General features: G+C 38.6%; 4 protein-coding genes across 4 annotated transcripts; all 4 read right to left on the reverse strand.

Moving 5' to 3' along the window:
* Window positions 1–2,201: 2,201 nt before the first annotated feature.
* On the reverse strand, window positions 2,202–6,299 carry PDXP (pyridoxal phosphatase). The gene is made up of 2 exons (XM_087968338.1): window positions 5,350–6,299; window positions 2,202–3,868 (listed from the first exon to the last, which is right to left on the reverse strand). The coding sequence occupies exons 1-2, from the start codon at window positions 5,951–5,953 to the stop codon at window positions 3,543–3,545; spliced, it is 930 nt and encodes a 309-aa protein (XP_087824464.1). The 5' UTR covers window positions 5,954–6,299; the 3' UTR covers window positions 2,202–3,542.
* A 2,483-nt stretch (window positions 6,300–8,782) lies between these two features.
* On the reverse strand, window positions 8,783–39,922 carry SH3BP1 (SH3 domain binding protein 1). Its single transcript, XM_087968339.1, has 18 exons — window positions 39,399–39,922; window positions 33,004–33,046; window positions 31,903–32,007; window positions 27,378–27,454; window positions 25,470–25,581; window positions 23,745–23,821; window positions 21,256–21,391; window positions 20,428–20,496; window positions 20,172–20,262; window positions 19,541–19,683; window positions 19,349–19,460; window positions 18,284–18,365; window positions 15,895–15,975; window positions 15,542–15,658; window positions 13,705–13,802; window positions 12,607–12,736; window positions 10,483–10,595; window positions 8,783–9,606 (listed from the first exon to the last, which is right to left on the reverse strand). Exons 1-18 carry the CDS (start codon window positions 39,458–39,460, stop codon window positions 9,218–9,220), a joined length of 2,037 nt encoding a protein of 678 aa, XP_087824465.1. The 5' UTR covers window positions 39,461–39,922; the 3' UTR covers window positions 8,783–9,217.
* A 9,442-nt stretch (window positions 39,923–49,364) lies between these two features.
* GGA1 (golgi associated, gamma adaptin ear containing, ARF binding protein 1) lies at window positions 49,365–70,117 on the reverse strand. Its single transcript, XM_087968340.1, has 17 exons — window positions 69,613–70,117; window positions 68,141–68,225; window positions 65,635–65,710; window positions 63,821–63,919; window positions 63,259–63,382; window positions 59,753–59,853; window positions 58,896–58,976; window positions 58,358–58,495; window positions 56,856–56,937; window positions 56,291–56,398; window positions 55,803–55,949; window positions 54,542–54,606; window positions 53,312–53,484; window positions 52,912–53,192; window positions 52,109–52,278; window positions 51,200–51,310; window positions 49,365–51,029 (listed from the first exon to the last, which is right to left on the reverse strand). The coding sequence occupies exons 1-17, from the start codon at window positions 69,653–69,655 to the stop codon at window positions 50,919–50,921; spliced, it is 1,995 nt and encodes a 664-aa protein (XP_087824466.1). The 5' UTR covers window positions 69,656–70,117; the 3' UTR covers window positions 49,365–50,918.
* Window positions 70,118–94,918: 24,801 nt separating this feature from the next.
* CDC42EP1 (CDC42 effector protein 1) lies at window positions 94,919–111,467 on the reverse strand. Its single transcript, XM_026694915.2, has 3 exons — window positions 111,216–111,467; window positions 104,698–105,681; window positions 94,919–99,281 (listed from the first exon to the last, which is right to left on the reverse strand). The coding sequence occupies exons 2-3, from the start codon at window positions 105,113–105,115 to the stop codon at window positions 98,428–98,430; spliced, it is 1,272 nt and encodes a 423-aa protein (XP_026550700.2). The 5' UTR covers window positions 105,116–105,681; window positions 111,216–111,467; the 3' UTR covers window positions 94,919–98,427.
* Between the last annotated feature and the right edge of the window lie 32,712 nt (window positions 111,468–144,179).

Below are 144,179 nucleotides of genomic sequence, written 5' to 3' on the forward strand. Positions count from 1 at the left end.
TTAGGAAGGTCCTGAATTCCTGCTATTTAAGAGCATTCCCAGGATGCCTTCCCTATATTGAAAACTATTTTTCATTATGAGCCTGGTCTCATTCTTGGTCTCTCCTGATTCTTTACTCTTCAAATTGATCTTTATGTTCCCTGGATTGGATATGGTCTTTTTGCTGTATTAATATAGCTATGAATCAGGAGGCAAGATATACATTCTCTATGTATTTTTCTTGGTTTTCTTTGCATAATTTACATCCTGTAATTATAGCATGAATCATTAAGTGACTTATGATCAAATTAATAAAAGCATTAGAAACTTGCTAATTGCCTCCTGGTTGGGCTATTCACCCCAGTGGAGGACATCCCACACTGTAAAATTCACAGCAATTTGGAAAGAGAAGCTGCAAAATGCCAGCAGCCCCAACTTTTTGGGCGCCAGGGACTGGTTCCTTAGAGAGGCTTTTTCTGTGGACTGGAGGGGTGTGTGGTTTCATGTGCTGCCTGCATCCAGCAGATGGGGCTTCGCTTCTTTGTGTGGCCCAGTTTCTGGCATGCCACGGACTGATGCCAGTTCACAGACTGGTGGTTGGGGGCTCCTGCTTTATAGCATGCTAACAGTACAACTCACAAGAAACTATTGTACCAAGAGCATCCCCATTAAAAAATATGCCTAAATCAGAGGAAGGCCTTCTGGCCAATTTCTGCTCTATGAACTTTGAAAATATTTTTTGACTTAAAAAAAAAAAAAATTGGAAATGAACATACTTCAAAGTGCCAGCAACTTGTATTGCCTTTATTTCCAAGGATACTTCTGGAATTCAGATAGGTCCAGAAGACACTTTGAAAGAATGAAAAAGGGTGAGTCCTTTATTTGAAAGTGAATGATCATAAAAGATAACAGTAAGCGAAAGGGTTGGATAGAGGACATCCAACGGCGGAGCAAACTTATTGCTTTTGACCCTGATAAATGGATGTTTGGAAGCTTGCCATGACCACCATGTCTGCTCACCAGATTATTAATGTGCCTCCAGTCCCAAGAGTACTTAACTGAGTTTAAGTTATGCTTGTGGGAAAGTTTTCTTTTACTCTTAATCTTTGTATGCATTTGCAGTCCTTAATTCTGGCCTGCTCTCATGGCTATAAAATTTTATCTCTTTCTTTGACCCAGCTTTGAAAATTCTAACAAGTTTTGCAGGATCTATCTGCAGCAGATTGATTAGTCAAACCATTTTTTACACAAAATGAATAAACAGGTAACTTGGTCCAAAGGTTTGTAGCATCATGTTTTTTTCTTTCTTTTTAAGTGCAAGGACATTTAATGGCTTCTCAGTATATCATTACAGTTCTGTTTTATTCACATTATTTATTAGACTGCACATTAAACTTTATGAATGGAACATAATAAATATTGTAGCATTGTTTACCTATATTTAGTCTCAATGATTTCAGCAGGCTGATTTTTTCTTTAAAAAAAAGACAGTAAAGGCTATTAATAATGTAACAAAAATCATCCTGGGCTTGTGTGAGGACTATTAATCCAGTGTCATTTCCCTTGCCCTGTACTCTATCCAACAGGATTTGTGTGCCTACAATGAAAACAATATATTCCAGTAATATCTGTCAATCCATAAAAAGAACATTCCTAAGAATGTTAAGAGTGTTCTGTTAGTGAATTATGCCAAATTTCTTCCCGAGGAAAAGCTTTTTACAAAGCATGAGAAGGTTTGACCAGGAATAGAACCAAAAGTATTAAAATACTATTTTTTAGTGTTTACTTAACAGTTTTTTAAAGTATTAACATTTGGGGGAACACTTTAAAAATACTCATCTCCAAGTTGCCCTTTCTCCGTTTTAAAAAAATTGGTGAAGCTATTATGAATCTATGGATCACTTTAATTTTTTACTATTTATAGAATGTATCATTTTATGTTTGTTTGTCAATGACTATAATAAAAGATCATTCTTAAAATACACCGAACCTCTTCTGGCTTGGAAGATTTACTTCTGAAAACTGACAGATCATCTCAGAAAGACATGGTCCAGAAGAAGGTTCAACACAACTGTAAGAGAAATTGAGCATTCTGGAGTTCTCTGGAACATTCTGTTCCCCTATCAGTGATTTCTGCACATTCCTAATTAAAGAAATTATGGACTTAGAAATGATCCCTGAGCAATCTCACAAAGTAGTTAAATAAATACAATCAAATCCCATCTGGTGTCTGCAATTTATTATATGCAGAATGACAGCAAGTGTCAGAAAAAGCACAACATCATGGAGGTACAGTTAGTGAGTAGGCCCAGAGGCAACATACCACTTTGGCACAATTGATCAGCATAATTTATACAAACACATTAATAAATACATAATAAACCATTAAAAGAACAGCAAGGACTGATTTGGGGATACAGTGGTACAGACACCACTGGCAATGCCAACATTATCCCGCAGGTCAAGCTCACCATGGCAGGGCAGGAGGAGAACACATATTCATCCCTCCTCTAGGACAGAGGTGTATCAGGCACAGACAGGAGCTAAAATGTTTACTGATGAAATTTATCAGTTTGCCCAGTTAGGGGGGGGGGGGGAAAGGGAATAAAATAATCAAGTTCTTGATTTTGCTTAGGCAAGAATATCTGGAGGCTGTGACTACAGAATTACCAAGATAAAGTGAGTCAGTTTTGAACACTGTGGCACCAAAATTATTGTATGCAACTTAGTTTGATGCAGCAGTAGCAATTCCATATACCAAAATGAAATTGGATAAAGAAACATTTAAGCTGATAAGACTCAAGACAGAAAAAGGATATTAACATTTTAATTCATTAATATATACTCTGGATATTGAGTTCCTTTTTGACAGCTGTCATTTTCTTTCCTGCACAAAACAAAGCACTTTGGAACAAATCCTATGGAGGAATTTATTTGATTCTGTTAGGATGGCTCCTGTATTTAGCTTCAATTTAAAAAATGGTCTTAGTTCTTACAACTCCTGGATCAGCTAAATTGTTTGAATGAACTTCAACTACATAAACATCCACAGGAATAAACCCAAAGGACCATTTTGTGGAGGCTCAGTGTCATATTGTCTGAATATGTACCTGATGTTTCCTTTTCACAGCATAGGTTCTTGGAGAAGAACTTCAAAACAGGCGTGGAATGGTAGTGGTTATATTTAAGCCTGGAGACGAACATTACAAAAGCACATCAAGTACATCATTATGCTTCAAAGTAAAGCAAAGGCCAACAGTAAGACGACCACTATTGGCTACAATAAAATTAAAATAATTTAAATAGTTACTGTGATGAAAAACAGTAATAAATACTAGTTTGGCCTGTAAACCACCTTTTTTTCACATTAGATTTCCTGCTCCCCTACTGTGTCTAAAATAAAACCGAGTAATCTTAAAGAATGAGAGGGGAATTAGTCCCACTCTCTTCATTCTTGAAGAAACACTGGAATGTGATGAGCCCGGATTCAAGAGGGGAGACAGGAGGAGGAAAGGTTGGCAGTCTGGAATGGAAACAGGACTGTTTCCCACCCACTTCTCCCCTCATTCATCCAGGCCTGGTATTAAGTCTGCAATGCTGTCCACATAGTAGTGAGGCACCAGGTCCTTGGCTGAAGGGCTGTCACTGGCCATGTAAGCCTGTGCCTCCTCTAAATTAGAGACACCTGTCAGGGTCAAGACAGTATCAAGGCCACAGTTCTTGCCAAACAGTATATCCGTTTCCAGCCGATCACCCACCATAAGCATGCGGGATGGATCTACACCAAAGCGCTCTACAATGCATTCAAACATGTATGTGTTTGGTTTTCCAATTACTGTTGCTTTGCGACCAGAGGCTGTTTCAACTGCAGCAGTGAGACTCCCTGTCCCTGAAAGAGAAGAGACAAAACAACCACCAATCAAAAGATTGACCCCCATTAGCAACAGCAATCCAGGCACTGCCTGACATATTTAGGTAATCCAAATTAATTCACCCAATAAAGGATGAGTGAAATGGGTCATTTTGGGTTCAAATTAGCGAGACAAAGTAAACTTAACTTTCACTTAAATGGAAGGTTTGCATCCAATTTTACTATTTATATGAAACAGATTCACATGGTTCTAAAGATTTTACTGTAAATAACATTATAATCCAAGAAAATCTATCAGCTCAGTTATCCCAACTTAAAAAATCAACTTCCCAGTTGTTCAGAAGCAGATATGCTTGAGTATGTAACATTTCAAGACTAGAATTAGATATGGATACAATTGATTACTCTGTATAATATAAGTATATATTATCATATATATAGCTATACAGTATACAAGTAGCATTGCTAATAGTAACGTATACCTAAGATCAATCAGTGAACTTTGGAGTAAAGTTTTCAAAAAAAAAAGTAGGGAACAAATAACCTTTTTATGAGGGCAAGACTAGGATGTTTGAAGATTCATAGATTTATATCAATAGAGATTAAGGTCCTCCCCCCGCCCACTTCTCTTACCAATCATGGAGAATGTCTCATTCAGTGCAGGGATATTTCTAAGTTCCACAAAAAAAACAACTTAAAATTCATAAAGCTCTAAAAGGAGTTGCTTGCAATGGTCCAGGCAGGGAAACAAATATTGACTCATCTTATTTGAAGAGCTGTGCAGCAGCTGACTAATAGACATTTACTTTCTACTTGCAAATCACCTTACTAAAAGTCATCTTATTGGAATTGCTAGTTAACAACCATGCAAAAGGGGCTATCAAAACAACCCTGAATATAGAAACTGTGCCAGGCTCATATCTTAGCAACACACAAGAACTTCCACAAGGTTATTTGATCACTGGCAGTGTTAATACACCAAGGGTTCTTCCAACAATGATTGCTAATAAAATATAAAAAAAAGTGACAAATTCTTCAGCATTTTAGGAAAAGGCACACTTGACTTTGAGAACATTCCTTGATTTCACACTACCTTTATCTGGTCAAAGCTTTGCTCAGCAGGTCAGGATTCTTCAAATAAATTATGGTGTGTACTTCTATACTGTATGCTGTTATCTGAATGAAATATTAGTCAGTTTAAATCTCATTATGGGACATTTATTAAACTGTACAGAAAGCAAGATATTGAAGACCAGAGTAGAGTGTATAACAAGTGAAAATCCATTCCTCAGCCTTAAGCCTACCCAGATCATATGAAGGCTATGGATGGTTGTCCTCTTTTTCTCTCTACCCCTTTCTCTTAGGTTTTGTGGAAAGGCAGGATGTGTACCGAGCTACCAGGCCCAGGGCAGGGTGACGCAACTGGGCCTCGACGCCCACCCGGGGCTGGCAAGGGGGCTCCAGAGCCTGGCCCCCTCCGGCCCGCCGCCCTCACTCACCCGGGGTGCGCTGCCCACTGCTAAGCGGGTGCCAGGGGTCTGGGTCGGTGGCCACCAGCAGGCACCGCGGGTCGCGCAAATAGGCGCAGGCCTCCGAGAGCTTAGCGAAGGTGAACTGGTCGTCGTAGCCGACGACGACGGCGCGCACCGGGAGGGCCTCCTGGCCCGGAGGCTCTTCGTCGCCGTCCCCTTCTTCTCCGGTCAGGCGGAGCCCCGCGTCGCGCAGCTCCCCGCGCAGCCCTTCCCCGCCCAGCACGAAGACCCGGCCCGGGGTCGAGTCGCCAGCTCCGGCTTCCCCGCCCAGAAGCCGCTGGCGGAGGTAGAGAGCGGAGCAGAGAGCGGAGCTGAACACCTGCTCGCCGCGGACGCCGCGGAAGCCCAGGCGGGAGAAGCGGCGCTCCAGCTCGGCCACGGAGCGGCGGCTGTTGTTGGACACGAACAGGGTGCTCTTCCCGTTCTGGCTCAGGCGCTCCAGCAGCTCCGGCGCCCCGGGAACCGCCCGCTCTCCGGTCCACAGGACCCCGTCGCAGTCGAAGAGCAGCCCCTGCGCCTCGCCCAGCACCTCGCGCAGACAAGCGCCGCTCAGCCGCCTGCAGCCCGCCATGCTGGAACCGCTCTCGCCGCCCCTCCACCCCCCCCCGGTCCTCCTCGCGGTGACCGCAACCAATCAGAAGCGCGCCGTTCCCTTGATGGATTTAGGAAACGGTACCAATCAGATGCCTGAAGAGCCGGGGGCTCGACCCGGTTAGAACTGAAACGGAGGGAAAGCTGGGGTGGGCGGGGGTGTCGTCGTCCAATGGCGGGACCTGATGCGATGAAGGCAGTTAAAAGGGGAAGGCAGGAGGGGTCGCCCGAAGTGATGGAAGGGGGGCCGTGCTGCGTGAGAAGCGGATCACAAAAGGGGGGCGGGGGGAGGGGGGAGAGAAAGAAAGAAAATGCATTTTCTGAGCAAGACTCGCAAGGGGGCGCTCGTCTTCCTTTCTAAGTGAGCAGCGGGAAGGGCAAATCAGTGTTCCCTCCGCCCCTGTAGCTTTAGCCTATTGGTGGAAGAAAAGGAAGAGGCGGGTCAAAATAAAGTGGCACGTGTTGCGAACCTGTTTGGATCGGAGGATCAAAGCTCGACGGGCTCATCTTACAAAGGAACGTTTGAAAAAAAAAAACTCAGGTGACGGACCGTGGGAAAAGAGCGGGGTAACAGAGGGATTATATCCTAGGATTATATCCTAGAGGTCTCCAAACTTGGCAACTTTAAGACTTGTGGACTTCAATTCCCAGAATAAAGTCTTAAAGTTGCTAAATTTGGAGACCCCTGTTCTAGATTTATCTACTTGACTATCTATATCATCTCTGCCTCTATCCCTATCATTTCTATTTCTATATCTCTCTCCATCTCCATTTCTTCCATCATCTATCTTCTTCATCAGCATCAGCACCATCTGATTTAAATAGTGCTCATCTCATATATATGTGTGTGTGTATGTATGTAATTATATATATATATATATATATATATATATATATATATATATATATATATATATATATATTGCACACACACACACACATATACATACATACATACAGTATATATGTATGTGTATGGTATTTAGGTTTCTTCGGGTATTTTCCCACGTCTTAATATTTGTGCTTTTATTATAGCGACGTTTAGGCAGAATCTCATTTGCCATCCTCAGGCTTGTGTATTGGGTTCTTTTTAATCTTGTGTGTCAGGCTTAGCTAAATGGCTGCTAAGCCTGACACACAAGATTAAAAAGAACCCAGTACACAACCCTGAGGATGGCAGATGAGATTCTGCTGAAACGTTGCTACAACTTTAAAAGCACAACTATAATGACGTGGGAAAATACCCGAACAAAGCTGAATACCATACATATAAATACCCGCGAAAACTTAAGAAAACAAATATATATATATATTCCCATACGGAACAAAATAGCAATAGCCCTTAGACTTATATACTGCTTTACAGTGCTTTACAGTAAACCTGGGTCCTCATTTTACCCACCTCGGAAGGATGGAAGGATGAGTCAACCTTGAGCCGGTCAGGATTGAACTGCTGGCAGTCTAACAAAATTATCCTGCAACACTACATTTTAACTTTAGCTGCGCCACCACAGCTCTATATTAAAATAGTACACCTGTTCAAGTCATCCAAAATACTGATTTTATTTTCCCCCTGTAAACTACTGTTGCTATCTTTAGAAAAACCCCTGTTGATAAACTCTTCAAGAAGCTGCTTGAGGATAGTTGCTGCCAGATAGTTGCTAGAGAAATTAAGAGAATTGCCTGAGGTACTCCTATCACTTCTTGTTTTCCTACTTTCTCCTCTGTGAAAAGAATAAAAACAAGGCGACAGTTTATAGGAAAAGGAGTGGCAGAACCTGGGGTGGAGTTAAAAGAAGAATCAACCTAGACTCTCAACTTAGTCACAAATGGACTAAATCCAACTTTCCTTGAATTCCATGGACCCTTGTTTAACTCCAAGCAGGTGCTCACCATTAGTTGAGAAGATTTCTGTGCATAGAAATAAATCTGTTGAATTGGACCTTCATGTGTGGACCTAGTCTTTTGTGCCTGGCACAGGTGCAAGGTTTGAAAATAAAGCACATTTTTAAAGCACATTCTAGCCATTTAAAACAGGCAGAGAAAAAATCTTGCTCTCCAGGAAAGGCTAGGAATTTGAACTCTTCACCTGCTTCTGAAGGGCCACTTTTGAATTGTGTCAGCATGAATGCCTTGCTGCAGGGCTGTCAAACTTACGGCCCATTGGCTGGATGCATCATGTGCTGGTCACACCCACGCCTGGTTTAGCGAAGGGGAAAGAATTCGTGATATGTCACGTGATGATGTGAGTTTGACACCCCTGCCTTGCTACATTTGTTCAATTTTTGTGTGTGTGTGTCTATGTGTTCATGTAGGACCCAGAATTTTTATTATGCTCTTTCTTGTATATTACAGTGTATTTGTTTATTTATGAAAAGTTATATATATTGCCTACAATTTTGATTTTATGCAGAGAAGTGTCTTTCAATTGCAATTTTATTTGCCTATTCCTCTCATTTGTTTTTCCTGAAACAGTACCTAAAAGTGAAAATTGATAAAAAGAGTATTCACTGACAATGTATTTATTAGACTTTATAATGTTACAAAACAGCTTTTATCTCAATAAAATGAGAGCTGTATTTGTGTTTGGTACAAGCAAAACTGATACACAGTTTCTTTGATTTGCCTTTTGCCTATATGAACAATTTGGATCATCTTAGATGAACTAAATATATTGTTAAAGTTGAGTTATAGATAAAATGTTACACCAGCGAAATAACTAACCACTAAAAGGGTAAGTATAATTCTCATAGATAGGGTTAATACAAGATGTATGGTATAACTGCAATAAAGAAAAGATAACCAGTAGTTATCTTCTTTTAACATTTATTCAGAAGCTTCCACAAATGTCTTGTCAAAAATAATAAAAAAGTAGAACACCGTTAATGAAAAGCTACGTTGTGTTTTATAGATTGACAAAAGAATAGTAGGAACGTGAAGTATGCTGTATCAGATTGCTGCTTCTGTACAGGGCTTGGATTGAAATATTGCATGAAGGACAACCTATATTAAATGATGTTTTAATGTTTGTAAACAGGAAGAGGGGATTTTCTATGTATTTTGTGGAGGGGAGTTGTTTGATTTAAATAGATGACCATATATCAGGGTCCCAAGGGAGATGGCCCTTGCACCTTGATGCATTTGGGGAACATCTAACAAAATACCAGGCAGAAAAGAATTGCAACAAGTTGGATAGGCAAAAGCAAAGCCAGTAAAACTCTTCCTCTCAGATATTCTCCAGAGTTTATACTTTCTGAGCAGCAGCAGATGGAGAGCTGTTCTTTCCTTCATTGGCTTCTTTCTGGGTATGGACGGAATCTTTGGGCGTTTCTCTACTGCAGACATGAGCAGAATCCTCTTCAGCTGCAGCTGCCTTATTGTTCGTAGCTTCTGAAGGACGCCTGGGTGATGATGGAGCTTTGTGACTCTGCCGTCTGGCGGGCTGTGGGGGAAGAGGTGGTGGCACCACTGGCACCCGTGCTGGTCCCCCCACTGTTCTTCGAGGCAAGGCTTTAGGGATGGAGGAAGACTCTGAAGGAGGAGGAGGAGGAGGAGGCATGTGACGGTGAGCAGGTGGCGTGGTTTGAGGATGGGGTGGAGGTATGGTAGGTCTGGGTGGAGCCACCCGCTTTGCTGTAAAGGAGAACGAAAGAAAGAGAAATAAAATGCAATATTTTAGGCATTTTTTTATTCTAACTCCTGTGTCTCAGCTCTACATGAATCCAGAAAAAAACACTGTCACATTTGATATAAAAGTCTCTTTTACTTATTTTATTTCTATGTATTTTCTTTGTATCTGTTTTTCAAAACTGAAATAAAATTATTTCTAAAAGTACTGGGTTTTTATATGTGTTATTTATATGTGGTTAACTGCCTAAGATGGTTCCTAACAATACCAGAATTACAGAGTAAACTGAAAACTGAAATCTATATTTTAGATTATACTCAACATTATCAAACTGCAGTATGAATTTTTTACATATGCCCCTCTCTATTTTATCTAGTCTTGTCATTTCAAAGTACATACAGAGTTATGCACTAGTTTGTCAACTTTGGCTATGTCATGGATTTTCTGAACAGGACAGTAAAAAGGCAGCTATGAGTAGCAGAATGGTACGGAGGTAAACAGAAGAAAACAGGCAACAGGTAGTATGACATTGCATATTTCCTGATAGCTTCCAATTCTGTCATATCAAAATACCACTATTCCTTTACTCCTTATTTAGCTGATTTTTCTTTTGTTAAAAAAATGTAAGTAGGAAAAGTATCAATGTAAGTTGTTATCATCCAGTCTCTGTAAAATTCAGAGGAACACAATTGCACAACCTTTTGAATCTTCCAAGCTACAAGCTATGTTTTCGGAATACAAAATAGTACCACTGTCTTGTACTTAATACAAGTATCTTGCTACGATCCCCTTTGAAAAGTTCTTGAGTGATGTGGGGACATTGGCAGCTGGTGTCAATAAGAGAGGTAAAAATATTTCTATGGTAGTACTATGAAACTTACTTTTTCGTGAGGTCTCATCAGCAGAAGCAGAGGTAGGTGGACAGATTGTTGTTTCAGTAGATGACTGGGTCACTTTTGAGGGCACCGTTTCTGGAATAACTTCAGCATTGTTCCTGCCAATGTGGAAAAGTCAGATAAACTCTCATTTATAGGCTTCCAAAAGCAATTAGTATACAGAGAAATTCCAGAGATCTTTCCATTTTTAATCCTTTGATATCAACCACAAACCACTAAAATAGTGACTGACCTGTAATTCAGGAAGATTAAAGTTTTTACTCCATTCACTGACTAGTGAAGAACAGCTGACATTTGCTTTGTGCATCCCAAAGGGAAAAAAAAACTGATTCCCAAACTGTGTTTTCTCCTTTTCTCTTTCGCTAATCTGCTTTTCTTTGGGATCATTTTTTAATGTAAGTTTGAGGGAGAGACTTTTAGTCCTGCTTTTTATGTTCTACTGACTATTGGTACTACAAGGTCAGGTTAAAACGCATTAAATCATATCCTATCTCATAATGATGGTTGTGGAAAGCCTTCTCTGGAGTCCCCCTCTGTTATGAATGATAGTCACCTAACAGTTGGATTGGAAATATATAAACCGGGATAGTTATTTAAGACTATTGCATCTTTAAGAGAATGCTGTAATTGTGATTGGCTGAGGTTCCTCCAATGGCCATAAGATGGAGCCAGAAACCTGCTTTGTTTTTTTCTTGCATTTCCTGTTTTGCCATTTTGCCTGATAGTTGTTCTGCTTGGATTGCTGTGAGTCTTGCAACTGTTAGCAAACTCCATTTATTGAACTCTGTTTATGATACTTGACTTTGTTTTAGGATTATCCCTGGACTGATTGTTCTGAATACTAACTGCTTTAACCATGTATGATTTGGACTGTTTGTTGGACTTGTTTACCCATTTACTGGAAGTAAAACCTACATTTTACTATTCAGTGTATCTGTATACTGGTTGTGTGTTATTCATCATCACTCTCACTACGTTTCCCTGAGTACACTCATTCTCCTAACGGGGAATACCTCAACACACACACACCATAAGCATCAACAATATGGCTGCACAAGCAGCACACACCAGAACTGGCTAAAGTAAGGTAGAGTAACTTATGATTGGTTAGGTAGTCTTTACTAGAAGCCCAGCCATTGTCTTCATACGGTAGGATATAAACTAGATCAGTATGTTAAGCTGTAACACAATTTATTTGCTTTTATATAGCATGTTATTGTAGGTATAGTGGTTATTTATTTGATTCCTCCTTTATTATTTTTACAAATGTTTCATTAAGATAGGCTTAATAAACACAACAGTATCCTGTGGTGATAGATAAATGGGCACATTGCATCACTAAAAAGAAAAATTGTATCAGAATAAAAAGTGGAGAACAAAAGATCCACATTTTGTAATTGAAATGTATCACTACAGTTTTTTGAGGAACAGATATAACTGGGGGGGTGGGGCGGGAACCCAATGCATTCAATCCATATTAGAGTAACTGTGACCACAAGCTCTATATGTATATTTATGCTGCTATCCAGATGCTAACTCAGATGAATACTTTCATGGCCTTTTCATTCTCAGCATTCTTTTTGGAATGTGTAAAACCTTCCTTTCCTCCTTTGGACCCCAAGTGTTCTAGTCATCCTGGACCAGCCATTTTCCAGAAATTAATCTTCCAAACTAGAAGCAATTTGTGATTTTTCCAATCATGATCCAATCTCATTTCAGCATAGCTGCTTTGATATGGTACAGAGGAAGACTGGTAGGTTTTATCAACACCTAGTCCTTTACTCTGAAATCAGACTTGGACCAGACAACCCAACAGAAGATGTCTTCAAATGGATACCATCAGCAGGTTCTGACCAGTTCTGGAGAACCGATAGGGGAAATTTTGAGAAGTTCAGAGAACCGGCAAATACCACCTCTGACTGGAGATTTTACAGTATTCTTCCCCAGCCACGTCCACCAAGCACGCCCACAGAACTGGTAGTAATTTTTTTTTTGAATCCTACCACTCTAGTTGGAAGGCTGAGTGAAAACTTTTTAAAAGTACAACTGCACTGGTGGCCGGCAGACAGATAAAGAGCACAGTTGAAGGTTATATTTGTCTATGTATACCTTTCTTCAGGTATAGGGAAATTAGATTCAGAAGGCAGAAACACTGCTGTAGCTTCTTCTGTTGTGGGGATGTTTTGATTTTTGATGTCCATTGGAGGAGTGAACAGACTGGAGACATTGAAGTCAATATCTTAAGGAAAAAAGACAAATAAATGCATGAGACAGTCTGAGTGTCGGAAAGCTATTATAATATTCTGCAGTTCTCTCTAGCAGCAGAAGAAAGGAGGTTAGTCTTTGATTCCTTCCACCTCTTTGTTTCCTAAGATGTATCAGTGTTGTAATAAAGGACAGTCAATTCATGCAAGATCAAGAAGAGACAGCCTGGCTAGAAGTCAGAAGCCTGTGATTCTTTTATCTGAGGCCCTTAAAAGCTAATGCCACAACCTAGGTGTTTAAATTGTTAAAAGACAGGTGTTCATTTATCTACTTTTTGATTAAGAAAGCACCTCCCTTCTAGGATCTTGGTTTAGCCTAGAGAAAGGCAATACATTTGGCTGGAATACCATGATGGCATTCAATGCATCATTTAATGAAGTGCCTTGGACATTCCTTTCAGAAGTGTTGGTAACTGCATATAAATCATACTTGATTAAATCATCCACATGCAGCTTCTACATCTTCCACTTATTTGAATTCTCCCCAAGAATGGTTCACATATACTCCATTTTTATCTCTACAACTTTAAAAGTATTAAGTATTTTAAAACCATTTCTCTAGCCACCTTTATACAGTACCTTCCTTTTAAATACTAAAAACCATTAATATAAATTCTATATTTTCTTTGCTCCAAAGAAGCACAAATTAAGAACCCCTACACACACACACACACACACACAGGATTATAAAAATCTTGCTATTGAAACTTGCACAACAAAGAAATATAGCACATGAATGATATTATTGCAATGCATAGTTACCCCATAAGCCACACAGAGATTTCTTTTTCATAGTGACTAATGAATCCACAGAATCGTTTATTAATTCCATTTTCCAGTCTCTCTACGCTTGTCCTTTTCAACTGGGTACCTACTGCATGTGTCTGCTCACAAGCTTTGTGGAAGAGTCCAATTTGCTCTGAGAAAAAAGAATTCTAGTTACCTCCTGGAAAGAGGATCTCAGCATTTTGTATGAGCGGCTCCACAACTCCCACAACTTGGATGGAGGATACAGAAGCTATGTCTAGCTGCACTTGGGACCTGGGAGAAAAAGCCAAGAACAACACTGAACAGATTCTGAAGAAACATCTTATATATTGTAATTCATTTGTCCTAATCTCCCTTGCTCACCTTTACAGGTATGCTTCACTCATATGTCAGCGTATAAATATTAGGCTCTTCTGCTGCTTGATCTCTAAACATCTAATAAGATTTAACCTGATTACAACAAGTGCACATAAATAATTTAACAACACTATCCTCTCCATCTGGGTGAATGGTTTTTATATTTATGTGGTACTAAACAGGAGGTGGTAAGATAAGGCTATTATTGTTAAAAGATATATTGATACATATTAATTCCCTGAAAAGAAAAAATATATCTCAATATTGGTTTCTCTTTAAAATGTGTAGGAAAGCATACAGACTTGTCTTTCAACAAGGATTCCCATCTGTTTCTGGCTGGTTAGTTCAAGAACAGAATATTAGGTTGAAAGCACTGCTGTTCATATGTGTTTTCTGGAAAACTGACTAAAACCTAATTTGAAACATATTAAGAACAGATTTAAAAGGGGAAGCAATTAGATTTCCCCCCTTCATTTTGGCAGTGAATACCTGTTCAGTTTCTGTCATTTCTTGAGAGATTTTAGAAATGCTATATAAAAATATAAAGTGAAATAAATAAACTTTCAATACACAAGCACCTACACACTTTCTCACATTAGGAGAGCTGGAAGTGACAAAAAATATTGAAGATAGTTGAAAGCATGACAGTAAAAGAGAGCTGCTTTGGAGCTGTGATTAGAGAGATCCAGAAGAAGCTGATAGTTGAAAAACTAAAAGGGATTTACGTAGTTTTGATTGATGAAGAAGTGCAGATTCCAAGACAGACTGAGGAAGATTGCCAAAGAGTTCAAATAAGAAGATCAGCAAAGACGGAGAAGGATGTGACATAGAGTCACACATATTCCATACAGAGGTAGAAGCTGATTGGAAGAAAGCCAGCAGTATTCACTAGCTACATAAGACTGCCAACTAAGGGCAATTACTGCCCCTGATTAAGGTAGAAATTACCCATAGTTACATACGCAGACATATTCTATAAGGAATATAGTGATAGTATCATTACTTTAGGCAAGGAATAATTTAATAGCTTAACTAATTATTCATGAAGTTATTTTTGAAGCTTTTTAAAAACTTTATGTCTAATTCTTGGATAGCTGAACCGGTGCAAGAAAGTTGGAAAGGAGATCTGTTTATGTGTCTACTTAAACTACCAGCCACTTACTTGATTGGTTTGGCATGGCTGAAAAAGAAATGAAGACCTTCCTCTCTCCATTACAAATAAAGAAAAAGTTCTCAATAAGGTCTTTGAATGAGGAATGTTGAAACCAGAAAAATTAAATTGCATTGAAACCAGAAAAATTAATTACATTGTTGCAGTGATGAAAAAGGATGCACTTTGCAAATATTTCCCAGTTTTAAACGAATTTGATCTGGATGATTTTCTTTATCTACCCTGTGGGTCCCCAGTTGATCTGTCTTACAATTCCCAACAATAATGCTATTGGCTGGGGAATAATGAGCATTATAGTTTAATACACCTGATGGGCAGTACCAAGATTGGAAGAAAGTAACATATATCATTTTGGTACAACATATTACATAGATTGAGAGTGTGTGTGAAATAAGAGAGGTATTTCTCAATACTTCATTACTGAATAAGTATTATGCTATATAAAACCCACAATATATTGTCTTCTGGCACATCTATACTTTACCCTTCATTCTCCTGGGGCCACAGTAGGTTGGGTCCTAGGACTATAGCAATGTTGCTTGGGGACATTTTATTCACTTCCTGTTGTTCAGCCAGCTTGGCTAAAAAACGAATCAGATACCTACAAAGAGAGAGTGATTTGTAAAAAACTCTGTGCCTTGATTTTCTTAGGATTCCCATGTTTTTCCATTGAATTTTGACCTATCACAGAAAGGCAAGGAGGAGAAAAGCTTTACATCTTCATTTAAGTAAGCCTATAATAAGCCAACTTTCTGAATTAAGGCAGCGAACACATAAAAATGCAAACATTCAAGGATTGATCCTTGAACATTCTAAAAATTTATAGCTATGTCACACCTCAGATTGTTGTAGTTGTCCTTGGGAAGAAGATTACAAACATCCTTGAGGCACTCTAGTTGAATTTCTGGCTCTTTGGCACTGAAAAGGAAGAGTGAAGGGGGGAAAGGGTGTTATTTTTTTTGAGGCAGAAAAGGAAAGCCAGAACAACTTGAAAATAAAAAGGATAATAGCGATTGTGAGAATTTATCATATTATTTCATATTGCCTAATAGTCAAGGACAATGTAATCAGATTCTCGCAGTATTTCTTCTCATTTACATCCTCTAAGGCTTCTCAGTTATGGATGGAGCAATCCTCTTTAGCAATAGCAATAGTACTTAGACTTAAATACGACTTCATAGTGGCTTACACCTCTCTAAGTGGTTTACAGAATCACCATATTGCCCTCAACAATCTGGGTCTTTATCGACCTTGGAAGGGTGAAAGAGTGAGTCAACCAAGCAGAATCGAACTGCTGGCAATTGGCAGAATTAGCCTGCAATACTGTATTCGAACCACTGTGCCACCACAGCTGTCTTTAGTTCTCAGTTGGTGGAAGCACTTGGCCGAGCTTCACTGACGGTAGAAGCCAAACAAGTTGGGTGAGTCTGGTTAATATTTGCAAGAGGGTGTCATCTGGGTTAACTAATTAACTAAGGTTAATTTCTAGACTGCTTGTTTTAATGGAAATAAGGCAGTGGCAACAATTTCATGTTGTTGCCAAGAAATTATACAGACATGTCCATGAAATTATCAGAAGTCAAGTTCAATGCAAAGGAATCTGATTTGATTAACAGAGCTAATTGCTTAAGATGAGATTCATTGTAAGGTTTCTACAGTTTATTCTAAATCCCAACCACTGGTTGTCTCTATATTTTATGGATCAGAATATATTAGACATTTTTCTTCTGTACCATCATGTGTTAGGAGAGGAAGATTTTTTCGTAAATTTCTAAGAAAGTACTATGAATCTGGAGATTAACAATTACACACAAAGAGTAGAAGATCTTTCTTGCTTGTTGTTGGGTTGTTATAGTTCTAACTATCTGCCTATGGGAAATTGAATAGGACTAGAACTAGGCTGAATTAGTATTCTAAGAATAATCTGAGTTAGGAACAATAATTGGATATATTTCTGAGATATTTTTTTAAAAGATCTCTGCTGAAATATAGAATTTCCTTTTAATTTTTTAATGTCTTTATTAACTTGTGATGAGAATATCTGCACTTTCTTAATGGCCGTGCAGCCTGACCTGTGCCAGCGTATACAGTGGATATAAGAACTCTAAACACCTGTTAAAATGCTAGGTTTTTGAGATGTAAAAAAAAATATCAGATCAATATAAATCAGGGTGCAAAATTTTTTGAAGCGATTTATCTTGGTCTGATTTTTTTACATCTCAAAAACCTAGCATTTTAAACGTGTGTGTAGACTTTTTATATCCACTGTATATCTGGGGAGAAAATAGGTTTTATAACTATTTTTCAAATATAACAGATAACAGATAATCAGAGTTGGAAGGGACCTTGTAGGTCATCTAGTCCAACCCCCCACCTAAGCAGGAGACCCTACACCATTTCTGACAAATGGCAGTCCAATCTCTTCTTGAAAGTCTCAACTGATGGTGCTCCCATAACTTCTGAGGGCAAGGTGTTCCATTGGTTGATTGTTTGCACTGTCAGAAAGTTTCTCCTTGTTTCCAGGTTAAATCTCTCCTTGTTCAGTTTCCATCCATTATTCCTTGTCTGGCCTACAGGTGCTTTAGAAAATAGCTTAAACCCTTCCTCTCTGTGGCAGCCTCTCAAATATTGGAAGACTGCTATCATTTCTCCCCTGGTCCTTCTCTTCACTAGACTAGCCAAGCCCAGTTCCTGTAACCATTCTTCATATGTTTTAGTCTCCAGTCCTCTAATCTTCCTGGTTGCTCTTCTTTGTACTTTTTCTAGAGTCTCAACATCTTTTTTATAATGTGATGACCAAAACTGGATGCAGTTCTTACTAAGGCTTTATAGTGTGGTATTAGTACCCCACTTGATCTCGATTGTATCTCTTGGTTAATGCAATTTAGGATTGCATTAGCTTTTTTGGCTGCTGCTGCACACTGCTGGCTCATATTTAGCTGATTGTCCACTAAGACTCCAAGATCCCTCTCACAGTTACTGCTATTGAGCCTGATTTCACCCAGTCTATATAGGTACTTTTGGTTTTTCTTGCCTAAGTGTAGGACTTTACTTTTCTCTACATTGAATTTCATTTTGTTAGATACGGCCCAGTGTTCTAGTCAATATAAATATAAATATAAATATAAACAAGGGAGTAAGTATTAGTTCATCAGAGAAATAAAACTCAACCAAAGACTGAAAGAACTATAGCGTGCTTAAGCCTGTCTTTCTATTTCTAACTCACCTGGCAGCTTTCAGCCAATCATCATAGAGTTCAGAGGTCATCAACGGCTGTGGCAATTCTCGTAGGTAACATTTTAATGCACCTGGAAACAAAGAAGTATGTTTCTGACACAATATGACTGCCTAGCTGTAAACAAGATGTAAATTGCCTGGTATATGTCAAATGTTTCAATATTATGAGAACCAGTATTGTAATCAATGACCAGAGTTTGGGAACTGTTTTCCTAACTGTCTAAAGAACCTTAAGTTGTATACTGCTGTCTGAGAGAAAAGTGGAATTATGCTGTGTAAACTTGCCACATTTAATGATGTTCAAAGTAAATACTTTATTTTCCTATATTATGAAGCAGCAAGGGAAGGTTGCTTAGAAGCTTGGAGGTGAGAGAACAATGTGCTTTGCTTCTGTTTTGCTCTACTCAAATTTCACTGAAAATCCTCTTTGATGATAGATAGATAGATAGATAGATAGATAGATAGATAGATAGATAGATAGATAGATAGTGTTGTATAGACAGAGTCGCTGTAACTTCTTTATTCAGGAACAAACAACCCAGCAAAAACCCTGTCTGACAGTTCTCCTTTTATAGGAGCAGTCAGACGAGCCATCCAATCAGTTTAAAGTATTTTCCTGCCCGATTGGCGGACTGGAGTGAAAACTTACTCCTTTCACAATACATAACAGACAGACAGACAGACAGACAGACAGCCTTTATTGCTGTTTTTCACTATGGACACACTGGAACACATTAAAAATGAAATTCTGTTGCCTGCTCTCAAAAGTGTACACACACATCACACACACATTCACACACACCCCTACACCCATATATACATATATTAATCACTGTCCATCTTGAATACATATCAGAAAGAGGAAGTTTGAGAGTTCACAAGGTTGATATTATATGGAACAAAACTGTAACCGAATCTGGATGTTCTGCTTCAGATACCACAAAGCCTCCTTTCAGAAGCTAACAAGGAAAACGGGTCATGAAGAGGATGTGTAATGTCCCAGACAGTGCGTAGTGTCCCAAACAAGAGCTCTTCAGTACTGCTGATCACCTACCTGCCACAGCATGAGGGTCTATGTAGAATTCATCCAAAATATTTGAGCCACTGTCCAGGCAGTATTTTAGTTTCTTCAGCACAGAAGCTCCTGCTGCCAACCGGAAGAGCCCCTAAAAGAAAAGAAAAAAAAATAAGGGAGAAACCAGGAGGTCTGTGGCAAATAAATAGCTGGACAGAGGGTGATACCTACCTCTTCCTGCATACCTGCGGTCAACAGCATCATAACACAGGCTTCAATGGGAAGTGCAATCTCTCGCCCAGCAGCCTTCAGGTGAGTCTCTAATGGCATTCCATACACCCCTGGTACAGCTGGATCTAATGGAAAAGGGGCATCTAAACAAGGAAGGAGGAGGAGAATGGAGAAAGATTAAAGAATGCTTGTCTATTAATTTCCAGAGTCATCTCCTCTCAACTCTTCTGGGCTAATATCTGGGGGGTTTTTATGTACACAGAACAAAAAGCTGAAGCCATTTCTAGCTGACTACCATGGGTCAATGCAAACACCAGTTAATGCAAATATCAGTTAAAAAGGACCACTTCTAAGCAAATGGCCAGAGAGTGCCCCTGCCAAAAACATTAAGTATTAAAAGGATCCAGATTGTTGGGGGCAATATGCTGACTCTGTGAATTGCATAGAGATGGCTGTAAAGCACTGTGAAGCAGTATATAATCCAAGTGCTATTACTATTGCTATTAATGTTCAGTTCCCACATACTGTATTTTTAATCCTTTCTCTTTAATATTCCTAAAACTCTGGCTGTACAGTAGCAATTTATTCATTGCTAATGTGCCATACCAAAAAAATGCATCTCAAATTGTACCTGTTTGGTTGTGAGAACTCATTAGCTCTGCCAAGCTGGAATTTAGAGATTCCAGAGACTTCTGATGATATTCTGCCTGGATTTCCAGCAACTGTCACAGAGAAACAAGTAAACAGAATTGTAATTCTAATTAGTATTTTTCTCACATCTTGTCTATGGAGAGATGAAATTTTCAGAAGTTAGAACATGTGATTTTTAAAATATAATATGAATAAAATATAAATAGATTAGTTAAGAAAATGAAATTAAATCTTACTTTGATAAAGTACTTAGCATAGCTGTCCTCCTTGGTTGAAAAATGATATAAATCAGCCATATATTCATCCTGGAACAGGATTGGGAACTATTATTCCTTGATACACTCATGAAAAATTTAACATAAAATTCATCACTATTATTTCTTAATATTCATTCATTACAGCAGGGTTTCCCAATCTAGGCCACATAGATACATAGACTTCAGCTCCCAGAATTTCCCATGCTGGCTGGAGAATTCTGGGAGTTGAAGTCCATGCATCTTAAAATTGCCAAGGTTGGGAAACTGCATTACAGCATCAACAAACTCCTAATAGAGTTAGGGAGTATACCTCTAGTGCACTTCTCGAATGTAACTGCATGGCTCTGAGGATACATGTACGCAACTAATGGAAGCCAACAAATTCTTATGCCTTCCATTGGTAGCCATTACAAATCCATGGTGACTTTCCAAGTTAGAATAATGAGATGCAGGAGTTTTGCAATAGTCTTATTTTAGCAATCAAATAGTAGGTTTTGGAGTGACAATCATTAGAAACTAGTTTGGCATTTTGAGCTCACTTATGGAAGCTACACAGTACACAATAAAATTGATAGTAGAGACTGGTTCCATCAGTAGACAAACTAAACACAGCCAATCTGATGAACTCTGTGACAAAAAAGAAACTACTTCAACACTCTATTCTTTCCACTTTATTTTTTAACTATTTCTCAGCTGTCCTGTACTTGATGAATTTCTTACATAAACATGCTTATCGATACCAGAATTGAAGAGTAGACTAAGATAAATCAATACATTCTTGATCAAGCTGTCTCTATGTATAAGTACCTTACTCTGCTCCACCCTCCTCTTCATCTCCTCTTCTTCCTCCTTCAGATTCTCCAACTTTACGGCAGCTGATGAGGCTCCTGAAGTTGTGATAGCACTGACACTATTACTGGAATTCTTGGCAGCTTGGTTTAGACTGGTTTTTTTAAAAAAAGAAACAGGTAGGTTCAATGGTATTTCAAAATTAGGAAACAGGATATGTTTGATATAAAAATTGTCTTAATAAGAAGGTTTTGAGGTGTTATTGTGAAGCCTAAGACTGACACTTTGTATGAAAAAAACCATGTGATGTTGTATTTCCTGTGGAGTGGGAAGCCCCAACTGTTTTAACAGCAGTTTGTGTAGTGCAAATTTTGAGTGCCAGACTAGAACTAGGGGAGGCTTGAGTTCAAATCTTGTCTCACTGAGAAAGCGTATTGCACAGATAGACAACCAATCCCATCCAGTTTATTTATTCTGCACAACTTGGTAATTTCATGCAATCTAAATTTAAGGGTAAATTACCAAATTCAGATGGTACAAATTTTAGATGTTAAAAATAAAAGAGGTAAATTGATTCCCTCAAGACATAAAAAAGACAAGAATGTTAGTCCCATCTCTTCTAGTAACATCACTATCACATTCTTGTACCACTTGGATACAAATCCTAATCCAATTTTTTTTTTTTGTCAAAGCTTACTGAATGGCTGTGGCTTGTTTTATTTTACTCTAAATTATTTCACACTGTTGTGAGAATAAAAGGGGAGAGGGGAAGAAATCTGTCTGATTCTTTTGATAGTTTAAAAATAAGGCAGGATAAAAATGAGTCAAGATTGGGACACTTAAGAGATTCCTTCATAACATATGAATATAATATTACTCCAGGTCAAGCCATTTACATTGGCAACAACTTTCCCTTTTAGCCTTTGATATAACATGGATAGCATAAGAGCACTATGGGCATTGATGGACAGTCACTTACTTTTAAGTAAATGGAATGTGAATTATCTACAGATGGAAAGTTGCAACTAATCAGTATTATTTCTAATGTTCGGTAATACATTCTATCTTAATTATTCCTTAGTTCATCCCAATGCAGTATTAGAACTGATAATAATTAAACAGGAGAGTGACATTATATTTATACCACTCATATTACAATAGCCACATGTATGTCCATACAATTCTTATGTCCCAAAATACAGTACATGTATCCACTTGAACACACAGATGAAAATGTTGAGTGGAAGGTCTTTGGTAATTGAGAAACCTGAAAGAGGAACAGGACTGTAATGTTTGTGTGTATAAACATGACTCTTTATGGGCATTGCTTTGCACTGACAGTGGACTTCTGGAAATACCATATATAACATTACTTTTTCCTTGAAAGAGGCAGAACACAAAACTAAACCTTAAAGTCTGGGCTTATGATAGCTAAAGTACATTATGGACTTACGGAGGCTATAACCATGTAGGCCCTTATATGCAAGAAAATGTAGTTCATTTTTTCAGTTAGCAAGCATAGTAGTGAAACACTTTACTGATGTGAATATGATAGCAAACAGTTACTAACCAAAAAGACATGAAAAAACATGAAAGCCACTTCTAACAACCTTGAGATTTTAGTTTCCTATTACTGACATGAATTGATGGCAGTTATCAAACTCTTGCAGCTGTTTTTCTTGTCTAATTCAGAAATGGCAAGTATTTGTGCTGAGATGTTCTACACACAAAGTAGGAGTTCCACCACTGAGCAATCACCTCTCCTTAACCTATGCATTTCTTTAGAAACGTTAAATAATTTATGTAAGTCAGCACACAAAACAAATAGAAATACAAGATATACAGAAAGTGGGACTCCCAAATTGAAATGCAGTTGAACAGGCATGTAGGGGATTACCCATTTGTGCAGCTTTCCCCAACCTGGCATCTCTTAAATACAGGTAATCCTTACAATGACTGGTTAGCATGTGATATCATGCTTAATGATTGAGGATGATTCACATAACAACTGCAGCTGCCAACAGTTAAAAGTCAGTGTGCTCACATGATATTTCATTTTATGACCATGCCATTTAGTGATGGAGTTAGTGGTCCCAATTGCAGGACTATAATATGCCACTGGCCATGCTGACTGTGAGTAATAGGAAGAATAGTACAGTACATCTGGTAACAGATTGGAAAAATAATATGCTAAAGATTTGAAGTAGTTTCGAAGTGCTCAAACATAACTTCTTTCAGTGATTGCACTATATCATAAGCCATTGTGGCTAGCTCATACAAACCCTAAACCTCAAATCCAAGGAAATTGTAATTCAGAATGTTAAGTTAGTTGGTACTTTCAGGCTTTGAATGGTAGAGATCTTGTTGCCAAGGTAATGTTATCAAAAACATAACCAGCCCCTGGCAGAACATGAGCTACATTTTAAGAGACTTTCCCCCCATCACTCCCATTCAAAGGTTTCATTGAGCCTTCCTCATTTTTCTATTTTATTATATCCCCTCAGTACCGGCTTTTGATGGTGTTCCAATCCAGAATAAGTTTCTGAAGATTCTTTTTGTGTTTCAGGATGACAGGCAGCTCCTCCTAGAAGAGGTTGGGATGAAGGATTTGGGGTCAGTTCCCACTATCATCAGCTCCCATAAGTACCATTCCCATCAATGGTTTTAACTAATAAATGTTTAAATAGTCTTTAGATACAGTAATATATGGTAATAATACTAATACTAATAATAAAAATGCCAAATACAGTCTAAATATTTGACTGTTATATTCTTATATAAACAACAGTGGTAACAAAGATACTTTGGAATATCTTCAAGAAATATCATTTGCCTGCAAGCAAGAACTGGTGAGATCACAAAATAGACAACTAGAAAATGAAGAAGCTAAAGTGTTCTGGTATTTTAAAATTCAAACAGACAAGCACCTGCCATATAATGCCTCAGATTGAACAACTGTTGATAAGAAAGACAAAAAATTATGGATACTGGATGAGGCAGTACCTAAAGACAGAAAAAGACAAAAGAAAGAACTGGAGAAAATCACAAAATTTAAAGACCTACAAATAAAAGTAGCAAAAAAAAAAAAAAAAAGCAAAGATAATACCAATAGTAATAGGCATCTTGGATCCCCACTCTTACACCATTGGCATTGACAAAAATCACCATGAGTTAATTGCAAAAGGCAGCTTTACTTGGAACAACATGCTGCAATGATATTTAATTATTAAACAACTCCTGCCTATCCTGGGTCTTTGGGAAGGACTCAGTAAGTCCATATAGAAAAATGCCAACTCCAGTTTAAACATCTGGCTGATTGTGGGACCAACCATAATAATAAGCTTTATATCACTTCAATGATGGATGGATGGCACTAGAAAATTCTTTCAGTGACTAATGAGGAAATGGCATTAATTTAAGATCCTGTTGGTTTGTAATCTGCATAAAATAGCCTATTTCTTATGTTTCCAGGATTTTATTCTTTTTCTGACCGTAATATTATGATGGCCCTTGCCAGGATTTTGTATGAGCATTTTCACCATAGCCAGATTTGTTATTTATTTGCTAGATTTATATCCTATCTTTCCTCCAGAAGATCAAAGGAGTATACATAGTAGTCTTTCCTCCAATTTTTCTTACAACAATCATTCCATTAGGAATGTTGAGTTGAGAAACAGTGATTGGTATAAAGGCATTCAATGAGCTTCCAATGACTGAGAATGGGTTTGGCTCTCCTGAGGCCTTGAGTGGCTTCTTATCTACTATACTTTTCTTACATTTGAACAGCAGAAGCAGTTAGTGGTCTTTCTTCTAGCACCTTGTCAGGAAATGCCTGTTTCCTGATTTTGCTTAAGTTAGAAAGTCAAGCATGACAAGGTAGTTATTTCCAGTGTATATTGATCCTTAACTATATCTGTGAACAGCCTTACAAAATTTAAACAACCTTTTGATTTTGTTCTTCCTTGTAAATGAACATTACAACCAAAGTTCCCATAGCTCCTAAATTACAGCAGCATTTGCCCATTAGTAAGGAAGGACTATGTGGCTGGGTACCTGAAGCATTTCATCATCAATTGTTTAACCATAGTTTACTGCATGAATTGCACTGTGGCTGGACAAATTGTGAAATTGCTGAGGTTAAGTAAACATGGAAATAGGAATGAAGAGAAAAGAGATGAAAGATTATGCTGGTTTCTGACTATAGTAAAGATTTGATTCAAGATTAAAGATACCTCACTCAGTTTATTCAGGGGTTGTAGGACATCTTGTTCAAGAGTAATTTCAAACTCTGCAAGGATCCTGGCCAGCATGCTTTGAATGCAGCAACTCATTTCTAGAGCTTTCCTAGAAGGAAAGAAGAAAGAAAGAGTTCAAAATCCAACTTGGAAGGTGAAGAATATCAATCTACCATAACACCTCTGGGGACTAACATATAATACAGTTATTCTTCTTTTGCTTCCAGAGACCTGTTTGGCTCCTTCAACAACTGCTTCTTCCCACAGCCAGCATTTTCTAAATATATGGTATTGCAAGCCATGTGCAATGGGAATTGAGAGCATCAAATTGGGAAAACTATTTTTTTTCAATTTGTCTGTCACAATTTTAACCTCTGCAATTATTATTAATTATACTTTAATTTCTCTGATATGTATTGCATCTTTTTACCAAGAGGATATATAGAGCCACTAAAAGTAAAATAAGCAGTTGAAAAATCTAGTTTAAAAGGGGTAAAAATCATGCCTCATTCCAACTGAAAAAGATAAAGGGTGGAAACTTGAGCACAATTTCCAAAGAAATACTCTCCAGAACTTGGAATTGCTTGAATGATTGGAGATACAAGACAGTTTATGCAATCAGTAACTTCATTCCCAATATTCATTTTCTAAATAAAATACTCCTTGAGGAGCAGATATATGTACTTGACATTGATAAACCCCAAAGATTTTTCTGCAGTTTCAGGTCATTGTGGCTCAGCTTCAGTTGATAATGCAACATCCATATATTACTTGTGGGATTGCCTGTAAAAAAATACTTTGTTTTTTGTGACTTGCTGTGTCTGTTACTGAAAAAAAGTCTACCATTTGCTCTTTTGTGACACTGTATAGAGGAAACCAAGGGAATGCTAGCAGGGCAAATCGTGCCTATTAAGTGATGAGCAGTAGAATTTAAGGCTGCACTAGCAGACTTACACTTGTGTGATGAGACTTTCTCTTCTTCATGTCACTCCTGTGTGTTCTTACAATTGCTCTGGAAGAATATGAGTTTCTCTGAAACAGATTTGAAGGCATGGGGCAAGCCTGTGCAAGGAGAAAGGGAAATGGCCTTCCTCCCACTCAACACCCAGAATTGGCTTCTGCTAATAGAAATGTAAGAACCAATTTGGTGTACTGATTAAGGCAGAAGATTAGAAACCAGGAGACAAAGGGTTCTAATCCCACTTAGGCATGAAGCAAACTAGTTGACCTTTGGCTAATCATACACTCTTAGCCCTAGGAAGCAGGCAATGGCAACCACTTCTGAAATCTTGTCAAGAAAACTTCAGGGACTTATCCCCGTAATCACTAGGAGTCAAAAACTGACATGAAGTCAACCCCAACCCCCCAAATCCAATACCCACCCACCACAAAACTGCAGCTTGGATTTCACCTAGTGAAAACTGGATCCACTCTGTGTTTCTGTTGCTTTCTTCTGTACCACCATATTGCTGGACAGAAAGTTATCCCAGAAGTACAAAATATACCATAGCTTAAAGCAGATTTCATAGTTGGCATGGTTCTTAAAATACATGGCCAACAGTAAAAACATGTGGTAGAGGGAAACAGATAAGGCAAACAGAGGAGACTCAACTTGCCAAATATTTCTGTACGAGTAGATTTTAAGATTAATATTAATTACACAGATGCTAGAAAGAATACTGCTCTAGAAAAATAATATTTTTATGTTTTCAGAAAACAAACAAAACCAGTTCAGTCAGGATATTAATGCAAAGGACATTTCCAAATTGTAAAAGAAAATATGATTTTGTGTTCCATAGAGGAGATAAACTTTATAGTAGCCTCAGAGATAACAAGCTAGACTAATATGTTCCTCAGTTATGAAGAACACTGTGTCTTTCACTCATAAAATGTAACAATTCTTACCCAAGACTGGAATCCATGTCTAATTCCTTAAAACTTTCAGCCATAGTGACTGATAATGCCATCAAAGGTAACTTTTTCTATGGAAAAAAGTGAGAAAATAAGACCATGAACAGAGAAGAAAAATACCTATACCAGTAACAGTTGGTAATTACAGTTATTAAATATCTAACTTTTGCCTACATTACGGGTTCTTGTAGGGATATAATTTTCCTCCATTTCTTTACTATTGACTTAACAGGTAATAATAATAGCTGTTTCTCACCATCAACATCTCATCTTAATGTGATATTATATTTTTTTGGCAATGATAATTCATTGAATCCTGTGGGCAGTATATATGCGTATACTGGGTATATTTCCTAGTTAGTGAAATGTGGGTATCAGTATTTTGGTTTCCAGGCAATGTCTAAATTAAGGATCCTACCTTATGAATGAAAAGACCAAGATACAGGTCAGAGAGTATGAATTAGCATAATTTATGCCATGGTAATTGCACAGAAAATAAAAGTCCAGGGGCTTGTGATAGTTTCATATTATACTCTGGTAAATGGTAACAATGGAAGACCTAGTGATAAGTTTTGGTAAAAAAATTATGTAACATTCTACATGAATTTTATCTAAATGGAGAAAAATATTCAGCCAAGTGACTTGAACAGTATAGAAAAGTCTGGGGGAAAAAGTGATTGGGCCATTGAAGACCCAAGAATGAATCAGTATGGTGCCTGTTGAGTACCTGCTTAGAAAAAGATACTATTTGGTGATGAAATATATTGATGGCGAATATATAAGGAACATTGGAATGATATTAGACATTGGTTGGAAATATGAATATACATATCATATTTGTATGCAGATCTATTGTTTGCAGATCAATTATTAATAGAAGAGAATATTTGTAGCCCAGAGTTGGACTGAGCAGTCCTTAGTGCTCTCTGAGCTTGGTTGTTTCCTTGCAGATATTTCATTACCAGACTAGGTATAACATCTTCGGTACTAGAAGGTAAACTGTTGTTTACTGCTTGTTTGTCCCAGACCAAGATAAATCCTAAAAAAAACACATTCCTGGATACTTGGCACTCAGACAAATAAGCCACCCATAGGCACATATAATTTTCACATCATTCAAAAGAGACTAGAAAAAAGCTAAGATGGAAATTTAAACAAGAATTCTTCTTATCAGTAAACACCCAGATAAGCAGAAATTAACACCAAACAATCGAATAGTAAATAATATCCTAATCGAGGAAGTACCAGGAGAAAACAGCACCCCCATAAACACTAACAGGGCAAGCTACTAACTTCACAATCTTCTAGCACTGACTTCTAGTAACAAAATGTCTCCAAGCAATCAATCAAGCTCAGAGAAGACTGAGAGTAGATTGTATATAGATGAATATGGATTTTTGAAGATTAATATTCAAAGACCAGGATAAATAAATGGTGAAAAACAAGAGCAAACAGATGAATTTTTGTACTTTGGTACAATTGTTATTTAAAGATGAGAATTCAAGTGGAGAAATTTTATGAATCAAATGATAGTAGAAAAGGGTAGGTACAATATGGTTTGTTGTGAGGAATGAATCTTTTTCACACAAAGCAAGACCAACTCAGTATAGAAATATGCACCAACTCAATATAGAAACAAGGATAATTTGCAAGGACAGAAAGATAGAGAGAGGTGCAATGAACTGTAAACCAGATTTCTTTTTCTGAACCCATTCTTTAATTTCTTTGGCTTTTTATTACTCCTTTTCTGAGCTATGCATAATTCACCCCAAAAGGGAACAGTATGATAAGTATGTAGGTAAGTATGATGGAGGTACGTATGGTAGTTCATTAACTATATGAATATAACAAGCCTTTTCTTTAAATGATAATTATATTGGTTTTCTCTACTCCCATACATATTTGTAAAAATGATTAAAATGATTTTAAAAATAAAAATACATGAAGTGGCATAACTGATTTAAAGTTTAATATTAGCATCTTAACATATTGTTGGTGGTTACATAATACGCCACAGACACAGACGGGTAAATAGTCAAGACTTTTTTGATGACCTCAACTCTGTCAAGGACCTTGGAGTACTCATCTCTAATGATCTACGTGCTAGAGCCCACTGTAACTACATAGCCAAAGAGGTATTAAGAGTTGTTAACCTAATCCTGCGTAGCTTTTTCTCTGGAAATATCACACCACTAACTAGAGCGTACAAAACATTTGCTAGACCAATACATGAATACAGCTCATCAATCTGGAACCCGCATTACATATTGGGTATTAATACAGTCAAGAAAGTCCAGAAATATTTCACGAGAAGAGTTCTCCACTCCTCTACTCATAGCAGAATACTTTATGCCAGCAGATTTGAAATTTTAGACCTAGAAAACCTAGAACTACGCTGCCTTCGGTCTGATCTAAGTATAGTACATAAAATTATCTACTGCAATGTCCTACCTGTCAATGAATACCTCAGCTTCAACCACAAAAATACAAGAACACACAATAGATACAAATTCAAGGTAAACTGCACCAAACTTGATTGCAGGAAATACGATTTCAGCAACAGAGTGGTCAATGTCTGGAATACTCTACCTGATTCTGTGGTTTCTTCCCCAAACCCCAAAAACTTTAACTTTAGACTGTCTACTATTGACCTCACCCCTTTCCTAAGAGGTCTGTAGGGGGCATGCATAAGCGCACCAACGTGCCTACCGTCCCTGTCCTATTATTTCTTTTTTATTTGTATCCATTTAATGTATTCATAACCATGTTTATACTTATACCTGTTATCTAACACTTGCTTGACAAACAACAAACAAACAAACAAATGAATGAATAAATAAATAAATAAAATAAATAAATATACCATGGATTTTAAGGCAAACCATTATTGGTACTAATGGGGCCAATTTATACCTTATTCTGAAGATAGCAAATGTGTCTCTATTCTTCCTGGCTGCACCCATGAGGGGGCATATATTGCTAAAAAATGTCCACAGCTTGGCTAGTTGAATTTAGTGATTAGTATTCTGGATTTACTGTATTCACTCAGAAGCTAGAGATGTAATAATATAAGAACAAACTGAAAAAGATTACTTCATCCTCTGGTTCCTTCTAGCTAGAAGAAAGAAGATGAAAAAAATAATTCTAAAGGATATGAAGTACAAAAGTATTACTGGTCTAAAATAGACAACTAATGAAAGAGTTATAAAGCTTGATTAATAAATTCTCTTGCTTTTTAATATTTTTTATTTTACCATTCCTTGAAGGAATGCAGGTAGTCTGTTATCATTCTCTCCTATTTTTTTTAATTATTAGAAAAGTTCTGTGTAGTATATTAGTCTGAAAAGAGTAATTGGCTCCCTTCCTCCCTTTCATACCTATTTATATACAGAAGCAAAAATGAACTGCAGAAGAAAAATAACAAATAGAATATATATAAATAGAATATAATAGCAGGAGAGTCTATTTCCAATATTAGCTTCTACCTGGTATCGAACTCCCAGCCTCCTGATTGTGAGGTGAGAAATCCAATGTATCCAGAAGATATTAAATACTAGAAGACTATCTTAGGAGTTTATCTGCAAGGGCAACAGAACTTAAATCTACCATAGCCTAGGATAAATGCTACAGATAGAACTGTGGATTAATATTAACAGAATAACAGAATGGGAAGGGACCTTATAGGCCATCTAGTTCTAAACCCCTGCCCAAGCAGGAGACCCTACACTATTTCTGACAGATGGCAGTCCAGTCTCTTCTAGAAAGCTTCCAATGATGAAGCTCCCACGACTTCTGAAGGCAAGCTGTTCCACTGGTGCATTGTTCTCACTTCCAGAAAAAAATTCATTATTTCTAGGTTGAATCTCTCCTTGATCAGTTTCCATCCATTATTCCTTGTCTGGCTTTCAGGTGCTTTGGAAAATAGCTTGACTTCCCTCCTCTCTGTGATAGCCCCTCAAATATTGAAACACTGCTGTCATGTTTCCCCTGGCCCTTCTCTTCACTAGACTATCCATGCCCAGTTCCTCTAACTGTTTTCATATTATTTAGCCTCCAGTACCCTAATAATCTTTGTTGATCTTCTCTGTACACTTTCTAGAGTGTCAGCATCCTTTTTATAGTATGGTGACCAAAACTGGATGCAGTATTGTAGGTGTGGTCTTACTAAGGCTTTATATATTAGACCATTTTAATTCCCAGGTTTCTTTAATCTCCTAGAGATTTGCATAGGAGCTGTACAGTAGCAAAGCTGGAGATAAAACTCTATAGTACAATTTAGATCAGCACCCAAAGCTGGAGCCATGAAGAGGAAAAAAATTATAGGCATAAATTACTGTGTAATCCATTGCACTTTTTTTCTCAGTGTAGAATAGTATCAGCTTCTAAAAAAGGTGAGGTGGGGAAAGAAAGATGTTTTATACTTGAGAACTATCATGAAGCACCAAAAATGTGCTTCCCATATTGTAAATACATTGTGAACTAAGAAAGAACCACAAAAAAGGGGGAAAATGAGATTTACCACCCGTTTGTCCAGTTCTGCTCCATATTGCCCCTGGAGGCAAGCCACAAGCCTCTTGTGCACATTATGTGCTGCCCGTTTGACTGGTTCAATTCTCTGTTCAACCTAAAACAGAAAGTGGAACAGTTAGCTGAGAAGAAATAAGGAGAAATTCATTTTCTTTGCATCCACTGTGGTTCCCCAAACATACTGTAAGTATATGGGCATATATATATATGCAAATAGCTTCTGTGAACATCCTTTGCTTCATCTTGGCCAGTCTGTCACTCACAATTTTGTTTGTTTAAATCATTTTTAACTGCTTATTGTTGTAATCTCATGTTATACTGAGACACTCAGTTGTTAGGAGTTGGGTAACATACAAATTTGATAAAATATAAATATTTATTCATGGACTCCTGCAGTGCTGAAAATGCATTGTAGTGTTATTAAAATGACACAACTGGAGTTAAAAAAAATGCAGCCACTTTTGAAAGCATACCCAGAATAGTCTGATCATCTTCTCCTTTTGGAGATTGTGGCTAAAATACGTACATTGCATTTATCTGTGGCACATCATCATAATTTTTATTTATGTAGCTACCCTTCTCATTGTCAGAATTTTACACTGAATTCAAATATTATGGTCTTTTTTTCCCTATGCATTTTATGCCAGGGGGGAAAAAAACAGTTAAATAAAGAAAGGCCCAATGACTCTAGGATATCTTATGAGTGATGGCACTAAGACTCATCCATTTGAAAGCCTCTTCGCTGCCTTTAAAAACTCCATTAATTTAAGGACAGAGAGAGACCCAGTTCACAGTACATCTGCAGCTTTGTATGTTCTACAGTTTTGCTAGTCTGTGTTGTTTCAAATGCTCTGCATCTTATGGGGAGTTGTCCCCACCCCCCACCCCACCCAGTGGAGTCTCATTGTACTCAGCTTGCATGACACGGCTTACTAGTAGACCTGGATTGTTTTGGAAGAGGACGATTCCAGTCCAAGATTGTCTTGTGACTCAGAGACAGAGCGAAAACAAACTGCTCAATTTGGTCACGCCTTCTCTGCCAGCACAGAGCTACAGGTAAGCACATGCCCACTAATGAAACCCGGTGCCTCACCTGGAGCAAGTCTTCAGTCAAGTAATCCGCTGTCTCTTGGGCTCTGGAGAAGGAGGAGCAGCAATGGAAGAAAGAGGTCACCAACACACTTGTGCATTAACTTTATATTATTTCAATAATGTCTATAAGCCACCACCTTACATGTTACATCAGCATTATACTTTTAGGACAATGGTAGGGTTGTTTGTAAGGCAGATTGATTTATCCCTGGGAAAGAAGAATAGAATCAGGATTTTCCAGGCTCATAGTTGTCACTAACAATATACCTGGTTAGCATTCAGAAAAAAGAAACGTAAAGTATGGACAGAGATGGGGACAGTTGTCCCCACAGTTATTTAGACACGTTGGTACACAATGGAAGGGTTCTTGGGCAGTTGCAACATGTCAAGCAAATGCAGGCTTAAAATGTTCAAATGTTAGCTGTGGTTTAATTTTCACAATTCAACCTGAAGTTGAATGTAGGCCGAAGGCCTATAAATGGCAACATGAGGAATCAGCAAAAGCCTCACCCTTGGTTCCTTTTGAAAATAATTGTTACCAGGACTCTGGAAATGGAGCCTGAAAACTGATATTTCAACAGCACAATGCTATTTTGTGGAAAATTGGAATGCTTCCCAGATTCTGCAACACATTCTTGCTACTGATAAACAAAATAGTAAAGATGCCCTTAAGTCAAACTTGGCTCCAGTTGACTATATGGATATAATTGCTTTGGAATTTTCTTGATTGCAGAGATGGCTTGCCATTCTTACCTACTCCCAGACAACTGCTCTTCCAGACTAGCCTTCTGCCATAACATTTCTGGTGATCTCCTATTTCAGCTCCTATCCCAGCTGCTTAGCTTTTGAGTCCACACAGAATCAGTCAACTGTCACCATTAGATGAGGCCCATCTGAGCCATGCAAGATACCCAAAGCTCAAAATATTACCAGACCATCCATATTGAGTTTTCTGAACTCAAAAGATGTTCTTTCCTGAGGTTGGGGCAAAATGGACTGGCAAAAAAACCTGGAACACATCCCACTCAAAAGATTACAATAGATGCTTTGGTCAAACTCTCCCCCACTTCAGTTCTTGGACAAATAACCACTAGGGCATCTTCCAGAAAAACATAGAGGACACTTTCTCACAGTCTGGGAAATGCCTTTCCTGAAATGTTGCCGTTGTCTTATTCTTAGCCCTATGTCTGACAATATCCTCCATCTCCTTTTGTTTTTGATGTTTGTATTTTGGTTAGAAACACATCCCAAACTCTGATCTAGAGGAAATATATGGGATTTTAGTTACCTTGACATGCTTAGTTTGAATTTCACAGCAAACTGGAATGAATACAAATGAATACAAATCAGGAAATCAAAGAAGATAGAAGCCAATCTCAGCAACTAAGATACGAGGAATTAAATTCCCAGAATTGGGATTGGCTTGGGAATTCTGAGAATTAAAGTCCACATCCCTTAAAGTTGTCAGTATTGAGAAACACTGGTATATATCATGGGAAACATGTGCTGGCAGTATCGTCTTTTTGCTGGGTCTCCAAGATGTTGCCTTCATCTTGTACCTAACAGATAACAGATAATCAGTTGGAAGGGACCTTGTAGGTCATCTAGTCCAACCCTTCCACCCAAGCGGGAGACCCTACACCATTTCTGGCAAATGGCAGTCCAATCTCTTCTTGAAAGTGTCAAGTGATGGCGCTCCCACAACTTCCGAGGGCAAGCTGTTCCATTGGTTGATTGTTCTCACTGTCAGAAAGTTTCTCCTTATTTCCAGGTTAAATCTCTCCTTGTTCAGTTACCATCCATTATCCCTTGTCTGGCCTACAGGTGCTTTAGAAAAGGTATAATATAGCTTTCTTTTATCCTTACCTAAACCATAATGTTTCCCCTTTAAAAACAACCTGTAGCAGTTTAAAGAAATATATAATCTGATGCAGTTTGTCAATTGCTTTTTCCATTGCCTACTAAGATAAACATAGAGAGTTGATGGGACTAGCTCCACATCTATTTGTTGCTTTAGACTGGTATGGGCACATCTTTTCCCTTGGACATTCGTCTACATTTTTTTTTCTTCCATCTCCCAGCAGAAAATGCTGAGAAGTAGGCTGGTGGTGGCACCATATTTGAAAGTGCCATGCTTTCCAGAGGACAGTGTGACTCTTTCAAAATCTGTATCCACTATTGCAATTCAAGTTTTTTTTTTTTAAAAAGAACTTGTACTTATTTCAAAACTTTGCACCTTTTCAAATCTGCTCAGAGCACATGAAAAAGATCAAGGGCTAAAGGCTTGCAGAATTTGCAATGAGTTTCCTTGTGTACAATAAAGCAGCAGATGTGGGTTGCGCCATTTATCAAAATTGTCACTCACCTCCCTGTTAGGAATGTAAGTCACCTAACAGTTGGGTTGGAAAATATATAAACCAGGATAGACATTTTAATACTGTCTCTTTAAGGGAATGCTAAAATTGTAATTGGGTGTGGTTCCTCAAACGGCCATAAGATGGAGCCAGAAACCTGGGTTGTTCTGTTCTGTTGTTGCTGAGAGTGTTGCCGTTCCTGCATTTCCCTATTGACTGTTGCTGATCGTCGTTATTCTTAGATTTGATGTGAGTCTTTTACTGAACTGTTTTTGATACTGGACTTTGTTATTGGATTATTCCTGGACTGAAAACTGACTGCTATAACCGTGTATGACTTGGACTGTGTTGGACTTTGCTTAACCGTTAACTGGAAGTAAAAACCTACATTTTACTATACAGTGTATCTTTGTGCTGGTTGTGTGTTATTCCTCGCCACTCTCACTACGTCTCCCTGTGTGCACTCATTCTCCTAACAGGGAATTACCTCAACACTGGTTATGGGCCCAGGCCATACCAGGCTCAGATAACTGAGAATTGGTGTGAATGCACAGTACTGTATACAGACAGCTGTTTACTGTTTAATTGTGGGTTACAATCCTGGTAAAGATGGCACAAGACCTGTCAACAAGTCTATCACCGATAACCCGGTTGGATGGAACAAACTGACAACAGCCATTAGAATATTAAAGGAACATGTTCTTGCACAGGAACAGGAAGCTCAAATACAAATCCCAAAGAAGATATAAAAACCCACCCACTCTCAACTCCATTTTGTCAGCTGTCCCAGAACCACATACTGCTGCTGGTTCTGCCAATCAATAAACCAACTTTCTTTCCAATCAGCCTCCATTTTATTCTCAGCTTGGAACTGGAACTAAATTTTTCTTCCAACAGTACCATGGTTGTTAGAGGAATGACTGCAGTTATTAAGTGAATCGTATGGCTGTTAAGCAAATCTGGCTTCCTCCGTTGTCTTTGCTTAATGTCAGAAGCACCTGAGTAAGGTTGCAAATGACAATCCCAGGATCCTGCGATGCTGCAACCATTGTGAATACATGCTGGTTGCCAAGCACCCCCAAGATTTGATCACATGGTGGTGGAGATGCTGCAACAGTGATAAGTGGGAGAACTGCACTTTTTTCAGTGCTGTAACTTTGAAAAATAACTAAATGAATGCTGGTTAAGTTGAGGATTACCTGCACTTCAGTCTAGGATTGGGCTGTGTGGACAGCAGTTTTTATATTGTAATAGTGCTTTGCCAACTCAAGAAGTGGATTCTTACATTTCAACTTTTAGCCCCTACTCTCTGAAAAAAGAGAGTCAGGAAAAGGTGGCAATGCATAAGCTTACAGCTAAGATGACTCCAATAGTTATGGATCCGTTCACCAATTGCTGATGAACTGAAAATTACTGTTATAACATTAATGTAACATTATCTTATGGGGGTGGGGGGAGGAAATCCCATTTCAAATAAATGCTCTGCTAAAAACACAAGTATTAATGTTAATGGTTTGGGACCTTAATTGCTGCTGCATTGTTGAAATAATGGTCACAACCATCCTGGGGAGATGATGAATTCTTCTCCCTGCATTTTTTTTTATTGTGTTGTGACTGATCCGAATGGTATTTTAATGAAAGTTGCAAACAAAGAATAGTTAAACCTAAAAACATGTTATTAACACGGCTCCTTGTTTTATGCAACAACAGCAATACTTAAGTGTCCCTTTGTGCAATTAGCCTAGGTGAGCAAGTCTGCAAAGATCCTTTTCACCCCCATCTTGGAATAGGATGAGTAACTTCACAACAATTAGACAGGGAAGACAGGAAAAGCAGCTTCAGGACTCCTGAGAGGAGAACCTTGCCCTAACTCTACTGATGTCATGCCCACATTTTAAAATATATGATAAGCAGTCAAATTTCTCTGTACTTCCGGCCTAAAAAAATGACAGGAACAAAGTTAAGAAGAGACCTCCTCATCCAACCTCTATGGAATCTCCCTTTTGACTGTTTTAGGACAGGAATAGACAACCAGGTGTCCTTATGTCTTGGAGTAGAGTTTCAAAATCCCCATTCAACATGACCAAGAGCCAGAGATTACGTGAATTTTAATCAAAATATTTGAAAGGCACTAAGCTGTTTATTGTTGTGCTAGTAAAATGTGTTTGCCATTGGGAGACCAAAAGTAAAATGCTACCCATCTATAGATGTGCTGAATTGTTAAAAAGCAGCCAGGAAATACAAGAAGAATCAAGAATCAAATTTATTTTATTTATATTTCCTATTTTTTAACTGCCCATCTTCCTCAGAGATAATTGAATTTTGATTTAAATCTTCTGAAGGACAATAATATTTCAGAGTTATTCTAACAATAACAACAGGAATAGCCCCACAGTTAGATAGGTGGCAACTAAATTTAACATACAAACGAATAAAATAAAACAAACAATAACATTATCTGTCCTCCTGCAAAGCAAACACTGCCTTCTCTTGGAGCAAAGATGCTGCTCATCTTCTTACTCATATTTGGCAAGAAAAAGTTTCTAACCTGTTGGACTAAATTCACCACATTGATTAAATGTGACGTGGTTGGGATGCAGGGTTAGTAGCAGTAGGTTGGTAAACATGAGCTAATAGAAACATGACCTTTGGCCTTTTTCTTTTTATTCGTCAGGAATGGAGATCCTATGATTTTCTGGCATTCTTGTAAATGCCATAATTCTTCCTACCTTGCCAGTTATAACTTATCGCTTGCATCTTTAGAAGTTTACCAATCTCCAGTTATTATTTCAGGGATACATAAGATCAACAGTATAAGCCTTTGATTGATAGCTGCTATTTTAACTGCTCAAGAAAGTGACTAAACATGAAACTGATATGCTCAGGGTATATATATGATGAGATTATAGCAATGTCATCGCCTACAAATATTGTACAGAATCTGCTATCTGAAAACCTCTGCTTTTATTTTAGGAAAGAGCAAAAGTGTCTATGCTTCTTTAGATGAGGTTTCAAAGCATGTGGTTGTTCACACACACAAAAAGATTCCAGTTTTACTTACAACAGGGAAAGGCAGCTTTCAGTTCTGCAGAATCCAGTTTTTGTTTCACTAATACCACAGACCATCAGTTGAACTACGGTATATACACAAAGGGTACTATATAAGCCCCTCAAAAGCCCCTCTCCTTCTCTGATAGGAATAATAGATGGATTCCGCATTTTCTACCCTGAAATCAATTTATGATTAGCCCCACTATTTTCATTTCAAGAGTTGTTGTTCTTAGCACTTCTCCTGCTAAGGCTCTGCTTGTTTTGCCCTGCATCACCTGGTTCTTACAGGTGAATCTATCAATGCATGATGCAGTAAGAAGGAATTATTTAGAATCTAGCTTGTTGCAGAGCCTGACACTGATAATGGTTGAGGGGGATTGCTTAGCTCAAGGTTATCAAACTGGTTTCTGCAGCCAAGGGAGAATGAGAATCTGAGCGTCCACACTCCTACTCCAGAACCTTAACCACCATAGCACACTAGCTTTCTTAATTTCAGCAGTGAGATCAACAGCATCAGGCTCAGCAACAAGCTATGATAAGAATGGAGAGATCATTTTGTTCTTGTTAACCAATTGGGAATCAGAACTCTTTCCCCTTTTGGTTGCAAAACCTGGGTGTTGAAGTCTTAACAGGGTTGCAGGAAACGAGGGCTATCCGTTGTGAGAAAATTCAGCACATTGCTAATCACCATGGAAGTTTTTTAGAAGTCTGCTGAGTGAGCATTGTGGTGGCATAGGAAGGTGATCCTGTAAGCCATTAATAAACTGTAATTAAATAATTCCACAGAAAAGGTAGGGTTGTGAATACATGCCCTGTACTAGATTTTTTTTGGAGAGGGGTGTACCTCCATCGAGAGCTACCCTGCAAGAATTTTAGCTACCCTTCAGCTAGAGGTACAAAATCTAAATCCAGATGAACTTTTAAACACAAAGTTCTAGCACCCCAAACTGCATAGAGAGTCTAGCAATGTAGCCAAACAACTAGTCCTTACCGTCCACTGCTACTTGGGTAACTGAGCTGTTGCCGCATCCAGTTAAACTGCTTCTTCATCATGCTGTGGGCCAAGCTGAAATAGCACCACCAAGGCAAGAAAACAAGCCAGAGGCTTTAGTACCTCCTCAAGACAAGGCAGCTGCACTTGCTGCCATCCGTTGCTCTCTCTCCCCGCCTTCACTGCAGGCTTCTTCTTGTCACTTCCTTGTCATCTTCTAGTTTGACCTCCTTTTTCTTCTCCACCTATCCTCCCTTTGTGTCTCTATGCCTCTCCTCCCAATTCTACTTCCTTCTCATGGTTTCCCCTTCCACTAATGAGCTTTACTCATCTTTTTCTGGGTGCTACTTTACTTTTTTTTTTTTTTGCAAACTTTCCAGCTTCCTAATTCTCTTGCTCCTTCTAGCCTCTAACACCACCTTTCCTTGTGCTTGTCAGGTAAAATTGGTGGCTGTTTCTCCAAGTTCCTGTCACCACCCCTTTAAAAAAAAACCCACACAAATAACTTCAGCCAAGACGTAAAGGGGAAATATGATTACAGCAAACATGAAACAAGGCAGAACAAGCTGATTTGCAAGGCTCATGTGGTAGCACTTCCTACTTTTTTCTGTTTTTTTTCTTTCTCCAGTGCTTAATAGTGAATGTTTGATACATTAACATAAAGGTTTGTACGAAGATGACAGCCCGTTGATTAGAATAGGTGGCAAAAATGAGCCTGCATGTTATCTGAGTCATGATTTATAAATAAGCCATCATATCTAGATTCACATAATAAGCTGCATTAAGGCTGAGCAAGCTTCTTATGGCTTAGCATAGTGTGTGAACGGACCAGAGGAAAACTACCTATAAAATACATACTCATGCACATCTGATTTACGAGTGTTCCCAGACAGGATCTCAAAGAGAATTGATCAGTATTACCTCTAGGCAAAGGCAAATGGGTTTTTCAAAGGCTTGGACCTCTTCAAGCAAAGCTGATAACGTGCAGTGATTCCAACTGTTTTAGTTGTGACCACACAAACAAAATATCTGTAATGATAAATGATGATATTCTGCCTTTCTGGAAATTTTCAGCTGCATACTGCACCACCAGTACAGGTTAACCTCCGATGCCAAAAGAAAATAAACATCAGAACAAAAACTATCTTAGAAAATATAGATTCTAAGCGTGCAAGATACAGCATTCTGTTACATGCTGATATTACACTCATGCCCACTGTTTTATTCTTCATCATCTCTAGTTCTGGAGATTTAATGCTCTTACCAACACCTTCTCAACTACAATGGATAAAAACGTGGTGGGTGTTTTTTTTAAAAGCAAAGCCTCCATAATGAAACCATGTGTATGCCTCCTTGATACTTGTGAAAATGCAACTTTGTAATGCATGTTTTTTCAACTTCATCTTTTCATGGTCTTTTTTTTAAAAAAAACCACTCCATTTCTATGAATACCAAATTTAAAATCTTTCTAATATTTCTGTAATTACATTTTTCTTCTTTTGTTTGGTTCAGGCAGGTATTTAAACATGAGTTTACCTGTCAGTTTTCAACAAGAATACAGAAATAAGATAGATATAAAAATATGTGAAATCAGTATGTCAAAGTTAAGGCACCAGTTAAGGCTGTATGTTTCAAAGAATCCCTAAATGAACGGAAGCTGAAACAAAGGTGAACACAGCTTTATCCTACTTTTTACATGCAATTATTTACTGATTCAAACTAAGAAATCAGTGAATGTGAAAAATGCAAGTTTGGATATCCTTTTAGTTACCGTACTTCCTTGTAATACCATTTTTTCCAGAAATAACCACTTCCAAATGCTGAATCATAATATTTGTTAAGGTAATTCCCCTTTAGGAGAATGAGCGCATACAGGGAGACGTATAGAGAGTAGTGTTTGAATAATACACATACAGTACACAGATACACTGTACAGTAAATGTAGGTTTTTACTTCCAGAAAGTTTAAGCAAAGTTCAAGATAAGCAGTCCAAAGTCATTCATAGGTAAATCAGTCAGTTTTTCAATCCAGGGATAATCCAATAACAAATTCCAGTGTCAAAAACAGTTCAGTAACAAACTTACATCAAATCCAGAAATAGCAGTCAATTAGGAAAAATGGAGGAACGGCAATACTTTCCAACAGAAGGAAACAGAGATACACTCACACTCTCCTGAGACTCAGACTAAACAACCCAGGTTTCTGGCTCCATCTTATGGCCATTTGAGAAACCACACCTAATTACAGTTTTGCATTTTCTTAAAGATACAGTTTCAAAATGTTTATCCTGGTTTATATATTTCTAACCCAAATATCTGTTACGTGACTTATATTCCTAACAATATTGATCAATGGTGCCTTAATATTTGCACAGAACAGTGTGGGCATGTATTGAAATGTATACACACGTCCACGTACCCACATATGAATTATAATTAATAATCCACAACAGATAAAAGATGTTCATTTCATATCACTTGGTTGGGTTGTGAAATTCAGTATTACAGTAGTCTTTTAAAAAGAAATTAATAACATTTTTGAAGGTTTAGTTTATTAGCAACATTTACAATGCAAAATGGATTTTCAGGTATGAAGTATATCCTGGTGGTGATGAACAGGTCTGGACAGTGATCATCTTCGTATGCTGGTTGAGCCCTTCCAGAAACGTTTGTCTTGATGCTACTGGGAATAACTTCAGAAAACAGTTAAGACTGGCATCATGCAACTGCTTCCCATCCCTAAATCCTGCTTTTATAACTGAGAACAACCGTAACAGTTTATATACTCCCAACAAAAAGTCTTTATTATCTGATAGGACCACTGAGCTATGTTAACTGGAGGTCATTCACATGTTCATCTGAGAGTCAAACAAGGACCTTATTGTATGATTACAGAAAACACACATATCTTTCATTGTCTTCCTTCTAACAGGTGTAACAACTTTCTTGACTGTTGACCACTTGCTTCCTTCTCCAAATTTCCTCTTCATCTATAAGTAATCCCCTTAATAACTGCTTGGTGCCATTCACTTGCTATATTATGGAGGAAGGCTCTGCCCTCATAAAGATTGAAACAAATGCATATTATTGTATTGCACCTTCAACTGAGACAAAGAAAGCCACTGATTTGACTGAAGAATTAACTGAAGAAATTTATGTTTACTTTTTACTAGCAGATGCAAACTTTGTTCCTGTGGCTTATAAAACTCATATATGGCCGATAGCAACTAGTCCAAGCATGATTATCCATGTTTTATTTGGTGTATGCTTTAATCAATTTTGTAGCTGTTTTCTATAGGTTTTATTTTGTCTGGGATTTTGACTTGTAATTAAGAATTTCATTCAAATTATGGTCTGAGAAACAGGAAACCTGAAGGAAAAAGCAGGAAAGCAGTCGTAGTCCAGTTGAGAAGTCAATTTTATAAGTAGTCCATGTTTGGTGACCATTTGTAGTTACAACAGTGATGAAAAAGTAACTTTACAACTAATCTTTGCATTTATGATGTTCACACTTATGCTTGTTGCAAATTTATAAAGCAAAGGGGAACTGAAATAAGATTATAAGCAGTCGTAATTTCACTTAGTGACTGCTTTAACAGCTGAGTTTGTGGTTGCTAAGCAAGAATTACATATAGTTGTAGATAAGAAAAAAAGATTTATCTCAGCACTTACAGTACCCTAAATCTAGATATTCAAGGAACTGAAATAGAACTGATATACACGTTCCGAATTGTATATGTAACTGAAATTATTGAGTAATTGTTGCAGAGATGGTATTCAGCAGGTTCTGACCAGTTATGGAGAACCGGTAACGGAAATTTTGAGTAGATCTGAGAACCAACAAACACCACCTCCAACCGGAGACTTTACCCCTGCCACGCCCACCAAGCCACGCCCACAGAACCAGTAGTAAAAAAAATTGAATCCCACCACTGAATTGTTGCATTTGCTTTTGAGGTCTGGAATTTTATGTAGAAAGACTAAGCATGTTCCAACCCTTTTTAACTTAAACAAGATTAGCCAAGTGCTGACACGCTTTAGTATCTTGCAAAAGCACAGAGTAAGGGGGTATAAAGCAAATGAAAATTATGAGAAAGAAGCTGATAGTAGTATGCATTTCAATTTAGTGGAAGCAAGACTTTTGATTCATAGGCTATGGGGAAAAATCATTAAATAATTGTTGCTCGACTGTATCTGTAAAATGAATAGTGGTGATAAAGATTGATTGCAATTTTTTTTAAAAAAATTATAGAGATAACAATGGTCAGAATCAAAGAATTTTTCAGTGCACTGGTCAGAGAATTCTGCATAACTCAATTTTGTAAAAATTCCAAAAAGACAAGAAAGTAAGCATAAGATGGATTACTTTGAATTTACCATCTCTAATGGGTTTTATTTAATTCTGAAATATTTAAGATTGTATTTCCAAGAGACAGGATTAAATTGTCTAAATAAATACATTTCTGTCTTAGAATTCCTCGTAAATGTGTTGCCTGTGAGATGATATGCACTTTATAACATACAACATAGCAGTGAAATGTTTAAACTAAAGTCTTGATCCACTGGATGGACAGCTTCATTCTTGTAATATTCTATTTGTAGCAGTCATCCATTGGACTGCAATCTCTCAAATACCAGGAATTATGTGAATTGAAATGCAACATATTTAGCAGACTTCCAGCTTAGAGAAAACCATTATATAATAATTCTTCTGAAGCAATCCTGCTACATTAGTTGATTGTAGTGGTAGTGCTGTCCTGGAAGTGATGAGTGAAGAATGCTGGGAGTATATACCAAGGAGATATATAGATGACACACACACACACACACACACACACACAGACTTGTCATCAATCCATTTAAAACAAGATAAATCAACATCAGCAGGTATTGCGGGCCCAATTGGCAAAATAAAGCTCAGGATCCTATCGGCTGGAAACATGCAGACGAGGCCTTCATCCTGCAATGGATAGACAATGGCTAAACTGATGTTGGTGATGATGATGATATACCCAGATATGAAGATCTCAGCTAATTAAAGCAGGTAGGCATCAGTGATATAGGAAATGCTGGAGGTGGATGATCGGTTTTGTGACAATGGCAAAGGCATAATTTCATACCATGCAGAAGGCAATGCTAAACTATTCCTCTATTTTAGCAAGAAAGCCACTTAGAAAGGTATATCGAGCCTCAGTGGCACAGTGGTTAGAGTGCAATACTGCAAACTACACCCACTGCAATTTGGCAGATCGAATCTCACCAGACTCAAGGCTGACCCATCCTTCCATGATGAATAAAACGAGGACCCAAATTGTTGGGGGCAATATGCTGACTCTGTAAACCGCTTTGAGAGGGCTGTAAAGCGGTATATAAGTCTAAGTGCTATTGCTATATAAAGTGTATAAAGTGACTGACAATATAGTGCCAGAAGAAGGGCCCTTCGGGTCAGGTGGCATTCAATGTTCTCCTGAGAAAAAGCTGAAGTTCTTTCAGAGTGTTAATGGTATTTACAATGCAATCAGTTTAAAGACTCTGGAATGGCTACTGCCATGTACGAGAAGAAAAGCTGGAGCTGCAAAGGCAGAATTACTGTGGGAGCACAGGACACAAGAAATATGAACATGGGATGCTCAACATAGTTGAAATGAACCAATAACACATTCAAAATCTTATGAAATGTTCTGGAATTGGACTTTTCAGTCAGAAGATCATGTTTATTACTCAGAACATGAAGAATGAAGGAAGAACAAAGTTGCTTTCATAATCAAGGAGATACTGTAGCAAGCAGAATAATTGGAAACGATGCAGTCAATGACTGAATATTAGATTTTGCAGACAACACTTTAACATGACAGTTACATACTTGTATCCTCCAATCACCGGCATAGAAGAGAACAGCAATGGGTCAAGTTTAATGTGAAATTGGTAGAACACGTAAGCTTGTGGTTGGAAATTAGAATGCCAAAGTAGGAAATAGTTTAAGGTTTAAAAGACAGTTAGATCTTTGGACTAAGAAACAGAAATGAAGCAGAATAGTCTGTTTTTGCTAATCCATTTTATTGCTAACATTCTTTAAACAACCAAAATGACATCTGTATAACTGGACATCACCAGATAGGGTGCACAAAAATCAGACTGACTATATTATTGATACAAGGCAGTGGAAGAACTTGGTTGTAACAGCAAAGATGAGGCTGGCTGTGCAATAACTCTGAAGTACATATGTGCAAGTTTGAAATCAAACTAAAGTGGAAAAAAGGCAATCAGCTTCCATAATATGATCTTGAATACATGCTAACCATTTTCAAGATCACAAATTGTTTTGAAATCTTGAACCTCATTGATAGGGAACTAGAAGAACTGTGAATTAAAATCAAAAAAGTATTAATGTGAAAAAAGATTGCCAAAGATCAAGAAATAGAAGGAAGTAAAATGGATGGCAGAAGAAAGTAAATAGCCAAGAGAAAAGAAGTTAGACACAAATCTTAGCGAAAAACTTACCAAAAATTTCAGAGAACAACTGAATGAGGCAAGAAGCAGAGGCAATGTAAACACATTAAAAATGAAAACAAGTACAAAAAAAGCCCCAAGTTTTCCAAGATCTGTTAACTTAGAAGTTCCAACCTCAAACTGATATACTAAAAAATGTCAGTGAAATGGTAGTATAACTAATAATTGATTCCAAGAAGATCAATCAAGATGGAAAGAGTAAACGGAAATACTGTACATTAGGGATAATTATACCAATATACCTTTAAAGATGCTCCCTATTTTTGAGCACCTTTAGTAGAAAAAAGAGGGCAATATTAGTAAGTCAGAGGTCTTTAAGAATGGAATATCTGCAGAACTATGCAAGTGACAGAAGAATTAATAAAGGTTCTAATCTGTTAATGGTATGTGGAAGACAGGAGGAAGAGCTTCAGACTGGACAACTGATATCTAAAAGATATCTTAGTCCATGGAAGGAGAAGAGGCACGAGAAGCATTTCAGAAGGAACTGTCCCTAACACTCTGGAGAGAAAAAGGGGAGGAGGGCCAACATATTTTCAGTCTTGTAATATTTTGTCACTTTAACCTTACAACAAAGATAGAACTTACATTCCCTATTGAGCTTCTTGTCTGGGTTACCTCAAACAATCGACATAATCAAACTATGCCTGCAAATTAGGAGAACACTACAGTAGACTACAGAGATCAGTCTGTATCCCAATACAAAAATAAAATAAAATAAAATAAAATAGCAAAATGTCCAAACTATTGTACAATATTCTTAACTCTCTTGTGCTAGCAAAATAATATTTAGGATCATACAATGTAAATTAGAGCCGTATAAAGAATGGAAAACCCAGGCGTTAAAGCTAGTTTTAAAAAAGACTGAGGAACAAGAAACACTATTATTGACATGTGCTGGATAAGTGAGAAAGCCAAAAGTACCCCAGTGAAATCAGTACTTGTTTCAGAACTATACAAGTCTTGGATTTTGTTGAACATGTCAAATCATGTACAGTAGTGTCCCTAGGAAAACAGGAATCTCAGAGTATCTCATGGTTGTTTAACATGGTTAAACAAACTGACTTCAGGTCAGTAAAAGATGAGATAAGGTTGTATACTCTCTCCCGATTCATTCAATTTATATGCTGGATATTTTACTGAGAAAGGCTGGATTGGAAAACAGTAAGTATAGAATTAAAATTCGAGACAGAAGCATCACAAATCTGCAGTATGCTGATGACACTACTCTGATAACTGAAAATGCAAATGATATGCAAGCTCTAGTAATGAAGGCAAAGGAGCACCAATGGAAAAATCAAGACTAAGATTAAATATAAAGATCACCAAACTAATGACAAGAGATACAACCACTACCTTAAAACTGACAAATAAATATACTGAAGTGATAGACAGTTTCTACCTTTCAGAATTGATAATCAACAGTAAAGTAGTAGTGAAGAAATACACTACAAGTTAACACTTGGTAGGATCGCAATTGAAGGCTTTGGAAAAAATACACAGATAGTGTGAAATGTTTGTATCTATAAATCAGATCAGAATTGTGGAGGCAATACTTTTCTGTTACTCTATGGAAGCAGAAGTTGGATTTTGAAGAAGCAGGATAGGAAAAAAAAAAAAAATAGAAGGTTGGTGTTGCTAAAGGCTCCTGATAATACCAGAGATAGCCAAGTGGATCATACAACAAATCAATCTGGAGTTCTCATTCAAGGCAAAGATGTCCAGACTCAAATTCTATTTGAAGGTATGTGAAGATCTAATGCTCCTGACAAATCTAAAAGACGACCAGCAATGAAATGGATGGAAATGATCACAACAGCAGTGGATGCACTGCTGGAAAATCTGAAGGACCGTTCACTTGGCCTAGCTTTGTGGCCAATAAGAATCAACACCAAGCTGATGGGATATAATAAATCAATGTTGCCTAATAGAGGAGGAAAATGTGTATCTCTGATTCAGGATACTTCTCAAGTGTGTTAAAATAGAGAAGGTATTCTTTTCGATTCCTTGTTTACTTAAATTAAGGTGTTTGTTAAGACATTAAATTTCAGTTTCACTGAGGTTAAAAAAGAGCTCATTGGTCGTCTCGCACAGATTAAGGGAATATGGAAAAAAAGTCATTTCTGGGAGGTTGCAGTCACCATCTCACAACCTGCAAAAATGATGAATAATCTGGCTGCCCTTATGTGGAATAATTATGGCTTTCTGTTAAATTTTATTAATCTATCACTAATGTATACTAGTATAATCTAATATAATTATTCTTTCTTACAGATCACTGTCAGCTTCCTTTCTGAAATCCAATCAGCCTAATTAAGGTACAAAGAAGATTACCACAGAAGATGTAAACATTTAGTTATGGTACAATAATGTCCACCAAAAATAGAAAGGAAGCAAATTCATGAAATGATATAGCAATCTGAGAAGTTGTGTGATGGAAATTTGTAGACAGTAGTAGTATCAAGCCCCAAATAAGGCATCAATCTCCACCTGTACTTACTCCTATATCTCAAATGCAAGTATGCATTTCCTCCCTTTCCAGTTATCACATAGCAGAAATTACTGCTGCAGAGGCCCTGCAAAAAAGGCAGCAGGAAGAGGAAGTGAAAGCTATTAATATATGCAGAGCAGATTTGGCCACAAACTATAACATACAGTTTGAGGTTATAATAACCCTGCCTAGAAGAGGAGTAGAAAGGACTGTTCGCCAAGTTTCCTCGAGTTAAAAACTATGCTTAGCATTTGCAGCCATTTCTTGCTTTCTGCCAAATTATGTTGCTCTGTAATTGCTCTACAGATCACTATACAAACACTACCTTGCATGAAATATGGAGGCAACTGTGGTCGATATAGTCATATCTTAGTTATGTTCGAAGTTTCTGCACTAAAACAGGAATTGAGACTGAGGAACATAACTCATTATGACTGGAAATGGCTGCTCTACATTTATCCTTCTACTAAGTCAAGTGATCTGCATAAAATATCAGTAAATTGCTTTAAAATGCATTAGTATTTTTATATAAATGCTTAGTATTTGTGGATTATCAAGTGTTTGTCAGGGCTAACCTCCAGGACAGTTTTTAAAACAGACATGAATACCCGTAAATATCCCAAACATGTTACAGAAATCCAGAAGCAAGGTATTAATGATGCATTTTGCGAATCTTGCCCCTTACATTTCTAGCCTATCAGACTGCATTAAAAGAATGCGCCAGCAATGTCACCAATTCACAAAGGCAAGATTTCGGTTAACTGGTAGAAACACCATAAAGTGTTACAAAAAGATGAGATATTTGCATAATACATTCAGTTTCTCAGTACATCTTTTTAAAAGTGCAGATTATACTGTACATAGTATGGATTTGGCCCAAAATAGAGATACAAGCAGAGTTCTATGTAAGTCATGATATGAAGAGCCACTACTCTTTTCCACCAAAAACAGAGTGACTGCAAACTATTCAAGTTCAAAATGAAGTTTATAAATTACCAACAGGAGAAAAACAAGAGATTTGTAAGATTACAATTCTATACAGGATCCTCATGCTATTTCAGGAGGTCCCAGATCTTAGAATGCACTTTAGGGAAAAATATTTCTCATTAATACACCAGACTTCACACCGTATATTTTGGGCCTCCTTTCTATGTGCAGAATTTGTGTGTGTGTGTGTGTAGATACATGCACACAAAAACAGAGACTTCAAAACTTAAATGAAACCAACTCTAAAATAAGCAAGGGGCAAAGATAAAACCTGAAAAGAGAGACTAGAAATTAAAAGTCATAGCAGAATCTAACCAGAAATATTTCTCATCAAAACCTGTCAATTTGACTGAAGAAAGTATGCAACTCTGTTGGGTAAAAATGTCATTCACTGTCTCAATCCCATTTAGTTTTTGCATTTAGTTTTTGCAATGCTTAATTTCATCCGTCTTAGTGCAATTTATTATAAAACCAGTTGAGAACTCTTCCATGGACATTTTGCTCATGAAAATAAATCTAACAGTCCTATAGACTGCATGTTTCCAAGTCTAAATGAAGAAGGGAGCTATAGTTGCTAATGGTTTGAAGGGAAGCATATTTAGGGGAATATCTTTCTCTCTCAACAATTTTCTGTTATATTCTGGTGGATGTCAAAGACTGGATTATGTAAGATGGAGCTAGGAGCTTTGCATACAACAATGTGGATCTGAAGATGGATCCTGCAACTTCCTGCACACAGTATATTGGTATAGCCTGCTTCCTTTCCCAGAAAAACAAATCATGGAGCAAAACAGTTTTCAGACTTCCCTTATAAAACTTGGTTCCCCATCCTGTTAACTCAGTCTAGTTCAGACTCCTGGAGTGTTAATCAATACATTGAGAATTAGGCCAACACTCCTCCCCTTGTCTAGCCTTTGGGAGAATGAAGGCCTTGTGAGCAAAACAGAAACAGCTACCCTGTAGTCCTAAAGATGTTTAATTCACGAAGCTTTAAATGGGACAGCTAATTCTCCTGTGACAAAGTACTGGGTACTTATCTTGCCCCATCTTTTGTCTTGCAGCTTTTGTGTTGCAGCAAAACAAAAAAACAAAAACAAAAACCCAGAACTGATCTATTAACCTGAACATGTCAGGGTTGCTTGTGCAGAAGTGGCATTAATGGGAAAGTGTAAGATCCAATACTATTTCAGCTGATTTGGGAAAGCTGTACAGAAGAAGATCTAAAGTGTCTCTTCAAAGCTCATCTGTGCTGATATCATTCCACTGAAGGAAAAGCAAAAAGTGAGACAACAAGATGAGGGTAAAGGACAAATCAAATAAAAACCGAAATCAAAGAACAGAGAGCAACTCAATCTTTCTTGTCCCTCTGACCCCAAGACAGACACCCCCTCTTGTTCTTCTCTGCCTCTCATCCTCCTGCGCCTGCCTTTGCAGTCTGAAAGCAGAGTCCAAACAGCAGCCAATCCTGGGAAGGCTCTGGTCCTAAGCGAGGCAGAATCTTTAGAAACATGACCCAGCACACGGGCTGTGGCACTAGAGATTTCCCCATGATTCTGGAGCGGGGAACTGGTCCACATCTCCCATTTCATTGTAAGTCTGATCTGCCATGGTGAAGGTCAACTTGTATCGTAGTCTTACTTTCTCCTAGACAGAGAAAAAGATATATAGCAATTAAGAGAAGGACTCGGGGATAATGGCTGAGATTTGCAAATGTGGGGTAAGGAGTGGAGTAGAGAGGAACTAAGACTTCTGAGGAAGACAACTCTAGATCAAGAACATAGCCCCACTTATTTTCCTTAAGGGGGTAAGGTTACCTTTTGTGGATTTGCAAGCAGGAGGACCTGGGTGATTGCTGTAGGGGGCACTATTGGGTTGAATGGTGGGAGCTCTGTCCCTGAAGGTGGCTGCAATTTCACTTTCATTACCTGTACAAATAAAAGCACATAAATACAACTCTATGATTTAACCATTAAAGAACAAGAGTTGCCTCCATACAGCCAAATAATGGCATTACTTAATTAGAAAGATTGTAGGCTTTGTATCTCCCCTCTGGAAGAATTGGACTGATAAATTAAACCACATCCATTAGAAGTTTAATTAATATAATAATATGACTCTCCGGATCTTTTAGTTAATAATTCTAATTCAAGGCTTGTTTTACAGCCTTTACGAATATTACATTTCTTTTCTTTCAATGACAATGGGAAATACTAAAGCAATCGTTGTTTAAAAATCTTTAACTAGCTAAACAAAATTATTTCAAGGAACAGGCCATTGCAATCACTGTACCAAGGGCAGCATGGAAGTATATCAACACATTGATCAGCCATGGGACTTGCTCCTTTCAGATCAACCTGCATGTATGGAAGTGAAACCTTAACCCCAAACAAAAAAGCAGAATTATTTGAATGTAACTGGTAGTGGTTCTCCAAAGCCTCAGATTTTTAACAAATGTTACATTTTAAACTATTAATCAGCAATAGCCTTTTGGGTCAGAGAAAATAAGGAATGAAACCAAGTCACGCCTTTCACTAGTAAGTTATATTTCTCCTCAACTCAATTGGAAAAAAATCAGCAGAAGTTGTAGGCAAAGTAAGTACTAGATAGATAAGCACTTACTTAGGCACTTACACTAGGTAAGTAGAGGCTGGGTGGTGACTTCCTAGTGTTCTCAAACAATTAAAATACTGTCCAGGAAATTTTCAGTTGCATAAAAATATTACCTTGGGGACAGCAGACTGAAAGATGATGTTCCGAATGGGCAGAGGGGCTGTGCTTAGCATAGAAATGACCACCACTAGCACATCAGGTCGGTCAGGCAGAGAGTCCTTTGCAAAGTGGAAGAGGACACGGAAACCATGCTGGTCATACACAGTCACTGGGAGGATGTTGCCTAGAATAAGTAGCAGGAGAGGCATAAAATATGAGAGAATATTGACTGGTCCACTCTAAAGAAGCAGTCAGTCATTGACTAAACGTTATTATAGTCAGGAGGAAGCACTAGAATGACCAACCCCCAACTACCTCACCCCCACCCCCCCGAAATTCTACCTCTCTTAGCTTGGTTGTCCTTTACATTTCAAGTGGTAGGAACCCCACATTTTAACTTTCCAGATTGAGGCAATGGAGGTATGCTGCAAATGTAAAATGAGAAGACAAACCACAATCTTTCCCTCAAGTTTTCTAACTTGCACTAATGTCAGACACAAGGAACCAGAGTGACATTCTAAGCTGATCAGAGTTGCGTCGTTATTGTTGTCTGTCTATTTATAAGAATCTCATCAGACTGACTACATTATTTTGGGAACAGAAAGCTAAAGGCTGTCAAGAATTCTAAGGTGGGGGGAGGTTTCCTGGCCTCCATCGCTTCCCTCCCTGCAAGGACGACTCCAAGCTCCCCAGTTTTTCCACTTCTCCCCTCCCCCTCCCTCCCCCCCCAAGCTAGAGATTCCGCCACAATAAATGAGCTAAGCCAGATGCTTATTATTATTTGGAGACCATTCTCCAAAACTTTGCTCAAACTCACTTGGCTTGATGGATTCCAAAGGCACGGAGACATTCATCAGTGAGAATTCCAAGGGGTGTGTGGAAGCTGGGAGACCTGCTGGAAGGCTTGCGCTTCCAGAAAGAGTCGGTGACCCTTGAGGGGCCAATACAGGGGCTGTTTTTTCCGAGGGCAGGGTGACCGCAGGGTTTGAAGAGAGATTTGGGAAGACAGACGAAGTGCTATTGGTGCTCAGAGATGGACTGGAAGTGCTTTTGTTCTGGAGATCACGCAGGGTTAACCGAGGAGGTGGCTGCTTCTCCCTGCAAAGTTTGAGAGAGAGTGAGATTTTCAAGAGAAGGGCCAAGAACTGGCTTCCCCCTCAGCAAAAGCTACTCCCTTTTCAGACACGCTCTCTGTCCTTCCCCTCCTTGCTTCCTACCATCTGACTTGAAGAGATTCTGGGGGAAGAGACTGCTGTAACAGAGTCTTGCCTAGCAGATCCAGGTCATCCATACCACTAGTGGCAGCAGGAGATGCAGGCTGTCCAGCTTCAGCTTTCCCTATTGGAGCTGGTAGTCCTGAAGGGACACCAACTTCTGGGCTTTCAGAAGACTGAAAAAAGAAAAAGGAAGACGTTTTGATACAGCTCCCCACAAAAGCACAGCCAAACTGAATAGCTTAAGTATAACCATTAGATAAAGAACAGTATATTCACATGCAGTACAAAGCGCAGAAAAGCCCTTGGGTTTCTTGCACACACGTTGACAGCAATTTCAAATAACTGCAGTCCTCCAGATAGGATTAGAAAACTCTACAATTTTCTGCACAGCAGATGAGATTTGCACAGAATCTACAAGGTCTGCACAAGAGGGGCATGCCTAAGTACACCAAAGTGCCTACCGTCCCTGTCCTATTCTTTCTTTTATATTTTTTTTATTTTTCTTATATGTATCCATGTATTCATAACTATGTTTTTACTTATACCTATTATCTTGTAAGCAATTGGCAAATAAAAATAAACAAAAAATAAAAATAAAATAAATTCAAGGAATGACATGGATTCAATTATTTATTTGTGGTCATCTCTATTCCGTGTGCTGTTTCATTAAGCTTTCTAACATAACCTTTGCCTGAAAAAGGGGAGGCTGAAGTGTGCTGGTCTTTTTATATCCCTTTCAAGAAAGTAAGGCCTCCCTTATTTGTTTTACAAAAAGATAGCTGGGGGGAAAACGAGAACAGGAGCTTGATTCACTTTGGTTGCATCTATTTTTCTGAAATAAAACTCTGATTTTCTTCTTCTCAAATCAAGATCTAACAATCTGAAATTAAAGCAGATCCAGAAAACCAAGCAACTCATATTAGAGGACTTCCTTCATAAAAGTTACTTCTGCACACAACCTTGCTCACATAGCTATGCTACAGAAACATTTCAACAGGCAAAGGCATCTTTATAGACCTAGTCAACTAAAATAAACTTCATTTATATTTCCACTGGATAAGCTGTATACATTTTGACTGAAGCATCTTTAATCTACACTTAGTATAAATATGGTAGATTAGCTTGAAGAATCTGCACTCACAGCTTTATTATTCATTATCCATTGACTTCTAGTTCCAAAGTTGTAGGATTTATCAACCAGTGATGTCCTTTCAGCTTTCTGATGCTTACCTGGAAACTGTTCCACCCACTGTTGTCTCCACCTTGGACTGAAGAAGTTGCTTGATCAGTAAGCCCTAGGCAGAGGATCAGAAAGAACAGATATGAGAAAGGAGATCCAATTAATTTAAAAGTGAGGAGCCCAAACTACAGTAAGTATTCTAGTAACTCAGTATAATATGGAAAACAAATTAAAATATTCCAACAATGATTAAAACAGTACATTAACTAATAGTCATAAAATGTCCCCAATGCACAACAAAATCAATTATAATAGAACGATAAAAGAAAAATAAAAAGGAATAAAAAGGCAAGAATTCATGTTGCATTGCATAAACTTAGGGAGAATGCTTTCTGAAATAGTTCCATGTTAACATTTCCTGAAAATCAATAAGGAGTGGCTATCTCCATCAGGATGCTCTTCCAAAGCTTTAATAAGAATAAATGGAAAATCACAATTCTGATGTCTATGTATATACCGTACACAGGTAGTCCTCGACTTAGAACCATTCGTTTAGCAACCATTCAAAGTTATGACGGTGTTGAAAAACTAACTTATGACTAGTTCTCACACTTACGACCATTGCACAGACATATGATCATGATCATTATGTATTTTCAAGGGTTGTAGTGTCCTTGGGACTGTCATTTTACAACCTTCCCAGGGATCTTCTGAAATGCTACTATGCCATAAACAGATTGGTTTTTTTTCTTTTTATATTTGTGCTGGTTAATGACTGCAATAAAATATGTTATTATCTCTTTATATTGATGGCCTATTCAAATATTACTTTTTATGACAGTCAAGATTTTTCTCACAGTCTATAGGAAACTGATTATATGATTTAGTAACGCAAATTTAGATAGCAAGATGTGTGGCATATAAATGTAATAACTACATAATAAAATAAACATGTACACTTAAGTCAAATCAGAAAAACCTAAACAGCTTTAGAACTTCACTAACAAGATCTACATGTAATTTGTGAATAGATTCTGCATTTGCAAGAAGAGTTAATTATGAATTTGTCTAAATCAATTTGGGAACAATTTAAGCACATTTGTACAATAATATCTGGACTTACAACATACCAAAAATTACTTAAAGTTTTGCTTGATGGCTGTAACCTTGCAGGATTGCCATATTACTAAACCTTATTCTTATCTGTTTAGAACATCCTTGTTATAGAAGACAAGCTACACCCAAGAGCAAACAACCGGTATTCATTCATTTAGAACAGTCCCCTTCTCTCCTGTAGAATCATGGATTTACCTAGTGACATGAGCTCATCATCCAATAGAGAGACTGAGCTGCTTTGCTCTGGCACAGTTGCTGAGCTACTGCCTGAGAAAGTTGGTACGGCTGGGTAGGCAGGTGGCATGTCCAATCCTGACAGATCCAGAAGTGCAGAAGTGCTGCCTAAACAAAGAAACAAAGTCTATATCTAGAAGAACAGAATAGCAACACAGCTCTTAGCAATCACTCCCTTATGTCAGTCAGAGGTTGCCCTGCAAAAATCCTTACTCTACCTCAACTCCCTTCAGTCTTCAGTAATCCCTGATTACTGCTTTATTTTTTCAGCCCTGTTGCTGGACTAAATGAGAGTGAGTTAGTCAAATAAGATCACTCTCTAAATCCTAAAGTTGGATTTTTTTAATCTGTTTATCTCTTCTATAATCATCTTTTATTTAGATTCCTACTTTAGCCAAGGCTCTGAGCCCTCTCCTCTTACATCAGCAGCTATTATCCAGCCTCCTTACCTCGGAGAGAACCTGCCATTGTTTCACCATTGATCTCCTCTCCTTTCACAATCTGCTTGTACAAATTGATCACTTGTGTTAAGTTGTCATTAGCTTGCAAAATTTCAGCTGCAACAAGATCAAGATGATACAAATGAAGGTTCAGAGGGTAATCAAATGTTCCACAATAGAGATAAACCCTAGCATTAACTTTTCTACAATAAAAAATACAAATGTTTTAAGCCTACATTGTTAGGTTTAAAACCTTTAACTGAAAATTACATTGACATTTAGTTATTACTCATAATATATCAACGTAATGCAAGAAGTCTATACATTGATGAGCAATTATGCTTCCACTCAATTAGCTAACCTGATTAGAACAGACCCAAAGATGCTTGCTAACACAGATGTCAGAAGTGAAAGATCACAACATCTATGCACAAGGTAAGTTCGAGTGCACTTTAATCCAGAAACTCATAATTAGAGTAACTTATAATGGAATGTGAAGAAGTCTATTGATATCATAGGGTTTACTTGAAATTATTCTAATATATAACTAGATGCTTGCTTAAAGATAACTTACCCAGTGCTTCATCATTGTCCTCTGTGTCACTAGCAAGCCTGAAAAGCATGGGCCTCATGCGTTCACAGCGCTGATACAGCTCCTATAATGAGGAATATTAAAATTCAACATAATTAAGTGTACTTTTAGGCTTAAAAATACATTGTCAAGTAAGTGGGGTGGTTTTATTTTATTGATTATATCTGTGTGAACCCATATGAAATTATAAAATTGATTCATTTGAAAAGAAGCAAAAGGGTTAGGGTTCACAACTTCTGAAAGGAGCAGCCAGTGTTTGCTGTGTAGGTGATTGTTTCAATAAGAGAAAAAGTTGCAATTTCTTTTACTGAGCTATTTCTGAAACATTAACACCTTTTCAATCATTAATTGACACCACTTACTGAATTTCCGGTTTAAAGTTTAAAGTTTAAATGCAATAATTGGGTGTATACCATTGAATTATAGTTTGTTTAAGTCTGCTTTTTGAAATAAGGCAGGAATTCAGGGATTCAGTCAGTGCATGAAGCCAAATCAAGCCAATTATCACAATGGCTTAGTCATCCCACATGTGAATCCAGATACTGCTTTTTTTTATTGTGGCTAATTGTAGAAAGAGCAAAAAGGATGTTCTGCCCCCTTCTGGAGGATTGTCAGATTAATCTTCTAATTGGTTTCTGATTCTGTCAGTCTTTCCCATCCAACTCTGGAGAATTAGACTATCAGAATTCCCAACATCCTGACCAGTCTGAAAACTCTAGCAAAGTGTGTTAGGAAGTACTATACGTGACAGGCAAAAAAAAATGCTAATAAAGATTAGCATGTATTTGATGCCAAGATAAGCAGTTTTAAGGCAGCTTAAAGATTAACAAGTATCATCATATACATTTTCTGTAGACTGAAGTCCATGTCAGCTGATGTATGGAAATTTCTGATGAAGTAGGCTGTAGTGTACAAAACATTATGCCAAAATGTAATATGGTGTAATGTGATTTGGAACCTATGATATGGAACCTGTTCAACTGAACAGTAAATGAAGTGGAAGTATTAGAAACAATTTAGATAATAGTATTAAAAAATAATAGTAAATTTGCTGAATGTGTATATTTGCTGAATATATACAATTATTAGCACAGTCACACAGCAATGTTTGCAAGTCTTAATTGTATTCAGGTGACTGATTTACTCATTTACAATGCAGCTTAAGCGACAGACACAGAAATGTAAAGCAGGCAGTGGCTGAATGAAAAAATAATCAGGCAGCTGAGCCTCAAGGGTAACTGGGGAGATACTTAGAAGATCAATCTTTGTGCGCATCTTTGTTATGTTAAACTATGTAACCAAGGATTTTCAATGATGCCTTGTAAGGGCCTATTGGACTAACAATTTTAGTTTCTTCATGCAAACATAAATGGGACATTTCCTGCTTATGATGTAAGAACGCACATGTATTCATCGTTGAGAATTTCAAATCCTCCATTAGGACTTGTTGCAAAACAAAATGCAAATGGGGATTATCTCCTCACTTTCATGAGATCCTCGCTGCTCTCTGTCATCTCTCCATTGGTATAGTTAGTCACCATGTCAGTCAGCAGTTTCACATTGTTATTTACTTCTTCAATGGCATGCACTCGCTTGGAAATCTTCTCCATTCGTTTTTGGTCCTGGAAGAAGAGAAGGGTGACAATCTCTTCCAACTTTTTAGAAGACTAGAAAATGTAAAACATGGCAATCCTATTATCTTCAGTGACTTTAAAGAGAGCCTCAGCTGATGTATCCCAGTATTATTCTATCGGGGTCACTGAATGCAAAGATACTGCAGCTAACTAAGTATCCTAAGCAACTACAGCCATTAAAACATGCCACAGAAAGCTCTTATAGCTCACTGGACATGTATTTCAAGACCATCATTTATTTTTGAGTCTTGGAAACCTCTTCCTTCTACAGGGAAAAATCGCTGTGAAATAAGTTATTGTGAGGAAAAACCCTAGCATGAAAACTTTAAAGACAAGATTATCAAACAATGCCAATTGATAAATATATGGAGGTGGAAGTAAAGCTTGCCTCTTGAACCATCTCTTTGATGAGTTTATTGGCAGCTCGGAGATCTTCGGGATGGGAACTTTTAAGCAGGCGGGCCAGCATCTGCAAAGACACAGGAAAAATAGGCATCTGTGGAAAGCTTACAATAGAAGAGTATCTGAAAAAATAGATATGAGTTATAGAGCAGGATAATATAAGAGCAATACTTTCCACATAATGTTATCCTTTTACATCCATCAGACCTTTAGACATTTCAGCTTTCTATACTTTGATAGAACCTAAAACACCCCATAAAGTATTATAATAATCAACAACAGAGTAAGGATAAATTTTATATTTTCTGCTTTCTCTATAGAGTAGGCTAGCATAATCCGTGATGTACTAAGATAAACAGATAGATTTCATGGGCTGTTTCTAAACTTCTTTAAGGAAAGAAAAGCAGGAGGTTTAGTGAACCACTCATGTGTTGCCAATTTGTTTTTAACAATATTATATTAAACTCTACGGCCCATTATTATAACCATGCCTACAGACAATTTCATCTTTTAGCCCAGGGCAATCTGGGCACTCTAGAAATTGTCTAATTACATATCTATCAGTCCATTAAAAAAAAGCCCCAAATAATAGTCAAGGACGATGAGAACTGAGGAGCAAAAAATAGAGGTTTACAGGTTGCCTCACCCAATCCTAGTCCTATCCAAGCTTATTAAAACTTGTTATTTAGGGGCTGTTCACTGCAACCTCTAAATAGCTCACATTTTCATTTTCCACACAAAACCTTTTCAGATGATGCAGTACCATGAAAAGCTAAGAGTTTCAAACCTTAGATAAAGCAAAACAATTACTGTAAAGTATCTAGTCAATGAATTATTTTTTACCTTGGATTTCTCTTCATCATCAAAAATTGCATTCTTTGGTCTGGGAGGAGGTAGAGGGAAAGGTGCATCATCTGGCAACTTGGGGTCACATTTTACAATCCCTGGGGGGAAAAAAGGAAAGCTCCTACTAAGAGTTCCCAAGTGGTCAAAAGCAAGTACCGTATATACTCGAGTATAAGTCGACCCGAATATAAGCCGAGGCACCTAATTTTACTACAAAAAACTGGGAAAACTTATTGACTCGAGTATAAGCCTAGGGTGGGAAATGCAGCAGCTACTGGTAAATTTCAAAAATAAAAATAGATACCAATAAAAACTTTCACTAGGACAATTGAGAATAAGTTTGATGTTCACAATTTCCTCTTTGAAAGAGACCAGTAAATAGGGAACAAGAAGATGAAGAAAAAGAAGTGTTTTTTCACACTTTTCACACTGCAGTGAACAAAAATGGCATCGTAGGAACAGGCTTATTCTCAGTCCAAAGGGTTTTTTGTGATTTCTTCCCTGATTTAAGGGAAATTTGGGAAACGATCTCACTATCATGAAAGGTTTAATTGATTCACTAACCCAAAAGAAGATGTTGATGACAGTGGGAGGCAGGAGTCACTTCTCCCTTGCAAGAAAAAACAAGAGCCGTTCTTATGATCTCTCTCTCTCTCTCTCTTCTCTCTCTCTCTCTCTCTCCACGTAATACAGTCAAGCCCTTTCCAGCATGCGCGATCTGCCGCCACAGCTTTGTACTTTGCAAATGCAAAATCCCAGGGTTTTTGCATTTGCAAGGTGCAAAATGGCGGGGCGGATCGCGCATGCTGGAAAGGGCTTGACTATATTACGGGAGAGAGAGAGATCATAAGAACGGCTCTTGCTTTTTCTTGCAAGGGAGAGAGTGACTCCTGCCTCCCACTGTCATCAACATCTTCTTATTTTGGGTTAGTGAATCAATTAATTTGGGAAATGATCTCACTATCATGAAAGTCAGTGTTCTCTGCCCGTGGGCGTTTGGAAGAAAATGCCCCACGGCATATCCACGCGTGTGTAAGGGGAATCAGAAATCCCCGGGTTCAACGCCTAGCACAGAAGAGAAAACGCAGCTGTGAGCAAATACTGGGAAAACCTGATTGATCAGAAGGAAGGAGGCAAAAGAGGGAGGGGTGGTGGTGGACGGAGGTCCCACTGGTATTTGTGAAACACTTGGTCGGCAGCGCTTAAAGTCAACATCCTGGCTCCCACCCACCCACCCACCCACCCAAAGCCACGAAGTCCCCCAATTGCGCAGCCCAGAATCGCCCTCCCCTCAGGGGGCAGCAACGACGCCCGGTGTTTCCCGAGACAAGAAGCTCCGCCATGCAATGAAAGCGCCCTGGCTCTAGGCTCACGGGCTCAGAAAACAACGCGAGCTGAGGTCGCTTCGGCTCCGCTCAGCTTCGTTTCCTCAGCCCCAGCTGCTTTCAGTCTGCTCGGGAGGAGGGGGAGGAGGTGGTGGCGGCTCGCATTGTTTTCTGAGCTCTAGGCTCTGGGGCTCAGAAAACAACGTGAGCCGAGTCGTCGCTCCACTCAACTCGTTTCCTCAGCCCCAGCTGCTTTCAGTCCGCTCGGGAGGAGGGGAGGAGGTGGTGGCAGCTCGCGGTTTTCTGAGCTCTGGCTCGCGGGCTCAGAAAACAACGCAGCAGTGCGGCTCCGCTCAGCGTTTCCTCAGCCCCAGCTGCTTTCAGTCCGCTCGGGAGGAGGAGGAGGAAATGAAGCTGAGCGGAGCCGGCAGACCTCGGCTCGCGTTGTTTTCTGAGCCCACGAGCCTAGAGCCAGGGAGCTTTCATTGCACGGCGGAGCTTCTTGTCTCGGGAAACACCAGGCGTCCTTGCTGCCCCCTGAGGGGAGGGCGATTCTGGGCTGCGCGATTGGGTGACTTGTGGCTTTGGGTGGGTGGGTGGGTGGGTGGGAGCGAGGACGGACAGAGTCCGTGAAGTGGGGCTTGCCTGCCCTTGCTGGCTGCCTCTGCTTCCTTAGGGGCGGGGAAGGGGGCTCATCTGGACCAAGGGTGAGTCTCCCCCTCAGTTTCCCCTGAAGGATCTTCCGTCACTTTTGCCTTCTCCCTACATCTTCCCTCTGTTAAAAATCCCCCCCCACACACACTTATTTTCGGGCGGATAGATTTTGTGTACATGGCGGTGGGTCTCCCCCCCAAAAAAAACAGTTAAAAAAAGAAAAAAACATATCCTCATGCAAGAACTTTTCTGCTTCCGATTACCCCCATGCTTAAAAGTTGCAAAGGAAACACGGAAGGGAAGCGGCTGCCCAGCTCTGGAGCTCCACACCATTTTTTTTTCAGAGGGAATCTCACTCGAGTATAAGCCGAGGTTTTTTTCAGCACAAAAATGTGCTGAAAAACTCAGCTTATACTCAAGTATATACGGTAAGTAGGCAAATGATCCATTTCCCTATCAGGCCAATTTAATAAGTCTCCCCAATTTGACCCCTTTTTCCATGTGAACGAATGTTGCAGTGAAGTGGACAACTTCTCAGTTAAAATAAACGAAGGAACTATGGGTAGTCCTCAGCTTACAGTTCATGTAATGACTGTTCAAAGTTACAATGGCAGCAGGGGTGGGATTCAACCGGTGTTACTACCGTTTTGGTGATGTTTTGCACGCAGACACGCACTTCGCACACGTGTAAAAAAATCACCAGCTATGCCACCCAGACAGCTGAAAAGCGCGTACGCAGCATTTGAAAAGGCACTTTTTTTCCTGCTTTTTCAACCTCAGCTATGCCGTGCAAAGCAGCTGAGGTTGAAAAAGCAGAAAATAAAGGTCAGGTAAGAGCCCAGGCGGGCGGGTGGCCAAACAGCAGCAAACATAGAACCAATTTGGTGTCTGCTGCTCTTCAGAGCTACCAGTTCTTTAAAACCGAGCAGAACCTGAAGCATCCCACCCCTGAATGGCACTGAAAAAAGTGACTGATGACCATTTTATGACCCCCCCCTATTTTCCTCCCCCAAAACTAAGCCCAACCACATAGTTTCATAGCAAAGCACACGTATTGAATTAGTATATTTATATTTTCATTTCAATACTTGCTGTGAAATTATATACACGTTTTAAAAGTTAAGAATATACAGACACAACATCAGTAATAAAAAATTAATCAAACTATGCTAATTAATTTCATCTTTATGAATCAAATAGCTGCTTTGATTATTATTATTGGCAGAAAGAGGGATGCACATCTCCATTATTACTTCTCCCTAACATTGTAAACAAGATATGAAGCAAAAGTTAACCTGCTTTAACCATTTTGAACCATCCTCTGTATCATTTATTAATTTGTATGTATGAGTTTGCAAACAGATGAGTTAGAGCTGAAAAAATGCCCAGTTCTTTATCTTACCCCTTCAGTATTTCTGTAACCCAGAATATAAACCCCAAGGTATTAAATCCAAGTTCGGAAGGAATGTCCGCGTTCTTATACAATTAGATGAAAACCTCTGAGCATAGAAAAGTATATCCTACCTTGCTTTTTTAACATCTGATATGCTTCTGTAATTTTCACTTCCTCAGGCAGACCCAATGTCCAGCTATACATCAATTCTAAGATTTTTGATTTCACTTTTTCTGAAGTTCTGTTTCCTAGGTACTGAGGAAGAAACAAATCACACCTCATATTTAACATGAAAGGGTTAAAGAAAAACACAAGAATTTGCTTCCAGGGTGTTCTATACCAAGCATGAGATGAAGTGTCGTGTGTTTGATTCTACACTGAAGATGAAGACAAATCCAACTGTTGCAATCGTGATAATATCAGACATTAATGAAATAAACTACCATCAGCAATTCTTCACTTTTCTTTTACAGTGTACTAGCACAGGACTCAAAAAAAAAAAATGACTCAAAATACAAGGTTTTCTTAATGAAGCCAATAATATTACCTTTTATTCAACATGTTGAAATATGAAAATGCTCTGTGCTTGTCACTTTTACATGTTACACTTCGAACCTGACCCACTAGTAATGTTAGTTTAGTTTAACTTAGTTTATTGATTAACTCTTGGGCCATATGGTAATGAGCACTCACCTTTGGTGACACAACCTTGATGAGCTCGTTAAGGAACCTAAATTTGCCAACTTCATCATGAAAGCGCTTGCCACAGTTCTTCATACAGGCCTCTAGCACCTGTAAAATAGAGCAGGAAGTGATCCTGAAAGTCCACATGCCAGGATTCCCCATTTTCTTCATAATGCAATGAAATGGGGGGATGGGGATGAGGACTGAGAAGAATGTTATTTTTAAAAAATATGCCTTCTGAAGCTTTCATACTTTTTCTCTCTCTACTGATAAATCAGTCTGCCTCAATAGTGCCTCCTAGATATTGGAGTATAATTTCTAGAAGTTTTCCTACATCAGAAAAACTCCATTTTGGGAAGAGGTAATAAAAAAGTTTGCTCCCTTTTCCAAAATTCACAAATTATGACCTCAGATTTGAAAAGACTAGTTGCACTTAGAGTGACTTATTTTGTGCACATTACCTTCCTTGGGTCTTATGTATGGAAATAATTAAAAGCAATCCCACCATGGCTCAGTATAGAATTAGCCACCTTGGGCTATTGAGAGAGCATTGTCTTGTAATAACAATATGTTAAGGCAAAAATAAACAACCTATATGATGGCTTCCAGTATTGAGCCCAAGAATGCCTTATTCAAATAACACATGCATATACATTAATATGAACCTACAATAATTCATTCTATAAAATATAAGTTAAATATGATATAGGCCAGGAAAAAGTGTCAGTTGCTCCCAGGAACTCAGAGAATCTCTCATTTCTCATTTTGTGGCAGGCATAGATGATAAGGAATCATTGGAAACACTGAGCTGAGAGCTAAGCAGGAGTGCCCTTATTAGACACCTGATCCAAAATCTCAAGTGTCAATAGACTTGTAGTCAGATGAGAATTTCCTCCTTCCCAAGTGATTAGATACAGATAGTATTTACTCTTGCTAGAAATAGACTGCATGTAAAATCATCAAGAGGGGTTATTGTCACAATTTGTGAGGATGGGAATAGCAGATTGTAGCAGGACTTTTTCTATTACCTTACAATTCATTCATTAAGCATCAGTTAGAATTAGTTTTTAGAGTTTATGTATTAATACCAATGCTGTGATTATTGCTCTCTATGTAGACCAACTGTTTCACATGAATGGGGAATATATTTATTAATTTACTATATTGCCATGGGCAAAATATGCATACTTTAAAAGTTGAAAACCAATACACACAAATTTTATAACAATCTAAAGTAACCTAAGACAGCACGAGAATAAAACCAAAATAAAATAGAACCAGTGCAAGAATCCAAGGAGAAATATTTTAAAGCTGAAAATTTGAAAAGCATAGGAAATGCAATTTTCACTGGAAATGGAAGAGACCATAAAAGTGTGTCAGATGGTCTTTTCTAGAAAGGGCAATGTCTCAGATGACACACCAATGCTGAAAAGATCCTTTCAATTAAGCCATAATAATAAAAATACAGTTAGTCAAGCCAAATTGTGGTTCCAAATGAATAACCAAACAGAACTGCAGTTTTCTTGAAATCAGAAAACAGTGAGGCTATGGTGTCTCTTTGAAATACTTGGCATCCCATGAAAAGAAGAATGTCTATATCTGTCAAAGGTGTGGCACTTGAAATCAGAGTGCAGAGGGATGGGAGAGATAATTATCCTGATGTTTCACATTTAGTCCTGATTATATCACTACTCTTCTTCCAACATATTCTAATATAACCCAAGATGGCTTAAGTTGTACCAGCTCTCATTCAGGTGGTTATCAAGCTTTGTTTCCTTTCAACTTGTAGTAAATCAAGCAGGATATAGTTCATGGCACCTTACCGTGAGAGCCTGAATGGCTTCCCATTCTTGTGGAGACTGGATCTTGTGGGCTAGGAGCCGGGTTGCTAGGGGTGGGCTATGAGTGAAACATAGAAACAGTGAGTGGCATCACAGAAACAGTTAATGAAGTAGCAATCTGGATCTCTCCATTCCCCATTTTATTTTAATCTTTATACATTCATAACAACAGACAAACCACCATTCACTGGAAGAAGAGCTCTCAATCCAGAGGCTATTTATTCTTTTCAAGTCACCCTCAGACTGCCTTGAGGCTGATACATTTTGTGAAATGGAGCAGATGTGTTGGTGAGATGCTGCCTATTGCTATATGAATATGAAATCTCTCTTTTCCCTGATGTAGTCTTCAAATTTTTTACTTTCTATTAGCTGGCTTCAAGAAAATCTCACTGGTTCTTAAACTGTGTAAATACTTTGTACCTCCTTTTTAAGGTATTATACTTCCTTTGCAACAAATATTATGAATAAGGCAATTTAGTAACTTGCTAACTGATACTAAGAGACTGATTGAAGTTGACTTCTAGGAAATAATCACTTTTGTAGTCAAAATTTGATTATGACTCTGGCCCATTCCCTAAAGATATATCCTAGTTTTTAATATCTTAGTGAAATCTCCAAGTAATCCAGAAAATTTATGCTGGAGAGCCCTACTACCAATAAAGAGGGTACATAAGCACCATTTTGAAATTTCTTTTAACATCCTCTGTTAAATGATGATCCTCTTCAAAAACCATCAATTAAAACCTACTATCCTTTATGCAAATTTAAATCAATCTATTAATTGTAGTGTTTTAGGTGTCTGATTTATATATACCGAAAGTCTTAACTAATTGCTTTTACTATTTTTTTTATCTTTCCAGAACTCCCATATTTCATACATAGGATATTTCCCTATTGGCTTTTAACTATGTTACAAATATGCTTTAGTACAGTGGTGTCAAACTCGTGGGCCAGGGGCCAGATGAGTCAAGCACTGGCCACGCCCACCTCCGTTTTAGTGAAGGGGGAAAAGTCACAATATGTCACGTGATGGCAACATGACGCCGCGAATTTGACAGCCCTGCTCTAGTAACTTCTTGTTCTTCTATGTTCCTATGGCACTATTTTCAAATTGTCCTTAGCTCATGAGTAAGACAGGCTTAAGTTGCATTTAACTGCATTTAATCTTTAAAGTCATGTTTCCCCTTCTAAGCCATCAGCAATCCACAGCGGTGTCCAAGTGAGTAAAATCCATTGTGATTTATTATTTGGTTAGATGATATGCAGGAGTTAGAGAGAGCTTGGCATCTATTTGCTACTTCAGGATTCTGGAGGCCTGCCACTTTCTTGGAATCTAAGGAATTCTCCTCTGCTATTCTTCTTTTTTTTCCCCTTCCAGGTGAGGAGGTCACACCTATCAAAACCCAGGGTAACTTCCTGTAGCTCAGGGATGTCAAACTGGTGGCCAGTGGGCCAGATGCATCATGTGCAGGCCACCCACACTCCGACTCCACAAAGGCAAAGAAAATGTCGCAATATGTCACGTGACACAATCGAGTTTGACACCCGTGCTGTAGCCTGTTATATGGCTTATCAGCATGTACCATAAGACAGTAAACTGGCTCTTTCAAAAAAGCTACACAGTCAATTTGGAATCATGTGGCACTGAAATCAAATCAAATAAAAAAATAAAAATCCTGCAATTCTAAATGAGCACTAAATAAGCTTGCTAGATAGTTCACTGGCAGGATTTGTGAGTTGCCCAGTAAATGGGAAGAGCTATTCTGCCTTAGAGGCAGATGCTATCCACTGTCAATATTTGCTTCAGATCTACAGAATGGTAGAAGTGTGTTCAATACAGGTAGTCCTTATGACCACAATTGAGCCCAAAATTTATTGAGTTTTGCCCCATTTTACAACCTTGCTTGCTACAGTTATTAAGTGAATCATTGCAGATGTTAAGTTAATAACATCGCTGTTAAATGAACCTGACTTCCCACTGACTTCACTTATCAGAAGGTTGCAAAAGGTGATCACGTGATCCTGGGCACTGCAACCGACATAAATATGAGTCAGTTGTCAAGCATCTGAATTTTGATCATGTGACCTTGGGGATGCTGCAGTGGTTGTAAGTGTGGAAAATGGTCATAAATCACTTTTTTCAGTGTTGTTCTAACTTTGAACGATCACTAAATGAACTGTTGTAAAATGCAAAATAGGCTATCTGCTTTGCTGGACAACATCCCAACCTCACAAACCCACTGCTGGTGGGTTTACCCTCATATGATCAGGACTGCGTGGCAAAATGGATTATGCAAACCCAGAATAGTGGATTAATTTAGTAACTACAGCTAAGTAAAGAGAAGCTTTGAACATTAGAAAAACACAAAGTGATTCAGATGTAGCCATAAGTTTATTCAGAATGCTTCTTTGGAATACTTTATTTCATTATGTTTGCAGCATACATAAACCCCAGATAGTCAAATATAGGTATATCAGGTATACTAACCCCTCTAATTCTTTGTTCAGCTGGTCACAAAAAGCATTGATATTGTCCCATTCCACATCCTTATTTAAAGGATTTGTAGCTCTGTCTGAATTGAAAGAAAATAAAGTTTTTTCGATTTTTTTTTACTTGCAATCAGAATAAATGTCAGAGACCATTTACCAATCATATTACAACAAAGAGGAAGTTATCAAAATTTTATTGCAATGCTGCCATCAGACACCACAGGAATGACACAACAGGGAGACGCCATTGTTAGAGGTAAACCATGTGCTTTCCCAACAAAGGTCACAGGTTTAATCTTCAATATCTTTTTTTGGCCACAATAAGTTATCTACTTAGCATGTGCAAGTATTACTAAATGAGTGGACAGTCCTCAACAAATTGAACCAAACTTCTGGCTCAACCTAAGGTAGCTCTATGAATGAAAATTGGAACATGACATTATGGGGTGGGGGGGGGGGAATCAAATTGCGCACATTATTCCCTAAGATACCAAACTCAAGTCTTAATTGTCCATGCTACTGAGTAGCAAGTGTTCATTTTTAAAAATGCAAATCAAAGTTCTCTCAACACAATCCACCATTACAATGTAACCTGAAATGAATATTGCTGTCATCTGCACTACAGCCAAATGAAACTTAGTACAGCTTCTATTCCTACAAAGCAGAGGAATATATAAGTCATCCCGTCTGCACACAGCAAACTTAATTTTTTAAAAAAATTCTGTCAGGTCAAAAAAGAGGGGAACAATACCACACCACAAAACAGCAAGACGGTCTACAAAAACAGCATACAGAACCTGCTATACCTTAAAAGTTAAACCGCTTCACAAAAATCTTTGTGGGCCAAAGTTCCTTTCATCAGATATAAAGGTATTTTTAAAAAATCATTTTGCAAATTACAAACTATCTCATTTTAGGGTAGCTCATTGCAACTAAAGATTACAAAGTTATCTCCTTGAAACATGCCCTGGATTTTGAAGAGTTAGTTATATTCGTAACTAAACCTAATTCGGAATTCTTTTTTTTTAAACCAATGTTATTTGGTACCAGCAACGTATTTACTGTCCATAACTGAGTATGTTGTTAATCCAGCAACACTTTCTGGGGATTTCAAAGTCCGATTGCACTACGGCCGGCTGCAAGCTTCATTCCTGGCCACAGTGACAGATCCCTAACCTTTGGCAGTCGGTGAGTGGGAAACTTTAGTTGGGCCAGACAGGGGAGGGGGAAAAAAAGCTCTCCAGGACTAAAGGAGGGGACGGAGGGCCAGTCTCTTCCTCCCTCGGATGGCCCAGCAACGAGGCAAAACGTGGCAACGTCTTCCTAACAGGCGGTGACCCCCGCGATGAAAAAGGGGAACCGCAGAGCATGTGATGGCGAGCGGGTCACGCGAAGAAGAGCCCTCTTCCAAGGAGGCCCGAAGCACCTGCTACCGCTAGGGATAAACCCGGGCGGTCTTCCCCAACTTACTGATCCTGGACTCCAACGTCTCTGCCTCCATCTCGGGCTCCATCGGTTCCCGCTCGGTTGCCCCGCCCCCTCCACGGCCGCTCCAGTTCAAAGGCTCAGTATTGCTGGCTCCCTCCGGCTCCGGCGGCCCAGAGCCATAGAGAAGAAAACCGTCGAGAGGGCCGTTCTGGAAACAATAGAGCTTCGGAAGTTATAGCCGGAACGCCCTCTGGGAGCGGGGCAAAACTTGCTCCCAACTTCCTCCTCCGTATCACCGAGATAGACAGGCTTTGCCTAGACTAGTGATGATAGGGCCAAAGGGAAATTCTACTGAGGTGCCGGGCTGCGGCAGGACAGCGGATTTTCTGTCTGTGGCAGGAAGGAAGAGAGACACTTCACAACTTCGGGGCAAAAGAAAGAAACGGGGAGAGAGAAGCTTAAAATAAAATAAAAAGAGTAAACTCGTCCTGGTTCATTGTCCTCTTTCTATCTCTATGCTATTACACTGAATAAATAGAACGGAAGCTTTTGACAGAACATCATAGAAAACGACGTTTGAGTACGCTAGAACGTCTCACTCTATTTTCGGATTGCCTGCGTCAGACTTCTCTGACGACTAGACCGGAAAGCGCTATAACCGCCGTCCCTTGTTGAAAAGGCGCCCTGTTGCTATAGTCATGCTTCATGAAAACAAGCCCTTAGTGGTGCATTCTGGGAACTGTGGTGTCATTGGTCAAAGCCGACTTGTGGGGTGGGAGCGGTCAGTAGAGGCGCGCTCCATTTTTTCCGACTCAGTATTTTTGATATGGATTGGACTACCAAACCCACAATTCCTAGCGAAACATTTCGTTAATGTGTTCCGAGATTGGCACGGTTTCTCCGCCCTTGCAGCTGGGCTTGGGTGCCTTGTCCGTTAACGAGACGGAGAGCGCTAGATGTCAAAACGTGCTAGTGCAAGGGTCTTCAAACCTGGCTTTAAGACTTGCGGACTTCAACTCCCAGAATTCCTGAACTAACATGACTGGAGGAGGAATTCTGGGAGTTGAAGTCCGCAAGTCTTAAAGCTGTCAAGTCTGAAGACCCCTGTGCTAGTGGAAGTCAAGCGTTGAAGACCAGATTTATCCACCTGCAGATACCGTTGCTTGTTTATTTCTGGGTTATTAAACAAACCACAACAAGCAGTATCCATTTGTGAAGTCAAAGCTAAATAAGCAACATTGTGGTTATTTGAGGGGTCCTGGGTGCTCTCTGAGCTTGCTTGTGTTTTCTTGCAGACGTTTCATTACCCCAACTAGGGAACATCATCAGTGGGACTAGATGATGATGTTCCCTAGTTGGGGTAATGAAACATCTGCAAGAAAACAAGCAAGCTCAGAGAGCACCAAGGACCCTCATTTCAACCCTGCGCTATAAATATTCTTTATTGTGGTTATTTATATTTCATATTTCTAAACCACTCATGTCCTTCAAAGATGGACTCTGGGCCATGCACAATATAGTATAATTGAGAAGTAAAACAATTAAAATTAAATGAGGGTTAAAAAAAATTTAAATTATAAAATAATGACAAACATCCAAAGGAGGGAAAATCCTTAGATGGCCATTTAACATTGGATTTTTGGGTGGGGTGGGGGTGGAGAGGTTTCAAGGGACCAACTAGTCAGCCTTATGGTTGGTGGTCCTCTGTGCGTCCACCCCCCCATGCATGGTTGCAGAGCCAAGTTTTGACCCCTTTGCGAAAGGCCAAGAGATTGGGAGCTTTCTTCATTTCTGGAGGCAGGATGTGCCACAGAGGAGCAGTAGCAGCAGAAAAGACTCCCTTCTTAGAGCCTGTCGGTGAGAATTCTTTGACTGATAGGTCTGCAGCTTATCTTCCCTGCCTGATAGAGACAGGCTGATGAGATTGGGTGAAGCTGGTTCTGCAGGTAACCTGGTCCTGTGCTATGTAGGGCTTTGTAGGTGATTGTAAGTAGTACCCATTACAATTCATGGAGCAGGGGTATTTATATGTGCTCTTCTAATGTTCTTCTAAAGATCAGTGGTAGAAGAAGTGCAGCTTTCTCTCACCCTTCCCTTCCCTCTTTGGGACTAAAGGAACTCTGTGTATGTATGTGCATGCGTATATATTTGTGTTTGTGTGTGTGTGTGTGGAGAATTTGGTTTTTCCGCCTAAAGTTTTCAGAGTTAAAGAACAAAAGTCTTAAGCTCTTGTAGAGGCTGAATGCTTCAACAGTCTTCTTCCCCAAACAGGTTTGACAGCCTTGGGTGGTTCTTCATTCTTCAAGCAATAGAAACTGCACATCCTGAGATTTTTGTGTACCCATGTGCATTTTCTGGAAACTGAATCGGAAGCAGAGGTGGTACTCAGCAGGTTCTGATCAGTTTTGGAGAACCGGTAGCAGAAATTTTGATTAGTTCAGAGAACCAGTGGTAACCTTCCCTCAGGAGTGCAGAGGCAATGGAGATTTTACAGTATCCTTCCTCTGCCACGACCACCACGCCGCACCACGCCACGTCCGCCATCCCATGCCCACCAAACCACGCCCACCAAGCCATGCCCACAGAACCAATAGTAAAAAATTTTGAACCCCACCACTGATCGGAAGTATATGATAACTATTTAGTTGCAACTAAACAAATCCCAGTAACTCTAGCCAATAGATCCTCTATTTCAAATTAAACTTGAAACTATGCTTCCTTTGAATTGTTCTTTGCTTATTTTTACTAGTAGTCTTCTTATTCCAATTCTGGGTAGCTTAGTAGAAATGATTTAATACTACATTCTGTCTATTCATGAGACAGTTGCAGTTTGCCACTTCAACCAAAGTGGCTTTAAACAGCTTATAAAGTAAAAATGTAGACAACAGTAGATACATCAAATATAAAGAAAAATTAAGAAACATACCAAAGGTATTAAAATAATAACTTTCCATAAATAATGAAATGCTTTTAATACAGACAGTGCTCATTTTAACACTTTAGAAAACCCCTCTTAAAAAAACTTTAATAAGTCCAATGTTAAAATTTTGTTTCATTCTGTATTAGTAAGGCAAATTTAAGTTTGTGTTGTCACTCTTCTACAATACTCAATAAGAAAATTCTAAACACAATCAAGTGAATGAGCTAGTTCCTAAATTTGGTTGGGGAGTTGAACAAATCACAGTATCTTAGAATGGTTATAGACTTCTTCCTTAATTATAATCCTTAGTCCCTTCTGGTCCCTCTTGTGTCCAACCTTCAAAGTTTGATCCTATAATCTTTTTAAAATAGAATTCCAAACAATTTTCCCACAGGGAGGATTCTTATAATTAATTTTAAAACCTTATTTCAGATCTATCCGGATCCTTAGTTCATTTGTAACTTTCCAAAATCAAAGCTCTGATCATCTTTTTGCTGTTTGATCCAAAATAATTTTTATTATGTCCTTAAATTTGTTTTAAAACTTCTGTTGCTAAGGATGAAAGGACTCACCTGATGCTATAAAACTTGTTGACCCAAAAGTTCCTAATAGCTGAAAAGCAGTTAACAAGCAATTTCTGAAGTAATTAGAAAAGGAAGTATACCCAGTGTCCTTAAAGGCACTGACTGTTGTTTGAGAAATAGGCTATTCCCTTCTTTCTCAGAGTTCTAAACCTGATGAAGACTGCTGTCTTGCGATCTTATGAGGAGCAACTGTGGACAATCTCAGGCCATCTCCTTGCCCAGAGGAGGAATTACGAAGATCCAGACTACTCACTGGCTTCTCATTCTACCATGGTTATTGGTTGTGCTTTTAGTGGAGCCATCATTAGTTCAGTGTTTCTTCCTCGGAAGTCAGTGGCCACATAGATTTTTTTGCATGGTGGTGTGTTTCTAACCTGGTCCTTTGGTTCTTCTAATGATGCACCCATTGCCACTGTAACTGAGTTTGTCACCTTGCTGCAGATCTTCCTCTTCACTTTCCTTCCACCTTTCCCAGTACCAGAACCTTCTCTGAGAGCTAGGTCTTTGCATAATATATTCAAAATATAAGAATATAAGCATGGCTATTTCTGCCTCACGTGAGAACTCTGAGTTGATTTGTTCAGTGATCCATTTGCTTGTTTTCTTAGCTTTCCATGGGATCCTCAGCTGTTTTGAAAGCATCAATACTCTTTCTAACTGGCATCCTTTCTATCCACATTTGCACATTGACATTTCTCTATACATTTCCCCATCTTTAATAAATATTCTACCAAGATGCAGAAATCCATTTAATTGTTCTTATTTTTCTCTCTTGTATAATTTGGAACCATTTCACTCCATTTTCTTTGTTAAAACATTACCTTCTTTCCTTCCGTGTTGATGTTCTCAAGGTTTGTTCAGATGCTACCATGAAATAGTCTGTTCCACATTCAGAACTTTTCATTAGTAATTTTTCCAATTTTTAGCATAATAAAATAATTCATGCTTTTGCATTTATTTTCTTTATTTTGATGTTTGTATGTATGAATGGACTACTGCTTAAGCTACAGTATTCCAAACCATAAGGGATACATTATTTGCCAAACAGTTACTATCTGTACTTCCATTCATTCTTAGGTTCCTCCATATTTTCTACTCTGGTTTACCATTATTGCTATTCAATGGAATGCACTCTTACTTTCACAACCTAAATGACACCAATTCATAATGTCTGAATCCCAATAACTAGAAGATAGATGCGATGTCCTGATGTTTCTTTTGATGCCTTCAAGTCAGTGTTGACTCCTGGTGGATGGCCCCTTTTCTTGGCAAATTTCAGAAACAGTTTCCTGTTGCCTACTTCCTAGGGCTGAGAGAGTAATGGGGCTGTGGTCACAGCGTTGGTTTTGTTCCTAAGGCAGACTAGAACTCACAGCCTCTTGTTTGCTGGACTAAACCAAATTGCCTCTCTCTGACTTATTGAGGGTATCCACACTCATAACAAACAAACCATTGCTAAGTACAATGTGTGAGCCTAACATTAAGTTGTTTATCACAGGCATACATTAATTTACATTTATATAGTGTTATAATAAGTGACATTTTAAAGAATGGCATTGATAATATAACTCTGATGTGTTGACTCATTTTCTTGGCAAAATTATCTATTATCTTCCAAACTAGATGATATTGTTGATATCTCTATTATGGCTGTAAAAAAAATAAGCTCTCTGGATAATTAAATACCGTTTGTCCTTTCGTCCTTGCTTCTTCAATAAGTTATCCTAGCTGCAATTATAATAGTTAATAATAATAGCTTGTCTTCTATCTGCTCCAGTAGTTTTGTAGCAATATAGCATGTTAACTCTATACAGTATTTTTAATTTAATGCTTGGAGAAGTTGTCAGCTTGACAAGTGCAGAGTCCTCTACTCGATGACTTGCACATCATACTGTGAAGGTGAGGACTGAGGGGTAGGGTGCTTCAAGAATCTCATTGACTTGAATGAGATGAAGAAGAATGCCGATCAATTGTTATAGCATTATTGATATTTCTAAAGCCCATCTAGATTTGATTTGGTCAATTATGGCATACAAGACTGCATACGATTGCTAGAGAAGAGGCAAGACTGAAATGTCTTTAGATAATGGATAACATAATCTAACATCCCCAAGTTGTCTGTAAAAATATTAGCAAAATGTTTATTGGGACATAAAGTGAGAACACAGAAATATTACCTGTATGAATTTTGAACTGAAGACTAAGGATGCTAAGGATTTAGCACCTGGATGTAGCAGGGCAATGTCAGGCCCTTTTAAGATTTCTGCTTTGCTTCCCAGTTGCCAAATATACATGTATGTACAGTGTACCATTTTCACTAACGATACTTGATATGCAAGCAACTTTGAAAGGTAATAGTGTAGATTTTAGATGTCCACATACTATTCAGAACAGTCTTTGGCAACACTTGCTGTTGAATGGGAAAGTAGGCTCTCATAAAAATTTATACAGTGTGATAAAATCCAGAGAAAGGGCCATATCCAGTGTTTATATTGGCTGATAGCAACAAATTGCTAAAATAGCACTTATTTCCTCAGAGACACCACAAACAATGCCACTTCCCATCAATTAGGAATTGTGCCTATGAGAATGTCCATATGACTGTGACAAGTAGAGGGAGCCAAACTGCCACACATGAAGGGAGCAAGCCAAGAATTTGACCATCATGGCAATATCCCCAAACAGAACAATTTTTAAGGCAGACAAAAGATCAAATATGCTCCGAGTGCTGTCCAATTAAGCAGAGATATGTTCACAGATTCAAATTCATACAGGAGAGAGAGAAATTGTACTGTGGTAATCATTGTCAACTGAAAACATGTAAGCATATATGTAGCTATACTTGGAAATGAATGGAATTGATTTTGCAGGTTGTCCAGATATTTATTTATTTATTTATTTATTTATTTATTTATTTATTTGATTTGCCAATTGTTTACAAGATAATAAGTATAAGTGTATACATAGTTGTGAATACATGAAATGGTTACATATAAGAAAAATAAAAGAATAAGAGAAACAATAGGACAGGGACGGTAGGCACGTTGGTGCGCTTATGCACGCCCCCTACAGGCCTCTTAGGAAAGGGGTGAGGTCAATAGTAGACAGTCTAAGGTTAAAGTTTTTGGGGTTTGGGGAAGAAACTACAGAGTCGGGTAGAGTATTCCAGACATTGACCACTCTATTGCTGAAGTCGTATTTCCTGCAATCAAGTTTGGTGCGGTTAACTTTGAGTTTGTATCTATTGTGTGCTCTTGTGTTGTTATGGTTGAAGCTGAAGTATTCATTGACAGGTAGGACATTGCAATGTATGATTTTATATACCATGCTTAAATCAGACCGAAGACGACGTAATTCAAGGTTTTCTAGTTCTAGAATTTCAAGTCTGGTGGCATAAGGTATTCTACAACGAGTAGAGGAGTGGAGAACTCTTCTTGTGAAATATTTCTGGACTTTCTCAATTGTGCTAATATCAGATACGTAATGTGGGTTCCAGACTGATGAACTGTATTCGAGTATTGGTCTAGCAAATGTTTTGTATGCTCTGGTTAGTAGTGTGATATTACCAGAGAAAAAGCTACGTAGGATTAGGTTAACAACTCTTAATGCCTTTTTGGCTATGTAGTTGCAGTGGGCTCTAGCACTTAGATCATTAGAGGTGAGTATTCCAAGGTCCTTTACAGAGCTTGGGTCATCAACAAGATCTTGACTATTCAGCTTGTATTTTATTTTCTGATTTTTTTTGCCAATATGTAAGACAGAGCATTTATTTGTTGAGATTTGAAGTTGCCATTTGTTTGACCATTCTGATACATAGTCAAGATCTTTTTGTAGGGTAGCAGTATTGTCTGTGGTATTGAACAGCTTTACATCATCAGCGAAAAGAACGCAATTGCTCTTAATATGACCACAGAGGTCATTTATGTAGAGTATGAAGAGAGTTGGTCCTAGAACACTGCCTTGGGGGACACCACTATTGACAGGTACAGAATTTGATAAGACGCTCCCAATTTTGACCATTTGTTGTCTGTTTGCCAGGAATGCTTCTATCCAGTTATTCAGTTGTCCAGAGATACCATAGGATTTTATTTTTAGGAGTAGTTTGTCGTGTACCACTGAATCAAAGGCTTTACAGAAGTCTATGTGATTCGTCTATTGCTTTGCCCTGGTCGAGTTGTGTCATCCATATGTTTTTGCAGTGTAAGAGTTGCAGATTACAGGATAGTTTTTTTCTGAAACCAAATTGTTTATTGGAGAGTAGGTTGTTTGTCTCTAAGTGGAGGATGATGGATTGGTTAATAATTGATTCCATGACTTTACAGGTGACGCAGCATAAGGAGATTGGTCTGTAATTTTCAACTAGGCTTGGGTCTCCCTTTTTGAAGATGGGGATGACTGTGGCTTGTGACCATAGGTTAGGCAAGGAGCTGGTCCTGAAAGATTTTTCAAAGATTATGCTTAGAGGTTTGGCTATGGCAGTGGATAGCTTTTTAAAGAAGTAGGCACATATTCCATCCGGTCCAGTAGATAGAGATGGTTTTAGATTGCGTAGTGCTTTTTCAACATTGTCTTCTGTAAAATCGATATGTATTAGATCATTGTTGTTATCTGTGGTACGGCTAGGAAATACTGGGCATGATCCATTGCTGTTTACAAATACTGAGCCGAAGAATGTGTTAAAGATGTTGGCTTTAATGGTGTCGTCGTTGCAGTCTTTACCATCAGGTCCTATCAAGGGTGGGATAGACCTTGAGTCTTTTAGTTTGTTGTTTACAAAATTGTAAAAAGCACGGGTGGAATTGGTGCTTAGAAGGTTTTCCTCTTGTTTAATGTGATAATTGATGCATTCGGTCTTTATCTGGTGGCATAAATTTTTGTATCGGCTTTTGAAATTGGCAACGTGACCAGATTTGTTTTTCCGCCAGAGTGATCTCTTTTTGGATTGAAGTTTCCTTATTGTTATGGGTAATCTGCTTTTTTGTTTTGTTTTGGGAGTTGTTGTTGGTACATATAGTTTGATGACTCTTTTGAATTCAAGTAAAAATATCTTGTAATGGTCTTCAACAGTGTTGCATCCAGTGAATAGAGATTGCCAATCAAGGGATGAGAGATCGTTGTCTATAAGATCATAGTTGCCTTTTTTGAAGTTACAATTGGGGATTACATCATTGTGGTGATTTTTGTGTGGGCGTATGTTGAGACAAAAGTCAATCATATTGCGGTCACTGCTGGAAAAGGGTTCTTTAGTTTGTATTCCGTAAATTAAATTCAAACTATTGCAGAAGATGAGATCGAGGCAGTTGTTTAGTCTAGTGTTGTTGGTTACTAGTTGTTCCAGTCCCAGATTTGTAATAGCATTGTAGAAGGTTGTGTGTATGATTTCAGTTGTACAATCATTTAGGGTCCAGTCAATATGAGGTAGATTGAAATCGCCAAGAAAGATAAAAGGGTATGGGCAGGATGCAGCCCATGTTAGTAATGTATTTAGCTTGTTTACATGTTCGATGTCATAATCAGGTGCTCTGTAACATAGTAAGAATCGAATTGTGATATTTAAGGATAGTTCACAGATGATGGTCTCAGGAAGAGCAAGCTCCTGGGTAACTTGGATATTTTTTAGATGTAAGGACTTTTTATAGAAGATAGCAACACCACCTCCTCTACGAATTTCACGATCTGTGCAAATCAAGAGGGTCCAATACATTTGTATGTGTCCATGTTGGGGAAAATTAGCCTGGGGAAAACCTAATGAATCAATGCAACTCTTTAGTCTGCAAAACAACCAATAATTTCTTGGAAGAACCAAGCTTGGCAGAATTTGATTCCCAATCACTGTTAGGTAAATAAAGTCCACTGTTTGTCTTTTTATATGTTTTAAAAATAACCAGCATTTCTTTAGCTAAGTAAGTAGATATCAAGAGTAATCAGTGGTGGGATTCAACCTTTTTTACTACCAGTTCTATGAGAGTGCACTTCGTCTCTTAGTCTAATTTAGATGTTCTAAATTTTATTGTCCAATACATTTCACTTTTCTGAGCAGATGTGTGCACTTTTAAGATATTGTGAAAATTGTCCTCTCATATTGCATCCAGTTCTTTTGAAAAAAAATGTTCTTCAGTTGCTCTTCTACTTCTGGCAATCATCTCATTTGTTATATCTTTAAAATCTTGTTTGCCTTTTGTTACAAAGTGTTGAATTGCATCTATTTTTCATATTCTGTATATTAGCGTATAGAAGTGAAAACCATGTTGTCTGATTTTGTATTGAGTAGTTTAATATGCCCTATAACAGCCACATTCCTGCTTCCTTATTACAACACACCAATCTTTTTTGCTATTGTTCCTGCCCTAAATTTTATTTTATGAATCTAGTGATGGAATCATGCAGCACACTAAATCAAAAGTAGAGAAGCCAATTATGTGAAATTTAAAGCCAGCCACTTTTTGGGTGATTGCTATTTCAAATCAGCCTATTAGTCTTCACTACACCTGGTTTTGTGTGGTAAGTAATTAACCACTTTTCCAGAAGAAGATAACCTAGATATATATCCCTGCAATAACTAGGAATGGAATAATCTACCCTTGGAAGAAATCCTTCTTGCTACTTCTACTAAACAGAGGTCAGCTTGAACACAAGGGTTTTTGTTTGTTTATACCAAAGTTTCTATGTACTTCAGTATATTTCTTAACAATAGTTTAGTTATTTTCTTTAAAATAAATAGAAACCATGAATCCAGCCAAAGTCTCTATATCACTGATAATTCCCATGGTGACTCCTGCTAGAACTATTTGCTCATTGCTCTGAACATTGTTCATTCTTATTTTTCTGGAATTACCTGTTCTTTTACCTGATTATTTTTTCTTTATGCATATTTATTGTGAGGAAGGACTGATATGTATTGAGCAACTTTCTGTTGACTTTGGTGCCATAACTTCAGAAAAAATAATAATAAAAAAGATTTTTCAATCTCTCTTCTTTTTCCTGGGACCAAATAAATTGAATCTCAGTATAATTCATTATATAACTTGAGAAAAATGCAGAATTATGCAGTTACTTGACTGTATTTCTGTAATTTTTGGCTGGCACTCAAGATTGGACAACTATAGACATTCTTTGAAAACACTATCTCAACTATTTTAACAGAGTTCAAGTCTGATTTGGGAACTGAATCAGTCCTGATGGATGGCCTTGTACAGAAAGCAAACAGTAAAGATGTAACTGTTGATAGGGTTTGATTAATCGGCTGCTTTTGAAACTGTTGTTCATACTATTCTCCTGGATTTTCTCTGTGAATTAGGATATTAAAATATTGTGCTGTGACAGTTCCATTCCTTCTTGTGGGAATGACCTCAGAGAGAGGATCACTATAATTTTGTAGATTAACAGCTATGCTGCAGGATGCCAGAAATCTCCAGGGCTGTTTAACTTCTATTTGAAGGCACTGAGAGTGGCCTTGAGAAGTTTAGGGATAAAATATCACCAGTATGCTGACACTCAGCTTAATAACACTCTAATTAGGAGATGTTGAACATGTTCTGAACTGGTTTCTAATGTAGTGATGGGATGCATGAAGGACAATGAACTGAAGTTGAATAATAAGCATCCAATATAAAACATGATGTTAAACCATGATGAAATGTGTGCACTGTCATGACACAAACTGTTTGTTTTAAATCTTGTGTTCTGTTGTTGGTTATAAGCAAGGGAGTCAGAAAGATTGTCATGTCACAGTACTTTTTGTCACTTCCTACATATCCTACAGATCTCTATGGGATAAATCAAAACAAGATGGAGACACAATTGGTCAATAATTCCCAAGTATAGGAATTGGGATTCCCCCAGAAAAAAGATTCATAGTTTGGAATAACAAAATAACAGAGTTGGAAGGGACCTTGGAGGTGTTCTAGTCCAACCCCCTGCTCAAGCAGGAAACCCTATGTATTTCAGACAAATGGTTGTCCAATCTCTTCTTAAAAGCCTCCAGTGTTGGAGCACCCACAACTTCTGTAGGCAAATTGTTCCACTGATGAATTGTGCTCACTATTAGGAAATTAGTTCTAGGTTGGTACTCTCCTTGATTATTGCTTCTTGTCCTGCTTCTGATGCTTTGGACCCTGCTTTGGAGAATAGATTGACCCTGCGTTCTTTGTGGCAGTCCTTTACATATTGTAACACTGCTATGGAATTGCTCAGGTGGTTATCATTTTCATTGGTGATCCAAATGAGTATATGTAACCATAGTTGGGACCTGTATATGTATAGATAGCTGTATATGGCAAGACCTGGCTGCTGTCAACTTTGGTTGGCCTATCGACTCTACCCTTTCCTGGGCAGGGTGCCTGCAATTGTTCACATAAAGAATAGATTCATAGACTACTGTATTAAATTGGATGTGGAACTACCCTACACAGAATGCAATGGCCAGGTTGCAAAGTATGACACCGGAATATGCTCACATTGGAGTCAGGAAACCAATACATTCAAATAAAATAAAATAAATATTATGTACTCAAGAAACTGTACTGACTGCATATTAGTTCTCCATCTTGTTTCTGTATGTTTCCACTATATTGTTTTAAATTGTAGTACACTTTGCATTTTGACAGTGCAGCAGATAAAAAAATCACCTCCCTCCCTCCATGAAAGCTATTTTGTAGATTACATTGTCAGTGGTATCTTCTCCTGGCTGAATGTGACTTTATCAGATTTTTTTCTCTGATGGTTTTGGTTGAGAAATAACTCTTTTGGGCCAACAAATATACAGCCAAACTTGTCTAGTCTGCTTCAGATCTCTCTTGAATTCTCTTCCTAATGGAATTTTGAGATTTATAATTTTCATGCCTGTTGTACCAGGTTTGGGTAATATATAAACCAGATAGCAAAGTTTAAATGTGTTTTCACTTTAAACCTAAATGATTAATTGGGTGCGGTGAGGAACGCAAAGGGGAGCTAGACCTGGTGTACTGTTGTGGTGTGTTCCGGTTCCCGTTGCGACTTAAGGAGGAAAGAGTTGTGCGCTTCTATCTCTGAGAAGATTTCTGGACTGTTGGTGCTGTAAGTCGTTTTTTTGCACTGGTTTTGCTGAACAACTCCGGACTGACGACGAACACAGGAATGTTTGGCCTGACCCTGCCTTGGAATACTATCAACTAAGACAGGTCCGTTTAAAGAGTGGACAAAACCTTTCTCTCATTTGCCTGCGCCTCTGCTGCTTCGCTAGGGTTCCCTACATGCCTCTGGAGAATAACCGTTTGGGGAAGACTGATGAATATAATATTCTCCTACACCAATTTGTATGACATTTCTTCCAACTACTCAGTTCTGACCCATATATAGAGGTTCCTCTTTGCCTGTCTGTGTAGGATCTCACCTTTTTAATTTAGGAAATCTGTTGTGTAAGTTGTGCAGTCGTAAGGTCACAGTTGCTCTGAAAAAATAACAATAGAATATACACCTTGGTGTACCTAGAAAGAAAGACTTAGCAGTGGGTGTTATGGGAAAAAGGAGCCTGGATAAATTTTCTCTACCTATCTATTTTAACAAGATATGGAAAAACAGGAAGAAAAAGAGGCATATTCTGGGATGCAGAGAACTGTAGTAGGAAAAAAACCTGGGAAATCAATGACTGATTTGTATGAATAAGTTCTTAACTGGAAGCATCTATGGATAATTCAACTGTACATTGGGAAAGCTGTGCCAATTGGCCAGAAAGAGTTGCAACTTCTTATTGCTCTTTATGTATTGAGTAAATGGGAAAATATTGCTAGAGCTGGGGGAAAAAAAATCACTTGAACCAATTTTGGGTTAGCGTCAGTGATGGACAAATATGACTTGGTGTCAGTGGTGGGATTCAATTTTTTTTTACTACTGGTTCTGTGGGCGTGGCTTGGTGGGTGTGGCAGGGGAAGGATACTGCAAAATCCCCATTCCCTCCCCACCCCACTAACCTGCTTTCCAGCTCCTTTCTCCTGTACAGGTCAACAAAAGAAGACCCAGGTGATCAGCTGGGACTCAGGAGGCTGAGAATAGATGGGGGAGGGACCAGTCATGAGGTGATATTTGCCAGTTCTCCGAACTACTCAAAATTTCTGCTACTGGTTCTCCAGAACTGGTCAGAACCTGCTGAATACTTGCTTGGTGTCAATCAGAAATAGATAAATGAAAAGATAAGCAAACACAGTGTGTTTGTTTGCTTATCTTTTCATTTATCTATTTCTAATAGTTGTACTGCCTATCAATAAAATTCACTGAGTGTGGTTAATAAAACTATGAAATAGCAATAGCACTTAGACTTATATACCACTTTATAGTGCTTTACAGCCCTCTCTAAGCGGTTTTGATACAGTTCTACAGAGGAATTATTGAGTCTATCATCTGCACCTCTATAACTGTCTGGTTTGGTTCTGCAACCCAACAGGACAGACACAGACTTCAGGGGATAATTAGGACTGCAGAATAAAACAATTACTACCAACCTGCCTTCAGTTGAGGACCTGTATACTACATGAGTCAAAAAGAGGGCTGTGAAAATATTTAGACCCCTCACATCCTGGACATAAACTGTTTCAACTCCTACCCTCAAAACAACGCTATAGAGCACTGCACACCAGAACAACTAGACACAAGAACAGTTTTCCCCCCGAAAGCCATCACTCTACTAAACAAATAATTCCCTCAACATTGTTCAACTATTACAAAGTCTGCACTACTATTGCTATTAATCTTCTCATCACTCCTTATCACCCATCCCCTCCCACTTGTGACTGTATGACTATAACTTTGTCGCTATTGACTGTTTCTTAGTATGATTTGATTGCTTATTGTACCCTATGACTATCATTAAGTGTTGTACCTATGGTTCTTGACTCTTGACGAATGTATCTTTTCCTTTATATATACAGAGAATATTTGCACCAAGACAAATTCCTTGTGTATCCAATCACACTTGGCCAATAAAGAATTCTATTCTATTTTATTTTACAGAGTCAGCTTATTGTCTCCAACAATCTGGGTCCTCATTTTACCCACTTTGGAAGGAGGGAAGACTGAGTCAACCTTGAGTCTGGTGGGATTTGAACTGCCAAATTGCAGGCAGATGGTAGTCAGCAGAAGTGGCCTGTACTACAGCACTCTAATCACTGTGTCACTGAGGCTTTAAATCTTGATTTAAAGTTTAAATCAAGCTCAATAATTATAGGTATGCTTGAAACAATACATTGGAAATTTATTAAAATGTGAATACTGTAATAATATCCAAGATTAACCCTTTATATAAATCTAGAACAGACAGCATAAAATCAATTGCAGTGTTAACCTTGTTTTAAGAGGCAATAGAGAGCCAGATTGTGGAGTGGTTAAGGGCATCAGGCTGAAATCGAGAGACCATGAATTGTAGTCCCACCTTAGACACAAAGTCAGCTGGATGAGAGGATAAATAAAGTATCTTTTAGGCTTGGCTCTGTTGGAAGAATTATCCTTCTGGGTTCAGTTCCAAGTGGGGAAAAAGACACTGGAAACATGGAGGCTGTCTGGAAAGATGGTTTAATGGTGAACAAGACCACATAGTTTGGAGCTCCAAAGAAGGAAGGATGATCATATGCTTCAAGGTTGAAGGAAGAGATCAAGAAGAAAGAGGCGGGCTGAAAGTGCCCGGTTTTATATCCTCTGTTGGGATTTGAATTTGAGCTTGTATTCTGATTGGTAGTCAGACTACCATGGGGGCATGCAGGGGCAACTCTGTAGGCTGTCCTAAGTCCTAGGCTTCGTTGAGTCTTGCTGCTGCTGATGTAATGAAAGGGCTTTTGGCAATTCCTAAAGCTCTACCTGGAGATCTTTGTTATGTAAAATATTCTGTCCCGGGCCTCAATGGCCCACCCATTAACAAAGGTGGGGGTGAGCTTCTGCTTCTGAGGTGAGTTTCTGCTTCTGAGTTTCTGCTTCTGAGTTTTTTAGGGGAAATATTCTGCCTTTTTAGTATTTCCTAGGATATTTCATTTTTCTAGGAGGGTTTTAATTTCCAACAGCCCGAAGAGCTTCCCTCATAAGGCTGTTCCATAAACAAGATACCACCACAAAAAGACCTTCCCCATTGTGGAGGGGGGAGGGCTGCCTTACTGAATTAGATGAAAAATATGCCTATTCTTGTGCAAGAACAGGGAAAAGGAGAGCAAATTGAGATAATTTAAGATTAAACTAACATAATTTTTCTTTTCCAATACAGACATTTAGTTTTTCAAATGCAAAAATGATGTTGGTTTAGAACAAGCCACAACCTATCAATAATGGTACAAGACTTTGGGGTTTGTTTTTTTATTTCTTCCTACCCACTGCATATTCTACATTTAGTCCTTTCTCTCTTGGCATTTTTGTCAGAGTCCTCTCATTTATTTGTTCTTAAAAGTTCTAGTCCGGCTGTTTGCATTTTGTTCTCTTTCTTTTCTTAGTTCTCTTTCAGCTGTCCGAAGTTCCTACTTTAGAAGCCAGTTTCCTGCAGCAGGCCATTTATTGGGGAGTTTCAAATTGTCCCTCTCTCGCTCTCTCCCTCATACTCTCAATCTCCCTGTTTCCCTCTCTCCACTAAATAGCAGCTATTGCAAAGGCAATCAAAAAGAACATGTTCTATTTAATGTATTTCAGACATATGGTTTCTAGTTTGATATTCAACTATCAAATATGACTGTTATCTTTCCAAGATGCTGAGCGTGGCCGACTTTTGTGAAGAAACTTCCGGCAATTTCCCAGAGAACCTTGGAAGATTTAGCCTTAAAGATGAAGTTATGGTAGCCCGGCCCCATGGAGGACAAGATTTTCATTTTTACTCCCCAATCCATTCATCTATTTAGTATTACTCCTGCATAGAACACATTTTTGTGTTCTCAATTTGCGAAGTACAGATTGAATTTTTATTGCACAGGTTAGAAGTAACAGCAATTTCTGCTTATTGTGATGTTCACAGTCAAAGTATCTGATGCGTTCATGGATGTTATTCCTGTATCATTGGTATACCGCTGTGTTAAATTACCAGTTACCAAAGTAAAGATTACCAAGCACATTATTAAAACATATATTTAAAAATGTTGAAAGGAATACTGTATACTGCAATTATAAATACATTGAAAAAAGGAGAGTCAAGTTTAGCCTTGACTTTTGCTGATTTCATGGATGGATTTCTGCCATTATCTTAGACATAATATGGAAGTATTTACTACTGTTTTTTCTGGGATGTTTTTTAGACTACACTAGCCTAGCCTGCAGCTAGTGATTAAATCCCACTGGATTCAGAAAAATTGAATGAACTATTTTGTGCTGAATCCTTGTTAAGTACATTCCTAGATAAAATGTACTTTTTTGGAATTAAGAGAGGTGGAGGAAGAGTATTCTCCATAACAAATGTATTATTGCCTGTAATATGTATCTTCCACAATAAATCTGTTAATATTTAAGGAACCTTTAGACTTAGGCTATTTTAAAAACAATGTCATTACTGATCTAGTGATTGATATGGTAATGAGCTAGTAATAGGCATCCATTATATCTGAAAAACTGGAAATTTGCATTACCATTTTCCCCCAGAGCTTCTCAGAAGGATCTGAAAATATATGTCTTTATGCAGAGCAGTGAATACACATTTTCAAATCACATAAAAGTTCTTTAAAGTTTATACCTGACTTAAGACACTTAAAAGTTTATACCTGAAAACATTATTATTTGTTTGCACAATTTATGACTTCATTTCACAATTTTTATGGATGCTTTGTGTGCCATTTATTGTCCTAGATGAGCCAAAAATGCAATAATTTATACAGGCAATCTTGCAAAAGACCCCCTGATATTATTTACTTAATTCTAGGAGTTTGCAGCTTGTAAGAATATTTTAAACATTATTTTCCCTCTGTGTAGCATAAACAAGTAAATAAACTTTCTTGAAACTTGCACATGGGATTTCCTAACCAATTCATGAGTCTTGCTAGGAGTAACCTTTCTGCCATCTTCAGTTGTGTTAGATTATTTGTCCAATCAAATCTAAACAGAACACTAATTAATTCTGTTTGGGGGAGATTAGAATTATAGCCCAAAATATATGTGGAGCTCTGAAGAGCAAAGGCTGTTCTTAAAACATGAAAAAGAGCTAATTATATTGTGGAACCAGTTACTATGCTGAACACTGCTATATTGTAGTTTAGTTTGCATTTAATATTTCACTCACAACTAGTGAAATGGTGAACTGAAGAGACATTCAAACCAAAGGATGTCTTCTGAGTCCCCTTTGAATATATGATCATCCTGTGTAAAAAGGAACATATGTTAATCTACAGTATAACAAAGGCACAATAGCAAGATTTTTCTCTTCGTGTTCCATTAAAATTTCCAACCTCTTTTCTGATAGAGCATTATTCCTTTCTAATCCCCAAACTTACACACCCCATGTTATTTATTCAACAACAACAATATCAATAATTAATTGCAAAAGGCAGCTTTACTCAGAACAGTTTCCATCCTGCAATGATATCTGTAACACCATCAAACATCCAAATCTGCCTATTCCAGGGTCTTGGAAAGGACTTGATAGGTAGATCAAAATGCCAAACCCAGTCTGAACATTTGGCTGACTGTGCGATGAACCATAATAATAATATTGCTTCCAAACCAGAATTGAGAAGACAGCAACCAGAAGCAAGTGACACCTCTGCAAAGAAGCTGAAGAAACAGTGAATCACCTGGTTAGCTGCTGCAAGAAGATTGCACAGACTGACTACAAGCAACGGCATGGCAAAATAGCAACGATGGTGCATTGGAAGGTCTACAAGAAACATTTGCAAACAAGAATTGGTGGGACCATGAAATAGAGAAAGTAATACAAAAATGAAGAAGCTAAAGTGCTCTGGGGCTTTAGAATTCAAACAGATAGGCACTTGTCACATAATACCCCAGACTTAACAACTGTCTATAAGAAAGACAAAAACTGGATCATGGACCTGTAGATAACAGAATAGAAGAGAAAGAAAGGGAGAAAATAACAGAATTCAAAGACCTGCAAAAATTCTGTAGAACAATTGTAGCAAAAGAAAGCAAAGGTAGTATCAATAGTAATAGCTGCCTTAAATGCAATCCCAAAACAACACTTGAACACTATTGGCATTGACAAAATCTTTGTCAGTCAATGACAAAAGGCAATTTTGCTCATAGCAACTTACATCCTTTGCGACAATACCTTTAAGCAGGGGTGGGATCCGACAGGGTTAACTACCAGTTTGGTGATTTATGAGGTTCGGTGATTTACGATGTGCATCCCTGCATGTTGCGGGCATGCACCTGTAAACCGTCATCAGCATGCTGTGTGCAGAGAAGCAGCCTTTGAAAAAGCCCTTTTTTCCTGCTTTTTAAACTGCAGCCGTGCCTTGCACGGCAGCTGAAGTTGAAAAAAATCAGGAAATAAAGGTCAGGTAAGAGCTCAGGTGAGTGGGTGGGCAAAACATCAGCAGACATAGAACCGGTTCTATGTCTGCTGCTCTTCAGAGCTACCGGTTCTACAGAGGTGGACAGGACCAGTAGAAACCCACCCCTGCCTTTAAGACCATCAAACATCATCCACATCTGCCTATTCCAGGTCCTTGTGAAGGACTGGATAGGTGGACAAAAATGCTAAATTCAGTCTGAACATCTGGCTGACTATGTGATAATGATAATGACTTTTACTTGGTTGTGGGGCTTGTTGCTCTGAGGACGATGAGAGTTATGCTAGAAGTTCGACCATTCTTGACATGCCTCACCAGAGGACCTAGATAAAGAATGTTTCTCTCAGAAAAAATAGAGTGAGATATAAACTACAGAAACACATACTGGCTTGATTGTCACCCTAGGCAACCAAGATGTTGGAGTTCTTGGATATCTGGTGAAAAATAGGCTGCAGGAGTCAGGACTGTTAGCAGCTGCAGAACTGCTGGAAGAAAAAGTATTTTTACCCATCACAAATGTCCAGAGATTGGAAACAAAGAAATAACGTTCTGTTATTACAGATCAATCCAACAAGAAGTGGATATTTGAAATGAATATTCTGTAATGGTCTGTGAAAATGTCTTTGAGAAAAAGGAGAAGGAGCAGCCGCCGCCTTTCAGGCAATGATCATTTAAGAGGCAGCTTAGCTTGTAATAGAAATAGGGAGGCATAGCAAATGTCTTAAGAGGAGCCTCTAGTTTCTTCCACAGTAAAAGTGAAGAGGTAGAACTGTACAGATGCCGTTCTTTAGACTTATAATAAAGCTCAGAGGTGGTATTCAGCAGGTTTTGATCAGTTCTGGATAACTGGTAGTGGAAATTTTGAGTAGTTTGGAGAACTGGCAAAAATACCACCTCTGGCCCCAGCCCCATCTATTCTTTGCCTCCTGAGTCCCAGCTGAAAAACAAGTCTCTTCAGATTGCAAGTTGATTTAAATCAAAGGCAAATGCCATTTGTTTTAAAACAAATTGGTATACTCTGGATTATAATGTCTTATTGTTTTTATTTCAACCTACACCGGATTGGGCTTCCTTCTGGATCCAGCTGCTAAGAGATCAGTGATTCCTCAGCTGAGCAGCAATACAGCCTGAAGTAGGCAGAAGTAGTGGGAGGTACACGTCTGCTGTTTGTGACAGCAGTCATTTTAGAGGAAGCGGGAAGAATTCTTCTCTTGACAACGCAGTCAGATCCTCCCGGTAGCCAACAGGAACCATGGACAAGAGATTTCTTGGGGGAATTCCTGGCCATTCTGGCCTCAGGGCATCATGTTCAGTTGCTTCATTCTTACCTAAGTCTCATCCTGACTTCTCCTACCAATAAGAATCCCATCAATGCTTTTACTCTTCTCCCACCATAGAAAGGTCCTATTGGCACAGGAACTCTCTAGGAGTTGCAAAATCTCAGCAGGCTGATCCAGTTGCAAGTCAGGAGGAAGGGCTCTTCCTGTGAAATCATCCATCCCATTTCATTCACACTCTTCTACCAAAACTGTTTTGGGGCACAATGCTTTTTCAAAAGAGTGTCAGTATTATATTCAAAAATAACATGACTGATAGGTCACAGATAAATTATTACTTGGACAACTTGAGAAATTGCTACGCCCTCTATCTTGGGCATTCATCTACATTTGCCCAAACCTGCTACTCCTCTTCCCCCTCAAGTGTTTGTCATTTTTCCCACAAGCGAGTGATGAGAAGATGGTGATGAAGGAAACAAAGGCAGGAGAATCTACTAGTTAGGGTACAGGAGTACAGAATAACAGTTGCAAGGAACCTTGGAGATCTTCTAGTTCAAGCCCCTGCCCAAGCAGTAGACACTATACCATTCCAGACAAATGGTTGTCCAATTTCTTCTTAAAAGTGAAGGAGCACTTATGACTTCTGAGGCAAGCTGTTCCACTGATTAATTGTCCCCAATGTCAGGAAATTTCTCCTTAGTTCTACGTTGGATAAGTTTTCATCCATTATTTCTTATCATCAGGTGCTTTGGTAACTAGATTGCTCCTCACTTCTTTGTGACAGCCTCTCAAATGTTTGAAAAATGCAGTCAGGTCACCCTTAGTCCTTCTCATTGTTAGTCTAGAGCAAGGGTCTTCAAACATGGCAAGTTTAAGACTTCTGGGCTGCAACTCCCAGAATTCCTGAGCTAACATGACCGGAGGAGGAATTCTGGGAGTTGAAGTCCACAAGTCTTAAAGCTGTCAAGTTTGAAGACCCCTGGTCTAGAGGACATACCTGTTCCTGCAACCATTCACTCTATGTTTTAGCCTCCAGACCCCAAATCATCTTTGTTGCTCTTCTCTGCACTCTTTCTAGTCTCAAGATCGTTTTTGTATTGTGACGATCAGAACTGAAGGGTTGTCTTATCTAGGCAGTATAGGGTGGTCTTATCAAGGCAGTATATAGCAGGTACCAATTATTTCATGTGATCTTGATACCTTTCCTCTGTTAATGCAGCCTAACTGCATTGACTTTTTTGGGGAGTAACATTCCTTAACTTGTCCTGCATTAAAACTGTAAGAAAGTATCAACTGCTGTCTATGGTGCAGGGCAATTTATGGTAGCATATTTTCTGCTAGTTCAAGAATGGAAAAAAATAGCATGTTAAGATGGTTGTAAGGAAAAGTCCTCTCTTACAATATAATAGGAAAGAAGCCCTGTGTTAGATTTACACACTTCAGTGAAGTTTATATGATTGTTTAAAACCCATGTTGCAAATCCTATCACTACAGTTTGTAAACTATTGCCATTATAATGTGTGAACTTAACAATTGTGAATAATTTATCAAAACAATTGGAACAAACCATGATGGAATATATTTTGTGAACCAATCCTTTGGGTCCCCAAACATCCTTTTGATGATGCATCTGGCTGATAGAACTGCCTTCAGCCATCACGTACCTTGTATATATTTTGGCTATCTGCTAGGGCCTAGGCTGGAGAAGTTTGGATTGGACCAGTGTTTCTCAACCTTAACAATTTTAAGATGTGTGGATTTCATGGCTGGGGAATTCTGGGAACTGAAGTCTACAAATCTATTTGTAGATTTATACTATTAGGCTATTGATTTCATGAATAGGAGGAAAAAAATGGTAATCCCTTTTACCTGAAGGTATAAGTCCTAATTCCAGGGTGTAGCATATTTGTAAGCAGCAGCCAAGATTTGAAATGGCCCCTACTATTTATATTTGCTTTTTTTGTCCCTACTTCTTAGGGCTATTGCGTTTATTAAGCTTCGGCTTTAGCAAAGATTCCTGCTCTGTTGCTGCAAAGATTGAATAAAGCTGCTTTAGAAAGCAACAGCTCAATCTGCATTCTGCAGCTGACATCATATTGCAGCAGCACTTCCTGACTAGTCAGCCTAAATATGGTTGTTTGTCTTGTGTAATAACAGCCTCATCCTGATCTCTGGCATTGCAGTTTTGAGAAACAAGCCACCAGGTGTTAAAAGTGCTTCCAAATATATTAAAGGAAAACACCCTCCATTTCCCTTTGTTAGCTCTCCCTGTCATTATCTTTATGGGAAATTCCAGATAGTTAGCAATTAACCCAATCTTGCCAAGGCTTATCTTATTCCAATTGTGGGAAGGAGGGGGGGGGGGTAATTGTTGGAGAATAAAGCTTCTGATATCTGCATGAAAGACACATGCTATCTGCCACAAAAAACATCTAGCAAAGTTATGATGAAGGTAGGATCTGGCTTCAGAGAATACTTAACTCTAATCTACAAAAGCAGGTTTTAAATTTTCACATCACTTCATTTCAGCATGTTCTCCTTAGCTGGGGTGAATTACTGATCATGAAGATCTGCTTCACATAGTATGCTTTGTGTTTTGTTTGGTTGTAACTTAGGGTGAATCCAGCCAGTTCTGGCTTGTAAACCATGTCTGTACAAATCTAATACTACACATAAGATTATACAATCTGGTTTAACATAATACGGCCTAAGAGTAAATATGTGCTTGAACATATTGTAATGATGGACATAAGATTTTTTTCAAAATTAAAAAAAAATGTAAATTGTAAATTGCAATGGTGGTGAATCAAAGTGGGATTATGAATGCTTTGGATTTGTGGATTCATGTGATACATTTTGTGTCAAATGTGAGCTAATGTGAGGACTTTCAGACAAATGCATTAGTAAATTGGATTTGTTAAAGGAAAATAACTTCTAAATTCTCTGTGTGTGTGTGTGTGTGGGAAGAATCCTTCCTTTAATTATTTGAGTTACTAAGCTTTCTGCTGTATGAAGGATTAGTCAGAGCTAAAGCATGCCTTTTGATTAGATGAGATTCTTCTTAGGAGCCTGGTACAGTGATTAGTCATGCTTTCATCTCAACCCAAACAGATTTTTTTTTTATTCTATAGAAAAGTTATATTGAATTGCTGAGAAGCAAAATCTAAATGGCACAAATAAGTGCTTGTGTATTCTTGACTCTTAAAACTGCCTCAGGTGAATTGGAATATACTGGGAAGTTGAAATCCAAAGGGAAAAAAAAAACCACAAGGACACCAACCAGTCTATATATACAGATTTACATATAAAAATTATGGTAGTAAGAATGGTAACAAATGCCAGGAATATATATAAGAAAAGGATAGAATCTGTACTTTGAAGCTTATCAGATAACCCAGAGCAGACAGAGGGATGTTTGCCAGGAAGATGTCCAAATTGCTGAGGGTAGCATTGAAAAAATGGGCAAGCAATATAGTATTTTTTCTACAGATTTTCAAGCTGTTTAGGGTCATACTAGACATAATGTTCAATACTATTTGCATTTAAAACGCACACTTTTTTTAACAAAACCAAAAGCAGCTGTTGGTATTTATGCATGTGAAAATAACTGAAATAACAGTGACTGGGGAAGGGAAACCTCCTTTATGTATAGGGAAGAAAGCTTCCATTAATAGTATTATTTGGTGGGTTGCAATCAGGTTTGTATACTAGATTTCCAGTTTCAATCTCAATCTCTCCAGATAGGGCTGTGAAAAGAGCATATTGAATCAATGTCAGCCAGTGCAAATATCAGTACTCGATAAGCCTATATGGCTTATCTCTCTACATAGCCGATTTATTTTTTATAAAAAAAATGTGCACTTGATTGCAATGATGTACTTAACATCCCATCTTGTTCACCTTGTTTAAGCCAACCTTTTCTAAAATACATCTCTAGCCATCAAGAATACCAGCTAAATGCCAAATCACTACTGATGTGTTGTTTAAAGATGTTTACAGTCCTTTCTGTTGCTAAGGCAGTGAGGTTGAAGTCAGCCTGTTACAAGCCATCCACCACAGAAAAATCACTTAGCTGGATGTTGCCACATAGTGCCTATTGACTATATTCTCTCTGTTTCTTCCTGCTTTTTCTCCCTCCTCCTGCCACGTACAGCTTACTGCAGGATTAGGCTTCCTCAGCTGCTGCCAACTTGTGAACAATCATGGTGCTGTGAGGGACATTTTGGTGACCTCATCTCCCAGATATTTCTGCTTGCCACAAGAAAAATTTCTTCTGTGAATATGGAAAGAATTTGTTTGTTCCAAAGAATCCATGTTGTCAGAGGGTGTCCCAAATGTAGTCATGACTGTCATCTACTCTACTGCACTGGTCCCCAACCAGTGGGCTGGGGACCACTGATGGTCCGTGAGAAAATTTTGGTGGTCCACAGAGAAATGTCACCCCCAAAGTACCCCCCCCCCAAAGCAATTAATCCAGGCTTCGCAGGAACACAAGGCTGCACCACCCACATGGCCTGTGGGAACACAAAGCTTGCATCACTTGCATTGCAAACAACATGAGGTAGTGAGGGGAGGGGGGAAAAGGGCAGTGGGGGGGAACTTGCCCCACTCACCCCACGTGCCTGGCCTGGCCACCGGGCTGCTTCCTTTCACTTCTTTCTTCTGCTTTTGGCTGTACGCAAGGAAAGCAGCAAAAGTCTTTCTTTGTCTCCCCCAAACTCTGCCAGAAATGAGTCTTTGGGATTCTGCAAGGCATCTTGCTTCAAGAGGCTGCGCCGGCATGACAAGTCTCACAAAGACTCATTTGTGGTGGAGTTTGGGGGAGAGAAAGAAAGACTTCTGCTGCTTTCCTTGCATGAAGCCAAAAGTCTCTCTCTCTCTTTCCCCCTGAGAACAGAGCTGGAGACGGTATCCTGTGATCCCAAATAAAGAATAATCGATTGGTAGGAAAACGGGGTGGAGAATTTTCCTGCAGACTTTTTTGGGGATTTTCCCAGGGTCTCTGGCCCGCAGGATTTAAAATTATGAGTTTGGTGGTCCCTGAGGTCTAAAAGGTTGGTGACCACTGCTCTAGTGAATCCAAATCTCAGGAAAACAAGCCAAGAACAAGCCTGTAGAAAAGCACTTTTACTCATTCAAGTTCCTGAAAAAGTGCCAGCATATATACATGTAGTATACCTGACAAGACAGGACTATGGAGTAAAATGGTTCCAAAGGACAGAGTTCTATACAGGTAATACTCACTTAACTACCACAGTTGTTACATGAAGGGGTCACTAAATGAATCTGTGATGGTGTCTATGACTTTACTTCAGCTTTCTTTTGCTTTACAGACTCACAAAGGTCATTAATGTGAGGATTGGTCAGAATGTTCCTTTTTCATTACTGTTGCAACTGAGAATTGTTGCTAAATAAAGAGATTACTAAATGAGGGCTACCTGTACTCACTAGGACAGGGGTGTCAAACTCAAGGCCTGGGGGTTGGATCTGGCCTGTGGGGTGCTTAGATGCGGCCTGCAGGGCCGCCTTAGAAACAGCAAAGGATCACAGTGCCTCTGCTAGTGAAAACAGAGTTCGGGAGGGCCATGTGCGGCTCTCCTGAGCTCTGTTTTCAGTGGCAGAGGGGTGCAGGACACCACCGCAGCCAAAAACGGAGCTCGGAAGCCCGTTTTCACCAGCAGAGTGCTCGGTCCACCATAGGCGCCCCCGACATGAGTGATGTCGAGCTGGCCACACCCACCCCAGCCCCCCGAGGTCAAACACAACCCTGATGCAACCCTCAATGAAATCAAGTTTGAAACCCCTGCACTAGGACATTATAACCGAGGTAGGTAGTTTGTACTCGCAGGCTGGATGCGTCATGCACTGACATGCCCACACCCGGCTTAGCAAAAGGGTGGGGAAGTCACGATATGTTGCGTGATGCCACCATGACAACACAAGTTTGTCATCCCTGGTGTAAGTGATTTGTTCAAACCTCTGATTAAGAGAGATCTTCCTTTATCTATGGCCTGTTTCTTGGAAAAGAGTGGGAAAGGTGTTAACAAGTTAACCAAAAACTGGCAATGAGTGCCAGAGACAGACTAAATGTACGTATCTTTCTTTGGGCTTGGATCCCACTAATTATTTCTTTACCCTGTCTATGTGCCCCTTCAATTATCCCCAAGGAGCTACAGTCTTTGGCTGCAAAAAGATACCCTACCAATAATACAGACATTGGTAAAGAAGAACAAAAAATCACCTTATCTTAATTATCAATTATCATGGAGGTTTGAATCTCCATGTATTAGGATTGCTTTGGTTTGCTTAGTAGCTAAAAACAACCCAAAGGAACAATTTCAGGGAACCCTTTTGAGGGAAGGAAGAATGTTAAAACATACTTATACCTGCTTCTAAAACTTGATTTCAGTTGATTAGAGGAATCTCACTACCATGCATGTTAGATCCTTTGGCAACATTTCTTTTTCATAGCTGCTAATCCCCTAAAGTGTTTGCTATATGACATCCACTTCTTCCCTTTGGTTTCTCAGCAGAATAGTTCCTTGAGAGAGTGATTTGATCAGGGAAAAATGCAGGCAGATGGGTGGGAGCTGGAAGAGGGCAATCTATGAGTATGTTCTGAAAATATGTAGGGGAAGGGGGAGCGAGGAGCCTAGTTCTCATGTTCTTCCATGTCTAGGACAAGACAACCCTTCTTTCTCAGCCAACGTAACTGTCTGAGAGCCCCTTCAAAAATGAGCACAAAGACATGTTCAGACTGACTTATCTCAACAAGCGATGCTTCCAAAATATCCCTGTGTAAAAAATGGTCACCACTATAATTAGCCAGAGAGAAAAAAAAGTTACCCATTTTTTTTCTTTTGGGGGATGGTCAACTATTGCTGTGAGAATAAATTACATACCGAGATACTTTCGGATTAAGCAGTCTGACCTTCCTCTCAAGGATACTTTCAAAAGATACTTCAAAGATCCTGCTTTTCTTAATGAGGGTATAACTTATGGTTGTCTGAATGGACTTTGAGGCAAAGCGGGGGAGGGGGAGGATTGCCTGACCAATGAAAGTTGTTTCTACCAGTGGGCAGAAGTGCAGAAGTATGTTCGCAGAGCATGTGGCCAAAGACACGCAAGGCTGCATTTTCAGATTTCATTGAACCTCTTTCCCTGGTATGGAGTTGCTTGCAAGACTATGCAGTTTGTGCAGGGTGGCAGACACATGAGGTTTAAATGAAAAGGAAAATGCACAAGGGTGACTTTATGCATGAGGTCCTCCCTGTTTAAACCATGCGATATATCATAATTATGAAGTGGAATCATTGCAGGGATTGTACATTACTCCGCCTCTTTCTCAGCTAAGCAACAGCCTTGTGTATGGCTCTAGCAGCAAACCCAGGGAATACCTGGAAGGCTTTCCAAAGACAATGTGTAAACTGTCCTCTCTCTCTCTTTTTTTTTTTTTGGAACATGGAAGCATGAAAAGCAGCCCTGTTTCAGAATCTGATTTTACCTTGAGAAATAATTTCCTTTTCTTCCTGAACGAGCACTGTGGATAAGCTGCTGCAATAGCTATGCAAAGCTGTAAGTGCTAGAAACAAATCGCTAGTTAGGGTTTTGCATTGCCAATGCCTGAATTTAGGAGATACAGAATGGAAAGTTATATTTCAGCCCTCCATGTCAGTAAACTAGATCCTTAACATAAATTGAATTCTGTGCGTGCTCTGGAAGTATATAAAACAACAAGGTTAACATACAGATTCCTTGGAATGATATCACTTGGAAGACTAGGATTACATTTCCTTCTGAGGGTGTATAATAAACAACAATCCTATCTCAATCAGAGTTCTGGTGCAGGAGAACTGGACAGTGTGCTGATGAACTGGTTTCAGATACAATCCAAATTTTGTGTTTCTTGTAAAAAGAGGAGAGGAACCATCCTGCCTTGCTGGTGTCCCAGTATCTTGGATGGGAAAAACAGTTGAGTTGATCTTTATTTTCATCACAAGGCAATTAGGAGAATATTGTCCCAATGGAGGTACGGTTTCTCTTCCCTTTACTAGACTGTTCTTTTTTAATCACATTTTTCCTGATAGTTATTTGATAGAGATATGAAAGGTCTCAGTGGTCTCTATTCTTAAGTATAAATGTTTTTATTTCTAGGGGATGGAAAAATAATGGCATTATCTGTCATGATGAAATCAATCAACCAGTGGGAAGGAAGGAGCATGGGAAGTCATAAGCATCCTTAACTGTCAGCTGCCACAAAAGAGCAACTAATACTTTTTGGTTTGCTCTAAATTGTTCCTTTTTACTATTTATTTTTTTTAAACCCACAAAGCAGGGAGGAGGAGACATACCAAAGTAGAGAAATCAGTTCCGTCCTACATCTGCTTTTCCTAGCCTGGCACTCTGTAAATGTGGTAGAACTTATCACTCGATGGGAATTGAAACTGGTGTCTGAAAACACCAGTTTAGGAAGCACTGATATACAGAAGATCATCTGGAAAGAAGGCTAACCTTGTGAATCTGCACATATCCAGAATGCCAGATAGCTTTACATGGTTTCATTTTGCTCTGATATCTCCTAAGAGGCTGGTGGGAGGCCACAAGAGAACATGTTTGTCCGTTCAAACCTTAACTTCATCTTCATCCTCTTCATCAACATATTCAAAGGAATCACTGTGTCCTTCTCTAACAATGGTTTCTTCATCACTGTCAGACTTGTCGTGATCCTCCTCCTCCTCTTCCTCCTCCTCTTCTCTTTGTCGCCACCCAGTAGAATATTCCCGTTGCTCAGGTGCACCTACTTTCAAGGGCCATGAGTTGGCAATCGGGCTTTCCCATGAGGCTTGTCCCCTTGGATCTTCTTGTGGAGATGGACTGCGGTAGGTACTTCCTGCCCCATAATGGCATGCTAAGACACGGGCAGCATGGTTGAATTCTCTTGCTTCCATGTTACAGTCCTTGTGGTGCCCTTTTTGCCAATAGGTCTCCTTTGGCACGGCCTCCAGTTCAGAACTAGAACTCCTGCTTCTCAAACAGGGAGATCCTTCCTCAGACATCTCTATAGAATGAGAGTCTCCATTAGCATAGGCCAAATGTCCCAAGGGTGATCTAAGCTCGGAGTAATCCAAAAGGCTTGATACGTTTTGGCTTTCTTCACCATTACCATGACGAGATTCTGACTTCACAGGTAGCGAGTCGTCTGACCAGTTGCTCTCGATGTGAAGGGAAGAGTGAGACTCACTGCTGCTTGGCGGTTTGCTCTCTTCGCATTCTTTCTTTTCCCTGGAATCAGAGCTGTCGCCTCCTGAGAAGCTCATGACATGAAGAAGTTCGCTCATGAGAGAGGGGCCAAGGTCCAGGCGGAAAGACAGTAAGGAATCTGAACGCTGCAATGCCGACTCAGCAGGATGGGAGCTCTCAGGAGGCTTCTCAGACCGGGGAACACGTGGAATGGTACAGAATCCAGATTCCAATCCTGAAAGGCCATGAAATCAATCATGAGAAAAATAATAATAATAGAAAACTACTTCTCTGCATTATCTGTAATAGCAGAAGGTGACAATTCTATATTTGTAGTATGCAAACTATGAGGACAGGTGGGTATTAGTTCCCAATTCTAGGGAAACTAGAGGTTTTTCATGCACCCTACTCAAAACTGCAGCTTTCATGTGGCAAATCTCTGGACATAAGGTTGACAATGTGACAGCAAATGGGTTAAAGGCAAAAAATAATTAAGAAAATGAAAATTAATCATATATATTTGACTCCACCTGGTATTTCTAGGATCGGATTTCAAAATGGTCCTTTTTTCTTTAAGCTCACAAATGTGGTTTTTTTTTGCAGGGGGTTGGGGGAGGAGATGAGAGAGCAAGGTAGAAATATGGGTTATTTCTTCCTCTTAGTGCTTAGTCAAGATTTCTCTGCAAGAGATTACTATTTCTGGATAAGACTATTGTGGAGTGAGTGCACCATGTCAGACTAACATTGATTCACATTTGCCACCTCATGCACATTTGTGTTAATAGCATACAGCTAAAATATGCAAATTAGTCACAGCTCAGGGAATTGTGAGCTGTTTCTAATGAAGTGTTCTTGGTGCCAAGAGCAAATTTTTCATCCCTGAGTTAACTTAGTAGCCATCCTTCAACAGTGGGCTCCCAGAGCCAGGAAAGGAAATATGTAGAAATATGTAGGTTCAGAATTAGTGTGTTATATTACATTTCTGGGTCTGTTTTCCCATTTTATGGCATACGCCTTGTGTCTATTTCCACATGGTACAGTATATATGCATTCTATTTCTAGACTAAAACTGAAGATATACCATACTCTTAAAACATATATAAATCATGGGGTCTATAATCAGGCATATTAACACCGTTATAAAAGCTGGCATCATGCCATTTAACACCAGTTTGAAAGTCATGGCCGTTGTGGGTTGATATGAACACATACATGATGTCATTTGCTGCCTCCGTCTGGAATGTCCCTGCGCCTGATATTACAAAGTGCTAACACATTGGCAGAGTATCATAACATATTGAACCAGAAACTATTAATTATTTATTATTCATTTTAATTTTTAACCCTGTTCAACATGCCATGTGAGTTCAGATTATGATTCCTGAACAATGGGATTTCACATATCTAAAAGATGCAAAGTAGGCTATTTTGTGAAAGTCTGGCCCATTTATCCTCCTCATCTTAATCAAAATTATTGTATGTATATTGGCAGAAAGAACGAAATAGTTAATGTGACAATTCTTCCATTAAATATAAATAATGCTAGATTATCTTCATAGAGCAGTCTTTCCAAACCTGGTGCCTTCAAGGCTGTGTATTATTTATATTGTGGGAAGCATTATGTTTCGAATATCAGTTGTTGGAGAAACATGTGCTGGGAAGAACCAAGGAGGTCTATGAACTTCCTATAACAGGACTGTCAAACTCATGGCCTGCAGGCCGGATACATCATGCGCTGGCCAAGCGCACGCCCAGTTTAGCGAAGGGAGGGGGAAAAGTCACGATATGTCACGTGACACCGTTGTGAGTTCAACACCCCTGTCCTATAAAAATCTGGAGTGGCCTCTGTGGGGAAAAGAGGTTGTTGGTATGGACAAATCTAGCTGACTGTCAGGACCAAACCCAGAGCCAACACACTGAAATCCAATCAAATTCAATTCTTTATTTGCTTATACCTAATGGACAGAATCTTGCTAAACCAAAGCTATAACCTGCTAAATATATCCTGAGAGTTTCTAGGGTGTAGCTATCCTGAATGTCTTCCTCCTTCCCCATCCAGCTCAAGACTGTGCAGTCTCTTAATTTGGGCCTCTGATGGAATTTACTGCCTCCTCTCAAGGAAGGCCCTGAGCTGCCAAAGCTCTTTTCCAGGTGCGCATTACATCCCATTGACTCTTAATTTTATTTTAAAATATTATACCCTGCTTTTTATTTAAAAAGCATAATAATTGATCTTATGAATAATTGATCTTATCAGTATGGTTACTTAATTTTCCAAGGCACATTTCAGCCATTTTCATCTCTGGAAGAAAGATACCTTAGGTACTTAGACACTGCCTTAGTCAAGATCTTCTGTGAATATCCTCCTGCCTGTTGCTAAACATGTAATTCTAAAAGCAGTATGAATTATGCATCAGAGCCAGCTGGCCTGGGCAATGAAATATTGGTCATGCTTATTTAGGGAGCAAATATATTGGGAGCAATGGAACCGCAGGTTTGATTACACTCTGAAGATCAAAAGCAGAAAGAATGGGGAATTAGTTTTCTCTCTAAATGATTGGTTAACCTTATCTTTTCTGCACTTTGCTCACGAAGCTGGAATTTACGGCGGGGATGATAAAGTGTAAAAAGCTGGAAAGGGGAATGTGATTATTGCAACAACTGCACAATTCATCATGTACAACAGAGGGCAGCATTGTCTCGTGTCTCTTTTGAAGAAAGCCGCGGAAAGAACAACACATTTCTAGACTGGCAATGTGGGCAAAGATAACTACAGCTGCAGTTGCTCTAAGTGAATCTCCTGGTCCCACCTCAGTGCAAATGCTGCAGTTTTATACTGCAGATCCAGACACCACAGGAGGTAAAGAAAGCAGCTGCCAATTAAACAGTGTAAAACCTGAATGTGTTCCACTGTTTTGAGTTGAGATAAGAATTGGACTAGACTTCTTCCTATGTTGATCAGGTGGGTGCATAGAAGATTGTCTGGAGACACCTGAGCAACATCCAGGTTTCGTGTTTGATACTGAAGGAGATCTGTTCTACTTCATTCTGGTTTCCTCTCATGATCCAAATATTCCTGTTTCATAAATTCTTTCCTTTACATACAGATTCTTCTCTTTTTCTATCAGCTGCTTGCTTGGCATTCTGTCCTGAATACAGATTCCCTTGTTGGACACAAGCCATGTTCCCAGCATTAATCTTCCCAACATCTTACATATAAATCTACTCAAAGATAGCAAAAACGGCACAGATTTATAACCTAATCCTAGATATGTTTCCACCAATGCATGTCTCATTGCATTTGCTCATGAAGATTTAACTTCCAAAGCAAGTGTACAAAAAAGTAATGCCCTTGATCATGATTTCCCCCCACTGCTCTATATACCTCTTCTTTTGACAGATTTACCAACTCTCCAAATAGACACATGTCATTGTGTGTATTAGCATAGACCCAGAGTTCTATGTTTACAGCAGAGTAATGAAATGTCTGACTTCTGTAAGCACAATGTCAAAGTCATGATCTATTTATTGATTCAAGGTATTTTATTGTTACACCAATTTCAGCTGCAAAGGATTCCAAAGTGGTTCAGGTGAAATCAGTGGAACAAAACATCTCATTTGAGGTGACATTAATCAAATGCATTTACGGCATTAAAGCCATAAGTCTGGAGTAGACATCAATGTTGCTGCATGTCAGGGAACATCTGTGTCTGTCCAGAAATAGTTGCATAGCTGTTGCATTTATCCTTCTATGGGTTTTAATGTTCTAGCTAGAGGACTTTCAAATAAGAAAGCCAACAGGAAGTTGGATCAATCAATCAGCATGCAGGATGCACATCTCAACATTACATATAATTGAGATTTGGGAAGTATGCGCATCAGTCCATCTGCAACCCTCTTGTAGCATAGGCATGTGTTGATGATGCCGACACACAGTTGCAGACAAGTCTAAAAAGCTATAATCAGGAGGTATGCAATGTGCATTTTTATAAGTGGAGAGATCATATCTCCTGTTTTTCTCCTATCCCTGTTTACATTCAGCATAAAGTGAAGTGGCCTACACACAGAGAAATGCCTGGCTTATACAGCACATAGGCTGGTTGTAACCATGTATTTCTATACGACAGTTTTCTTTTCCAGGGTTTCTGTCTTCCTGATGTAGATGGGTAGGCATTTCTCCTGTCATGTTGAACATATCCTATGTTTCAATTTATTCTGATTACTGCAACATATGCAAAATTCTTAGTTGCTGGTTATTTAGAGCTTAGCAATAGATTTTTATATTCTGTTTATTTTAAAAATTTAAGGTTATGTTGCCACCTTATAGCCCCACCCCACCCCCGAGATCTTATTGCACCAAATTATTCTGTTCTGTTTTTTTATCAAGTTAACTCTTCCAAAGTTTATTTTGCTTATGTACCACTGACGTAGTTTACTCAACTGCAGATGCTAAGTTTTTGATTTAGAATAAACAATATAGTAATAGATAAAAATAAAAGTTATTAGCAAATAGATAAACAAGGATACTGCAGACACTTTAAGCATTAAGAAATAATTGGTATGTGAGACCATCTGTACTAGTGTTTATTCTGCAGCAAAAGTTAAGATTGCTCTAACAGAGATATTTTTGCAGTTTCTAGACTCTTCACAACATACTTGCTTCATTTTGGTTTCACTTGCCAATCTCCTGCATATTTGCAATTTGAGATTACCCCACCCCTTCCCTTCCCTTTCCATTTATAAGCACACTTCCCATTTCTAATCTCCTGCTGTCTATGGATTGTTGGGTAAACCAGAAAATACACGTAGCTATTTCTGGCCTTATCGTTATCATTCCAGGAAAATGCCAAGTGCATTCTGGAAACATATGACTTATAGAATTGGTGTAGACTTGAAAATATGTAGCAGAAGAACCACCAGACCCCCCAAAATTGATGAAACTTTAAAGTACTCTCAGATGCCTGCTGGCACTTGGCTGAAAGGTCAAAAAAAGGACATCTGAAAGCTATGAGTCACATTGTGATTTCCTGCTAGGAACCCTCCATTTTCACAGTCTTTTATTTTATACTTAAAAAAAGAAGACTTATATATTTATAAAAACTTCTTATTACAAAGCCTCTGAGAAACTCTTCAAAGATGTCATTTGAATATGTACTAAGACAATGCTACGACTTAAGAGCCAGTACATATTATTCAAAATAATGATTTGGTAATCACATATTGCAGATCTGTTTTCAAGAAAAGAATGGGAGACCAAGAAAAGAAAATTACTGCAGCAGAGAATCATAGAAACTGTAATGTAAGGTAATGTGTGACAGACTTCCCTTAAACACATACTGCAGTATGGCACTTGTCAATCCAAAAAGTATAGACTTCTAAAAATATTATTGAAATGTCTTTTTGAGTGTGCTTATGAAATGTTTTTGTCATGTATCTAAATCAGTGTTCCTCAATCTTGGCAACTTTAAAACGGGTGGACTTCAACTTCCAGAATTCTTTAGCCAGTCATGCTGGCAAGGGAATTCTGTGAATTGAAGTCTGCCCATCTTAAAGTTGTCAAAGTCGAGAAATATTGATCTAAATAAAAAGAATAAATATCTAAAACAAGATAACCTATTTGATTCAAATGAGTTACCTTAGAAGCCACCTACCATATTCAGAGAAGCTTGTTGGAGGTTTCTTGAAGGCAAATGCTATACCAAGATCATCGCTGTCATAGTGACTCTGATTGAGCTGAGGCAGTGACACAGCATTCTTGATGATGGGTGAGATGGCGGGAGGTGCAGATGAGCCCTGATCCTTGTTTCGGCTTCCCCGGTTCCTTAGCGGGCTCCTCCTCACATGCCACAGTGTCCGAGCAAAGAAATTGTGGGGTTTGACTTCCTCTCCACCATGGTTCCTAAGGAAAGAAGTGTCTCCAAAGGCATCACCACCTCGTCCCACATGCATGGTGTGACGAAAGTCCCCCAGTGGTGGGCTGATCATGTCCGGAGTCAATTCTGTTTTGAATCGGCGTTTGCTGTGTGAGCCAGACACCCAGCCAATCACGGGTAGCTTTCCAAGACTCATTTCCTAGCCAGTTGACAAAAACCCGACCCAGAAATTCAATGTGTCCTTCAGAAAAGGTTTATGTTAATCTGGAAGTACACGGGTATAACTTAAGGATGGTCACATACCTGGCCCCCCCATTGTTTATGTTTTCTTTCACTCTTCTTCTTTCTGCTAGACTATTTAACAAAGAATAAAAAATAGGTCTGTCATGGAACTTCTGGGTTTCTTCCAGGACAATGTTGTCTAATTTGCACTGTTCCCTCCAGTCCAATTGGATAGTGACCCTTCACAGTTTTCATGTAGCTACTTATCTGATTTGTTTCTTGCAGGTTTGGAGGAGCAACCTAGTTTCTCTTTTTGAACAGCAATGGTCATTAAAACAGTGTTTGCACTTGCCTGACTCAACGTGTGCAAAACTGGAAAATCAATATTATTGAGTTGATTCGTCTTCCACCATCTCTTTTTCTCTCTTTCTCAATTTCTTTTGTAAGAATCAGCAAAACCATGGGGGCCTCAAGTAGCAAGGGCCACAGTGGGAGTCTCACATCTTGTGTCCCGAGCCTGGATTGTTGCCACACAGCATCCTAGAGAAGATAAAAGAGACAAAGTAATTGTTGAAGTTCCCAAACTATTTTAAAATGATGAATTTGAAAGTGGACACTGCCCATGTGTGCTACCAAGCAGTCTGTGATGAAAGTTCAACGCACAAGGTTAGATAGAGAAAAGTTACATGGTATATTAAGCAGACTCCTTCTGGAATCCTCCACCAGGTGGCAGAGACGGTTTTCTGTCTGCAGCATTTACATTTGTATTTAACACAAAGTGCTGTTGATCAAACAATTCTAGAGAGATTACATATTAATAGGGGAAATGACTTTCTTCTTTGCCTCCTCTGTAATGTTGACTGGAATTATTGTTAGGTTGAAATAGAGCTTGACGGCAGAGTTTGCTGCAATACACTATATCTTTATTTCTGTACACTCCAGGTCAGAGGCAAATCATCATCTTGCAAGAATTTTCTAACTCTTTTTCTGCAGAGCCAAAGATCCCTATTACATTCTGTTCTAGCTACATGTGACTTAAAAGGATCCTTTCCTAACACAGGCATCTGGGGGCAAAGTAAAATAGCTAAGATACCGTCAAGTCAAAGTCAACTTTTGATGACTTACAGACATATCCAATCCATGCAGTTTTCTTACCAATTTGTTGTTGTTGTTTTACTCCCAGGATACTCCCAGTGTATATTTTCAACCAGTGTAGAGTATGGTGTTGCGGGCAATTCTTGGAGTCCCTAGGTCTAGGATGACCCATGTTACATCACTGTCCCGCAAGCTGCACTGGCTGCTCGTCTGCTTTTGGGTGCAATTCAAGGTGTTGGTTATTACCTTTAAAAGTCTGCATGGCAGGGGCTCCAGGTTACCTGAGGAACAATCTCACCTCACTGGAACTGGTCTGCCTTATTCACACCAGCAGAGGATTCATGCTGTGAGACCCTTTGGTCCAGGGATTCCAGCTGGTGGGGTCCAGGAAAAGAGCCTGGCTCTGCCAGGTGGCTTGGGGCCCAAACAGAGGAGCAGTGGTTGTTGAATTAAGAGGCAATCCCATCTCCCTACCCACCCATCCACCTTCGAGCATCCTGTTCTCCCCCTCTCCATCATTTAACTACAATTTTATTTTTATTTTTTATTATTTTAGAGATATTTGTCAGAATTTTAATGGTTTAATGCTGGAAGCCTCCCAGAGTCATTTCATTAAGAGGTGGGTAGCAAATAGATTCACTAAATAAATAAATCATAAAATAATATTTTAAAAATTCCCCCAAATCCTGAGATTTCCTAGTTGTCTTCCATTCCAGTACATCTGACCATGCTTAACTTCTGAACCCAGCCAAGATTAACCAGCACTGCCACCTGCCATTGTACAGTCACCATCATGCTATTTGCTATTATCAGCCAAATATGACAAAAGTTGTAGTTAAATACATCTGAGGACATCCAGTTGAGGAAAGCAAACATCTTCTTTCCTGTTCCTGATTTCAAGAATGAAGTTGCCCTGGCCAGATGTGCTTATAGTTAATCCAATCCTTTCAAGCAGTTAGGACTTTGTGACTATGTTCAGTGTTACCATAAGTGTAATTGCTTGCTGGAATATTGAAATTACAATGTCACATCTGGAGAGCATCAGGACAGGAAAGCTATTTTACAAACTAACTCTTCAAACATGGAAACAATCCTGCCTAGATACTGCTTTGGTGAACCAAAGTCTATACAATACTACACATTGACTGGCATGTACTTGAACCCACATGCATCTGTTTTTGCTCAATATCCAACATTTTAAAGTGCCAGATATTTGAAATATTACTAGCATTTGCACATTATTAATGTACTGGCTTAATGAAATGCTTCTTTATATACTTTTCTCAGTGGAAAATGTTCTCTCCCCCATTGTGCTGACTTAACTATATCCAGAAATCTCTTCAAATGTCTCCTTTGTTTTCTATGCTGTGGCTCACCTTGGAAAGGCCAGAAAGGCAGAGCAGGAGTAGCTACTGAATCACTAAGTGGTGTCCCAGCTCTGTGTGTTTTTCCTTTTTTTTTTGGCTCTATTTGTTCATTCAGGGGTTACTCTTATCTACTAGTTTAGAAGCTGGCAAATATTTAAAAAAAAACTGAGTAAGTTCAGTTGGAATTTATGGCACATACTAACTGCTTTTTAAGAGGAATGTGACTGGGTTGCAAAGAAGCAGTTCAGTGTTTTAACAGCCTGTAATCTTAGCCTACGCATAGAAAGAAAAGTAAGTAATGCTCCCCTATGATGATGGAAACATGCATATCAGAACATAATAAAATGATTGCATACAAATAGGTGATAGGAGTAGTTGGGACCAGGGAATCTTGCTGGATTTCATCTCCATGCATATTTGGGGATGGGGGCTCTGTGACCCAATGTCATCCCTAAGAGATAGAACAGAACAGGAACTGACTCCCAAGAAAGCTAAAACTATACTGTGTTGAGATAATCTACACTAATAGAAGTATATAGGTGCCTGTGTTTTCACTACCTTCTCTCTTGTCTATGGAGATTCTCAGTCATCCAGGTCATGGTTATCCCAAACATGCTTTTTCAAGAGGCAGCTGGAGTTTCTGGTTTTTCTTTGAAGATGTTTTGCTTCTCACCCAAGAAGCTTCTTCAGTTCTGAGCTTTTCAAAGAAAAACCAGAAAGTCCAGTTGCGTTTTAAAAAAGCACTTTTGGGTCTACCCTCTCTCTTATACTCCAGGAAGTCAGAGGGATGCCAATCTGAATCTTTTTCCAATACTCTCCCAGCTCTTGGGCATAACACTTCTGTACCTGTTGTTGTTCTAAAGGTGTTTGGATGCCTTCTCCAAGTTATGTCCATGGTTCCCTACACCCAATCATGTAACACATTTTTTGCAGGACACGTCACAAAGAGGAAGATGTAGGTAGCATCCCTTGTGTCCCTTGTCAGTAATGGTGTCACAGCTCCTCCTTTCTTCTGATGAGTGTAAGGGAAACAACAAGGCTAAATATATGAACCTCTACAATGCTAGGATAGCTAACTAATCTATTACCTGAATCAGGCAAAGGTATTCTAGTTGGATCCTGCTTAACACTATCAGACTCGCATTTTACTGAAAAGTACCCCAAACTATCAATTTTCTTTCCTAGAAGGGAGATTAAAATTTGCCCATGCTAGTGGGAAAAGCTATGATTTATTTTTGTCCTTCTCTAAATAATCCACGAGAATTGTGACTTTTCTCCATCTCATCTTAGTTAGCCTCCACCACCTTCCTTGCACTGAGGCCTAGCAGATCTCACTAATATAGGAGATGGGGTGGAGAACAAGGAAACAGAAAAGCAGAAGAAGGTACTTGTAGGTGGAATCTGTTCCAAAGCTGTGACAGGCCAAGCAGAAGATTATTTTCTGTTTCTCAAAAACAACTTTCAGAAACTCAAAAGTGTTGCTTTCTTTTGGATTTGCTGCCCCATTGCCAGCAGCCACCTTGGCCTGCTCTTGCTAAAGAACATAAACATAAAACATAAAGCCACAGCTTTATGTGCCTCCTTATCATCCATCTTTGGTTTTGCTCCTCCTTTCCTTATTTTTCCTGCCAACCAGCCTACGTTGCTACTGCAGGGACTCTCCCAAACTCTGCTGCCCGGGAGCAACATAATCAACAAAAGTTCTTCCCATTCCTTTGAATTTATCAGGAATCCAAAATCTAGTTATTCTTTTTTTAAGGAAAGTTTATGTACAGCTACAGATAAACAATGGCTGCATTGGCATCTGTCTGTCTGTCTCTCTTTCTCTCCATCCATCTTTTAATTTAATTAATTTATTTGATTTAGGTACTGCCTGACTCCAGAATTACTCTGGAGTCCTTCCTTCCTTCCTTCCTTCCTTCCTTCCTTCCTTCCTTCCTTCCTTCCTTCCTTCCTTCCTTCCTTCCTTCCTTCCTTCCTTCCTCTTTCTTTTCATAAGATTATTACTTCACTACTGAATCTAATGCTGCATACTTCCAAATGTATCTCTAAATAGCACTTATTTTTTTACCTCCCTTTTATTGTTTTTGCCAGTGTCCAAGCTGACTTTGTCCAATTCTATTTCTCCCCCCAGATGTAACAATGATCTTCATCATACCTACTCAACCCAGCCACAGATGAAGGGGAAAAAACATAACACATATGGAGGATGATGAGTTGGGCAAAGTTATTTTAATTTCTCCACATTAAAAGGCATTCTTGAACAAGTTTGCTTTATTTCTGTCTTGCCTTTGATATTAGAACCCTAAAACAATTAGGAGTGAAATTAGAAAATACAATCAGCATCTTTTTTTGGTTTAGGAAATTCCCGTCTGTTATCTAGACTGTCATAGTTGCACAGAACATGAACAGCCTATTAGCACCAGAATGCATTTCAGTTTACAAGTTCAAAGGCTCAACCAGAAACATTACTTTGAAAAAAGAGTTCCAGCAAACAAATGAACAAAAATAGAAGGAAAAGATCCAGATGGCTCTTGGGATATCTGCAATCCGAGCCATCCCAAAAGCTAGATTGGGATATCTGCAATCCAAGCCATCCCAAAAGCTAGGAATATAAAAAGTGGAAAGACACTGAAAAAAGAACTAATCCTGCTGTACTCCAGTTTTGAGTTCAAATTGAGAATATTTGCTGGAAGGACTACTTTCTTGATAATTTTTTCCCTAGCAAGTCAGCAATTAAAACACATGCTATTTAGTTAGACACTAAATTAAAATGCTATCTAGAAGTGGAACTACAAACATCTGGAAGATCTCTAGTTGCTTCCAGGCCGAAGAAATTAGATTCATAAGCCACAGCAGAAACATGAGAGGTTTGTATATGAATATTTGTGTGTGTGTGTGTGTGTGTGTGTGTGTGTGTGTGTGTGTGTGTATTACATGGAATACTTTTTTTTCCAGACAGGCTCATGTTTGAGTTTGGCATCTTAAAAGTATTACTGCTTAGTTCTATTCACATGATCACACTTCACAATTAAAAATAACTTCTGTTTCATGCTTGAAAAAGTTAAGGCGTCCTATTTCTTCAAGCATTTGATATAAAATCCCACCAACTTTACACAGACACACTCTGCAATTTCTACCTCAGCACTTACTCTTTTTTTCCTGGCTGCTCCACATGGTACATCTGTCTTGGACTCAAACCATTTCTCCACCTTACTATCTTTTCTTCGCTTCTCATTCTCCTACCCTTTCTCTCCTTCTCCTATTGCCTTCCTTACAATTTCTTACAATTCTTCAGGGCTCCAAACATCCCCAACTTGGTGCCATCCAGATGTGGTGAATTGCGTCTCCTACATAATTCCCATGCCAAAATGGTGAGGGCATTACATATATGTAGGGGATTGTTTGCCTCTTCCCCTTAATTTCCTTATCCCATCTCCATCACCATCACCATCTTCATCTCTTTCAAGGTTTTCTTCAACCTTTCCAGCTCTACCCCATAATTTTTTCCCCCTTCTCCTCTCTCTTTCTCACACTCCGCACGCCGTACTAAAATTCACCCGCGATTTGCCGAGTGTACAAAAACTTTAAATTCTAATCTTTAGACGTTACCTGTCCTGGAGGTAGTGGAGAGGAAACCACACAGATTGTCGCCTTTCTGAGTTTTCTTAAGTCTTTTTTTCCTCTCCCCACCGAAGAAAACTTGCCGGAGAGAAAACAGGAGTTTTGAAAACTCTCTTTTACCACCGCAGCCAGCGGAAGGGCTCTTAATGCCAGTGACGTTAAAAGTCCCTCAATCGTAGCCTCTGTTGTCCCCCCCCCCTCGTAGCCGTCCCTTCACCGTGGACATAAAGAAGCCGAGTCAAGCGACGGACACGGGAGAGGGATTTGGAAAGAGGGTGGGGTGGAGTTTCAGCTCTGATTGACCAATCCCGAGCCGACAGAGAATGAAGTTCGGTGAAGACGGAATGGCTTTCAAAAAGTCCAGCCGAGGGAAATTCAGAAACTCGTGATCTTTCATCTTTCCCCTTCCTCCACCCCTCTCTTTCCGAATGAGAGCGTCCTTCTTAAGAGGTTGAGGTTTGGAATATTTTCCTTCCATGAACAGGATTGAGGGATGGCATTTTCAGCTTTGGGCAGGTTCCCCCCCCCCCCGTTTATCAAGAAAAAAAAAAAAAGTTGGTTTATTATAGATGTTGGTTGACAGCTTCCTTCCAAACCGTCTCTCCTCCCCGCCTCCCCAATACATCTGACACAGCGAGTAAGTGACTACATGATTTGAACCTATACGTTGCAGCTTCATCTCCTCTCTTCTTGCAGTGCCAAATGTGGATCAGGAAGGGTGGTCTTTGTTCCCCGCGTGCATTTTGTTTACCTGTCCTGAAGCAGTAGATTCCAGTTGCACTCAGTGCGATCCTATAGCAGATGCTCACAGCTGCTGCTGAACTGCAACTCCCAGTAGTCCCATCCAATATGGCCAAGGAGTAGGGAGCGTAGGTGTTGTAGTTTAGCAATATCTGTAGAGTTACAATGCTCCATCCTGATTTAAGGAGCTGTATTTAGCACAGCGCATAGGCAAGGTCTCTGGTCTGAGCAGGGGGTGGACTAGAAGACCTGCAAGGCCTCTTCTAACTGTGTTATTCTGTTTTTTTGCTGGGTGGTCTGTGTGTGCGCGCGCCCGCCTGTGTGCTCACACACACCTCTCTGGACCTACAGTTTCAGAACTGCCATTATTTAAATAGACAAATATAAGATTGATATTTCATACTGTCCGACTTATTCTTCAGAGTTACCAGTTGGTGAGGATGTGATAGTTATTGCAGGAAGGTAAAATGGATAAATAAGAAACTTTGCTATCAACATGGCTAGGAATTTTTTATAATGATATACGATGACATTATATATACCAGAGGTGGTATTCAGCAGGTTCTGATCAGTTCTGGAGAACTGGTAGCGGAAATTTTGAGTAGTTTGGAGAACTGGCAAATACCACCTCTGACTGGAGATTTTACAGTATCCTTCCCTTGCCACGCCCACCAAGCCACGCCCACAGAACCGGTAGTAAAAAAGTTGAATCCCACCACTGAAATATACCACTGAAAGACAAAGATTTTTTTGTGTCAAACATGACTGCTAGTTATTACATGGCTGTACCAGTGTAGTTTTTGTGTGAACAGGATTGAAAAGTTAGCTATAAATTTCTTCCCAGATTATTTTTCAACTTCTTAGTATAGTTTATAGCCTTGCAGTTGTTTGATAATCTTTATGCAAACATTAACCTGATCCAACCTAACTTGTATTCCAAGATCAACTGAAGTTAGCACTGTGTTGCAATTGACATTTATTTATTTCTGCTTTTCTGGATACACTTGTTTCCAATATCACCCATATATAACATTTAAGTATTTCTTTAAAATATCTACAAACACACATTCTCTGTTCCATTGAGTTGCTGGAGAAGTCCACTTTTGGGGGGTTCTTTGATTTTTTCCATCCCTCCTGCCTTGAATCCTTAAGATAATTATGTTTAAAGAATAATATTTTCATGAGTTGTTCTGGTTGCACTCTTCCTTCCTTTATTACTCAACGTGTGGTTGATCAATTCAGATAAATGAGTTTGCAAATTAGCCAAACAGTAGTACATGCAGTATATTGCACAGTAAGACCAAGTTGAACCAAGTGATGACTGATTGAAAATGGAGCTATAATGAGTTGGGGACTCTGAAAATGTAGAACAGAATACACCCCCTGTGAGGGAATTTCCATTTATCCCTAAAGCAGCAACTTTACAGCCTGAACGTTATTGCTAAACAATCCACTATTGTCTTTGATTAAGAAAGGTTTTCTAAGCTTTGTATTTGTAGTCAGACTACATACTTAACCAAATCACTAGTTTTCATCTTGTATGTTGTACAAGACTAGCATATTTGGTTAGTTGATGGTTTGATGTACTGTATTGTGCAAGCTCAGAAAACATGTTAATTTGGTAACTGACTTCATGGGACATGAATGCTGTCTCTGTTTTGGCTGTGTCAATTTCTGGAGAAACTGGTCTGCCTAATCACTTCCAGGACAGATTAATGTCAAGTGTTCTAGAATGGCGGTGTCTTTAATGGTAGCTCCAAAGCTGCCATTCAGAAGGCAGTTATCAGAGTTCTAGCTGGAGCCTGTGGGACAGATTTATGGTATATGTGATTCTAAACCATGCTTTCTTTCATTCTGATTTTATGAATCAGACACAATTGAGTAGTTAATGCAATCATATTGGCTAGATTCATACAACATGATGAGCCTAAACAAGCCATATGACCTAGAAAAACATAAGATATCTGGTAACATCTAGGTTTACATATGGTGAGATTTGTACATACATACATACACAACACATTATTGGTTTTCTGGGCGTTTAGCATATTATGTGAACCAGCCACTTAAATTATGATTAAACATACCATGGCTTAATAAGATAATATGAATTACCTTGCAGCTAACCCTTACAGGACATACTTGATTAATATGTTTTCAGGTTTCAGTAAAATTCTGTCACAAACCTCAGTTATCTTGTACATTTTTATCAAAACAGCGGATACTAATATATCACTGTGGTATGCGCATATTATTCACAGTGCCCAGGGCTGTGTTTCTCAACCATGGCAGCATGTTAACTGGGCAATTCTGAGACTTGAAATCCACACATCTTAAAGTTGCCAAGGTTGAGAAACACTGGCCTAGGGCTTATGGAATGTTTGGAGTTAATTAATGTATTTCAAGGTTTCTTTTTAAAAAACAACAACCCTGAAAATATGACAGGGAAATCAAAATTCGTACACTGTCCAAGTTAAATATATTTAAGACATTACTATTACTTTATCCCATGTATATTTATGGCAATTTAATTTTGTGACATCATGCACTCCTCAACAAAATAACTTTCACCGAAACTCATTGAAAATATAAGTGCAGGAAATACTTTTATAATCCTAACATTTTGGATTATTACTGCAGTGAGAATTTATGAAGATAAATCTTCAAGGGTCTTAATGTGGTTCTGTATCACCAAACTCCCATACTTTGATCCATGAGATACAGTTTGTCCTAGTTTTCAGACTGAAGTTCTATAGTTCCTGATTGGATACTGGCAGTTCTTGCACAGTGGAAGAGTTTGCTGATCTTTTAAACCAGTGCAAACATATTTGAAAACTCCTGTTGAAGTTTTCATAAAACTGGAAGAAATACTCCAAGTTAAATACCTCCTATAACAATGGATTTTCCTCCTATAACAGTGAGGCTCAGTTAGGATGGCATTGGGGAAAATATAACCTTGCTCTTCAAATTAATGGTACTGCTGTGTGGTTGACACTCTATTCTACCAGAAGACTGGGAAGTACTGCTGTCACACCCTTTTCATCTGATAAGCTATAACAAGAAGTATTCTCTTCATAAAGGACGTTCTTTATTACCATTACAATGTATTTACACAGACTGCCATATAGTTTGATCTTCTCACTGTTGTAGTCAGAAAAGATGAAGAAGGGTGGGAAATAATATAAAAGGCTGCCCATAGTCTCTAGTGAAAAGTCTTAAGGAGTTTTGCCATAGCCTTTTCTGGAAAGTAACATAGAGCCTGTTTAAAAGGAAATACTGTAAGGAAGAAACACTTATAAACCCTGGGAATGAATGATATGATGATGATGATACCAAGGCTTCAGGCTTGAAAGACCTATATTTATGAAAATCTAAACTGCTGACAGTCAGGGTGGGGCACAGAATTACTATAAAGCACAAAACTTGTTCAACAGAGGAATTTATCTGCAGCATCAAAGCTCAGAATTCTGCAACAACAAAAAAAGGAAGCAAAAAAAAAACAACAAAAAAAAAAGCAAGCATCAGACCGGATTCCATTCTCCACTTTTATTTATTTATTTATTTATTTATTTATTTATTTATTTATTTATTTATTTATTTATTTATTTATTTGATTTGCCAATTGTTTACAAGATAATAAGTGTATACATAGTTGTGAATACATGAAATGGGTACATATAAGAAAAATAAAAGAAGAATAAGAGAAACAATAGGACAGGGACGGTAGGCACGTTGGTGCGCTTATGCACGCCCCCTACAGACCTCTTAGGAAAGGGGTGAGGTCAATAGTAGACAGTCTAAGGTTAAAGTTTTTGGGGTTTGGGAAAGAAACTACAGAGTCGGGTAGAGTATTCCAGACATTGACCACTCTATTGCTGAAGTCGTATTTCCTGCAATCAAGTTTGGTGCGGTTAACATTGAGTTTGTATCTATTGTGTGCTCTTGTGTTGTTATGGTTGAAGCTGAAGTATTCATTGACAGGTAGGACATTGCAATGTATGATTTTATATACCATGCTTAAATCAGACCGAAGACGGCGTAATTCAAGGTTTTCTAGTTCTAGAATTTCAAGTCTGGTGGCATAAGGTATTCTACAATGAGTAGAGGAGTGGAGAACTCTTCTTGTGAAATATTTCTGGACTTTCTCAATTGTGCTAATATCAGATACGTAATATGGGTTCCAGACTGATGAACTGTATTCGAGTATTGGTCTAGCAAATGTTTTGTATGCTCTGGTTAGTAGTGTGATATTACCAGAGAAAAAGCTACGTAGGATTAGGTTAACAACTCTTAATGCCTTTTTGGCTATGTAGTTGCAGTGGGCTCTAGCACTTAGATCATTAGAGGTGAGTATTCCAAGGTCCTTTACAGAGCTTGGGTCATCAACAAGATCTTGACTATTCAGCTTGTATTTTATTTTCTGATTTTTTTGCCAATATGTAAGACAGAGCATTTATTTGTTGAGATTTGAAGTTGCCATTTGTTTGACCATTCTGATACATAGTCAAGATCTTTTTGTAGGGTAGCAGTATTGTCTGTGGTATTGAACAGCTTTACATCATCAGCGAAAAGAACGCAATTGCTCTTAATATGATCACAGAGATCATTTATGTAGAGTATGAAGAGAGTTGGTCCTAGAACACTGCCTTGGGGGACACCACTATTGACAGGTACAGAATTTGATAGGACGCTCCCAATTTTGACTATTTGTTGTCTGTTTGCCAGGAATGCTTCTATCCAGTTATTCAGTTGTCCAGAGATACCATGGGATTTTATTTTTAGGAGTAGTTTGTCGTGTACCACTGAATCAAAGGCTTTACAGAAGTCTATGTAGATTGCGTCTATTGCTTTGCCCTGGTCGAGTTGTGTCGTCCATATGTTTTTGCAGTGTAAGAGTTGCAGATTACAGGATAGTTTGTTTCTGAAACCAAATTGTTTATTGGAGAGTAGGTTGTTTGTCTCTAAGTGGACAGACCTTCTTCCATCTCAACAGCCTAACTGAGAAGGCAAAGAATTTAGAATCCCTTGGTGGACCAGTCCATGATTTAAATTCCACCCACCCTGTGGCAGCACTGTAACCAGTGACTGAATAAAGAAGGGCAATGTGAAAAAGAAAATGCCGCTATCAAAACTTTTCTAGCTGATTTTTGTGTGACTTCGTTCTTTCTCTTGCTCTACCACTGGAAAAAAAAGTTAAAGAACCAGAGGGCTCAAGAACATATTAACACATTCAAAAACAACAACAACAACAGTGCAACGTGTAAACCTAACAACTCATTTTCTGGTTTCTCTATGAACTAGAATAGCAGTCCTCAACCTTTGCAGCTTGTGGGGGGGAGATGGGAACCGGGCCGAGTGAGTGGTGGGCTGGCACACAGGCGCGCATATAGCTTAACTTGCGTAAGTGGAGCTGTGCACACATGCACACCAGCCCGCCACTTGCGCCAGTTGAGCTGTGTATGTGTGTGCGCGCGCACACCGGCCTGCCTCTAGTGCAGCCTGTTTCTAAATAGGCCATGGCCTGGTAGTGGGCAGTGGCTCAGGGGCTGGGGATTCCTGAACTAGAAAGAGTGCAGAGAAGAGCAGCAAAGATGATTAAGGAACTGGAAGCTAAAATATATGAAGAATAGAAGCGCTTCAGGGTAGGACAAGAAGCAATGGATGGAAACTAATCACGGGGAGCAGCAACCTAGAACTAAGGAGAAATTTTCTGATAGTTACAACAATTAATTAGTGGAATGATTTGCCTCTAGAAGTTGTGGATGCTCTAACATTGGATGCTTTAAAGACGAGATTGGACAACCTTTGTCTGAAATGTTATAGGATTTCCTGCTTAAGCAGGGGGTTAGACTAGAAGACCTCCAAGGTCCCTCCAACCCTATTTTTCTGTTCTGTTATTGTTCTATAACTTCTGAGGTATTTTAGTCACAATCTATAGGGAATCTCACAGGTGCCATCAAATAATGTACTGTACAAAGCTGCGATTCAGAAATATACAACAGAAACTCCAGAGCCCCATGCATCTCTCACATTTTTAGATGCAACCCCAAGAAACCCTCAGAAGCTCAGCCCAAATGGTAATTACTTATGTGATTAAAAAAAAGTGGAAATTCATAAATGCTAAGCTGAAGAGGGTCATGTAAACACATTTAATCGTATATACACATTAAACCGGGGGTGGGCTTGGCCAGCGCGCGACTCATCTGGCCCGCAGGCCATGAGTTTGACACCCCTGTTGTAGACAGTCATCCTTCATTTGCAGCTCGTCCATGTTTTCATATCATTTCTGCTGTTTCATTTTGATGTTAGTTACAAGGCAAAAATATATTAAAGTGAATAAAAAGAAAATCTAAAAAATGGCTTTTGATTAATGGTTGTAGAAGACCTCTGTCTAGAAGAATATTACTAGCATTATTTCTGTCTAGAGAGAAAGAAGAAGAGTGTTCAATTTCTGTACATTATGTTTAGAAATTCTGCTTGAAAAGACATAATATCCTCTTTCACCAAAGAGTACATGAACATTTTTAAATATTTTGTCTTTGATATAGCCGCTCCATTGGTTGAGTTGTAGTTTAATCACAGGTGTACCTCTGAGCTTGGGGCAGTATGTGCTGTGTACGGAATCCTATAATATTTATCATGACAGCCATCTGTAGGCAAGGTTAGAATAATTGCCCAAGCAAGCAGAAAGATTTCCAAATTATGGGTGGATGTCATTAAGACATTTATCTAAGACCTTTGAGCTGTTGGAATGCATCTAAGGATACACATCCTCATTCAGGCTTACCTATACTGTACCATTGCTTGTCCATAACCAGACCTAGACTTCAGTCGTGACATTTCAACCTGTTTCTTTGGCATCATGGGTTTTGGAAGGATTTAAATTTAAATGAAGTATAACTTTTAATAAACAGTGCTCGTGGCCGCTTCGGTTGGTATGCCTGACTCACATGTTTCCTCCCCCTGCTTTTTAATAAGCAGTAAATAAATGGAATGCTAACATCCTTTAAAAACATCATCATCATCATCATCATCACCAATCATCATCTCTCCCTGCTCTCCCCCTCCTCTAAAAAGTGTCTGTGTTCCATATAGGCTAGGGGTATCAAACTGGCGGCCTGTGGGCTGGATATGTCTCGTGCAGGCCATGCCCACCCCAGCTCCATGAATGGGAAAAATGTTACAAAATGTCACGTGACGGCAATGTGACACAGTGAGTTTGACACCTGTGATATCGGCATTTCTAGAAAATAAAAGTGGAGGATGGTTGTAATTTAATGCTTTGTATGAAGTGTATTCATATTTACAGATATAAACTGGCATAATAATGGGAAAGATGAGATGTAGGTTCATTATTTCCTTTGTGGTAAATGGTTGTTTGTAATCGGCCATGCTCAGCATTTTGTGATGGCAGCCATGGCATGCTCCCATATTTCCAAATGTGTCCAATAGCCCCCAAATCTTAGGCTTTCTAGTTCAAAACCAGAACCTTCCTGTTGTTAAGTGAGACATTTGTTAAGTGAGTTTTGCCCCATTTTACAACCTATCTTGCCACAGTTGTTAATGACTGCAGTTGTTAATTTAGTAAGCTGATTGTTGAGTGAATCTGGCTTTCCCATTGGCTTTGCTTGTCAGAAAGTTGTAAAAGGTGATCACAGGACTCTGGAACACAGCAACCGTCATAAATACGAATCAGTTGCCAAGCATGTGAATGTTGATCACATGACAATGGGGATGCTGGAAAAGTTGTAACTGTGAAAAATGGTCTTAAGTCAGTTTTTTCAATGTTGTTGCAACTTTGAACGGTAAATAATGCAAGTCAAGAATTGCTTGATGTAGATCTGTCAAATATTAAAAGGTCTGGATACTTACAAAATGGGGTTAACAATTTACTTCATGGCAGACTTTTTGAGGCTGGACCGGGAATACCAATTTATTATTAACATGCAGGAGCACCACATTCCTTTAGTTTTTATTTACAGGGCTGGGATTTTTCTGTCAAACCAATAGCTCTGAGTGCAGCAGGCCGTGATGTTGGGACGTTTCTGCCTAAGAGCAGTTGACCATCCCTTTGAGCTCCAAGAAAAGAGAACCAACCTTTCCATTCATCCGATTAACTGAATATGTAATTCATCCTGTCATGGAGTTTCATTTCAACCTAGGCTTTCCACAAAAGCTGGCAATACTCCACCAAACTTTTGTCAGATGAGTATTTCCATCTCCTCGTTGAAGGATCACATCCTCCCCACAAAAAGACACCTCTCTTTTTGTTGTAGGGTGGAGGAGCTAATTCCAAGAGAGTTGTAATCATCCCTGCTCAGGAATGCAGAACAAATCTTTTCCACATTGGCATCTGTTTTAGGAGGGATCTCCATGGGGGGGCAGGCGCTGCAGGCATTTATAACTCCCCTTTCTTCCCCACTACTCTTAGCATCTCATTATCCCAAGGCTGTAGAAATGGCCTTAGTTTCCTGGACAAATGGGCATAATACACTAAAAACATTCTACAGTAGCCAGACTAACCTGAATTCTGATTCTATCTTTATCCTCTTAATGAAAAACCTTTAGTTCAGTTCACTACTTAAAGAGGGAACCATGTTGGGTCAACATTGTGATATTGAGAAAGCAGGACAATGTCAAATATACTCTTCCACGTACAGTCTTCTGGTGCCCTCCAAAGATTACTCGTAGAAGCTGAAGCCTTAGCACATCTGAAGGATATAAGATTAGAGCAGTTTGCATCAGGATATTGCAGAGCACAATGGCTCCATTCAAAAGGAGGCATTCTGGAATCTCAGTTTCCCTGAATAAATGAGAAGCTTAGCACTAAGGAGCCATATTTATACAGAATCTCTCCCCCAAATCATATCTAGATCAGAAAAAAAACACCCCTACCCGCTCACCTACATACCCACCCACAAATTGCATATGTTACTTTTACATGCATGTATAATTTTGAAAGCTGCGCTACAATTGAAATTGAAAAAACCAGTGCAATCCATCAGAATGGGAAAGACTAGGACCAGATGGCTACTATGCATTTGCTCAATCTGCAGGATGGCTGCTGATGGTTACTGAGGAATTTAATGGCCATGGCTCCTTTTCTCCTTTCTTGACATGTATTTTGTAATGTTAAAATTGGACTAGACAACCCGATAGCCAAGACCAAGAAGCCTTGTCAAATAGTGGCATGGAATACATGGATATCCTGGCCTACAAATCACGCAAGGGTCATGGAAATATTGATAAGACAGTTTGAAAGGATTGCATAAAAAATATGGAAACAAGATGTGTTTAGAGCAGGGTGGGCAAACTTTTTGGCTTGGGGGCCTCATTGACTTTTAAAATTTGACAGACGGGCCACCACCTGGTGTCGAAAGGATTGCATAAAAATATGGAAACAAGATGTGTTTAGAGAAACATTGCTGATGAAAGTACTATGTCTATGTCTGTTAATTAATAATTACCATACCTACTTAGGACTCACCTATTCAAAACCTAAAAACTCTGGATATCAGATGCTAGGAACAATAATTGTAATAACCATTACATTTTATAGTAAATCGTAATGTGGTTAGTTTGATATTGGTATAAATGTGTTAAGTAAATCCAGCCAATTGTGGCTTAGGTCAAATGACAGATATATAAAAACCCATAGATTAATATGGTGCGTGAAAAGATGTTAATATAGGTTGGCTTCATTTGATGAGATTATTAAACTTTGTCTCCAGATTGAGATGCAATGGAGCCATCACTTTGAAGCTTGCATCCAGATGGGAGATGCCAAGTTCCTATTACCCCACTGAACTTAGTCAACAGTCTGTGTTGATTAGGAATGAAGAGAGTTGCAGTCTAACACCTTTGGATGTCAAGATGGGGGAAGGCTACCATAGCAGGGAAAGGAAAATGTCAAGTGTATGTGTCTCAGGAAGCTCCAAATACAAAATATAAATCTGAACAGCTGGAAGGGAGACAAGTATGTCAATAGAATTCAAGACACTTGGACAAGAATTTCAGAATGGCTTCTTCAAAATCTCATGTAATTTTCCAGATGCTTTTCATCAGTCGTTGGATATTAATGAGATAGGTATTCCAAAGATTAGTTTTCAGACTTGCAGAAAAACCTTGTTGATGGCAGTGGAATATTTGCTGATTGGCTTACTGTAATCTATTTATTCTCACTTCCTTATGGTTTATGTTAAAGAGCTGTTGGTGATTATGGCTTATGTGTGAAGTGGTAAGAGAGAAAGGAAAAAGTAACAGAGGGCAGAATTATTCAAAATAGCTCAATCAAACTTTTTAACATGTAAAAAACCCTACACACTTTAATCCGATTGAGATCTGAAACTGGTAGAGAAGAGAAGATACAGTATTCAGACTTTTGAGGTGGTGGACATATTTTAAACATTCAGAAATCATTATAGGCAGTATCAGAGGATATCTGCCATGGCTATACCTGGTTGCCTGAATATTTGCATATCTAAGTTCTAGACATCCACTAGATAATGGGAGTTAGAGTTTGCATATTCTCTTGCTGCCATCTAATAGCCATCCTGATATTTGCAGCTTGGATACAGTATGTCTCCAGTACTTAAAAGAACTCATAATAAAAAAAATGTCCATATTGCATTCATATACCACGGTTTGTTCACTTTTGGCTTCATATGATACACAAACCAAACACTGTGATTAATAAATCAGGGTTTAGAGAGTATTGTATAAACGCCAGCTATTGTAGTCTTATTATAAATCAGAATTACCTATTACTTAATCAAATGTGTGATCCCAACCATCTGCTTAGAAGTGTAACAAATTATAGTGATGCCATAATGACTGCCCACATGCAATAACATCATTCCAGTGCTGCAATTAGGTGACACTTAAGTAGGATTTGCATTCATTTGGTTCCCTCTGGCTGCCCATGTAAACAAGGCCCGTCCTATCCAATGCACACACCCAAAATGCATAGTTACAAAACAGCGCTGGTAGTTCCATTATCGCTGTGCTTGGCCTGCATTCTGTCTTCATGCCCTGCAATGATCAGCCCAACTTGCATCTCTATTTTTAGATAGTAGTAATGGGAGAAACGTCCTATATGATGCCGAAGTGTGAAAGTATGGAGAATGGAGTAAAATAGGAGGGAATTAAGATGTTTCGTTAAGCTATGGTTTCTATAAGTCAACTATGTCTATTTAAATAAGTCACTAATGACTGGGTTCATATAACATAAGCTGAACAATTTACGTTATGACTTAGTTGATTGTGTGAATTATATTATTTATAACATTTGGAGTTGGAAAAAGCTTTTTAGATAATTTAGTTCAATCTCTTGCTCCTTTTAGAAGCATCCTTCAAGAGATGATTGCCCTGCCTGCACATGAAGATTTCCAGAAAGTTCATTTTGTTAATATCAATATTATTTTTTTCTTGGTGAAATTATGGCATATTTGTTCCATTTCTCTCTTTTCTCTGTTCTTTCCCATCTTTTAAACTGAATCATGTGTCCTGCATTGATCTTGGACTCTAAGCTTTATGCACATTGGTGGTTAACTACAAGAACAATAATAAAAGAACACAGTGGTTTCACTGTCGGCAAACTTGTAGAAAAAGCAATTACTGTTACTAGGACGATTTGTAGGTTGGAACGCTTTGACCTAAAAACAGCTGGTCTACATTTTTACCATGGAGAAAGGCCATGGAGGGAGAAGGGTGTAAGATCTTTTGAATCCTGAAATCAGACATCTACTCTGTCCTGGTATATCATACTTTAGAGTGTGGTAGGCTGTAGATGCTGGCAGGGAAGTAGAAATAGAGAGTCCCAAATTGGCCTTTTCCACCACTTAGGAAGGAAAAGTCCAGGAAATTATATGGCTATGGAACATGTAGTTAGTTGCTCCTGAAAGCTGCACAGAGAGTCAAAATGAATATAAAAGAAGAAAATGAAGTGAATTCCTAGGTAAATAAGCAAACGGCTTTCCAAACAGGCAGGGCTGGAGCATTCTGGAAAATTATTTTATCTCAAGTGTTTAAACTGTCCATGTGGCCCATTTATTTTTGGCTTGTGGATGCTAAAAATAGGCCCTTTCTGTTTCAAAGTAACAGTGTCCATCCATTTGATTCGTAAGGGTGCTGCGGAGGGCAGGGTGTGGTACATAAAGGAGAAGGCTGGCTTGGTCTCCACCCTGAGCTGTCTAGCTTTGCCTTTGTTTGCAACTATAGCTCTTATGAGGACAGGAAAAGGCCTGGAGGCCGAGAAACAATAGCACATTCTACTCAGAGTCAATGCCTGATGCTTCGTGATAGGGAAGTGGGCACGTGGCCAGCCCACTGGCATCGGCTCTTTCCCCCTCTCCAGTTGTGCAAAATGGTGAAGGAAAGAACAGTTATTCATGCCTTATACGTCACCTCCCCAAAACCAGACAGTGTCCTTCCCCTGTCTAAATTACCAAGCTGTGTGTGGTAAGAAAAGATGGGGGTGGTGGATGGGGGTGGTAATAAGAAAGGGAACAGTCTCCTTTGGAAACAGGGAGAGTCTGTAACCTGCATGGACAGCCTACAGACAGAGGGTCACATATTAGAGTATCCCATTGTAACTTAAGGTGATTCCTAGTGTTACTTCAAAAGTACCTTGTTGGGTTTTTTTTTAAATTAAAGAAACAAATAGGGTAATAGTGGAAACATAATCATAATTGTATAAATAAGTGTGTGTGTGTGTGTGTGTGTGTGAGAGAGAGAGAGAGAGAGAGAGAGAGAGAGCAGGAAAGAGAGTGAGTTAAAAACTTGCCACATGAACTACATGAGCATTACTTGGACAATAGTTTGATTAATTTTGCTGGTCACCTGGGAGAAATCTCTCCTGTTTGTGATAAAATTCTTTACATTAGATACTAATTAGACTTTATAGCTATTGATTATTGAACTGTCTTCTTCAACTTCCTTTTAAAGCAGTACAATCATTTGTTTAGCAACCGTTCAATAACAGCACTGGAAAAAAATGACTTTATGACCAGTTCTCACATTATGACTATCAAAACGATCTCCACAGTCATGTAATCAAAATCCAGGCACTTGGCAATCAGGATGTATTTATGATGTTGTTTGTCCCAGGGCCACGTGATCACATTTGTGACCTTCCCAACTGACTTCCAGCAAGCAGAGTCAATGGGGGAAGCCAGGTTCGCTTAATAACCACATGATTGATTTAATTGCAGTGATTCATTTAATAACCATGGCAAAAAAAGGTAAAAAATCTGGTACGACTCACTTAACAACTGCCGTGCTTAGTAAGGGAAATTCTGGTCCCAGGTGTAGTCATAAGTCGAGGACTACATGTATTAGCAAATGTTGTATCAGTTGTTTTACTCTTGTCCTTTGTCTTGGTAATACATTATTACCAAATCATGGCAGAGTGGTCAGTGGAGTTCATGCAACAGTAAGAGTCAAAGTATTTTAAAACTGGTGGATCTGCAATATAAAAGAAATATTGTACACTAATGATTTATTTATGTGCAACTGCAATTTCCTAGTAATTGCAGATTGTATAGTGATAGAATGTGTATGTTATGCTAAGTCATAGTTTCTTTAAACAAGTTTCATTGAACAAGCCACAATAGGTTTCAACAACATGCTAAACCTCAAAAAAGGAAATTGTGCTATGCCTCAAAGCAGTCTATGAACCCAGTTCCAGGATTACTTAGTGAGTTGGTGTAATTCTCACTTGTCAGGAGAAGAAAAACCAGTTGTTTTCAGTCTGGATTTTAACAAAGCCTAAAAAAAGCTTCTGCGGTTTACTTAACCACTCCCACTCTAGAAGGTACCAGATAGGAATAATCAAACTTGAATAGGTCATTAAGTATTTGCTAGAGGGAACAAAGACATGAACAACAATTATGAAATAATTGTTATTTGTGATATTTTAAAAGTTTAAGTTGGCCACAGCATAACGTGCTTTTGGCTCATTATTCTTGGAAGCCATAATTTGGAATTCCCTTCCTGGTAGTTGAATTTTTCTTTTTTTTTTTTTTTACTGGTCTCCAACCCCAGTTTGTTGGGGAAATCTATTTTTGCAGTCTGTCTCTTTTTTTCACTCTCCTCTTAAGGAGTTTTCCTGGAACCTCTTTTGCTGGTGGATGACTGGTCATTATTGAGCGGATTTCAAAGCCTTGTGGGTTTGAAAGGCTGACTTGTTGGCCAGTGACAAGCAGAATGAGTTGGGTGAGGGAGTCATTTATTAGACTTTGTACCGAGGGGACATTTTTCCAACTCTTTGCTCAAGGTCTCCAGGGTGTATAGCTGAACGGCTGCCAGAAAACAGTTGTTTACTCAACTGGGAGCTGAGACATTCAAGGTCTCTACTGATTCTACTTTCCCACACGCAACTTGTTAACTAAATTCCTGGGCTGAGAGGGGTGCAATGGTGTCCAGGAATGTGAGGGGGCTCCCTGTGGCATTCCACATCCATCCTACATCAGACTGCAGCGATGGAGGGTAGAGGGGTGAGGGTTGAATTACAGGAACTGTTCTCTAATTGGAAGGAGGCCAACAAGTGACACTCTGTTATTCAGAAACTGCAGTCCCAGGATTTTTTTTTTTTGGTCTGTTTTGTGTCAATAGTATGGGTGTCTGTTTCTTAAATTTTAATTATTTTTCAGCAAACCCCTTCATCCATATTCATATTCATAATTTTCCCACATCAAAGTTTAGTCTTCATGATAGGCAATGGACAATTTAACAAGTGGATTCATTCTGATAAAACAGCAATATGCCAGGTTTTTTTTTTAATGACATAAAGATTAGAATAATCATCAGTCTAGTGCTCTCCAGATGTGTAGAGCCACAACCCCAAACTTGGAGATATAAATTCAGCAATGTAGATGAAATGCAGGAAAACATGGTTTGTTCCAACCATTTTTTTTTTAAAAATTAAACACTGGCTGGCTTTGTACATCATGCTAAGACATAAATTATTAGTTATGAACAATACTCTAAGCAAAGATACTCTAGCATGAATTGTGAACATAAGTGTGCTGTGTACTCAACCATCAAATGTAACTGTTGATCTTTTATATTTAATACTACACATTTTTCATCAGTCATTCTGATCTTTGTAGCCACCAGTCAGGATATTCTTAGAGTGAGTTTACAGACTACATTGTTATATGCTATCAATTAGTTGGCTAATCCAGCTTCTTACAGCTGGAGCTTTTAATCTTGATTCTAAGGCAAGAAGGTTATGTACTCATTTGACCACTTTTCCTCCTTATAGTTTTAATGCTTCCTTGGCTTCTGTAATCCCAGAATCATTTACAGAGCTGGGAAGATGCTTTATACAGAATCAAACACTGCCCTGTGTTGTTCAGGATTGCTTTCTCTGGCAGGAACTCCTCAGGTTTTACATAAAGGCCTTTCTCATATCTGGAAATGTCAGAGAGTGAAATTGGGACCTGCATACAAAGGACGCCATCTATTTCAGCCTCCTATTTTGCATCGGTATTTTTTTTATGATTTGCAGCCAGTTGTCTGTAACTTTCAACAATTTCCGTGTCCTACCTTTAACTTGCCAATTTAAGCAGAGGATACAGCTGAGATCTGTTTACAAGTTGCAGAGCCCGCATGACAAATTGTAAATATCATTGTTGTTCCTTTAAAATAACTATATATTGGGAGAATAACTAGAAATGATTTTTCTTGTTTCACCACCTCATGGAAAGCAGGACTTCAGTTGAGCCTCACAGAGGAAAGGATGGGCAATAGGACAAAGGGATTGGGATAGAAAGACAATAACATGGCTTCCTGAATTTCCATAATATTCATGAGTTTAAAAATATAAGAAAAACCAGTGATTTGCAACCTGGTTGCACTGACTCCATCTTAGCTAACCACCACCTGATTTCTGCTAAGTCTTCCATTCTATCCTGGATTTCTTTCGATTTCCTCACTCTTATGTCTGCATTTGCAGATGGGCATGGCTGTTTTGGCGCTTACCCCACTCTGGCCTTTAATTACATAGTTCCTTTTGGATTCAGCAGCCTCCCTACATCTGATTCAAGGCTTTTGTTATTGTTGTTAAAGGTCCAGTCTATTTTAGGGTGAACCCATTTATGTAAACATTTCTGTCTGTTCATTGAGCACCAGTTCTTCTTTCCTCTCCAGCTTTGACAAGGCAAGGCAGGATGGTTGAAGCACAGGTTGTATTTCTGAAATCAGGAATGGCTATTTCATAGCTGAACCTCCAGTACCACCAAGTGGTACAACTGAAGATACATATCTAAGCCCAATTTTTAGATCCCTAAATCAGCTTTCCTCAATCTGATACCCTCAAGATGTTTTAGATTACAACTGCCATAGTTCCCAATGTCAACATAAGAATAATTGGACTTCTACCTCACCATATATGTAGAGCAACAGGATGGAGAACATTATTGTAGTACCATGTAGTTAGCATGTTTTGCAAAATGCGTATCTGTAGTCCTGTATGCAATTGATTGATTATATGCATGAAGTCTGTGGTGACTCTTAATGATCATATACAAATTGGCTTTTCCAGAATGTTCTATCCCCAAATGTGTCTTTCATGTCACTCAACAGGGCACCTATAATCACATTTTATTTATTGGTTAAATCAAGTTTATATAATCATCCATCTTGATAAAGGACTCTGGGTGGCTCACAAACAGTTAAAAAAAATAAGCAAAGCAATACAAATTGAAACAATAAAAACAATATAAACCATAAAATCATATACAAATCCAAAATTCACAGCAGAGGAGAGCTCCCCTATCCATAAGTCAATATAGCAATTGCATAGGCTTTTCCTGGAATATCATCTAAAAGCAGGATGGATAAAAATAGATGATTTTTAAAAATAATAATTTAAAAATGGATTTTTTATTTAAATTGGATTTGTTTATTTTCATCAAATTTATTTTAATAAAATGCTTTTGGATAAAAAAATCTGTCTAAAGATAGTTTTCTATTTAAGATACATTAATAATTTAGTTTATTCAGCATGAAATGGAGCTTAGTTATGTAGCATGAGGCTACATATTCTGCAATATTGGGACTGTCGGTGAATCAACAGCAGGTCAGAGGAGGAACTGCTGCAGAACAGAGGTGGCAGTTGCTCTTTAAAAATTATGATTTAAATCAAGTTGATTTAAATCAAGCCTTTTTACTAGCGATTTAAATCACGATTTAAACCACAATTTAATGACTTGACTTAATTTAAATCAAATCCACCCTGTCTAAAAGCAAACTGGCAACCAAAGGAGCAAAGGCATAACATGTGCTGATCGAAGGAAACAGTTAACTGCCCATGCAGCAGCATTTTGCATTCTGAATACTCTACAAGGGCAGCCTCATGTAGATCACATTGCGATAATCCATATGAGAGCTCCCTAAAGCACAAGTATCCATGAGCAGGGCCTCCTGGTCCAAGAATAGGCACAATTGGGTAAACAATGTGTAGTTGATCCAAGGCCCTTCTGGCCACGGGTGCCACCTGTTCTGTATGTTCAGAAGGGCCTCCAAATTCTGCACAGGTTTTATTTGGGGCAGTGTACCTTTATCCAGCACAAGAGGTAGAAACTCCCCAGAACCAGAGGGATCCAACACCCAAAGCCATTCGGTTTTGCTTGGGTTGAGCTTGTTGTTCCCCACCCAAACCCACACAATCTAAAAGAAGGACCTCCAGGGAATCACTTAATTGACCCAGGGTAGAGATGTAAAGGTGGGTATCATCAGAATATTGATGATTGAGTATTCTCAATCTGAGTCCCTTCGTCTTACATTTGTTATCCTATTTCTTTCCATCTTCCACCATTATAGACTTGTCAAGAAAGCTGGGACTTTGCATAATGAATTCAAAATATGGTAATTTGATCCTGCTCAACTGTACTCAAGTAAGATTTCTAGTTTGTTTTCCTCTACAATCCATTTATTTATTTTTAGGTATCCATTGTATTATCAGGAGAATTAATACTCTTTCTATCCTACTTCTTCAAAATCCAGCTTTCACTTTCATATGCTGTAACATGCCCATTGCTTACATGAGACTAATCATTGATATAAACATGCCATCTGAATATCTTTTCTAAGACCTTCATTGCTGACCTAGCAAATGCTATGCTGTATGGTTTACTTCTGGTGTCTTTACTATTGGTAGTATCCCCTAACAGACAGAAGCTAATATTTTAATATCTTCATTGTCAATGTGTTATACACCTGCAAAATATCTTTGATGTTGCAAAGTGGTGTTAGCTTTAGGTGTTTAATCCACCACCTTTTCCCACTATCAAACAATTATTATTAGGAAGGATTAAGAAGGTTCTTCTAATATTTGATTGAAATCTGCTTTCTTGCCATTTTATTCTTCCTTCTGGAGAGATTAAATCTGCTTTGCCTTCTGTGTAGTGGGCTACATTTCATATATAAAAATTTGTTTTTGTATCTTCTCTTAAAGAGCTCTTCTCCAAGTTCAACATTACAACCATTCCTTAGAGAACCTTTCGAATTTTCTCTACTCCATCCTAGCTGGCTCACTTCATCTTCATTTTCAGCTTTGTTCAGTGCCTCTTTGCCATTTGATATGGCACATAAACACACTGGATGATAGTGACTGTCTTCTGGAAATTTCTTCACTGCAACAATCATTTGTCTCCTGTCTGCTTGCATTTGGCATTTTGACAGAGTTTTCTTTTCTTTGTGAAGACTAATGGCAATTGAATTGCTCTCTTTGTTGTTTTTGTTAATGATAGTATGTTATTTGTTCATGGGTTGTCCTTTCTTTAACTATGTGTTATGACCTCTTACAATTTGTCTTGATTAAGTTGTTACTTATTAGATGTCTTGAGAGTCCCTGTTGGACAGAGAGGCACAGTATATGAATATTTTATATAAACACATCCCAATAAAATCAACAATGGACAAGTTTTGTTCTTATTATTCTTCATAAAATTAGTAAATCCAGACCAACCACACTTATGCATAGAAATGAGCCTGTTTAGCAAGCTCTAAACACTTCTGCCTCTGTAGAAAAGATGTTGAACTAAGCTCCACATTCTCCAATTAGTATTTATGAGAGCCAATTTATATCTTCTTAGCACACTTCAACATTCCAGCTTCATCTGATTTTATTTTTCAAGGTTACTTTATTTTTATTTTTATTTTAAATGAGAAGATAGGTTGAAGCAAAGCATCTCAAACATTATTTCCAGGGATATCTCTTGGTACTAGATAGACCCCAGAAACATTACTAGAAAAGAAGATGGTGCTTTGTTAGGAATGAAATCTCCTGCCCAAGAAAAATATAAAGGTACGCTAACTGTAGAAATGTAACATATGTATATTAATTATAAGCTGATATTATGTGCAGGTCTAAGATGCTCTCTTGTAGCTAAGGAACACCACCTTCTCTCTTCAAAAGTGTAATTTCTATTGAGACAGCTATTGGTCTCTTACTGGATTGCTGCCTGTCTGCTGGTAAGCTGTTTGTATATAAATCTTTTCACGTGGTCTATACTCTACTATTTTACTGTAGGTAGTAAACTATTTATGAAAGTTGACACTGTTTGTATGTGTATTTGTGGTTTTAAAACACAGCTATGGTAGAGGGTATTCTTAGAGCAGGGCTGTCAAACTCACAGTCTGTGGGCTGGATACACGTGCTCATGCCCAATTTAGCGAAGAGGAAAAAACGTCCTGATGACATGATGCTGTCATGACAATGTGAGTTTGACACCCCTGTCTTAGAGGCTTAAGAATACGGTGAGGAACAGTCTGTTTTCTGATAATGTAGCATCTTGTGATAACATGCTTGTAAAATTCCCACTGACTCAAAGAAAATTTAGGATCTCTTATGTTAAGCCATAAAGCTGACTAAGAGGTGCATTAGTCTGCTCATATCTTTTGGATATGACTAATGAGTCAGTGGTGGGATTCAAAATGTTTTACTACCAGTTCTGTGGACGTGGCTTGGTGGGCGTGGCAGGGGAAGGTTACTGCAAAATCCCATTCCCTCCCCACCCCACTAACCTGCTTTCCAGCTCCGTTCTCCTGTGCAGGACAACCAAAGAAGACCCAGCCAATCAGCTGGGACTCGGGAGGCAGAGAATAGATGGGAGTGGGGCCAGTCAGAGGTGGTATTTGCCAGTTCTCTGAACTACTCAAGATTTGTGCTACCGGTTCTCCAGAACTGGTCAGAACTGCTGAATACCACCTCTGTAATGAGTTGAACCTGGCTGGATTACTCACATTTGGCACCACTGATTAATGACCTTAAATCCCCAGCAGAAGAAACCACAGGGTGCAACTATGGTTTGTTTTTATTGTATAAATATACAGTATTTAGATTTTGCTTTCTTTTAGGGAAATGAAGCCAGTGTCGGATACATTTTTTATTTGTTTGTTTGTTTCCCATCTCACTATCTAAAGCAACTCTGGACTGCACACATGTCAAACAAGCTTATCTAAAGGAAACACAAAGGATTCTTTGACAATTTGAAAGACAAAAAGGACAAGTAAAAAAAAAGGAAAGATGGACACATAACTAAGGCAAAATACCAGCATATAGCCCAAACCTGCAAAGATGAAGCCAGGAAAGCTAAGACTCAGAATGAACTAAGACTTGCAACAAATGTCAACAATAATAAAGTTTCTTTCAACATGTAAAAAACAAGAAAAAAGTCAAGGAAACAGTTGGTTCACTAATGGGAGAAGATGACAAAGAAATGACGGGCGGCAGAGAGAAAGCAGAGCTGCTTAATTCATTCTTTGCATCAGTCTTCATGCAAAAGGGAAAAATAGCCCAACCTACAAAAAAAAAAAAAACCTGTAAAAGACTAGAATACAATAGGCAAAAAAATGTAAGACAACACCTGTCCACTCAAGATGAGTTCAAATCACCAGGACCAGTTGGATTAGATCCAGATTTCTGAAGGAGTTGACTGACAGGATCTTGGAACCACACCTTTTATAGATCCTGGAGCATTGGAGAACTACCAGAAAACTGGAAAAGAGCTGACATGGTTCCCATCTACAAAAAAAGGCAAAAAATAGATCCAAGAAACTACAGACCAATCAGTCTGTATTTGACTGATATCAATAGCTGAGAAGATCCTGGAAAAGATAATCAAGCAACAGATCTGTGAATACCTAGAAGCAAGCAAAATTATAACCAGAACTCAACATGGGCCTGTCAAAAACAGATAATGCCAAACAAAACTTATTTCATTTTTTTTAACAAGGTGACTAAATTAATGGATCAACGAAAGACATCACAGCAGTCTTCCAACATTTGAGGGGCTTCTATAAAGAAGACAGGGTCAACCTATTCTCCAAAGTAACTGAAAGCAGGACAAGCAGCAATGGATGGAAACCAATTGAGAGAACCAATCTAGAGCTAAGGAGAAATGTTCTGCCAGTGAGACATCACTGGAGGTTTTAAAGAAGAGGTTGGACAGCAATTTGTCTGAAATGGTATCGGGTCTCCTTTTTATGTGTGGGATTTGACTGGAGGACCTCTGGTGCCCCTTCCAATCCTATTATTCTATTTTGTTATTCTTTCTATGATCATATGTATCTATCCCATCAAGCCCAAAGAAAGTCTGGAATGTATAAGATCTCCTGTCACGGGCAGGAGTTAGACTAAAAGACTTCCAAGGTCCTTTCCAACACTATTATTTTATGTTCTAAGTCTTGTACTACTAAACAAACTTCCCAGCCTACTGCGATGTGCAGGCTGGCAATAAATAGATACAAGCTAATATATTTTGTTTTCGTAATTGTTCCTTCACTATTGTTCTGAAATGTATTCTATTCCATGTTCTAAAAAGACTTACTTCTTGGTTCATTGAGCAGGTTCTGAGAGAAGCAACTGATTCATTTCTTACTTTGAAACCAATTATTACATTTTCATTGCTTTGTTTGTTTGCAAAAGATTCTGTTCCTTTTTCTCTCCCACCTTTCTTATAGGATACAGGAGACTTCAGCAGTAAAAAAATACATTGGGTTTTAAGTAGGTGATTGGAGTGAAGTCAGTACATCCAGACATGCAGGGAGGAAATGAGCCCTTCCTTTATGGGCACTGGATAGTTTTCATAAGACCTTTGTTGCTGGAGAAAAACTTGGAGCTAGTGGGAGTGCCTACTTTATCCAACAAATAGGTCATTACATAGGGTAAGGATCCACAATAATAAATCCATTGATGTTTAAGGCACTGCAAGATTTTGCCAAAAAAGAGTAATCCCTCTTGAAACTTTTGACAAGAACATATCACACTGGAAAGTGTTTCTTTCCAAACAAGACAAATCAACTAGCAAATATCCTCAGAGGAAATTGTAGAATCAAAGAGTCAACAAAATCTTCAGCTTCCCACTTTCTCTTTTATGATAAGGGTTAATGACACCTTATTTGGGGTCTCTTTTCACCATGTTTAGATTTTACACATGGCCATAGACTCATTTCCTTCTTGATCTGTAAATATACCAAACACTTTTCCTCTGATTCATTGGCCAGTTGAATTTAATTTTGAGATATTTATATATATATAATTTCTTCTTGTAAAATGTTGGCCTCAATTCCAGAACATCCTGGTGCCAAGGAACATAATAGATATGCCTTATCTCAGACACCACAATCTCAGACTGTCCCTTACTTTTGTGTGGGGAATATGTTTTTTTAAAAAAATTGTTTGTAACTTTTCTTCTCCTTTGCATAGTGTAAAGGGATCTGTCTCTGGCTGCCTTTTAAACTGCCACAGGAAATGCAGTAAGGGCAGGGGTCAGCCAGCAGTCCCTCCCATGGGGCGCTCTTGTACACATAACACAGGGACTTGTTTAACTCCGAAGCAGGGAGACGACCAGGCATTTCCTGTTTATGTGACTTAGCAATCCTCAGAATAGAGGGGGAGGGAGGCAACTGTAATGGCTTGGAGTTGTAGCAAATTAACCAAGAGGAAGCATAGCAGCCATATGTGCGACTCAGCATTCTACCAAGGAAGAATAAAGGATGAAGGATTTGCAAATGAGCAACCGTAGATCTCAAACTAATATTATTTAGATAGTTTCTATTTCAAGCATGCATATTTATAGAATTGGCATTGATACAAAGCTGCCAGATTATGAGCATGCTTTATGACGGATAGTGACAAGATAGGGCATGTGCAGAATAGGATGACTAGGAGAAGGGTCTCAAAATCGAGCCTTCAAGGGAAATGGTCAAAAGAACTAAGCAGGTTTATGAAAGATGAGATGAGGTATTAAAAACACATACTAAACACAAGGACAGTTACCTCCCCCATGCCATCACTCTGCTAAACAATTAATTCCCACAACACTGTCAAACTCCCTAATTGTTTTATTTAGTATCTTAGTATGATTTGTGTTGATTGCTTATTTAGTATCCTATGTCTATATTGTATCTTATGATGAATGTATTTTATGATTATAATTATGATTTATCACTTGTCGCTTGTATGTATACTGAGAGCTTATGCACTGGAGACAAATTCCTTGTGTGCCAATGAAGAATTCTATTCTATTACTGGTATTCTGAATGTTTCTACAGAAGATGGTGCAAAAATTTCTGCTCTAAAATTCAGGACCAATAGGTGGGAATGACAAGAAAGCAGATGTGAACTAAGTATTAAAAGAAGCATCTTGAATGAATAATGGATTAAATTGCTTTGGGAATGATGGAAGATGCTTTACCTGTCAGGTAGGAGTGTTTGCAGGGGTGGATATGGGGTAAAACAAGACAAGATGATGGTCATGCTTGCACAACCAAAGCCTTGGTTCTTTTTAATGTCCATTGCATGTTAAACAGAATAAAATTGGGGTTCAACTAGTTGACCTTCATGGTATCTTCCAATACTACACTTCTTTGTTCCTATGCACTGCACAGCACTATTTAAAATTTTGAAATGCAACTACTATTGAAGCATGCCTTGGACTGTGATAACATCTTGTAGAGTATATTCCCTTGTGGATCTTTAATCAAAAGAGTATCCACTGTCTTTGTTTTTACATTAGTGCAGGACAGGCTATTGAAGGTTAAATGAAAACAGTATATGAAGAAAAGAAAGATGACTTCAAAAATGAGTCATCATTGCAGGAGGCAAACAACCAAGGATGCCTATTATGGAAATACTAATGTCATAAGCAAAAATTCATTTTCGTGTACCGGGAAGCTATTATATGATTCTGAAAATTGGATTTTTAAAACCTTTCCTCTGTCATAAATGTAGCATTTGGAGATCCTTTCTCCCCTTGAACCCAAGCATGGAATAAGCCTTCATAACTTGTCCCCACTATGCTGTCTTATCTAACCTACTCTTGAGGCAGCCTTACATCATTGAGTGTTAGTATTTTTCCTTTTAAACTCATACATTCAGTGGCAGAAGCACAGAGAGTATAATCTGTATGCTTTTCCACAAACTAGTTTAGAGGCAAAGCTGGATGGCTCATAGTGGGATAAGATCAGCCTGATACCTGTTAGCCTCTTCAGGCTCATGTTAGCCATGTACCTTTTCCCTCTTTGGTCACTGAATATTCTCCTCCAGAGCTATTTTGTTTCAGAGAATGGAAAAGATTAGAATGGAAAACTCTTTCAAACCAGGCTATCCTACAATATTGCTACGTCAAAGACAGCTGATCCCCAAACTCTAGAAAGTGTGTGTGTATGGGGGGGAGGGGTAGAAAGAAATACCTGCTGAAGAGACTTTCCACTGAACTACAAATCCTGAAGTCTGCTCAACAGCTGATTCATGAGTATATCATACTTAGAGTTGCTAGACTAAGAAAACTGTTTTCATGGCTTCTAGAGAACTTGAATGTAAGCTTATGACTCATTTCTACCTATCAAGTTACAACTGAACAATTTGTGCTCTTCAAAATCTTAGCTATTGCTCATCAGACCCTTCCACAACATACATCCAAATGGAGAAGTGTTTTTTTCTACTTGTACCTAAGCCTGGTATGAGCAACACCTCCTTTTCTGATATGTCCCCATAACATCATCTTCATCTTATCCTCAGTCCACAAGTGAGACCTATTTAAATTACCCTTAGCTGAAATGATGCTAAATCGTATTTCCCACTTAAACTGACTGCATCCAAGAGCAACTACGAGCTGAATAAAATACCTTGCATTTCACCCACGTGGAAGCCAGGGAAGGGTGACTCAGGTGAAGTGAGAAGTGTAGAATCAGAGAGGTGCTTATTGGTTTTGGATATACGGTACAGGCAGATCTGATACCCCATCAGTCTCATCTGCTGTCATTCAGCTATGGTCTCCCTAAAGTGCTAGTTCACAGCAGCATGTGAAACATAAAGAAAACACTCTGAAATAGTGTGATATTGAGATGATGTAACATCATAACTCTGTATAGTTCTGAAATAACCATAAAATCTCTCTCCTGAACAGCATGGAGAACAGCATTTAGTGCCTATTGTAAAGAGAGAAAGCAAACACGCTATTTGGGACCCTTTTTCATAATTCTGACCAGCATATTTTTTTTAAAAAAATATTCTATTTGATTTGGAAAGGAATGAGCTGTTTGGAGGAGAGGCAAGAGAAGGAGCCTAGAGATGATGAATCCTCTGACTAAATCTAGTCTGTTCCTACTAAATCTAGTCTGTTCCTACTGCAGTGCAGTGATTGATGGATGGTTTTTTTTTCCTGTCAGCTAGTCATATGCTGAAGAGGGAAAGCAGCCAAGCCAAAAGAATCAAATAATTTTGTATAAATTGCTTTACTTATTATGCCCTATGCATGCATGACTAGGACAGCACTATTCAATCAGAACAGAGACAACAGGGTAGGGATCAGCAATGAGGACTATAAATTTTGTACAGATATAATATGTTAACTGAAGGGTGGGAAGATAGCAGTTAAACTGAGCAGTGGGGAAAGACTCAAAGCCAAACATATTTTACATATTTCAAGGCTGACCTTGGATGGCGGCAGCATGCACCATTAGCAGGAGGGGAAAAGAGAATATGAGCACATCAGTATGTGCCATAATTAGGTACAAATGGGGACAGGGTCTGAGTTTGAGCCTTGAAGTAGATCATGCTAATGTTAAAGGTCAAACTCTGGGAAACATATTCAACTCAAGGTATGAATGAAGGACTTCTTGGTGACAAAAAGCTAAATGTTTACTCTCAAAGCCTTTGCAATGTTGTCTATGGCTTTTCTTTATTTGTCTTGGGTTTGAAGGTGATCTTGTCTCTATCCTTTGCAGCTGTTGGTATCTGTGGGATGGCCTGTGATGGAGAAATTTGGAGAAATACTTTTGACTTGGGACACTGAGAGAAAAAGTCTTGCAGAGAGTTAAGAATGCAATCATGAAAGTTGCAAAGGAGAAATGTTATTAAGTGAACAATGGGTACTGTGAGTCTGTCTGAAATATCCCTAGTACTGTGCAGAAAAAAAAAATCTCCTTTACTCAGTGGTAAGGCATATTGCCCTAAGCTAGGGTGTGGGTAACCACCAGCCACAGGCCACATGCAGTTTCCAACTCTATTTTTGCAGCGTCTACAATTCCCCTGAACTGCATTGCCAAATCTGGCTGCAAAATTCTTTTCCTGGCATAATCTTCTCTTGCAGTTTCTCTCTTGATAATTTAAACTGTAAAATTGGGTCTTGTAAAACATGGCACCTCTATTTTCTTTTAAAAATAAACATAACCAATCCTCTAATAAGCTAGCCTCATAAAATTATAATTGTATTTACCTACCTATAGTCCTATCATTCTATCTATTCCCTTATGGCAACATTATGCAGCCTGCAGAAAAGGAATAAGGAATAATAAGGAATTGAAACTAAAAAGCTGAGAATGTATTCACCTTCTTTGGTGTTCTTTATAATTATCTTAATGATGGATTCTTGGATTTTTCCACTATTCCAAGAATTTCAGGAAGGGCCTGCAGTCTAAGGACAGAGGCACCTATTTTACCTGCAGAAGGCACTGATTTTAAACAGGCATATGTAACCAACATAACTACAGGTAATCCTCATTTAGCAACTGTCTCTTTTGGTGTCTGTCTGCAGGTACAATGGTGATGAAAAAGTAACTTCGTGATCAATCCTTGCATTTATGACCTTTGTAGGTCTGGTAAAGCAAAGGAAAGATGAAGTAAGATGAAAAGCACAGTTGTAGTTTCCCTTAGCAATGGCTTCACTTAAGAACCTAGTAGCCAGTCCCAACTGTATTTGCTAAACAAGGGTTATATGTATGTTGTTTTAGGATAAGGAATATTATGGAAAAAGTAGAACAAGAATAAAAAAATATTAAATCAAATAAATTAAGAGCATAAAAATGAAATAAGCTAAAATTAGTTGATATCAGCATCATTCACTGTACTTCTCAATATCATTTGGTACTTGCAAACCTTTTTTGCTTCCACCACTTCTATGTAAGACTTTATAAATTGCCTTTTGTTGCTTCCCTTTGAGCATCTTTTCAATTCCATCCAACCATGATTTTTTTTCTGTCTTTCCCTTTCTCTCAACCCATTCACTTTTTCTTCATGTGTTTGGCAATTCAATCTTATATGATCTAGCATCTTCAACATATCACTCTGCTGCATGGGTCACCTCATTTTGTAATTCAATCTACCTTCATTCTTGATCCCATTTCTTCTTTTTCTCCCACACTGCATTGCTTAAGGAATACAGTCCCATTGCATTCAATTTATTTTTACTTTTTTCCTGTCATAGGCTAATTTCACTTCCATGTAACAATGCAGGTAAGAAAGAGCACTCTCTTATAAGACATTTTCACCACTTCTAATAAACATTCATTCCTCACAACAGACCACGTTCAGTTCACTACCTTTCCATCAACATTTGCATACATTTACACTTCTCCATCCATTTTCCAATCTTTAGTAAATATTCTACCAGAGTACATAAATTCATCTACATGCTCCATTTATTTTTTGCCGTTTATGTATAATATGCAGTTTCATCAATTTCCCCTTTCAAATTACTTTGATCTTCAATACAGTACTTTTCAGATTACATCTTAACTCTGTGTATTCATAGCAAATTATTTGGTTTTCAGGTAACAATAGAGGTAGTCCTCGACTTACATCAGTTCATTTAGTGACTGTTCTAAGTTACTACGGCACACTGAAAAAAGTGACTTAGGACTGTTTTTCACAGATATGATCTTTGCAGTGTCTTCATGGTCACACGATCAAAATTCAGAAGCTTGGCAATTAGCTCATACTTATGACCATTGCAGCGCCCCATGGTTGTGTGGTATCTTTTGTGACCTTCTGACAAGCAGAGTCAATGTGGAAGCCAGATTCACTTAACAACTGGGTTATTAACTTATGAACTGCAGTGATTCACTTGACAACTGTGGTTAGAAAAGTCGTAACATGGGGCAAAACTCACTTAACAAATGTCCCACTTAACAACATAAGTTTTGTGCTCAATTGTGGTCGTAAGTCGAGTGTCAGGGTTCTGGTAATTGCCCTTCCAAACTGTGGCTGTAGTGTAAAGCATCATGCGCATACAGATATTAATGTATGTTTATGTTTCCAACTAACGGCATTAGTGGCATCCATGAAGGAGTTGGATGGGTCAACCTGATTAAAGAAGCTTCGGTGTCGCAGTGGTTAGAATGTAGTACTGCAGACTAATTCTGCTGCCTGCCAGCTGCCTGCAATTTGGCAGTTCAAATCTGACCAGGCTCAAGATTGACTCAGCCTTCCATCCTTCTGAGGTAGATAAAATGAGGATCCAAATTATTGGGAGCAATGTGCTGACTCTGTAAACCGCTTAGAGAGGGCTGTAGAGCACTGTAAAGCAGTATATAAATCTAACTGCTATTGCTATTGATTGCAGCAACAATCTCCAGTCCATAGATTCCTACTTTCATGCAGCTAGATGGCATGCATCTATGCTGTCCGACATACATTTTTTGCTTTTAGAATTCTAATTAATTAAAAACAAGTATACCTTAGTATGGATTTTATCCCCCCCCCTTTTTTTCTTTGAAACATCAATATTTTTGAAGTCAAGTCTTATTTTTCAGTAAATATTTTTGGTAACTGCACGTCCCTTTCGTTAGAAACTTTTCTCCTCTTTGTATTTAAAAAAACGGATTTATTTTTTTTTTTTAAAGTACAATACAGAATTAAAAAAAAATTGGATGTACCTTGATATTTTTGGAATATGTGGTAAACTCTCCCTTTCTGTATGTTCCTCCACTTGTATCTTGCTTTGTACCTGATGAAATGTGGAAGAAAGTTCTTGCTCTGCATTCCAGATGGAATACTGGTTTCCATTTTGTACCAAGCCAAGTTTGTTTAACCATGGTTTCTTGAATAAAGTACTATTGGTTAGGATTACGTAAGTGTCCCTTACATGATGGGCTACAAATACAATTGTGGTGGCTGCTCAGTGTTTAAAATTAGAGTGAAAAAACCTCCACATTGTGGCTTTGTGTTTTTGAACTTAACCAAAAGGACAAAAATTTGAGGGGAAAAAGAAGGAAGGAAAGACTTGATTGTGAAGTCATGAGTTGCACATGATAATTTTAAGAAGGAATATAAAATGATATTAAGGGCAATCAAATTTGCACCAACTTGATGCTGTGACAATATCAGATTGCAATCTTCCAGCTGCTGCTGGATGAAAAAACAAACATATGTTTGTTCACCCCCTCCCTTTAAAAATATATAATCAATCTGGTGTGCAGAAGTGTCTCTATTCATAGGTAAAGGGCACAGATTTTTTTGTTGCTAAAAGACAAAGACAACTTTTTATTTATTAAGCAAACTGTGTATCTGCCTCTATATGATGAAATATGAATTGGCCTAATAATAGTAATTGCCTAAATATGGATATTCAAGTGTTTTCTTCTTTCCACAATCTATCACTCTCTCCCCCCTCCCCCTTTCTCTCTGCAAATACAAAAATAATGAAATAAGCTAAGGAGCCAGTATTAGGAAAAATCTTCCACATAGTAAAAAGTGATATCTACTTCTTTTTCTGTGGGAATTTTCTGGTTTTATCATCCAATCCAGTGGTGGGATTCAATTTTTTTTACTACCAGTTCTGTGGGCGTGGCTTGGTGGCCATGACTTGGTGGGCGTGGCAGGGGAAGGTTACTGCAAAATCCCATTCCCTTCCCACCCCACTAACCTGCTTTCCAGCTTCGTTCTCCTGTGCAGGGGAACAAAAGAAGACCCAGCCAATCAGCTGGGACTCGGGAGGCAAAGAATAGATGGGGGCGGGGTCAGTCAGAGATGGTATTTGCCGGTTCTCTGAACTACTCAAAATTTCCACTACCGGTTCTCCAGAACTGGTCAGAACTTGCTGAATACCACCTCTGATCCAATCTAGTGTAGCTGAAAGAACAATAGTGAAAGAACAGAATTGGTTTTACTGCATAAAACAAAGCTATATGGGGAAATGCTGCCCTAAACATTATTTTGTCAGGGTGAAACCCAATAATAGAATGGAATTTACTTCTGAGTTTAAAGTCCTTAGGATCTTGCTTGCAGGTAATCATGAGTTAGTTATGGAACTATTTTATTTTATTATATAAGGCCATGTAGCAATTCAGCTTGCTATTGAACATAAGCAAAGTCTTGTTGAATTCCATCTATAATCCATGCCTATTGGCTCTTCGGAGCAAATATACAGTTTAATTCAAGGGTTTGTCCATGAAATGATGCTCTAACCAGATGCTTGTCCTTATATTTAATCCTCCCAGCATTCCTGTATTTCCTGCTTTTTGTTAAGTTTAGCTTGACCTCTAGTGACTATGCATGCATCCTCTTGCTGTGTATTTGGAAACAATACAGAGAGTTTGATACTGCTTTTTTTTCCAGGTGGTTTGTTGTTAAATAGGATTCCACTGCAGAAGCCACTGTGTTCTTCTACCAATCTACCTTATCAGTGATGTGTATTGAGGTGTGTGTGTGTGTGGGGGGGGGAATATCGCTATTGCTCCACTTTATACCCCCGTGAGATCCTGCTGAGTGAAGTGACCTCACTTCTAGCAAAGGTACTCAACATAGAATTATTGACATGTTAGCCTAAGGAGAAAACACAATAGCAACCAGACTGTTCCTAGCAATTTTAATCGTTCTCTTTTTCTTTTTAATACAAGAGACGAAATGTTTGTTTTGGCATAAAACTAAGTGAATGTAAGGAGGCATTCAGTCCTAGCTGCCAACCGAGCTCTGACTGGCTGATAGTTCTCAGTGCTCAATCACTAGACCAGGAAAGCAAATGCCGATTAACTGTTGGTTCTCTGTGTGCTCTGTAAATTTACAGATATATAAACATTCCCATTCCCATTAGATGGAAATAATAAGAGAACTGCCAATTCCAGCTGCATTTGAATTATGATTTGAGAGTTAGTAGGTGTTGGAAAGGCTTGCCATCTGAAAATGCTGTATGAGGAAGGGTTGAGCAGGGTGCAAACTATTGCCTTCTTAGTTTTCAGCAAGACCAACATGTGCCTTGAAAAGAATTCTCCAGACTTCAGTGGTAAGAGAGGAAAAATTGTGGTATAAGCACCCACACATGGGTAGATGAAAATATTCGAGCTCCGCTCCCTCTCTACTCCTTCCTTCCCCCATCTCTAACTGGTAACCCTGAAGAATAAGGTAGAGGTGCAGATTTGCAGTAAATATACAGTAGCTAGGTATTTCAAAACAAAGAACTCTGGTCAATTAACATATTCAGTTACTTGAAGCCTGTGCAGGATTGCCTGTTATAGAGTAAATGAATAACAGCAAGTGGCAAACCATCACCCACACTGGAGAATATGCATGTGCATTTCAGGCCATGATTCTTGATAGAAAAATAAAAGCATGATGAAATGATTCCAGTTTTTCAATTAAACTGCATGGATTAAACTGCATGGGCTCCAGTATAGTCCATGATGCTGCTAGGTATCATGCACTTCCCTGAAGTCAGCTGTTCATACAACTCAAGATTACAATAGCCTTCCCAAATCTGGTGCTTTCCTGATGTGGAAGGCATCAGGCTAGGTAAGGCTAGTCCATCTGTTTCATTTAATGGCAGCTGTTAAGGTATATAGAATTAAGTCATGGCCAGTGGCAGATTTTTATCTACAATATTATTAAAACAACAGCAACAACGAAACCATTATACTGTCTAAGGCAGTAGGGAGAGTGGAATCCAAATTCTACAGCTCAGTGAAATTTTATTAAGGTCCATCCAA

The sequence above is a fragment of the Notechis scutatus genome, chromosome 6 (assembly GCF_049901735.1).
Source record: "Notechis scutatus isolate UNSWTSFEM ecotype Mainland chromosome 6, rNotScu1.2, whole genome shotgun sequence".
NCBI classification, from domain to species: domain Eukaryota; kingdom Metazoa; phylum Chordata; class Lepidosauria; order Squamata; family Elapidae; genus Notechis; species Notechis scutatus.

What these genes read in the sequence shown, in the direction of transcription:
- CDC42EP1 (XM_026694915.2), bottom strand. Translation starts at nt 105,115, where the DNA reads ATGAGTCTTGGAAAGCTACCCGTGATTGGCTGGGTGTCTGGCTCACAC. An exon ending in AACAAGCTTCTCTGAATATG is followed by an intron (nt 99,282 to 104,697) that starts GTAGGTGGCTTC and finishes ATGGCCTTTCAG; the next exon opens with GATTGGAATCTGGATTCTGT.
- SH3BP1 (XM_087968339.1), bottom strand. Translation starts at nt 39,460, where the DNA reads ATGATGAAGAAGCAGTTTAACTGGATGCGGCAACAGCTCAGTTACCCA. An exon ending in TGACTGAAGACTTGCTCCAG is followed by an intron (nt 32,008 to 33,003) that starts GTGAGGCACCGG and finishes TTTCTGTTTTAG; the next exon opens with GTTGAACAGAGAATTGAACC. An exon ending in GAGTTCTCACAACCAAACAG is followed by an intron (nt 19,684 to 20,171) that starts GTACAATTTGAG and finishes TTCCTTGTTTAG; the next exon opens with ATGCCCCTTTTCCATTAGAT.
- GGA1 (XM_087968340.1), bottom strand. Translation starts at nt 69,655, where the DNA reads ATGGAGCCCGAGATGGAGGCAGAGACGTTGGAGTCCAGGATCA. An exon ending in GACGTTGGAGTCCAGGATCA is followed by an intron (nt 68,226 to 69,612) that starts GTAAGTTGGGGA and finishes CTTTCAATTCAG; the next exon opens with ACAGAGCTACAAATCCTTTA. An exon ending in AATGGCAGGTTCTCTCCGAG is followed by an intron (nt 55,950 to 56,290) that starts GTAAGGAGGCTG and finishes TTCTTTGTTTAG; the next exon opens with GCAGCACTTCTGCACTTCTG.
- PDXP (XM_087968338.1), bottom strand. Translation starts at nt 5,953, where the DNA reads ATGGCGGGCTGCAGGCGGCTGAGCGGCGCTTGTCTGCGCGAGGTGCTG. An exon ending in CAGTGGGCAGCGCACCCCGG is followed by an intron (nt 3,869 to 5,349) that starts GTGAGTGAGGGC and finishes CTTCTCTTTCAG; the next exon opens with GGACAGGGAGTCTCACTGCT.